Consider the following 143,202-nt stretch of genomic DNA (forward strand, 5'->3'; position numbering starts at 1 on the left):
GTTCCCGTTAAGCTTTGCTCGTCAATCTCTTCCCGTAATAGCTTCAACGCCATTAATCTACCCACGAAACGAGCACGAGCTCGCACGTACACGTGTGTCCAGAAAGGCTTTTCGAGACAATCGACAGGACTAATGACTTTCGTCGATTAATTAACGGGGCCTCAGTTGGGGGCCTAACAACCGTTACCTTCGATCTTGTGAATTGTTGCACGTTTGGCACATCGTAATACGATATCATATTCGCTCCTCTAATTCCAATTTCATGGCAATTTATCTTTTTATTTTTTAATATCGTCAATAGTTTCGGTGATACCAATTCGAGTGGGTCGATTTAAATGGGACACCCTGTGTATGTACACATACATATATGTATAGATTGATAGAAAAAGCTCCTGTGAGATTATTAGAGGTTCTGCTTCTATAAATTCTCTAGACCTAGACGTAACCGCAACGAGGAGCGATTGTTTTGTCAAGCGCTTGGCCGTCTGACTCCCCTGATCTCTCTCCCCTGATTCGTGCGCACACACACCCTCGGGCGGAGATCAGCTACTCTCTCGAACAAAACGTCCCAATTACGAGTGGCTAAATGGAAAATGAAAAAAAAAAAAAGAAATGATTCGAGGATGTCGAGAGAACAAAATCACCGAACAAAAAGACACTTACCTATCCTATCCTCCACGTATGTATGTATGTATGTATGTATGTATGTATGTACAGACACGAGATCGTAAATCGTCGAGGGATTAAATAAAGCGAAATAATTTCTCGATATATTTAGCGAACCGAACAATACATTAGATTTTACTAAGTTCGCGAAAGTGGCACGATTTTCCAACACGAAAGATGTTATTTTGCCCAAGGAGGGAGGGGAGGGGGCTGGTAGGCGTGTTAAGTGCGGTAACGTCGTCCGTCGCGTTTACTTCCTTTTTCGGTATTTACGACGTTCCGTGAGGAATAATGAAAAGGGATGCCGACCAGCTGATTATGCGTAAAAGTAACCACATAGCGGTAAGTGAAAAGGAAGAGGCCGATTGGCAACTACCGACGACGCTTGAATTCATAATTTCCATTTCTATGTATAAGAAACGCGCGGCGGCACGCCTTCGTCGATGAAATATCGGTCTGGAGAATAAGATAGGAATGTAATTCGCTCGTTTAAATCTTTCGATATACAAGTGTACCTATGTATGTGCTGAAGGGGAATTTACACTTCTAGATGTGCATCGCGAATCTACAATACTGGATCTACTTTATTCGCTGGTCAAATTACATCTTCACTTGGGACGAAATGCAGTTGAAGACAATTTTTACACCTTTCGGTGTGGATGAATCATCCACGTTGCATATACAAACTATACCATGTATTTAATATGCTCTTTAGTAAGAGAAAACAATTTTTTAACCGTTGTTGCATTTCTGTATAAATAATAAAAATATAATTGTTTTCCATTTTTTAGCGTAGTTCGAAGTTGGTCCATATTGTTTCGAAAAAATTTGTTTAATAATACTACATCAATATCCTGTACATTAATCGTGATATAACTTTCAAAAAAAGTTTTTATGGGATACACCGTATATCCACGTAATAAGTTACAGGTTTATATGCAAATACCGCAGGATGGTAATGATAAAGCGAAAGCTGCATTTTATCGGGAACCGTACCAACACGTGTCGACGACAGAAATTTATCGATAAATCGTTAACAATCCAGCGTGATATCCTCTCTTCGGGGGATTCATTAAAGGTCATATGTACAGTACGTATATGTATACACGAGAGGCCCCAGTGTGACGCGTATACACGATTTAAATGCGTGCGCGAATATATACGAAGCGAACACCCCCGATCGAGACGCGTGCTGCGTGCAATAGAACGTTCAGGAACAATCCATTTAACCCTTATTAGGTCAGTGTCAACGGCCAAGATTGAAACGCCCCGGCGAAACGAGTTTTGCGATCGAACAGGCAGCCACCCATTAGAAATGCGCATTATTTAACGCAAATGCGAGCTCGTAATTGCATATAACCGCGACATACAAAGTAATCGAGAAGAGCAGGATATCGACGTACCATCTCTCACTCTCTCGTGTAGAGCAATAAATTACGACTGCAGAGCGTGTCTTGTAATTGCATTTGTTGTTCGGTGTCGTGTGAAAGAGAAATTTCGAAAATATACTGGTCGTGTCAATTAAGCTCTAGCGTGTTTTACACGACATGGAAATTCGATCCAAGAGAAAGGTACGATCTAATGGCATTTGCCACCGAGATGACAAATAGGAACAGCGTGTAAACGTTTTGTCAATATGTCAACGATGCCGAATGTCTCTTCCCGATTGAAAACAGAATGTACAAATTTTAACCCATTAAGGACCAATGGTTAATTTACATTACTGAATACTATTTTTTAACATTGTGATTGTGAAAGGGAATTCCAGGGATTTATTTAATAATTTTTTCGTCGCTATTTCTTCTTCCACTGTAATTTTGCAAGTATTGGTTCGTACTTGGTAAGGTCCAGATCCTATACGACCCAAGTTGTAGTTCCTCCTGCGACCTTAAAACCCACACCTTGTCATTCGAGCGTTAACATGGCTGTCAAATTTCCGTTCGACTCCAATCTTTCTAAAAACATTCGTAACTTAGTAATTACGAAACCCTGACTGGTCGATCCGGTTAATCAAGGTCCCACTGTACTATATTTTGTTTTGTTTTCTTTACAATCTATAGATCCAGTAAGAGGTAATAATAGACACACAGTGACTCACCAGTTTATTCACGAAAGGCTGTCACTTCTATTTTACCAAATTATTTACCGCTATGCGAATTTTATTTAAAAATTAAGATAAATTTCTTACAGAACGATGATAAAAGTTCTTTCAGAAATCTCTGAACGGATTTGTGAGTCACTGTACACCCAATTTGTGGAAAAACAGAATTGGGTGCATTAGCATCGTCACCGTTTCAAAAGCATTGAATTGATAGATCACTGACTCGAGAAATTCCACGAAAATTTTCATAAATTTCCGAATGTATCACTTTCAGCGTGAATGTTCGCCCACTGTTTCATATTATCTCGTGATCTCGCGTCCGTTCGAATATTCACGAGTGAACCAGCCGAACGAGCATATCCGATGCAACCGCGGCGAGCACATCCCAGCCTCCGCCGCTTCTTCCCTTCCCATCCATGCGCGCCGGGCTCTTTGACCTCAGCACCATTCTGCATAACGGTGCATCGGCCTGGACGTTTGCCTATTATGTCACTATATTCGCGAAAGGATGCTGTGTACCGTAACCCGAAGAATCGAGGCTTCGCCGCAGATTTTCCGAATCCGCGCACGATCGACCGTTTGCGGTACACCATAGAATAACACGAAACACTGTGAAAAAACTGCAGATCGTGTATCGTGTCCTGGTTCGATAAAAGCCCCCAGAATGATCGCATATGCAACGGCTCTCGTGATCAAGTACATATTTATGGTCGATAAATTTATTTACACTGGATTCTTGCCACTTGGACAGCCTTCTTTCACGTGGATTACCGTTTGTCCGTTTGCAATTGAGATCATGATTTTCCAAACGGTTTATCTACAGTGAAGACTCGATAACTGCGCGGAAGGGTCTCTACGTTAAATACTTCAGCTTCATTCCCACTAGTGGTGGGTTCCGCACAGAAAGAGCGAGGCCCAAAATGCAGTTCGTGAAATGACAATTCATGAAGTGCAGAAACCGTGTCCCTCTGCGGCAACTACTCCAAAGCGGTCCCGAGTTTCGTGCGTTAATCGACGATTTACTGTACTTCGTTTGGATACGTTTTGTCATTCCTCACAGGTAAGTTCCTACCAATAAATGTTATCAGAGTACGTGTTTTCTTCAGATTTATGTTCGTTGTACACTGGCTTGACTGCGTTGCAAATTAAGCTTTAATAGTCTACATAATGATACACCCCGGAAGCAGAGATCTGTGTTCCCTTTATCGGTTATTGGATCTTCGGACGTAACAGCGATAAAGGAAATGAAAAGACGATCGATCCACCGGTTACAATTTCTTGCTAGCTTAATTCCTGAGAGATCGATTAGACTGATTATGATTTTGTTTGCATAGATTATGCATCCCCGACGCAATTGATCATTGGACGCAGGCGATTCCTTTAATACACATAGACTGCTCCTGTTTCTTTCGTTAATTGTCCCGAGCGAACAGGAATCCAGCCAGTGACCTGTTATTTGCGATTCGTTTCCTACCCGCTAGGGGAGGAAGGGGTGTGGATTTTCTCTATTTGCATCGTGATGCTGTCTCCCGGTGGTCATGGTCTGTGGGGTCTATTTTATCCGTGGACTAATTGGCACTAATTACGCACCGACACGAATCTACGGTGGAAAGGACAGAGAGAGGGAACCATCTGGAGGAAATCCGAAGAGGGATCTAATTTCTCCGTGGAACCAACTGGTCTACAGTTATTTCGTACGTATTAGCCCTTCTGAAAAAAAAATGTTTGAAACTATTTTCTACGATCCACTCGAGGCTCCAAGGTGATCTTCTGTCAAGGTTTTATATTCTTCACAATGTTAGAAAACAATTCAATAATGCAAATCGACTGAAACAAAATTCCAAATAAAATGGTATTATTAAAATGACATTGGTCTTTAATGGGCTAATTCACTGACCACCGCGGGTTTTAACCTTTTCAGGGACGAATTTATTAAGACCAGAAAGAATCTTGTTTTATTGTTCAGCTGTATTTTATAAAAATATATACCAACGACAATCAATTGGTAGAGTATACTTTTTTGTTGGGGAACTTCCTAGTGAATAGTTAATTACATTTTCATCTAAACGTACACATACGTGCCAGTATCCCTCAAGAGGTTAAGCTTACTCGCGTAGGTATGGCTGGTGTCTCGATAAAATAGTTTAAAATAGATTATTTATAAATGCAACAACCAGAAATATTAACCTGGCAAAGTCAAATTATTATTCTTTCTAACGAACCTATACAACTGACAGAACAAAATATGAATATTCCAAGCAGTAGTGCCAAAAAAATCTCAGACAAGCCATGTGGTGTACTGATCGCCACTAGGGTAAACTTACAAGAGATTCTATTCTAGACATTATTAGTATAGCTTCTGCCGAAGAAACAATCGCAAACCCTGTCCTCTATTTCGTCAAGCTGACGTCAGCTACCATACCGCTCGATAAAGAAAAAACTTGTGTAAACGTTTACAGTTTACAGGAACACTGCCGTTACGTCACTTGTAATAGAAGACCGGACGCGCGTTTTCTTCATGTTAATCAACCTCGAGAATAGGTTCGCGAGCGACGTCTCGAACTGGGAGGAGAAAAAGAATTGGCAAACGGGACGAGAGAGGTTCCGAGAATCAAAGGGTAGAATGGATCTCACTGCTCCCTGGTTCTAAAGGCCGTTTATAGTTCGGTCGAGTAGGAGAGGCTCTTTTGACTGCTCCGAACAAGGAAGCAGTGGGTAGAAAAAATAGAAGAATTAGAAACATCAGAAATCGTTAAAACGCGCGTGCTCGCATTACTCACGTGCCGATATCCGTCCTTTTCACTCTTTATGTTTCAACGTCTGTCTGCGTGTGCATACACGGTTTACGCATACGCATACACACACACACACACACACACCTCCCCCTCTCTCTCTCTCTCTTCTCGCGTTGCTATTTATGCAGTGCGTCTACTTATGCATGGAGAAGCAGTCAGCACGTATACATATACGTGGCCAAGGAACGTAATATATCGCGTGTCCCAATCGAACCGCCACCCCTCTCATCGTTCGTTTCTCTTCGAGAGATTCTACTTCAACAACGGCGCGAGCAAGCGCCTCTCAACAAATAGACTTGCTGCTGTTCCCCCACACCCCCCCCCCTCCTGGAAACGGTTTTGTAGGTGTAGACCCGTGCGACCAAACACGTTACCGGGACGTTTCGATGGATCTGTGCTTTATGTATATTTCTAGATTTCTACACGCCTGGTTATACAGAGTGCTAAAAAAAACTATGGGACACATTCACAGGATGGGTGGATTCTACGTGGAAAATTGAGATAAAAATCAAGACTAATGAAATTCCATTCGAGGCTTTGTTTCAGAGTCTAAAGCTGCGTCTACGCTATACATATAGCAAAGTTATAAAAGTTGTTAAAAAAACAGAAAGAAGAATGTTATATAACATTTTGCGTCTTATATAGCATCGTTGAGTAGGTATTATTATGTACAACGACTGCAATTTACAGAGTAATCCATCACAGTGTTCCACATTTTTTTGAATACCCTGTACACCAGCGCTTCCTCCATTTTTACGATCCATGGACAAATAAATCTTCCGGGAGCTGTATATGAAATCTTATACATAGATCGCCTATGGGTATTTTTTCAGCATATTAGCGTATGGTTGCGAATTCCTGGCCAGTTATGTGTATACGTTTTACAGTTATATCTCACGAGGCTCGAAAGAGTCTCTATCGTTTCATAGGTGGTTCACTCCACGGACTTCGCAGTTTCGTAGACGATCGAAGGAAGCGTGGTAATTAAACGAGTCCGTGGCCCGGATCGTTACACTGTGTTCCGGGTCTTTAATAATTCCAAACAATGAAGTGGAGGAAGAAACGCGCCGCCATCGCGATGATCGTTGGCACGCGGATTAAATCGTATATTTGTAATGACGAGGGCCCCGGTATGTATCGTAATCGCACCGTTTTACCACTCCTTTCCGTTCTGTCTATTAATTACGAAAACAGTATTGTTCCCCCAGACTCATATCCTTAAAATCGAATCAACCAGTCACGATATTATTCAAGAAAGAAGTGACAATCATCCAATTGCAAATTAAAAAAAGTACGAGGGGGATAGTCGAGCAATTAAGAAGAATCATCAGATCAGGAATCGATATACAGGGGGGTGCTGGAGAGGAAAAACGTGCCGAGAGTCTCGTTCTCTATCGCCCGGTGTAATAATCCACGACAGGAATGGTTACGCTCCTACACGCGAGCAACTTGTGCGTATATGCAAAAGTAAACACGTCGAGCCTGTTTAACGTGGAGTTTCGGATCGTGTATGCGTGCCACCTTTTCTTCCTCTCGAGCGTATTTTTGTCTCTCGTCTCTTTTTCCCCTTCCTAACAGTCCCGGTGTGCCCAGAGTCTCTTTCACCCCCCATGGTCGGTGACTAACACAGAAAGCAGACGGTGCACGGTGCCCTTACCCGTAAATCGCCAATACACACACAGAGAAAAACGAGGATCCACGAGCGAAGGTGATTATGTGTGCGTGCTGTGCGTGTGTTGCGTGGGCGACCCCTTCGAATGGCATATCGAGTGCCGACGAACCGACAGAAAAGTGCACAGTACTCACATACACACATCTCTCAGGTATAGGGCGTCGAATTACGATACACTTATGGAAATTTATCCTCTTGTCAGCACTGGGCTGGTTCACTGTACCTCGAAAGGAGCAGCTACGACCGTTCGATCGAAAATCGGGAATTTATATCGACAGGTATATCGAACCTTACCGAAAAGCAATCCTGATCTAAGGGTAATGTTAATAGGCTTCTTTCCTACAAGCACTGAAATTTTAAAGCCTATTAATAGATTACCGTTCGATAAAGTATTAATATCCTCTAAACAATATTTATTTAAGATTTTCAGCAATTTCGTAAGGGTTTGTAACATTAACTGCATGTTCGATAAGTGTTGTAATACTTATGAACGGGAGCGTATACACGGTCGACGGATAGTTTGCGAAGAACGTGGAGGACTAAGTCTACAGCCTATTACTTTTCGGTCATCGAAGATCTTTTGTTACAGTACCAAAAGAATATAACATGTATTGAAGCAAAAAAACCTGTAAAGGTGATCAATATATATATTCACTGCTGTGGTAAAAAAGACCAGTAAAGAGTACAATCTTGCCAATCAGTGTGTCTTGCCAGTTTTATTAAACACTAGAACTACCAAAACAGAATTATTTAACACTGTAACTACCAAAGTAATCAAAATGGCCGATCTGTAATTCCTCACAAGAATGGCATAAATTAATGACATAGCATTTTCAATGAGTCTTAATGCTACATACGTAACTGAATAAATCTTACAACCTATTAATAAATTAATACATATATATATATTCCAGCGTTAAACAAGACGAGAGGAGACGACGAACGTGTATAGAACACATCTGCAGTCGTTACACCGTAAGAATCTTTAAATTACCTTCCGATGGCGAATAAAGAGGCGCATAATACACTCGATATCGGAGTCATCTTTCTCCCGTGCTCGTCGATTCGGAGCTATCGATACACTCACTACTCGGCGAAAGCCTCCAAACTCTCCCTTGGCAACGATAGTCCGAGCATAAAGGTGATTTATGCGACGCATAATTTCCCGAGCCTTATGGCAAAATAGTATATATATATATATATATATATATATATACACACATGTACATGTGTGTATACGTGGTATACAAGCGTGGATAGGTCGTGTACGGTTAATGCAGATCACTGCGGGACCTCTTCTCGTCTAGTTCCACGAAGTCAATAATTTATTACGATGGGCTTGTGGTTCGAGCGAGAGTCAATATTGACCGTGCCCGAGATAGAGGATACGGCGCGGCCGTTCGTTCGCGGAGTACATATACAACAAATTCAATTGACGAGTCTATCCCCCGAGAATATTTACCATTGCTTTTGCTCCATCGCTACAATGATTTCTTCCCCGACTGTGAGAGTTAAAATTACTTTGACAAAAGGGTTTGGTGTCGAGAAACGGGCCAAGAGATGTAATTGATCGATACTCGATGACCGAGAGTGGAAACGACGACCATTAATTGGTCGTATTAAAATTTATCAGGAGCCAGCAGACGGCTTCCAGGAGATTTATTATGTGCTCGTCCAGTTATGGATTTTCGATACTTGCTGGACGACTGGATGAAAGTGTGTATATTCTCTAACGCGGCAACGAGTGGACCCAACTATCAGCTAAATGCTCGTCAACGTGTCACCGAAGATTAAACGTTTCGAATGCCAGTGTCGACGTATCGACTGGCGCGGTTTCGTTCGAATGGACACATGGAGAGAACTGTCGGGAAAAAGCTTAAATGTATCTACTTGTATCTTATCTCGAGAGGAACGACCGAAGGGAGTGAATTTGGAAGATGTGTACAGGAAACGGGCCGATCCTTGGCCGTAGCTTGTTAGAGTAATCCTTTATAAATACTATATGTATAAAAATGTAGAATATAGGAATGTAAAAATTTGGAGTATATAAATCTAAAACGTTAGATATAGGAATCTAAAGATGTACAGTAAAGGATTGTTAAACGTTTTGGAAGAATACCTGTGAAGAAACAATTGTACGGTGCAGAGTTTCGCGAAAGTAAAAAATTTTTAATGAATTGTAATTGTTCTCTTACCTTGTGATCGTACACATGTTGCGGTGGTATTGTTTCATGGATAATACAGGTGTGGAGCATACACAGCCTCTTCACATCAGCGATGGACTGGGAAACGTTCCTCGGGGATGTTGAAGCACCATTAATACCCGATGCAAACCAAACGAGCGCGCGTCAACGACTGACTCGAAACAGCACGAGCACGAGTTAAGAGTAGCACGAAGAGTGTCGGTGACCACCGAAGACGCCCGAAGTCCCGTTCGAAAAGCCGATTCCTTGTTATACTCATGACCCTTCCAGGCATTTTCAACCCTCCTTGTGTTCATCCCTAATTAAAATCGACAAATACATACACGCCAAGAGAAATGTATGCTGTAATAATTCTGAAAAAGAATCGAGTAACTTGTAGACGCATCACAGACACGACACCTCTTAAACGTTTTCCGTTGATTATTGCTGAAACAAAAACTTGAAGTTCAAGTTATTCTTCCTAGAGAAATAAAAAAATACTCTAGCATCTTTGGTAGGTCGTTTTTGATTGTATAGGTTTTATCGTGTTACGAGTCTCCCTTTTGACCACCAGAATTCTGAATCGTAAAAAGCAAAACATTCGACAGGGATTGTTTTTCGTATGATCCCCTCGGTTGCAGAGTCATTTAACAACTAGTTCAGGCTGTAAATTCAAAAGAGTAATTTCAGTATCAGAAACAAACGAAAGAATCTAACGTTTTAGAAAAAAAGAACTGCATTCTTCGTCTTTGATACAGTGAGACGAAGCAACACAGCTTGCGACTTACGAAAGGACAACCGATGAGGTTCCCACAGTGCACGTTCCCGGTGCATTCTCGCTGCTCACATCCGTGTGTAGATCTGTAACAGAGTCAAGAACGCCGTAGGACTCGTGGAACATGAATAATACGTACATTCAATGTCTCTATCGTATCCGATAGCATCTGTAACAAGCACATCTAACATTCTACGCAGGATCGATTTAGAATATGCAAATTCGCAATTCAATCCACCGACATGGTATCATTATCGTTAACACTTTTAAAATTATCTCCATACCCTGACACAGATACACCAATGACTCCTCGTGTATTCCTCGAAATAGTCTATTTACACAGACGATTCCCAGGAACCTGGAAGACCATTCAGAATCGTATCGTTTGTTGACTTTTTATCCTCCTACAAACCTCGGAAAAACCCGAGAGCTTCCCTATACCAGGGTAGATGCTACAAAAAAAAAAAAAAAAATACCTAGTAGACCCAAGATTCACGTTGCATTTACTTTATACCGTTCCAAGATGAGGTTAAAAGTTGAAAGCTACAAAGTATAGGGGCGAGAATCCACCCTTGGTAGAAGTTTTAATTAAACTCGAGGAGGTCGTCCCCTGAACAGGAAAAAAACGGTATGATTTTTATAGTTTTGTTTTCCAACGAAGGAATCAAGCCAAAGCCGGCCAATCACAAATCCAATCAGCGCGCATTGGGTGTCATTCCTTTTTCAATGCATTACCTACAAAAGTGCTCGGCCGAGAAATTCCAGTCAGATCAAAAGGACCTCCCTCCGCGAGTGCGCGCACGTTCATTTGCCTCCCCTGTTTGGTACGCGCTAACAGCGGAGAAAAAACCTGCCGATTGCTTAATCACTTTTCGAAGTCCCGCCGCCAACTTTTATAACTACGTCTTGTATAATTTCGTAACCAGCTGCGTTGCACCGGCACGCGGAATAATTAAAACTTACTGACAGCAGGAACCGTCGTTACACAGGAGGGAGGGGACGAGCGTCTTTCATTGGCGAACACAACAACAACAACGCCCTTTATGTGTAAATTCCGTTTCTTCCGCACGCTGCGTCGCACTGCGGACCGCTTACGTAACGGGGAATGAAGGATATGTAGGTAATGTACGGATGAAAAACGGGAACAGAAGGCGAGCTGGATTATTTACAACCTGATGATCTCAAGGGGTCAAACGGATTAATTTGTGGGACATGAGAACCCGGAGTTATTGACGGAATTGCTAGAATCGTAGCATTTTACCTCGAGAAACGAGATTGTACGGTTACACATCGTGAAATTAAGAAAAAAGTTAAATATTCATTCCAGCAACGTGGTGTGTCGCTTCGACTCGAAGAGAACGAATAATATTAATGTTTGCTGAATCGATTTTGTGAACGTCAACAGGAGTCCGACACGATGTTATAAGGCAAGAGGTTAAAATGAAAATTGAAGCGGATTTGTAGCAAAATTCCTAATGGAACGGATGTGAGAGATTTTAACCGAGCAAACGGGCGAAAAATCACGGAAGGCCATTTGACCCCTTGAAATATTCCGGATTTCTCGATGCACACCATACGACAATAAATAATTTCGGTGTACCCGCGTCTGGAGAGGAACGGCGGACAGAAGCCCTTTTCTTTTTCTCGAGGCACGTGCATAAGATATGCATCGCGGGACGCGCGGTTTTGCTCCCTTTTCTCGCGCCGCGGCACGAAATCGAGCATTTTGCTCTCATTCGATCGTAAATAAGCTACACGGCTACGCTATTCTACCGCCTTTTATCTGCGATATATACCATACATTCGACTCTCGCCGTATATATACCTCGTGTCCACCATTTGTTCCCGTGTCCTTTCGTCGCTTTTTTCCCTCCATCTGGTTGAAACGATCGCGCGCCTCCTTGATGCTTCGTATAAAAACGGGCCACAACATATTTTACGATCACGTTTCTTTTTTTCCCCCGTCTAGACAACGCGTGCTTTGATGCAGAATGGCGAAAGAAACGGTCATTAACATACATCGCTTCATTCCATCGCGGTATAATAATAATTCATCGTAACGGACTCACACGTTTGAAAGAAAAAAACATTCGAATGTAAATCAGTGACTTTCTCCCCCACCGGTGAGAAAAAAGAAACAATTCGAACATTCGCGAGTTACACTAATGATGGGCGACATATGTAGTATCAAGATTTCGAATATCGATATATAATTTCCTAATTTTGAAATAGAATTGCCATTTTGGTAAATAATTTTGTCACGTAGAAGCGAGTAGACATTCTATTAACAAACTTGTGAGTCACTGTTCATGTGTATCGATACAATTCATGATGGGTATCAATACATTCCGAAGCAATTCGAATGTATCGCCATCACTAGTATACTATAGATGCAGCTGGCTAGGAGCGAGAAACGAACACACGTGATTCGTTCACAACGGAGATTCCACCCTGATAAACCGTTTTATGTCGGATCTTCAAAACAGTACATATTAATTTCCCACCGATACTCTCTATCTCGCGTAATCCCGAACGAAAACGATCGAAACGCCCGAGCTGTTGTGGTTAATTGCGGTCAGCCAGATCTACGCACACACGCACATACACGGCCTGCTGGTTATGTACAGAAAAAGCCGGGGTATCGCCCCCCTATCGATGTAGCGCCATTAAAACGATTGCTGGCTGCGCACAACCTACCAATCTAATTCCGTTAAAACGTTCTGCCGAGTGTATAGTACTCGTTCCCAGGATTACTCCTCGCGATCATGACCGTGCTGGTTCGGGTCACCGAAAATTTTCCGCCTAGCGAAGGTCCCGACTACTCGCCGAAATAAATCAATGCGATCGCTTCAATCGAAATGCGTCCACAGACAGGAAAATATCAGGTAACCAAGTAAGGTCGTGCCATTTTAATTAATAGAGTAAATGGCTGTCTGTTGCCAGGAAAAAATGATGGTCCGAAGGCGCCATGTTGACACAGTCATACCGAGGTCAGTTTTTCGTATCTTTAAATGATTAATTTCCGGAAGTGTTACACACCGGTAGGTAAATTCTCTGTTAAATAAGCTTTTGTTTAAACATGCACAACCGTACTTCGAATTGATAGAGTGTGCGCATGTACATACAGTTTGACAATGACAAAACCTAGAAACGGCACGAACTTTCTTGATTATCCGATATATCAGCTAACACAAAATTTTTAGTAAATACGATGCAATGAACGGGACTAAATTCTAGAGGAGGTGAATTCACAATCATCGGTGGAGATGCTCAAGAATACGAAAGTGAAATCCGCGACAGGGTTATCTGGAGATCCTCGAGCGACGACTAATAACCTACACGCGTCGCCTTCTTTCGTCAGGAAATTCCGTAGGTGAGCGTCGATCTATACTAATCTCTATAGAATCTACGGAAATTCCGCGAGTGAGCGTTGATCTATAAGAGAGTATGGAAATTCCATCGACACCGAGAGAATCGCAACTATTATAAAATATTCACGATTATGATCACGGACACGACCGACGAGATGATCCCCCCTGACTCGAATTCGCTCGAGAAACTTCGTTTACATACATATGGTTACAATCTTCGAAGAAATTCGTCTATTTCTGGTTACGAATTCCTGTACGGAATGAAGAAATTTTCTTGAAACATTACGGGTCTGGGTTAGGTCACCGAGCAGCGATCCGTATTACTTATTTTACATAAAAAAAGCATCGTCAACTGCAGAAATACGAGATTACTTTGTGGTCAACCCAATATTACCATTGTTCGTTCATTAGTTTCACCTACGATTCGCCAATCGGTCGTCCGTGAAAGTACGCGCGCGTCGACGACAGGAAATTGTAAACTTTTGCATAATCCGTCGTATTCTCTCCGTGGGCTCGACATCCGCGAGTTGTAATTCGTTCGCATGAATAATTCATTAGCCGTGATTGTCGTCGACAGCTGATATATACAGCGGAACAACGACGACTTTCATAAAATTCTTTAGACTTTAGATCGTTCGACATTTCTGCGCGCTCTCGATTCACTGTAATTTCACGCAAATTGCCTGTCACGACAAATCAACCGATACAGTCCGTCAGCTTGCACGGTTTTCCGCGAGAATATAACGGAAATAAATGTCTCGTAATGGTATAAATAAAGTGTATGTCAGTCGGGAATGATCAACCGATAGCTATAGTAACCCCCGAAACTACACCCCTCGTCAGCATAGTGCGAATTGGATGAGAATAATAAGCAAATTCTACTCTGTAACACATTTGTTAGGGTAAGATTTCCTTAGGAATTCAATGGTAATCATTGCAAAAGTAAAGGACAATTTTTGTAGCTATGAAAATTTGTTATAAAAAAAAATGGCACATTTTACAACAAACAGACGAAACAATGTTTCACTGATGCAAATTCGCAACAAGTGTACTGTCTGAGGGTTAAATTCGATGTTTCCATTTGAAACAGATGATTTTTTTTCTAAACGTTCCAGAAGAACGTTTTTCAGGTCAGTTTTAAATTATTCCGAGAGAACTATACGAGATGTTGATCGTAACTGGGTTAAAGGCATCGCACGGGCGATTCCGGGAAAGAGGCTATGTACATGTATATGTATATTCAATGAACACGGCGGCGAACAAACGAGGGGCCGCGTAAAAGAATATCGAGCTCTACTGGTTTAACAACTTCTCTCTTGTATCGAGCTATCATTACCTTAATGCACGATTATTACCTTTTCCCAAGGTTCCCGGCGCGAAAGCCGAGGTCTCACTTTTCAAAAAGCACGCCGAACACCGAAGAGGAGGACTCCGTTAACAGGGGGCTATCTAAGAACGCCCGGCTGACATCGTCGAACGTCCCGAAAGACGCGGCCGTACACTTCGGGAACTTCTACGGTGTTCAGGAAAGTTCGAATAAACCGCAACCAGGGAGAATCAAGGGTTCCTTGGAGCCTGTCCCGCAGCCTGTGCGAATCGCACCGAGATTAGAGTTCACCAGACAGATGGTTCACAAGTAAGCTAGAACGGTTGGTTCGAATCTCCAAGGCCTCCAGAGATTCCAACTGGTCTAGGCGAATCTACAACCACTGGCCACTGAATTAGGACCAGTCCCAAGTTTCAACATCTTTTTTGTTTTCAGTAAACAAATATAGGTAATGTTCAGATTCCCATTCGGTACAATTCAAAGTTCGATCACTTTGAATATTTCGAATAATTAGACTGGTAAAATTAAACAATTCTGTACTTTAGTAGTTAATAAAGTTTATTATTAAATTACGTTCAAACCGTTCAATTTTACTAAGAAAATATGTGAATTGCTGAAAGTTGTGAGTGATCCTAATTTAATGGCCAAATGTCTAAGAGAGCGATGTGTGGTCTGTGACCAACGTTCGCAGATTAGAACGAACAGCGGGGACCGATGAGTACGCGAGACAAGTGTCCGCTTTATTGGAGGAGACGGTCGAGCCGCCGCATTTCAGGCTGCATTCCGTACCGCCCGAGAATTCGATTCCCGATGGCAGACAGAATCCCACGGGATATCCGTTGTGGTACAAGGAACCATATAAAATTCCGTTAGTATTCGTCCCAACTGGTTACGTCATTCGATCGATCCACCACCGATGGGATTTTCCCAGAAAATGGGGATCTGTGTAATGGGTTTTTTGTTCATTGACGAAGAATAACGCAGACACCACACCCGCCCAATGTGTCGACAGGCCGCGATAACAGGATTTAAAAGAAGGGATCGATGGTCTGACTCTCACGGAACGACGAATTTTGCAGATTCTCCTCGGACGAGATTTACAAGAAACTTTTAAGCGAGAAATACGATAACGCGAAAGGGGGAAAGGACGTCTTCGACGAGGAACTCTCGGATAATAACTCCAGCGAGGAATCTACCGAAGAAGAGCAAATAGACGATTTCTTCCAGGATCCTACTGAAAATAATTTAGTAAAGAAAGTGAAATCGATGTTGAATGCACTGACCAGTGCTTCGACTTCGGCTACCGAGGCGAAAGACACGGACGATACTTCTTCCGACTCTAGAAGCGAGAAGATTTCATTTCATTGTGAATAAATAATTTCCGGAACGATATTATGTGGATCGTTTTGTTATCGTACACACGAAACACGTGTTTCTTAAATATAAATTAAAGTAATATGACTTTTCTATGTATTAACGAGCAATTAACAGAACTAAATCGGCACTCCTCTGAAGATCCTTTTAATAATGTTGCTTGTTACGACCCGACGGTAACATTTTAGACCAGGAATACGGCAATTAGCATTATGCCTATTAATGGTTACAGGAAATTATCAGGTCTGCTCCGCGATACGGAGGACTCGTCTTAAGATTCACTTGGTGCGCTAATTAGGAACGTCGGTTATTACCCCGTTGCGTGCCCTGTAATTAGGCACAGCTAAGATTGCTGTGAATGTAACGCTGCTTCTGAATTCATTAATTAATGGAAAGGGGAGTTCGAGGAATCCTGTGGAGGATTAGGTGACGGCGGATAACCGGAAATTCTGTGTGCACGAGTACTTCCGACTTTACCTTTGACCCTTTTGATTTGAAACGGTCGCTCCTGCGTGTATCGTGTTACTTTGATTAAACGAATTCTCGTTATTCGATTAAACGATTTAGAAAGGTTATTTTAGCAAGAACGTTCCCGTATAAATTAATTACAGAAAATAAAGGAGCCTGTAATGGTATACTATACAAGGGCACCACAAGTTCTGACGTGGTTTCCCGTTTACTAAGAGAGGGTGGCAGTATCCCAAGCCGGAGCGTTCGCATTGTTTTCGGTTCAGTGGAAATGCAAGAGGGCGCAGTATGGGGTCGGCTCTTATCGATTATTCTGTCTACCCACGCCAAAGACGCTTTCCGTGTATCTTCAGCGTAATCGAAAATTCGATTTTTCCATCAAAGAGGTGATCCCGAGGAAGAACGAGAGGAGTCGGTAAATCGCGTCGTATCACTCGAAAACAAAAAAGAAGAAGCATATGGAGATGACTGCAGGAGTGGACTATGTCTATCGATTACTCGAATACGCCTACGCAATGGATATGTTATATACACTGATTTATTTCTTCGTGAAACTATACAGAATGGTCCACAGCGAGTCGGAGCTTACTAAATAAGTTAGTTCTTCAACCATTCAGGCCATCGGTTCATGGAAATATTATCTCACTGGGCGTACCGGATTAACTTATACCTGTCGGAAGAGGGCTCGTAGTCCTGATAAATACTACACGCGAGTGAGTCACAAGTTCGGCAACGTATTCTCTTGAATGAAACACTTATCGATTCATTCGCAATGCAATGTCTGGTAAATGGCAGTATTTTAACATTTTTTTTTTAACCCGATAGACGTTAACAACTCCGGGCCTATGCCAAGGTGAGCTTCAATCAAAAACCTGTCTGTATGTCTATCGTTCCCTTAACGAGGATATACGAGCAACCAGTCCCCCCAAGAAGATAAAAATTGCACCACTGTCGTTCATTACGAGGAATTCATCCCTCGTACACCCAATCCCCGATTGCTTTTAGAACAATCAAGGCTCATTGAAGTACAGTAAAATATATCGGTCCTTTCTGATATAATAAACGCGTTTTACTGGCTCTCTGTACTCCACGTAGTACGAATGGTTGTGTCGCAAGATTCCGGGGAGCTTAAATTGCGACTAGCTCCCGTCCGATTGATACTTTCTAGGCCTTCCCTAGGTCTTCTTCCAGGAGTAGTACATTTCCAGTGGTCGGTTTACACGCCAGAATTTGTCGTTCACCTGCCGCAACGTCTGCGATCCGCTCAGCACAACCAGCTGACCCGGCGAGGGCGCTATGTAAATACAAAAATTTAATAGCCTATCAGACTCAGACAATTCTGTGTCGAGATCCAGCGTCAGTCGCATCGCCAAGTATTTGCTTAGGTGATCCACTGCAAAGATAAGCAGAGAAATCATTATTCCAAGACGTCGATCGACCCACTTACAGTCTAGTCTTAACGCAAAGTTACCGAAACTATATCCGCTAGAGATCTTCGAATTTTTATCGGGTATCTACCTGTTGCGTTCGCTGTGGTTTTGATATATCGAATACTATTCTCTTTCAGAGCCTTGATGAGCGAATTGTCGCACGCCATCTCTGTGGGATGAGGCTTAAAAACTAGCTCGATCTCGTTTAGCATCAATGGCTCGCTGGGACCTTCACCTTCCGTATCTACCATGGAATCCCCGCCGCCTGTTTCAGCCTCTGCGCTCGACGAATCGTTTTCCGAGTTTTGTAAACTTTTCTGTCGTTTCGGCGGCTTTGGTATCTGATTCGCTGGATTTGGCGACGGTGTGGTAGAGTTTCTCGACGTGGTGCCTGAAGCAGACGTACGATCAGTTTCACTTACGTCGGCGGTGTCTTTAAAATTAGATTTTTGCCCAGCGACGTTACCAGAGACAGCAGGACTACTGGCGGGTTGGGAGACGCTATTGGAATTTTGAGAATTACCCCCACTACTATTGTTCAGAGGTCCCGTGGCGCTCTGGGAGGAATCGCTTTGATTAGCGGAATTAGCAGCGTTTGGCGTGGCTGGCGCACTGGCGTTCTGTGAATTGTTGTAAGAAGTCGCGTTGCTGGCGTTCTCAGACTCATTCGCATTTTTCCTGGACCTCTGAGGACGATTCTGACTTTGCAACTTAATCCCTTCTGTAATAGAATTCACTAATGCTGCCTGCGAATGAGACTTATTGAGTTTTGCCAATACTCTCTCTTGATGCGCTTCGTATTCATCACGACTTGGATATATTTTAGAAATTAACAGATCAAAATTGGGATCCGGTCTAAGAGATCTCTTAGATACCAACTTTTTCCTACAGGTTGGGCATTCCTAGAAATAACACGCAAAGTTAATACTCACTGTTGTCTTCCGGAACATTCTCAATCTCTACCAATAATTCATATTCTTCTAGACTAACGTCGCTACACCTTAATGACACTTAAGACGATTACAGGAAGCTCGACTCAATTCAGAATTAAAACTGAAGTAGATATTCCAATAGAAAATTTATCAAGTCTAACACAACAACAAAACACAACACCTATCAATGTTAATTTGAAAATTCAGGTGATTTCTATTCTAGAGTAAAAAATAGAATATCCACTTTCGAGAAAACCAACAATAGAAACGCAACAATGCAGTACGCCAACATATTCACGACGCTAATTGAATATTCGACTGTAACCATTACACTACTAATTTACGAACATTTATATCCTTGATTCTGCGACTTGAGTAAGTTATACACAACACAACACAAACATGGAAAAAACAAACAGTGGTGTCAACGTAGTCAACACTCGTTGGTGTTTACTTCTAACAAAAGACGAAGTTGTTGGACAAATTACAGGGTATTGATGAGCAAAGAACTGCAAACTACAGTGTCACGAGGAATTCAATCAGGAACACGTACCTTATTACCGCTCCGAAGTGCCGTAATGATACAATCGGAACAGAAACGATGCAGACACTCCTTCGTGGTCATGGTCTTTTTGAGCATGTCCAGGCAAATCGGACACATGAGCTCACTGTGTAAACTTCGCGGGCTAACCGCGATCTCTGTGTTGTCCGTGATCGCATCCTGTGGCGTACGATGAAGCTCGTAAAGCGATAATTCCCAAGTTTTGTTCAGACCGACCTGTTCCGCAGAAGCCATCTTGACTACATACAACATACAAGCCGTCAGCTGAAACACGCGCACACACCACCAACTTCGAAACGCTTGTGCGGTCCTCTTGCAGCAAAGCTGAACACTCCGAATGGCGGCGCAGTCGATAACACTTCTTCCTTGCACACATTCACATATGTACAGGTACATAACTGTGCATGTGTATTCTATCATTTCTCGAACCATAAAATAATGTTTATTTATGTATGTAACGAAACAAATAAAAAATTTCAACAATGAGAGGAAAGCACAGCGCTCTTGAAACAACATTTGACATTGTATGTATGTACATATGTACACGTATCACCCAAGAACTTTCAATTGGTATTCCAACACTGACTACTTATTATTATAAATGTAATTCTTTTTTTAGAATCTGTGTGATTGACAATGCATGCAGTAGAAGTTTCCAGCGGACCAACTTGTCAAGGAAGAGAATGATTATCTGCTCGAAACGTCGATAAAGTAGATGACTACAATTAAGCGGCGGGTATGTTTAAAAGGTTTCTAATGAGCCGTAATGACTTCATAAACCAGCCAGCCTTGACACCTTTCTACTCCATCGCCGTTTCATAAATACAGTCGACTCTAAATGCGTTCGAATGGCGGTTCTTCCGTTGACCAAGAGAACGAGAAAGTAATCCGAATGAATGGAAGAAAAGAAGAAGGAAACGATCAGCTTCTCGCTAAGCAGGAATCAACATAAGCGTAGGCAAATTATATTTCCTCGGTATATACATATTATTATAATATAACGGTTTATAATACCGTCTTAGATGGGCGGAGGCTCGGCCGTTGCCGCGAGTACACACCAGAGATATACACCAGATACGTCTTTCGAGCGTACGAGATGCATTCGTGCGCCGTTCCAAACGCGGCGCAAACTAGACCGACGGGACCTGGGGCTTTTTTAGTGACCCTAACTGTAGATAACCGTAATTGCGCGTCTGTCGGTACTTATCGGGCAAACGTGTTTTATCACCTCTCCATCGTGGCGTATACACCACCCGGCAGCATTTTCAATCACGCCAACCGCGAAACATTATCCATCTCTTTCCTCCTTACTCTCGTACACCGATCCTGAGACAATTCGCAGTCGACTAATAACATTAATTTTCTGCGATCAATTCTCCCACCTCCCTTATTTCTACAGAGTAAAATTATACGAGAAAAATGAACCTCGCGAATTACTTGGGAACGTACTTACTACTAAGTAGTTTGCAAATATCGTGTGTGTTTAAAAAGTTACGGGTGAACAAGAGTAAATTGATAGAATAACAGTTACTTCTCTAATAACTCGTTCATTCTACAATATAATTAGAAAAGTATCTTCAAGTTAATTAATAGAATATTCCTGAAAAATTTCGGATTCTCGTGAGAAGATTCGTGTTCTCATATCGAGGTTGGGATTATTTACGCGAAGGTTGAGAGGTGATCCACTTTTATTCCGTACGGTAGAGTTTAACGCACGCTCCTTTCCGGAACACGAAGATCCGAGCCATTAACATGCTTTGCTAATCTCCGAGTAGCGAAAACTGTATATACGTTTTTTTTTCTTGTGGATTCCATCATATAGGAGGCTTGACTTTGTTCGACGAGAAGTTCGGGGCCAAATATATGCGAAGTTTTATGGGTCAGTCGGTGAGCGATACGTGACGACACCCTGTTCCACATAACCGCGATCCTGCTCCGTCCACTTTTTTTTAGCTCTGTTTAATTAGCCGCCTTCGGCGAAGGACGAGGCCATTAACCGTTCGATCGTCTGGCTGTCGCGACTTGTCTCCATAAAGACAACCTCTAGCTTTCCCAAGAAAATAGAAATTGTTTCATTCTTCGTTAATTTTTCTAATCCTGTCAAATGTGCATATAGCAGGGCTCTAAACACAACCTCCATGATTCTGTTATTTTATTTCGCGCAAGTCGAGCGTGACCGGAAAGAATCGCGGATGGAAACGGGGATTAGAAAACCCGAGTAAAAACACTCACTGGAGATTGCCACATTGACATGCTTTCTACTAGACGATCTTTCTCCCAGGAAAACTTACGTAATTCTCGACCACGGTGGCGACGAGTACTCCTCTAAGTCTTACACACGTCGCGGGGGCTATCGCGATGCGAAAACCACGGTCACACGAGTATTATGGGTATTACCTACCCACCGCGCGCCACAGTTTATGCGTCCTTCTTTTTCGAATGCATCATCTGCATGGCGTTTGTTCGTGAAATCGTATCGCGTTGTTTTACGTAAGACCAAGAGGAACACAGTATAGCGATGAGCACATATACACTGCCGGCAAAAAGTTTCCGACCATCGTCTGCTTCTCCAAATATGCTTCCTTAATAGATGGAAATGTTCTGAAACAGTTGTTATAAAATCAGTTTTATTTGTTACTGTGGTGTCTCACGTTTATAATTCCTTAGGTTTTATGACCGTTTATGGTACTTTAAACAAATTAAATCTCAATTGGGGTAGTTATGTGAAGGTGAATCTTTCGTACCATTTCGGAGTACAGTAAATCATCGATGAGTGTCCGAAGGCTTCTTGGCACTAAGTGTTCTGGCGTTATCTCCATCACTGGAGGGAGTTCCCTGTGGAACCAGTCAAGCGCCCACAGGTAGGGATGACGTCTAAACAGTACCGTGAAGCCCTCGAACACTCATCGATGATTTAGCGTAGGTGCAATAATTAGCTTTATCAAAGACCACTATTAAATTTTTGAGACCAATATACAGGTACGCAATTGTTATATGACACGTGTCGTTAGAAAATTGTAAGACATAAAGTCTCTGACGACAATTCACATTACCTTTACAATGATTATGTTTAATAAACGCACACAGTAAAATGTATTGTTATATCTCTTGAATAAAATGTATCAGTATTCCACTAGAAATCTAAGTTCGTTGACTCCGTTGCTCCTCATTTTAATTCACGTGTTCGTTATAAGTATCGAAGTGGTCGGAAACTTTTCGCCAGCAGTGTATACACCAGAGCCCAGCCTATCGAACTATAAACCTGTACTTGCCATTCTCCACTGTAATTTTCGAACAATATCTTTTTATGCGACTGACTCTCTCTGCACGGTGCGCCGCTTCCGGTATACGAAAGCTTGTAATCTTTACAAATTCCCGCGATAGCCCGCGTGCGCATCTCGTAATACGTGCATACTTACATCCCGAACGGTTTGCAGCGTGTGGGCTCGGTTACGGATCTGAGAATGCACGAAACCGCGCGTGAAACGCCTTCGGTCGTTCGAATGGCAATGGTAGGGGGATCGACGTGAAAGGCGATCGATCCCTTCTCCTTGGGTCGCATCATAAACGATGCCTAGCAATAATTCAGCGTGCACAGAAGCCGCTAGATCGGTGTATTAAACGATTTTTCTCAAAGCAAAATCTCCTGCTTAAATGACAGACGTAGTAATACGCGGTCGAATGAGTTCCTAGCTCCACAACGACCATTCCCCCCCCCCCCCCCCCCGGTTCCTAGGCGTACTCGTGGAATAATTATCATTTCTTTCGTAGATACGCGTCTTCCTTGTTCACTGGCGTTGCTCAAGCATCCGGAAGTAGCTGGCTATTCTTGCGTTGCTTGATACATGGTTACAAGGATCCGTTCGGGCCAGGTCAAGCGTGAATCTGACCCAGTAGAATTGCCTCGTAGTCAGATCCAACCCCCGGCATCGGATTAAAACAGCAGCGCCAGGTTTTAAAGCCGTTCACCACCAACAGAGAAGGATATTTCCGAGGGATCCACCACCGAAAGGTCACTGCCTCGCGTGAAAGGATCGCGCTTTCATTCATGACACGTTGTTGTTACGCAAAGGTTACACACGTGCAATGGAATAATTGTATCGAAACCCGGTCCGATCATCTCTCGTACCTCGTAACGATCGAGGGGAGAGTTCCGTCCTGTTTGTTTCTTTTTTTTTTTCAACTGGACTGTAACCAGTATTTCGAATCAAAGTGCACATTATCGTAACAGGTTGCGGAGGTACGACGTTCGACCTCGCCTATCGGTTAATGGTAGATTTCCTTCTGCGAATGGTCGAACGTATGTAAATAGAGTAACAGAGAGAACAGGTCCGACGGCGTAATTGCAAAAACTTAAAGCACAGAATATACATATGGTTCTAATCGTGAAAGTAAAGCATGAATTACACACCACCGGTTAATAATCTTCACGATCGTATTTAAACCTTGATGTCTAAAACGAGGAAGTGTTTATTGAACGATCGGACCATTAGCGGAATCGCGGAGCGTTTCCTTGTTCCCGATGTTGCGCAAGAAGCCGGAAGCAACCTTGGTTATCTTTTTTTCAGTAACAGAATGATACACGAGTGGCAATCAGTTATCTCGCGGTAAGTACGTACACCGTCTAATCCGTTTTGGCTGAGAAGATTCGCGATGGTAACACCGGTGGAGATCTGACCTACAGATATACACACACGCACACAAACAGGCGATATACATATACAACCCCTGTGGCTCCTCGACCTTTAATTTGTCGGCGTTCAGAAGTAAACTTCTGTGCAGAGAAACACGATGTTAAACACCGAAACCTGATGGCTACGACTTGGAAGATTTACCATTGACCATTAGCGGCTCGTTTATGTCCTATGGGTCAGACACGAAACGTGACTCACCAATGGTACGGTTCGCTGCGCGTTGCCTATATTCCTGTGATTTGACCGATGACGTTGATTCGATTAGTCGCAATTACCATCGTACAATACAGCAGGCGTTTCACCTGTGAAAAACGTTTCTTCTTCGATCACCATGAATTATTAACGCGTCTTTCTCCGTTTCTCTAATGGAAAAAAACATCCAATTCTACATTGTGGAGTTTACAATGTAGAATGTAGACGAACCACTACATAGGTACGTCGGAGGGACCTGAGACGGAAAACGTGCTTTTCAATCACGTCAGAAAAGGAGATACGATGGTGATAAACGATGAAGGATTAACTCGTTAAAAGTCAGAAAGATCGTTCGCAGATTAAACGGTATATTACCAAGCCGTTCGTCTTCGGCATACGTGAAAGGAACGATGACGATGAGGAACGATCTTCCCACTTCTGATTACCTCAAAACGTCCACGACAAAGTGTAACAATAATAGCCAGTTGGTTTTTCCTCGGTGTTTTCCATCCGGTCCGGTGATTAAACGGGTCTTCTCGTGCGCGCGTTGTTACAAAGCGCCCACCGTGGACCCCATTTTCAGACATGGAAACCGCACGCTTCTTCTCTGCTAGTCCCCACCTGCAACCGGTACTTGATTACCTTTCATTATGGAATCACACAGCGAAATGAGCGAACTGACCTAACGGAGCGTTTCGTCTACGGCGAAAACTAGGAACGGACGCGAATAAAGCAGAGAATGTTTCCGATAACACGCGTTTTCACCGACATCACTGGTCGAACAATCGTCGAACAATTTACTAATCCTCCTCGCGTATTAAGGGTAAAAGAAAAAAAGAATATTCTAACACTGAGAGGAAAAATTCTTGTACTTAATACTAATTGTAAGGGTAATTTCGTACGCGTGATGCATATTACAGGCGAAGGAAGTATCTATTTTGTAAAGCGTCTTATTAATGCCTCGGATGAGGGCTCTACGTAGAAGGCTTGTCCGGTATTTCACCTTTTACCTCGATGACTGAGGCAATTCAGGCGTAGTCCGTGGTATATACGAGCGGTAACAACTCCCCATCGTGGAATAAGCATAAAATCACGAGCCTCCCGTTTAAATGAAATAACACGCAACAAAATCCGGTCATAAAATCGGAAACATCTTGTTCCATACTAATCAACCATTTTTCCATCGAACGAGTTCGTGTTGAATGAGGATCGGAAACAGGAAAAATTGAAATAACCAATTTATCGCGTAATCTCTCGTTTATCTCGACGTGTCGATCTTGTCGATCGTTATACAAGTTCATGGATGATCCAATCTCAGAATCGATCATCTCGACACGTTAATCCAGTATCTAATAAAATTCTCGAAAACTTGACCAAGTGAATCTTTTCTTTTATCGAAAACCTGACCCAGTAAAAACTTTTTTTAGCGGTCGGTTTCCTAGGCCATACCTAGGAACTGGTATGGAGAATCTGACCTACTCAATCAATTTCTATTCCCCAGAAGAATCTTGTTATTTGGGCGCAAACCATAAGGACACTAAGGATGCCGGTTACATTCAAAAGTATCGGCGGGAAAGACGGACCAGAAACATATTTCTCAAACTATTCGTCAAACAGACCACCCGTCTATTTAGTATTGTATTGTTTTAATGAAAGTTACTGAGCGTGTCTGTAAACTTACTTGTCTGTACTTGTTTTCGATACCGAATGACGGTATCGATACTAAAAATCCTCGGCATCGAAACGAAAATATCGATTATTTACTTGTATTTACTTGAACCGGTTCATCCCTATTGATATTTACTAGAGGACACAAGTCAGAAATCGACGTAGGTCGCGGCTTGACCCACAGTCTCTGTGGATCCCTCATGGACTCTGGCGGCCAGAGCCAACCGCGAGGCGAGATATAGGTAGAGGTAAAGGAGAAGAGTCTCTCTGGCTGGAAAGAGAGATAGAGAGAGAGAGAGAGAGAGAGAGAGAGAGAGAGAGGCCTCCCCGATGCTCACACGTGCACCTCAGGGCATTCACGAGTTGGCAGTCGGCTCTTGAAACCCGCCCGGTGAATGCCTCTCGAGGCTCTCTCGTACACAGACGTTTTTTCTGCCGACCTTTCAATGCAACCCAAGGGGGTTCTCGTGGTGTGGACACAGGAATTTCGCGCTTAGAGCCCCGTGTGTTATCGCGCCACGGAAAATTCGCTCTACGCGCCTAGACACACACACACACACACACACACACAGACACCACGCGGTGGCATTTCTACCTGATTATTCGTGAAACGAGCTGTGCGCGCTGGGACGTCGAGCGTGTTGACGCGTGACAGAGACATTGAGGAAAGTGAAATTGTGACTTGGACGGACGAAGGATCTATGTATAGTGGTTAATCGACTCGTGAACGACGATCAAATCTCACCAGATTTTACGAAAATACATCCAGTGTTCTGTGAGTGTAACTGAAAGTATGAGAATCTGTTTAAAATTTTGTTTTTGGTGAACTGAACCTGTTCCATGGGTGTGTAACCGTTAATTTCTTGTTGTAAATACTGGGTGGTTGCCACCTCGGAGACCTACACGTTGCAACAGCTTTATCCTACAGTTTCACGTCTGGCATCGTGATTTCTTGGAATCATAGAGTGATCGTGGTCGTTGCGGCGATTTAAGTGAAAATCCACAGTGAACCTGTCTCCCCCCTTCTCCCCATTTGTGAACGAAATGTAACAGTTCCACGAAAGAAAGGCGGCAAGAAACCGACTCGCCTTAAACGGAATTGAAAACAGCGCGCTGGGCAAGTAGACGATGCTCGTAATGCAGCGGCGTAATAACGGTTTCATAGAATTTTTCACGTGTCAGTGGATCACTGGGTTTTCTCGACGCGTCGGCGGCCGTCTGGCTCCGTTTTTATGAGCACACGTTCGCACGGTTCTATCCCAATTCGCGCGGGCGCGCAAGTCGTTGGAAACGATCGACTCCGCGTTTTCTTTGCCACGGTAGCGAATTGATTCGTCATTGCAAGCATGCCTCTGGGGATTGTTATTGGGCACGAATAGTCGGTGAACGGAAACCGTGGAACCGCTTCGACGAATAGTAGTACATATATGCACACGCGATCGACACGAATCATTCGAAGGTGTGCATGGTAGAACGCGCTCCGTTACCTCGTAACTTGCAGATTTTTTCGCGACAAAAGAGGAATATAATGGACTACAGTTAGATGAGCACACAACAGGAGCGTTTCCAGGGCGCTCGTTCGTTTTTTTCCATTCGAGTGCGCGAACGGTCGCAGGACACGAGGAACAGCGTGCGTGTGGGAATTCTCAGGACACCGACGAGAGTGACACTAACGACATCAACGACAACAGACAATGAGCAACGATGGGACAGGCGGATAACCGTCGCGTGAAATATGACAAGGGCAACAATAATGCTACCGGTGTAGGAGATTCTCTGACGCGATTTCATTTACAAAATCGAATCAGTAGACACCGGTTCTAATCGACAAAACGTCCAGAGTTGTAAATTAATTCGAGGAAACAATCGACATTGGCAGGACCGGGAATTATATATATATCTCTCGGGCTAGCCGTGTTACAAATAAACAACGTACCCGGCGCGAAAGTCTCGTGGAACGGCAACAGACGATAAAACGATCCCACGTAAAGGCCTTAAGGACAATTTATGAATCTGCATACCGCGATATCTTAATAAACTCGCGTCGTAAAGGCGCGCTTTTAATTCCTTGGGCGCTCGAGGAAGTGCAGAGACTGTATGTTTTATAAACGCGCTATCCTAACCCTCGGGACGTCGCCAACGCCCCCCGCCTCCCGACATAATTACGCAAGTCTGTGGTGCTCAGAACCGCGAGGGCCCAAAGACAATGCCGACGATACCACGATATCGGTGAGACATCGCGTTGGCGAAAAAATTCCTCATTGTCTGAGGAATGTGGGCGTATCGGGCGAGATATCTGACCGATAATGAGACAGATTCCGCGTAGGGAATATACACGATACACAAATTATGGCCACTTTATAATCACTGAAGCGAATCTCTTTGGCGGGGCGCAAAATGACAGAGTTAATCGCGAGACATTTTCTATTGATTGGATTTGATCGTTGAAAAGGACTCGATAAATGTTAATTGGAAAAGTGATAAACAATTGGTGCATTTGAAACCTGTATAGAAGTGATACCAGAGATAGCTAAGGAGATCGAGCAGATTTACATTTGGAGAACAGAATGGGGAATGCTAGGTCGCAACCTTGCCGACGGGGCAAACAACTTTATCTGTTCTACCTTATCAATAGAACATGGGGAATCGTCGCGGAGCATAGGAAGGATCAAGATCGTTCCTACGATACCGATCGCGAAACTGACTTATCATCGGGGTGCAGCGGTTGCAATGGGTGCGATTACCGACGGGACAGTCTTACCTTCGACAGGTAAGCAATTTCGAATTTACTACTGGAATTAGCTGTTGCTGCCACCAATTATGCTTCCTTCGAAATTTAAAATGGTGTGTCAACTAGGCGAACCTGTCTCTACTAGCCTGACTAAGGACTGCTTGTAGGCCACTTCTTCATACATACATATAATACATATATAAATAGTTCTTTCTGAATGTTTATACTCGTTTACCATTACTTATGCAGTCCTTTTCTTCTTGATTTCAATTTAAGTCCTGACGAACTATAAAACTACATGTTTTTGGTAAATAAAAAAGGTAAAATTCAAGGTGCAAACGACGCTTCAACTGTGATATTTAAACTGAACCGCCAGATGCTCGAACGTGATTGGTCGAAATTATTGGGCAATTTTGGCGTCCTTTTAGTTTAATTTGTTGACCCCGTAGGCGTTGATTAACATTTTCAAAAGGGAAACAGCTAGGTATTACTGTGTTTTACAATTTAAACAAGGAAATAAATAAAATAGTAAGGAGCAATTACGAATACTATCAACGCAAAGTTATTATTGTATTACGTTAATTTTTGTGTTAGGTTAATATTAGTTATAGAAAAACAGTTATTATTGTGTTTTACAATTTAAATAACAAGTGAATAAAATAATAAGGAGCAATTACCGGCACTGTCAACGCAAAGGAACAGGAAATACATACTGAATATTACGTTAAACACCGACCCTCGAAATCTAATAAAGACAAATTTTAATCTTACGCATATTTGAAGAAACTTCTGGATGTTTGCCAAAAATGATTATTCTCCACGTCTAAGTAGCTCGGGCTTTTCTGTCTATCACTTCCCGTACTCACAACACAATTTAAATTTGTATAAGAATACAATTACTGTTCACTAACTGACACAAACCACAATCATCATGGAATCCTAAGGAAGATTAACGAGACGTTCAAAATGTGTCAACCGTGCAGTGTAAATCGTCAACCGTGATTGGTCGAAGACAATCCGCGAAGTAGTTCCCTGGGTGTGGGGGTGCGCCATCGCGGAGTACCACTAATAACCGTTAGAAAAAAACTTAAACAGTGTCCAAAAATGCATGTCAGTGTTATATGAGACGAATAGTAAGTTTAATGGCATGTTACTAAAGAAAGAATAGCGACTCTTCTGTTCGTTTTCATCGAAACTTCGACTGGAAACGTATGCACTATATTCCAGAACGAGACGAGATTAAAATAAAGAAGCGGGAAACTGGCAAACACAGTGTTTAGGACCGAGAATCGATCTACAGATTATGTATGTATGTAGTCATAATGTATAGTGTCACGATGCACTAATGTCACACTTTTTAGACATGTCCCTACATTTTACTAAGAATGCGAGACTTATTCTGCCAAGGTATTAAACATTAACTTTTAATCAAAATATTTCGAAAGTCTTGTTTTTCGGAGTAATGATAAAAAATTTAAAGCTTCAATCGTTAGTTCCCAGATGTCGCTACAGTATCCGACTGCGTGCAGCGCCCCGCAGTCATCTTTAGTGCTTACTCAAAACTACCATTCACAACAATGATAATCAAAGTAAAAAGGTGTGTGCTTTGGAAATGCTTTTTATTCCAAAATTCTAATCATGTAGGTCTTACTGGTTTCTGGTATCTGGTGAGTAAAACAACCGACACTTATTTCATCAATCTATGTATACATAATAGCCATCGTCTACTTTTGCTAAATCGAACGTAACAGCAAATTCAATGTACAAATCGGACTGCTTCCTGTAAGAAATTTTGAAGTCATTAATATCTCATCTCAAAGTGGACCATTAATAACCGGAAAATAAGTTTGACTGAAAGCATTATAGGCCATAAAATCACCTTTACGTGGCTTTCATAGGCTATATCGATACCGTGCAATATAACTGTTGCCGCTCGGTTTCGCGTCACCGGCGAAGATTGAATATTCCGAAAGCTAGTTCTACCACTCCGATGTCCGTTTCGTGCTCATTCTAGATGCATACGGCAAGAAAACGGCTGATTATCGACCACGGGCTTCTCGCGTTTTGTCCTTTCTGTGCCCCTCTACGTGACGCATCACAGGATAAACTGAAACCTGGCTTACATTACGAGCAGGTGGAGGCGCCGGTGTCAGTAAACCTCCGGTCGTCCCGAGGTGCGGATCGCCTCGACCGATGTCCGTCTCCTTTCTAATGAGACCTCGGCGTTACGAGACTCGTGACAGTTCCACACTCGATTTTTAAAATGAAAATCATATCCCTCGCTCGTGCCGGTTCGTGAATGAATTCAATTTCATGTGCCCTTTTGTAATCATGCGCCGGGGATAGTTGAACGTCGATCACGTGTGGACTCTGAAGACATAGAGGTAACGTTGCTTTTCTGAAATTTAATTCGCTCGCGTTACCGAATTCGCGAAAAAATAATTTTAGTTTAATTGACAGGGTTGGAAACTGGATATTTTTTAAACTAGGTATCTAAAGTAAGAGTAGAAATTAGAGAACACCTTTAAAGTACGTAATTCTTAAGACTTAGGAGTTCTCGGAAGAAATTCAAAAACCTTATTCGGCCTTCCTTTCGATCGTCGAAAGAAACATGGGTAGGTAACTGTGTGTCTAAAGTTCCAAGGCTTCTCCAGTAACGTAATTTTCGTGTCGCAAAAAAAAAAAAAAAGGAACAAACTGAAAGAGACCGCGTAATTTCATTCACAGACCCGTTGCCCGCAAAAACGATCGCACGCAAAACCACGATGAATCAGGGCGCGCAGGGTTGCACACGCATGCACGCGTGCCGCGGCGGTGCTCACCGTTTCTGCCCGTTAATAAACCCGTGTGTACACGGAAGGATACCTGTGTGTCTGTAAGTATAGCAAAAACCCGAGCGATCGTTACTTTCGTGCCAATTACTGCAATTATAGAATGCCAAGCGCGGTTTTCAATGCAAAATCACTCTGCACGTTTTCTCGCGTACGATTGCGCCGAGTTTTATTATTCCCCCGGGTTTGTTGCGTACATACATACACACACACACACACACACACACACACACACACACACACACACACACACACACACACACACGACGACCGTGGAGGCTCGCTATGCCAGCCAGCCATTGTTCTCCGAATGAAAATCCTCGACGACGACGACAACGGAGGGGAAGGGGAACGAGTTCGAAAAACAAGCCGTGGAATCGGGCACTATTATTCTTCCACGGTCTGTCCTATGGCAAATAATAATTATGAAATGTTCCCTGACTTGAATGGAAAAACCGCGGTGAAATGACGACTGGATGGATCGCGTATCATTAACCGTCTCTGATTTTTCACGAGAGACTTTCACCTCGACGATTTAGCGACACCTTCCTAGGTGATCGATAATCCCTCTGTTGTGCCGTGATTTATAAGTCGATCGAAAGAAGAATTACGTAACCGTGGCGTGGGCGTGCATATACGCAAAAGTCGTGCGAACCAGTAACGCGAACCCGTATAATTATTTCGACCCAGTGAAATTAATGACACACCGACCGGTACAGGAATAATAAATTAGGCAGTTTCTTAAGCGGACACTCTCCCAGTCCTCGTGATCTCCGAATACGAGTGCATTTTCCCTTTTTTTTTTCTTAGTGAAGGCAGATCAATCACACTGGTGAAATTTTCGAATACCAATCGATTCGTGTCAGGGCCATTTCGCGTATCAAACTATGCGTGTAATTGCTACGGTCAGGCACGCGTTCTCCTTCGATCTGCACATACATAAGTATATGTACGTGTGGCAAGCATTTCGCGAAAGAATAATTTATTCAAACGGAAGATAAATTGTAGAGCTAAGAGGGATGACGAACAAGGTCCATCCTTTAGACCGTGATCATTAACCCTCTTCCTTTTGCTGAAAAAAGGATTTAATAGAAACATGTTTGTACACGGTACGCACAATCGTTCTTCTTGGCAAGCTGTGAGACGGGTGGAAGTTTCCATTCGAATAGCTGATGATTAATTCGAATAACTTTTTAACTAACAAGTAACGTAAAAAGTTCTCTATCCTCTATCCATTCGTTTATATGTCAATGTTCAACCGATGATGACCGCGGTTGCCATTCCGCGGTCAAGTAAATCGTTTCCCCTATTCACGATGGATCTAACGGTACTTCGATTTCGTGCCCATATAGATTCTCCGTTCCGAATTATAATGATTTAATTGCAACCGATCGCGCTTTTTCCCCGTGGTTTGGAAGCGTGATCGGTTTCACGGGACAGGACGAGGAGTCTCTGCTTCGTACGTGGACTCGTTAACAACGCAACTTGTAAACTCGTTACCGATTTACCTTGCATCCGATGTTCCGGGCGATTTAATGCCCTACGATGCTAATAAACCGTTTCCGCGACCGGTATACAACGTTATACAGGGTGAACCACGAAGATGTGATCAGCTTAGATTATTATACCGCTAGCCGTTTGGTCGAACATTTCTTTGGCTAGTATAACACGATTAAACGAGTGCTCTAAGATGATTGTACCAACGTTTTTTGAACCCTTTTTTTCAGACTTCTCAAAGTCATCTTCACCTTTTTATAGATAAACCTGTAATTTTTTTTACGCCCGTCTTTTAGCGGATACAGAGACGAATTCGGCAAGCGCTTTAACAAATATTTTTTTATCTTTTAAATTCTAAATGAAAAAAAAATTCAAACTTTTTTGCTACGTGCTGTCTGATCTTTGATATTACTGTTTATTAACATTACTGTCTATAGCGGTAGAATAATTTAAGACTGATCACGTTTTGTAGCCCACCCTGTATATGTATGTACACCGCCGATAATCGGTAAGAAGTTGCACGACTTCTGCAAACGGGCCATCCGGGTTTCGATCGATTAAACGGGGGCGAAGACCGACGAACCGGGTCCTGGAAGATTGAAACTCGGTTGTAGAATAGAAGGGCTTTGGAGTGAACGATCGTAGTACATATTGGGCTGGGAAAACTAGTCCGATGTCTATCCCGTCGGTTATGAAAACGCCAGTTCCGTCCTTAATACGCAGCCACCGGGTAGCAGCCGTACTTAGGTATTGGATCGTTGAGTCGCTCCCGTTATCCGGTTAATGGACGAATATTAATTTCCCTCTTTATATAGCTTGTAATTAGAGATAAACCAACGGTAGATAGGGATCGTATTGATTGAAATGATCCTCGAAAGTGGCAACTATGCAATTTTGTTGAAAACAGTAAATACACTTCTTAATCTAGACAGGACGATACTAGTAGAATATCTACATTTCTGGTGGAGAAAAAGGTTATCTATTTCGTCGTATAACTTCCCAGCCCCACCGGTCGACGAGCGAGTTATGTTTTGAGTTTTCCCTGAGAACATCCGCTTATATTCTAGTCTAGCCTGCCTATTAATAAAGATACAACTTCGAAGATACGCGGACTCGGTTCCTTTATCAAAGCGAACGATATTACCTTGAGTTGCTCGTTAATCCACACCGACCGCCCTGTTTAGTCGTAAAAAAAAAACGTTGGAAATAGCAAAAGAAATTTCTCAGATTGTTTCGATATTAATTAGTATCAGCCTGGGCACGTTTTACATTTCGAACTCGCAATCATACATACACTATTGGCCAAAAGTATAGAACCAGATCTAATAATAATCGAAAGAAGAGAAAAATATTATTCTACAAGGTTGCGTTGAAAGTAATTTCGTGAAACTGATTCTAAATGATTTTTATGTCTATCGGTTCCATAATTTTTGTTATATCGTTACGAAATAATTAGTTCCTGTTCCATCAATCATGAACTCTGGTCTCACACTTCTAGCCGTTAGTGTATATCCGTTGGAAAAAAGGAAGAAGAATCGTGAATGATGCGATTCGGGATCGACTTTCTACGAGACAAACTTTAATCACGCGGACTAAACAAGTCCCATTTAAAACGCGTTTATTGAAGAAGAAAAAACCAGAAAATAGACCGTCGTTCTATTAAAGTGTTGCGAGTTACATGGCAATCGGGGACTCTAGGAATGTAAATTATTATCGCGACGGTTTAATGAACACGCATCGATTACGTTTTATAATATGATAATCCGGATATGAAATAACGGGTGTAAACGATGATAAATTTCTGTACACGATTCCTCCCCGCTGGTAGATTACAATCAGTTAGAAACTTGGAATTTTATATGCGTACAACCCTGCCCTGTAAATTAACGTAATTAATGGCGAGATCGAACATGTCAACGAACTGTCCTGCAGCTTTTACCTTGATTTCTCGAAACTCTCGTTTCATTTCCACTGTATACACAGGGTGAGCCGCGAAATTTGATCGGCTTAGATTATTATTTTTGCCAGGGTGCGCCGTAGTTTTAAAAATCAAAAACTCAATTTTTCGATATTTTTTCACGAAAAGTAACCTATGCTTGGAATTTTTATAGTTTTATTAGCGGTAGAATAATCTAAGCTGATCACGATTCGTGATTCACACTGTATATACTGGCGGTATACCGTCGCGGTGAATCGGCGGACATATAATTGCATGCCACCGTTAGAAAGTAGTTCAGGGACATCTCGAACGAATATTAACCGTTTCAGCTGAGTTAATTCTTCGCGTTTAACGATCCAAGACGATATCATTCAACGGTCCGACTACTTTTCCGTGACGATCCGACCGCAGAGAGTCGCCAATCGCGAGTATAATCGAGGAACTCTAGCAATAACACGCTTATATGCATACATATATTAACGACGGAATCGAAGTCGCGCGCGCGTGTACCCATCATTATTGGGCATTCTTCTGTTCGGAATGAAACGAAAAAGGAAAAATAAATTCGAATTATACAGACCGTGACGGCTCGAAGGAGAGGACGCAGCGCTGTGGCACGCGACAATTTCATTCTCTATTCAGTGCGCGAGTGCGTGCCGTCAAGTTTGCGAGTAGAAGTTAAATGTGCCTACAACAGAAAGTTATTTTCCTTTAATTGACCGCGACAAACCTCACGTTTTGTTTCGGTGCATAAATCTACCTGTGTATCAAACACATGTGCACCGAGACGGACAGACAGTCGTGGAACGAGTGGACGTTGACTTATTACAAGGCTCGAGTGAACACGTTAAAATCGTAAATCGATCTGTCTAGGATGATTGAAAACGGTGATCGGTACGTGTTTTAACTGCGTTCGCGGTAAGTTGACGCGATAAATGACGCTATATTTATTACCGCGAAACAGCGCGTATGTAACACAGTTTGCCTCAACGTCCATTGATCTAAACTTGTGGTGGTAGTGGTGGTGGTAGTTGATTTTTCCCTCTTATTTTCCTCCCTGTTAGAGTAAGCAAACCAGTAGATGAACAGTTTAGACTTTAGATGATTACGGGGTTTATGTCAAGGTTTTACTTTTTTTCGAATTATTAGTTTTATTAAAAATAATTGTTTTGCACGTAAAAAATGTACAAGTTTAAAGAACAGATTAATTGTAAGTACAAAGAATTGATTTTTTTCTAGAATAAAATGATGGATATTCTACTCATAACCTGTATTACTGGTAGATAAACGGTAGCACTAGTAAATGGGCATATTGGAAGTAAATTCATCAGCATTAAATTCATTTTCTTCAATATTCTTCTCTCAGAAAGTGTATTTAGGTTACCCATTTGTTTTCAAGTTCCTTCGGTTCATAGATTTTTATTCATCGTTCCATTTTATTTACTTTTCATTTTTCTTCTCTGATTTTTGCTCTGTCTTCTTTTTTCCATTCTATTTAATTGCTAAATAAAACAAGTTCCAAGAAACTTGCATAATAAACAACACATGTTAACCTTTTCATCTTAGAAAGTCAAAGAAAAACATATATTTCAATAATGTATAAAATATTCAACTATACCTCGAGTGTTTATTAAAAAAAATAATAGTCTTGAAAAGGTTCAATTATAACCAATTATTGGTTTGTTTACCCTGTACGTACACGATGTTCTCGCTTGTAACCCAGACGCTGTTGCTGGCACGGGAACAGGTTCCCAGATCCATCTAAATGTTGAAAGAAAAAAAAATAATAATAAAAGATACGGTAACCATAAATTAGTGGATTGACTGAAAAGAAATGTGAGAAACACGCCGCGCGAATTTACGCGAGCAAACTTTCATGGCGGCGCGCAGGGCCTACATAATACAACGCGATACTACTATATTATCGTCGTCATCGGCGTAATCATTACGGTGATTATCATTCGTTAATTACCACGGAGCGTCCAATTACCAGTAGCATTTTTACATTTCTCTCTCTCTCTCTCTCACACACACACACTCGCCACGCCAGGGGAACGCTTATTTTCGATTCCGTTCACCGTTACAGTTTCAAGACAGCGTGTGCGTGCGCGCCCGCACGCCTGTGGATTCATTATTACACCTTGTGCCCCTGCGATCATTTATTTCCGTGTTTCCATGGTGAACGAAAATCGTTGAGAAACAGGGACAACAACCGAATGGATTAATTAGAAGAAAGTTTTGCTCTGTCGGTGCGACGCGACGCGACGCCTACTTTCTACCGTCGTGCAAACAGCAGCTTGTCTGTCCGTCAACCGAGATGATTTAATTAAATGTGATTACTTCAGAACCAGGCCTGTGATTATCGTCTATGTAAATCCGTGGCGTTTTTTTGCGGTTGTTAAAGACACGAACGTTTACCAGTGATTTATCGGGGGTATTCGTACGATTGAATCGTAAACGGACATTAACAACATAACGTAGATACGATTTACCCAGTGGATATACAGAGTGTTGAAAAAAACCTTCAGTATTTATATGGTACATAGGACACACTGTACTTACTGATTGTCAGTAAAAAAAACCTTAGTAAATATATAATAGGACGAAAGGTCAACCGTTTCTGAGAATTCATCGGCAATCAGTCAGTTGTCATCGACCGGTGATTGCGGACCTATTTGGTACGATGACAGCTGGGCGATTGCCGATGAAATCTTCTGTCTCATGAAATATGTATAGAAATTGAATCAAGACAATCAGAACGCGGTTCATAATCATGAATATTCTCACAGCGCATGCAATGATATAAGTCAGTACGTCAATCATGATGTTAACTTATAAAAGTGTTTATATCTCAGAAACGGTAGACATCCCGACCTATGTTTACTAAAGCTTTTTTACTCAGTACAGTGTGTCCTATGTGCCATATAAATATTGGTTCTTTTTTTCATTGAACACTCTGTATCGTGTGTGGAATACCTAGACTCGGTAGAGTTTCAATTATTTTCACGCGAAACTGAACACAAATGAATGGTGAAAATCGACCGTGAAATTGCTGGAAATGTTGAAAAAAAAGTGACTCCCTCTTCTCTTCCATCGGGGAGCATATTGTTCCAAATCGATAGACATAGCGTATTGTTCTTGCGTCGATGTAAAACGATACGACGTGAACGATCGCAGAAGCTGGGCTGCGCGCCGTTTTTACGGTGGACGTTATTCATCCCGAGAGAGTCGGCTTCCGGAAGCGTCGGCGTGGATTCCCAAGTCGAAACTGCAAGAAGCAGACGGATGATCGTTTTGCAGTAACAGAGGCGAACGGTCTGCGAACGGCCCATTAAATCGAACCGTGAACGATCGAGCGACCGGCAATGAGATAACGATTCGTTCACGCTAACTCGCCGCTACCGCCGTAAACGATTCATTGTACAAACCCGTTGCGCAACGACACCGGTGTACCCCATGTTCTCCATTGTCATATTGCCTTGGGATGCCAAATTGTAATTGACTTTGTAGGTTTATTATTACAATCGGAATTATGTAATAATGTAAACAGTCAAATTAATTTTAATTATAGCAGTTTCGAGCCCTTATTGCGCAAAATAGGGAAATATGTATAGTAAAAGAATGTTGCCTTTTAACATTTTTTTTATCATTTATTCAGTATGAAACGAAATTAAATTCACAATACTTACCGTATCATTCTGTACATAGAGAATTATCAAAAAAGGGCCTAACTACTTATCCCGAGACCGTTCCTGCATCCAAGAGTACAATTTCGCATTCTGTCACGACAGTTTCACGTCTCTGTGTACTCCATCGCCAATTTCACCCGAAAATCATTAAACGGTTGACGATTAACTATCAAAACCTACTTATAATTGGATACAAGAACACAGAACATAGAATCCATTACGTGACTCTAAGCTACGAAGATTGATCACATTTGAATACCCTCCGTTCTTCGATCTACTTGCGCTGCGACCAGAACCAAACCAAAACGGATCTTTCCCGTGTTCACCCAATGGAAATGCTAAAAAGACATCAAACTATGTAGGATCGAAGTATGCCATCCGAAAGATCGTTAAGGACCGAGAATTCGGCCAAAGTGGAACCGAATAACGATAAATCACAGTGGAGACCACCACCGGACGATCCACAGGGACCTGCAACTCGTCGCCTGGTGCTTCTCAATGTTAAACCGCGGTCACGTGGGTGTGTAAGCACGTGTATCAATGCCCCCGCGTGCGCGCGCGGTGGTTCTCCGTGCTGCATGGGAAATCAGGCTTAGGCTGGCCAGTCCGCGTGCTTGAATTTCCACCGATCGAACGTGACTTTCTGCTGACCGCATACGTAGGTACACGCGACTTCCTCTCGCCGGAGTTTGGAAAAATTTGTATCTAAATAAAAATTTCAAATAACGAATAGAAGATAAAATATTTTATTCGTTATTCGAACTTCGAACTTCGAATAACGAATAAAGATAAAGATAATCTTTTATTCAAGCAGTTATTTAAACAGTTTTTTATCTAAATAATGTCCAACTCTACCTCTGGCGCATTCCATGCCCGTTACACACGGCGACTCGATACATATGTACATATAGACGCCTGGAGTTCCTAAAGCCTCGTACACACAGCGTACAGTCGACGAGCACGATATTTTGTGTCCCCGTAAAACCATTAAATTGTAAAGGTATCCCCCGTTTCGGTAGTTCTTCAGGACCGTGCAATGTCAGTTTCGAATAGGTTCTTCTTTTGCAATATATTTCCATATCCATATTCAAATATATCCATACAAGCACTTGGAAAAAGGGTTGTAGAAATACCAAATTTTTGTATGGGAATTGTAGAAATACCAAATTTTGTGTAAGGGGGGCGACTCGTCGTGATTCGCTACACGGCGATACTCCACGATCCTTTATTCCTTTAAATCCCTCAATTATTGCTCAGAAACTTTTTGGCAAATTCAGTATATGCGACACAGCGAAGATAGTAGTATACATATAGAGTACGCTATTATTCCCGTAGCATCATTTTGGTCACGGCAAACGTGCAAAAAGACAAAAGAGGAAGATCGTTCGGGACGGTGGTCTAATAACTACGCTACCATCTGTCGTCCACCGAAGAGAATCGTACGAATTCATCGACCAACTACTCTATGGGAAGATTCACCGTGCTCACGTCCACCAGTCTCGAAGTTTCCTCCGTTCAGGCGAGTCTAATCGCGCAAGAAGCGCAGGCCTCCTTCGTCCTTCTCCAAGAGAGTAGTATAGCTACTCGCGGATCGGAGTAGAGTAGCAGCGGTTACGCGCGGAAATAAACGTTTGCCGTGCGAAACGGACGGCAATCGAAGCACGTAACGGTGCAACAGTCGTACGAGGCCCGGAGGGCATTTTATAGAGAGCTGTAAATTAGATTTCTCTGGTCCCCGTGTGGCAGGCGCTCGGCGAACGTCATTCTGGATTCTCTTCCTCTCTTTCTCTGTTCTTATTTTTTTTTCTCTCTGTTCGCCTTTCTTCCGTTCTCAAGCCGACAAGCGACAACGACGCGACACAGATCGGTGCACGCGTGTGCGCGCCTCGTCGAAAGGATACAGTTATATGCGCTTTACGGAGAGAGCGAGATGGGACCCCAGCCGGACGAGGGATCCGTTTTATAACTAGAGATTCATAACGGCACACGATCTTACAATGGACACCTAGCTGCCAGCACAAGGACAGACCGAATGGCTCCAACGGCTCGGGCAGACGGAATCGATGTTTTTCATGGAACCCACTGGGATCCTAAACCGTTGTAACGAACACATTCGAAGAGACATCAACGTGGATAGAGTGATATTTTCTATATGCGAAAACGTTTCACACCGGGTCTCTTGATGGCCAGGGCGAGGTAGTTCCGGAGAGAGACCATCAACTAAAATAACGTCTGATTTTTGTTACATACAGGATTATTAGAGATCCAGAAGTCTAAGAGATATACACACAGAGAAAGAGAAAGAGAGAGAGAGAGAGAGAGAGTAGTGTTTCCATACGTGGGGCGTACGCTCTACCGAGAGGCAATTTGAATATTTTAGGAGGCAATTAGCAAAGTTATTAACATTCGTCACCTCATCGACAACAGTTTTGTCTATGTTAATTCAATCGTACTGGGCCGAAGCTCCGGTTACTCGTCCAGCTGTGTTTTACAGAACGAAAGAGGCCTTACATTTGTCGGACGGAAACCTTGTAACTGGTCGCTGTGTGTAGGTAACTCTTTGAAGCGCGATACCATGCAAATTTCGACGGATAATGAGTTTTAAGGAAAACCACACCAGAGAGTCTCTCATCGCGATTCTGGGTCAACACAGACGTGTGTTAATAGCAAGAGACGTGGTGTTGCAGACCGGTTTTCTGGAAACGAACACCGAATACTCGTGTATACAACACGAACGATAAATATCGGAGGATAGTCCGTGGCAATTGGAAAAACTGATACGAGAGCACGATCAATTGCGACAGGGCGTTGCGGTTACGTTAAATGGAGGGTATTAGCAACATTATTCGGTACGGTTGCGTAACGGGACTCGATAATCGGACAGATAATGGCAATTAATACCACCAGGTAGTATCGGTTGAAACGCCTCGGATACTGTCTACAGGTAGAAAAACAACGTCTCGGTCGGGTAATGCCGATCCTCGTATCGACTACAACGTGAGATTTATAATATATTAACGAGAGAAGAGGCACCAGAAGGAATATATTACGGGAAATTGCGTAATTTTCTCCACCGAATCACGGTATCGGTAATGGCCGTTGTGTCGCCTCGATAGTAGCTAATTGGCGTTACGGAGTAAGACGGACAAAAAAAAATGGATTTTCAAAGTGGCAACAGAGACGTAAAGAAGCCGCGATAAATATTTCTATCGGAGGTGTTTCTGGAATTTATTAGTTCCTTTACGGGAACGGGAACGATGCATACCGTTGTTGCTGCACTCTCTCGTCACAAAAGTAACACGACCACTTCCCTTTCGGATCCGCAACTTGTCTTGCAAATCGTCCCCGAGGCGCATCGTATGGCATGGCAACATTGGCAACACGGCGACGCGCGTCGTTTCTCCTAAGGGGAAAAAATAATTATCCGGCCTGTTGGTCCCTTTTTATGGAAAACAGAGGAGGAGGTATGAGGCTTCTTCCGTTAGAATCTGTTTCTCTATCTTTCTCCATCGTGACACACGTTCGTGAAGACACACACGGGACAGGGTAGAAAGCAGTAGTTTCACGCATCTTAATGGGCTAATAACGATAATCCCCTCGGTACGGGCCATCTTCCTTGATTGACGATATCTGCCGGGGAAAAATGGTAACGCCTTCCGTCTCGCGATTCTCCAGCGAAAAAGCATTTCGTCGGCCCCTCGGGTAGAAAGTGGCGTGTCGCGTGTTCTGGTGGACAAGACGAGACTGCGGTGGCGGCGACGACCAATATGGGCGTATCCTCGTCTCTTGGTCGAGCATTAATGACTTCAATTTCCTGTGAATCCGACGGACTGGATCATTCTCTTCGAGAGTTGGATCACGGTACGACGATATACTGGGGAAAACACGAAGGGAAATCATTTTTACGATTCGACGATATCATCCAATGGATATTGGCGTTCACTTCCTATTTATCCTAAAAGTTAAATAGGGTTTTTACCCGTAAGAATTAAATTAAATTAAAATATTATTAACACTTTGATTTAAAGAAAAGTGATAACACCCATGTGTACCAAATTCTGTTTAAATTCGTCACGATGAATTTGACTCGTCATGATAAGGCAATGGGTTAAATCCAGTGTATAATCGTCATCGCGTGTCTGACTGGATGTTACAAAAGGTTAACTCCCTTGCATCGAATATAAACTATTATAGTTTTACTCGCGATTAGAATTACGTAAAGCTCCGTTCAATAGGATAGCGCCTTGGAAATCGACTTAATTGGGTCTAGAAACCAGTCACGCCACGGACACAATTCATTCAAATGTTATTCAGTATTTTTTAGCGTGACCGGCGCTGGAATGTTGACGCGAACAGCCCATTTAAGGGGCCTTTGAATAATGTTTGCATAGGCCACGATCTCACCGTGACTCGATCGCAATTGTAAATCAAATCCCGGGGCCTAAAAAGGTCCTGCTGTTCCTCGAGCGATTGATAACAAGCTTGTTTCGAACCTAACAAAGATTTAACCCTGAAAGTGTTCCACTGAATCCTGGGAACCAAAAGACGAACCTCCACGGACTCTAAAGTCCTCGAAAGAACCCCTTTCTCCCGAAGGTGTCCCCGATGAACATTATATTGATTTTACTTCTAGATTCTACATACTTCGAACTTGTATTCAGAACCTGTATCGAGAATGTATTAAAAAATTAGGAATACTGTCCACAAACAAATAAATAAACCTGATGGTCAAACATTATATGTATACATATACGTATGTTAGGGTTAACGAACCAGGAATATTCAAAAGGCTCGGACAAGATCACCGTTTTGGAATGCATAATTTATCGCGACCAGGCGAGCGTTTTACGCGGGTTCGAGCGTCGACTCGACAGCATTACCACCACCATCACCATCACAGTATTAAAAAATCCAGTTAGCGTTCTGCTCTGTGTTTAGACAGTCGACGGGGGCCCTAACCATGGGGCCTGTGGCCGTAATTCTAATCGCGTGTCTCTGTTCCGCGGGCGCGCACACCACGAACACAACGTATGATTTCGTGCGGTTGTACACGGAGGGGGCCGTCATGTTTAATGCGATAACAGCCAACAATCAGGCGAAGTCTACGCACGCGCGTATGTATATGAAAATCACCGTGGAAAGTGTTGCCCTTCCCCCCACTGCGTGGAATTGCCAGCCTCGACTGTGCGCCAAGAATTTTCTTTCGAAAGCGTTTCAACTGTCTAACAAAAGAAAAAAAACCATTCGACCAAAACGACCCGATGTTCAGTCACCGTTTTTATGCTGGAGAAATTTTTTGGAAAGCGAGAAAGGTGCCCGAGACGATAAATTCTAGCTGCGTTTGTAGACCGGATCAAGCGAAACAGGAGCAAGAAAATTTGCAATCGTATATAAACGCAACGGTATGCGGAAAAAAAAGCGTCTGAAATCGGGCAGAGATATTCCTAAGTACACAGTCGTCAAAGATATCCGCGGAGTCTGGTGATTTCACCTGGATACCACCGAGGGGATCGAAATATGGATGCACGGTGTGCATAGTACAGAGTGATACAAAAAAGTAAACGATTCATAACTACTAGGGTAGATAGTAGTGATTTAGTGAAACAATGAACTAGGAAAAAAAGAAATGATAATCCATTGTTTCCCTGATTTGATAGTTCTCGAAGCACGAAAGTCAGTTGCTTTAACCGAAAGAAAAAATTGTTTATCACTCTGACAAACATTCATTTTTCGACTTTCGTATACTACATATCTATCCTGGAAGTTATAAACCCTTTTTTGGTATCACCTTGTATATGTACACTTTCGATTCCATCTGGCAATACAGAATCGTTATCGGACCCAGTCGAATGTTTTTTTCTACCGATCACAGGAAATGTAAAGAAAACTGGGCGAATGGAAAAGGTGTCCGAACTAGAATCACACGGATGCGCGCTACTTTCGTTCGTCAGTCGGAGGAGCAAAACGCTAACTTCGCGGAGGCCTGTCCCTCCGGTTGTTTATAATCGTCAACTATGTGTTTACGACCGTCATTTTCAATCGGCCGAGCGAGCATTTACAAGACGATATTCAAATAATCGCGATCGTTGCTCGCTCGAGCGAGTCGAAGCCAACACAAGATGATCGGTGAAGATCCAATCTCACATTTATTATCCTGGGGTTGGCGGCGGTAGCCTCTCCTCGTTTCTTTCTCTACTCTTAAGCCACCACCTATCTTGTTTCGTTTCTTTTAATATTATTACATATGTCCCGACCGCGGCAGCGATTCTCAGAATATGTAATGTAATCAATACGCACAACCGTGATCCTCGTACCACCTGGATCATCCTCGAAGTGCGTGTTCATCCGTGAATCTGGGGGAGGTCATCGAGATGTTTTTCGAAAGGCAGCATACATTGAATGTATTTTATTCGGATTATTACCGTCGTGCGGAATTTCAATACTTTTCAGCGGTTATTCCCTTGGATCTTTCGTATCCTCGAGACTCTACATTTGTAGAAGCAAACCTCGAAACTTAAGAAAGTTTCGAGTTTCGAGAATTCGAAACTTTCCACTTTTTTCGTGATTCGAAATTCTTGAAAGTCAGGTTAGAATAAATATGAAATCGATTAATAAGAATTTTGAATATTCGGTGCGAGATATTTTGTGGAATGCTCGGTGATCAATTTTTCGTTTTAAGGATATAAAATATGTATAAGCAGATTGACGATCGATCGGAATTGTAGAAGTGAAGGTCGAGAGCTTGACACTGCTTTTTCAAAATTTATGTTATTGCTAAAAAAGAGAATAAATGAATATATTGTTATGTTTTGTTTAAGTATGGTTGTGTAATGAAGATTTATTGAAAACGTATCTTGACTTGTTTCTGAGGAATTCGTTTTAGGAAGATACGTTCGCAACGTTGTTACGGTTATTCATTGGCCAGATCCTAGACACGAAAAATCCTGTAGAAAGTGGAAATTACAGCGGCGTAGATGCACAACGTACCGTTGAATGTACGCGAAGATCTGAATTTGTAGATAATGGAGCGCAAAAAATGCCAACAATTACCTCCAGGCAGCGGCGTGCATTACACCGGGGCCAGCAGAAAAAAAATGACTGGGTTAATCGCAAGATTAGCCTTTTACGCCAAAGAGAGTTGTTGCCTCCGCTAATTATCATCCAGGAAAGATCTGCTCGTTCTTTTCTTGCCGGAACGCGAACACTTCTGCGCGCCATTTTGGTATCACGGGAGAATGTAACTCCGGGAGCCCCGTCGTGCTCTTCTGTTTACAGTTCACTTAATTCCGTCGATTATCGTGTTTCACGGTAACAAACCTTTTCGTTTCGATCTATATGGAAAAATCTCACGATCTTTGGCACACTAGTACTATATTTTATGACTTTTTTACTTAACGCTCTGACCCCGATAATTGCTTCAGAATGCTCGCGTAGTTTTCACCGTTTTTCGTTCACGGAAAGGAATTTAAACGTACAAGAGTAATTTCTGGATGATCGATGTCTCCAATTTGATTACTGTTACGACCATAATCCCGTTAAATCTCGTTCCGAAAGGACTTTAACCAACGACCAATCGTATTTCAAATTCACAGTGTACATTTGAATAATCCGTCTCGAGACAGAACGCCACACGTTACGCACCAGAGTCCCCAAGACATTTCGTCACATCCTCGTCGGTTATTAACGCCGCAATTAGCATTCAATGGGGGGCCCGTTAATTGCACACGAATCACTTCTCACGAAAACCGTCGTCGACAACACATGAGAGAGAGAGAGAGAGAGAGAGAGAGAGAGAGAGAGAGAGAAGAAAAGTAGAAGAAAAAACGGAAGAAGTTACGCAACACACGAGAGGGGTTTCACCTGAACGGATCCAAGCGCCTACGGTAAACATCTGTGAAAGGGTTTTTCCGCGGCAAGGGGGAATGCGAATTGACTTCTTTCCACGGTCCCTGGAAGATCAGGTATGGAAGATCAACTACACTTCCGGGCGTCGTCGGTTAGCATTCCACCGTGCCAGAGAATCTACTAGAGAGAGAGAGAGAGAGAGAGAGAGAGAGAGAGAGAGAGAGACCATAGTGGAAAAATTACCAATGGACTCGACGGTGTAGTCCGCTAATGGTCGTCAAGATCGACGATCCGATGTTTCGATCGATGCCATTTTTCAACGAGGATTCAAAGCGGGATATGTATACATATACCTACGTATACATACAATGTGTACAGGTAAACCGTGCTCGAGAGTCGTGGCGCCTCTTTGGCCGATCGCGCGCTCTCCGTTCTACTGTGCTTGATCAAATTATTATGAACAATTGGAAGTACCACTCATTTGAATTTTAATCAAAAACGGAATTATAATTTCCCATATACGTCTTACTGTATACACTGATTACTGAACATACCAAAATATAGTTGAATCGTGTATGTATTCGTTAATAAAAAAAGAACGGGTATACTTCATTATTACTGAAGTCATAATAACACCGAAAACATAAGATATATAATTTATCCATCTATTTATAATAATTTGACTGTTGTTCTCTCTTCATCCATGGAGAGGATAACCGATACACCTCGAGCAAACTGCCGACGGGAAGCATTACGAGTGCCCTTTGATGCTTACAATGTGTGCACGCCATCTCCTATGGATTCAACTCTGTACACTTCTTCCTCCAGTTCGTGCGACCTTCGCGCCGGTAATAGCCCAGAGGGAATCAAGGGAAGACTCCCATTCGCTGCCGATTGGATTTCCTTTCGCGATCTGTAATTGCTCGAAATCGCTCCACCGTGTTCTACCTCGATCTAACAGTTTCGTACGAGTCATCTTTTCGATTATATCCCATTCGACGAAATTGAAAATCTTAAGATACTTTCTACCTCCGAGTGTTCGCCGTTTCTGAAGAGAATCAGGCGATTCAGAGTAGAGAGAGATACAGAATACAGGTGCGTGTCCAAATTGGGGAATCACGCGAACCCTTATGCTTAGCCGCAAATTACGTAATTATCCCTTTTCTTCTGGCCGCCTCGAGTGAGCATTCGGTCTCTTCCATCGTTCTTTTGCATAGAAATCGCACGAGGGCGAACTAAAGAATTTAGTGGGTACGGGTATTCAGCCGTGATCCCTGAAAAATGGAAAATAATCGGTGGGGGTGGGGGGAGGTCGAAGGTAATAGCGTAATTGGGAAGATTTCGGATCAGAGGAGGGACCCTACGTAAAGAAGCAATGGGGGCTCAAAGGCGCGATCGATTCGAAGGGGAGCATTACACACTATCATAAAGACAAGCGGTGGCGATGTAGCCGAACGGAACGGCAGAAATTCCACGGTCTCGCATATCCCACTAATGGCCTGCTCGAAGATCAACGGCGCAGGCATCGACGATCAGGCGGGGGACTTTTTCCGCGGCGCGAACTCGCGGCAAAAGCTGGGGAAGAGGACACACCGCTGCGGCTCGCAACGAGTCATGGCGCCTACTCGCGCATCGCATTGCATTGCATTGCATTGCATTGCGTTTACCTATTCACGGATGGAACGTGTTTGCTTGCGTACTATTGGTGTACGTCTTGCGTACTATCGTCTTGCGTGTACGCACCAACGCAAAGGTGCCTTATTCTGCGTAATTCCACAATAGCTGGAAAGGTGTTACTCTTATGAGAACCTGTGTGCTTCATACAGATTTTTCGGTAAAGAGTCGTCGGTAAGGTTACACCCTAACAGACAGTAGACGTCCTGCCTTAGACGTAGGGAACTTCTTAGGGAGATTCTTTTCTTCTAGATTCACTAATTCGATGGAATGTCGTTTCAATACAATTTCGTACTATTTAGTTATGTGTTATTATTAACGTAGTAGTGTCTCGAGTACAGAATTCAAAATTCTGGTCGATTTCAATTTTTAGATATCGTTATCTAGGATTTTGATTTTCTATAGACTTACGCAGTCTAGTAATGGCCATTTAAGTGGGACAGGGACAGAGACCGTTGCCAGCCAATAACTGAGCTTAGTGTTCGTTGGTCGGAAAATATATGTATACATATAGAAATCAACGATGAATTGAGTAACTGCAGTCTGCAGTAAAGGTATTAACTCAGAATTCCTCCAGTGGCGAGTACAGAAGGTATACCATCACATTTTTTATTCCCAATGCTTTTTTTTACACGCGAACGACCGGAATCGCGACCAAAGATATGAAATAATTCTCACCCTAGCCGGTGAGAAAAACCACGCTCGCGGACGGAATTGAATGATTCAGTCATCGTCGAGCTGCTTCGCAACATGACCCGATTTCCAAGGAACGTTCCGCGGAACGGTGCAAGTTTGCCTGTGATCGCGAACCGTAGCGAATGCAACATTGGCACAGTAAAGAAGGTATCGCTCGACGACGTCACGACCGAACTTGGACCCGTTCGAGTCTCCGTGAATGTCATTGAACCTGACCGCAGGGCAAATACGCGTCGCGTATACTACTCTCACGGATGGATCGAATTACAGACATCCAGCACACTTTCTCCAATTTTCCGTGATTCGACGATGGTCGCCATTTGGAGAGCTGGAGAATTCTTTGAAGCATATCTAAGGTCTAAGGGGACCTATTTGGGCAACAGTCTAGAGGAGGCGACTGGTACACACGCAAGGGTAATTCTTTAAAGGACACCTAGACTCCAGGGGGACTTATGAGGCAAGAGTACCGAGGAGGGCGGCCCGGTACGTATACGCGAGGAGAGACGTGCAAAAGTGCGTGTGTGCACGCGTGACTAACCGCTCGCGCGCGCGCGGGTCATTGCCTCTGCTGTCCTCCTCGAGTAACTATCTACCTTACTCAGGCCAGTCGGCTACCTTCGCTACTACTACGTTATGCTGCGCTCGAGAGAAAGAGAGAAGAAGAGAGATCGCAGAGATCCGACGAGTATACGCGTTCGCAATCCGCGTCGTCTCCCGTATGCACTCGGCTGACGTTTCCGCGAGGCGGCCCCTCTTTGACACGCGAAGAATCATCGTGATCATTCCGCCGCCCTCCCCCCCCCCCCCCCCCCCCCCAGGATAATGGCGGGAGCACTGAAAAATGGGAGGAGGATTCATAATTTGCTTGTGGGTGGGTTATTGGATTATTGTGGAATTGGTTCCATCGAATGATCGTGGATCGCTATTCAGTATGGATCGACTCTCACTGGTCGTCGATTACATTGGATCGCGCAGCTTTGAGCAGCAATGGTTTCCCGCCGCGTAGAGCCATCCGATCGCGCAATAAATGGTGAAATGACGTTCGTTAATGATACCACCATCGAACACTTGAAAGTACCTTAAACATGCAGTTACTCGATCGGTTTTTACACGCGCACGTTTACGGTGGTCTTCCATCGGGAGCAGCCCTCCAGGTAGATAAACAATTTCCATCGCAGTGATACTATAACTTATGGATAATTATTATTAAACGCCGATTAAACGGCGTGCTACGTTTCATTGCGTCTACCACTGCGCGCGCGCACCTGCAACCACGACGTTTCCGCGGGGCGATTATCTCTGACGCGTTAATTTCGCCAATCGGAGTACCTGTAATTTGGAATTATAGCACGACTAAGAACATGATACGTTGGCCGACGTTAATCCCTGCTACATAGAGCATTTTCTATTTCGAATAAATTACATTCGATTATTTTCCTTATCTCGATTGCGATGTACATGGAATACAGAAGAAACGAAATGGACTCGAATTTTCCATGCAGATGTCTCTAGAAATTCATCGTATATCATTTACATCTATTACAAAGTTAAACGACTAGTAATTGTTTTCAATTTACCCCGACAGAGAAGTACTCGTATTTATCATTACTATCCATGTCTATTACCGATAAATTTGTCCTATTTATTCATTTCGCCAAATACAGGCTACACGATCCCTCTGTGAGGATGTATCAGCGAACGGCGCAAGGTCGCGTAAAGAAAGTGAGAAAACGCAGAAATAATTTGTTGAAACGGCGACACGACAGATGCCCACCACCGATTACCTTTCGCGAAATGGTCGCGGGCCATTGAATACCAATTTCTACCGGCTGGATTATAACATTTTAAAGTCATTATCACTGATGGCCGTACTTACAAGCGGAATTACCGCGAATCGTCCGCGATTCCGCGGGAACACCATAAAGGTCAGGACGAGCTCCGTGGCTGAAACATCGTCGGAGATATTTCTGAGATCGAGTCAGCAAGATCAAGAAGGACTAGCCACAGCCCCCTTTTCGATCAGCCAATACACGATCACACAACCCGCTCGTATCGTGACCGTGGCTGATCGTGACTCCTATTATTATCCTGACTTATCCACCACAGCACCAAAGTATACGTATACACACCCCCGCCCCCTTGTATCTTCGTGGATCACGTATAATTTTTCAGTATTACGATTTTGAATAAATTATGTGGGTGAATTATCATTGCAGTGATTATTATATTTTTTGTAAAACATATATTTTGCTATCTGATTAAATGAGTAACGTTGACTTGATGTGATAACTAGACTGCGCATTCTATGCATTCATCGTAAATGTAAATCCATGAAAGAAGACACAGAAAAAATGTTCAGGAAGGGGAGTATAAATTTTACTTCACTTTAAACCTAACGAAACATTTAATAAAGATAACGAATCTCTGACATTATTTCAATTCAGTATATTATTCTATAAAAATCTGAATTTGCATAAGAATCCGCAGTATAGTGGTAACAATCAAGATATATTAATGTTTTTCTAAAACCTATCATGGTAGTTAACCAGCCCCATGGTAGGGATTGGTAGATTTCCTGTATGGAGTATGGAGTAGGTTGACTATATGTACCTACAGTTGGTTAAGAAAATGTTATTAGCAACTTATTTCTGTAGTAATAAAATAACAGAATATCAAGAGACTTGTTTTATTATAAAATAGTAATTATCTTTTTCTCATATATTAATAATAACTACTAAAATGCGTGGAAAATCTACAAAGATTATCTGGTATAACAGCCAGACCGTGTTTCAGATGATATCTTCGTTCCAATAGAACGATCGTAAATATCTCGATTTATTAAATATCAACCTACGATAATTAAGCAGTTCGCGATGAACAGGGTTGGCTTTCGGTTCACTTTCTCAGGTGTTAATTCTTAATGGAAAATCGTAGGACAAGTACATACGAAGACACAATCTAGACAGGATACAAGCGACGTTTCCTGTTCTGTTTCCAACGAGTTGCTCGCCCCGCGACTATTAATTACAAACTCGCCCCAGCAAGCGTTACTGGTGCCCGGCCAAACAATTTTCTGGTTACTCGTCCACGTGTTTCGTATTCATTTGCATCCGATCCTCACTATGAATATTCCATCGACAACATTGTAAGATTTAATGTTCCCGGCGCCTAATCAGCCGAACAAATCCTTAATGAGGTGTGAAAGTCGTTAATTAAGAAAATTGTTATTGTAAACCCCGTCAGGCTAATTGGTACTATTTAAACGTATGGCGCATGATCAGGTGCTTCGAAGATAAGGATAAGGATACCTTGGATTATCCTCGCGACTCTAGCTTCTCGCAATAAATTGCACCTCTAAATCGTGTGTGGATAATTTGATCCAGTAATAGTCTATCGAATTTTAGGCTTTCGTGACGCGATACGAACACGGCCCGAGACGCGACGGAGCGCGAGACCTCTTCGTAGCGCTGGAGCGAAACGAGCGAGCCGAGGTACCGTTTGAAAATTCCACAGGGGGAAATTCCCCGGGAGTCGTTCCACAAACTGGACGGACACCTGACGCGTGCAACTTCCCAATTACCTGGATTGTCCCCGAACGATCTCGACGACGAAAACATACAAACTGATGTCACCGGCGCGGTATGCTGCTTTTTGTTGATCGCTGCTGAATTTCAATCAGCGAGGCGTCGAGCGATTAATTGTTGGAATCTGGTCGCAAAAACTTGTACCACCGATTTTAATGGTCCTTTTCGATTGTGATTCATCTTGTACAGCTGGGGGGACAGGCAAGAAGGGGTTAAACGGTGAACGCTGTCAAGCTTTTAGTCGATATCTTTTGCGATTCTTCGTGTCCACTTACAGAATCGGCCATGAAAATGGTATACAATCTCCTCGTATAACAAACGTCTCTTCTTCTTTATGCAGGGTGTTTCCGAAATGCTGGTACAACCAGAAAACAAGATATGATCTATGATTCGACATAGACAAATAAGTCGAAAATAGGGAATAATATTTTTTCTGTAATATTTCGTTTGTTCATTGCATTCTGTTTCTTCTTATTATCACTATGAAATTACGAACACGTGCACACGTTAGATGACTTTTGAAAATTGATTATCTTGAAAAAGAAGCACCGTACGAAAAAATGTTATTCTTGTTTTTACAATATCATCCTTAAAGGATACTGGCACATGTGTGTACGTTAATTTTTTCTTTCATTTCAGCATGATTCCAACGATGCATACAATGAATACAATTATCGCTAATGAACGCTCACTCGGAAGCTCCCTAAAAAAAAAGAAGGATATTCTATCAGTCGATTGTCATTAATATTCATAAATTTGTCATAAATATATTTTAAATACATGAAGCTGAAGAAGAAAAAAGAATAATTCTTTTCCGATCTTAACAATTTTTCCCTAAACAGGTTAATATCAATCTTTATTCTACCGAGTGTGATTAACCTATAAGTGAACGCTGATTTTCTTCGAGTTTGTAACGTATAAATGGCAAGAGCAGAAGTCTTTTCTAACAGTAGACAGACTGCTGTTACAAGGATCTTTCGACCTCGTAACTAACAATAAGAAACAACGAGAGAACGAGATAAAACTTCGGATAAGCGTACAATGCCTCTGAATGATTCGCGTTGTTCCAGGACCTCGTTCTTAACAGCTTCCGATCATTCTGTCGAATCATTCAGAGACCTCGCGTAATCTTTCAACACCGGTTCTCCTGAATACGGTGAAACGTTCTTGAAACGTTCGGATCATAATTAAAAAACTATTGATTTCTCTTTTTTTTACGTTTCAGCGAGTCCGACATGGCACCAAACGCGGAGGAGGAGCTGCTGGTGGTAAAACCATGGGGACTACAGCCGGAAAAGGTTAGTATTATGTAGCTTTAACGTACAAAAGCACCGCTATACGCCGAAAGGATCGTTGATAGGAGGGTAGCCGCTAACAGCGGTAGGGGGGAGGGAGCGAGGAAAAAAGCTAAATCGTGTAAGTTAGATGCAACCGAGACAAGAGTCGTCGCCATCGCGAGTATTCAAGCGCAGGCAGGATGTTTTCGATTAGCATATCTTTCAGCATTCAGTCAATATAGAGTGTATAGGTGTCCAGTCGGTCGTTCTTTTTTTATTTCTTGTCTCTAGTACGTCGTGAGAACCGCGCGCGTCACGTTCAGAGGTTCGATAAACGTGGGCCAGAATAGCGTTAAAGGAAGAAGACTGCGGGTAGTTAAGCACGTCGAATCAGCTTGTTTTCTATCATAATCCCCGGCAGTTCTAATCTATTTGACGTAATCGCCGCGAAAATCACCCCGTCGTATACATATATGCACACATACATATATGTACATGTACCTACCTACGATCGCTATATATTATTTTTCATTGGAATTATCGATCGACCGATGGAATCGTCAAGAACTTCTCTCTGAGACGCGTTACCAAATAAGTTCCTTTCGTTTAACAACCTGTTGTAAAGCAATCGAATTTCTTTCGAGCTGGAATTCTGTGGAATTCCCTTAATAGAGGCCATGTGCAAATGACACGATTTAACAGGCCAACTCTAATGAATAATTTGCATAATTCCTCCGAGAATACTTATGGTCTACTGCATACTAATAGATGCGATTTATGAAACACCGTTTTGTCCCGCGTTTGTATACGCACTGTCAACCGGTCGATTATGTACCTTCTCGTGTATCCGAATCATCGGAACAATCGCTCACTACTCCGGTTAATTGAGCACACACGGGTTTAATATGTCCCGACACGCGTTTAACCGTGTGCATCGGCCGGATTCATCGAATTCTGCAGCTGGTAATCGTCCCCTTCCCTGGCCGCTATTTGTACGCGTCGCGGGACTTCGAGGGTGGTAATTTGTCACGGGTCTGGGTTAATATGATTAACGCAACCAGAAAGATTCACGACGTGTGCTTCGTATTTAACCCTGAGGATCATTATTTTCGTGTGCAATTCCTGGTATTTTAATCGTTGGGAAATATCTCATTTCTTTCTGGTTGAAAGAAATCTCGACTTGTCTCCTGTGTAACGTTGGAAGATTTACTGCCCTGAATGGTTAACGAAACGTAACTTACCATTGACCAAAGGAGGACAGGTGGAAAACTTCACCTAGTCGTATGTCAAAATTGTCAATTTTACCAAGATCCGAATCCTTTCGCTTTAACACCTTGACTGCGGTGCACTTGAACGGGATATTGAGTGATATTATGTTCGAAACTGAGACGATTTTTAGGTTAAACAACGCGTTAAATAATTAAACGAATTTATCCTGCAATCTTAAGGTGACAGTAATTTGAACATCTAGCCTACATGCAATACAACCTTTGGAAAGTCAAAGGGTTAATACTGTTAATAGAAATTAGATCGAACGTGACACTCAAAGTATCCTCTTGGATATCTTGATCTTCGTGAAAACGATCGTTCTTCATGCGTGTTTCACGTTGTCGCATGATAAACGACACTCCCGGTGACAAAACGCCAGCTACTAAGTACTTATGAGATGCAAGAAAGCGTGACGTTCATGTTTATACCGTATGTAGGTTGCCCGTGAGTTTGTTTTGTTTCGCATGGATCCACCTGAACTACACATATATGTATACCTACCTCTCCCCGTTTAGCCGATGGAACATTATTTTCGTCGACAGGCCGCCTAATTACCTGCATAATTACAACGGGGTTACGTCTGGAAAACCCTTCACTCCCTAACGATTTCCTGCCCGGTAAGATCCCGTTCGTCTGGCATACCGCGATAAAACGTAGGAACGAGACATGATTGATCTGTGCACACCTCTGCGCTCTATCACGATCGCCATTAGACAATTTACGTACGTGTCCGCGATCGTCCCGGAAAGGAAGTCTAATTACTTTATCGGGTATATTCCGAAAGAAAAGGAAAAAAAGGAAGAAAACTGCGCCGTTATACGAGCTCCCTTCGTATTCATCAAACGATGATGGCCCATCAGCGTCCTCCTCTCCGTCGATACTGATAACTGAGCGAGTGATCGATCGTGACTGTCAACGACCTCGATCGTTTCGCGTTCGCGATCGCGACCAAAAGGCTACCGGGAACTCTCATCTAGGCTTCATTACCGCTCGTGACTGCTCTGTTGTGGCGTCATGTGAACTGGAAGTGGAGAATTATCGATAGTTTCTATTATCGAAAACTATTTTTAATAATGACATCTATAAAAATCGCACACAATCACACGTTGAAGATCAAACATAAAGGCAACACAACATCGACACGCTTGTGTTCTTGAATAAAAATCAGTGGTTGATATCGTAACCTACATACTTCTTTTCAAGATTTTTCACTTTCTTTGTACTCCGTTTATTTCCAACTTGCATTAACGTGCTATCCACTTTTAGCTGTTGCTTGTTTTTTTTTTCTTACAAAGATGAAGACTACATACGATTACATTTTCTATACAATTTAAAGTATCGATGGTTATGTTATGAATATCCATAATTCTCCACCTCTAAGGTGAACTGAGAAAATGCTTCGAAGTTTTTGCGGTTCTATACGCTTTTCGCCCCAGCAAGGGTAAGTGACCGCGAAATAGAAACTCGTTGTTTCTTGTTAAAAACTGACCGATTAACCGCGAAGCTGAGTGAAACCGTAGTTGGTTAGAAGCGATTCTGTTTCAAATATTCGTGGTATCCTTGATGCGGTCGATTAGAAAGCTGTTATACGACCTTCGTGGTAAATGGATCGTTAAATTCCAGACTTCGAAGAAGTCTCGATAAATCTTTCCTCAACCTACTCCCCTACCTCCTAGAAGTGTAACTTCTTCGGAGGATTCGGTGTGTTTTCGAGCGACTCGACGCATGATGCTTCTGCAATTAATCTCGAAGCGTAACCATTCGATGCTTCTGCGTTCCCATAAAATCAGAAGAAGTCCATCAGATGCTACGGGGGGGGGGGGGGGACTGGCGGTCGAGCGTTCAAATCTGTATCGCAACCTTATGGACTCGCGAGGCGACAAGCACCATAATTTCCATCGATTTATGGTTCGAAGCGCCGTGAAATTAACTTCATTCCTCCTCCCGCTCTTTCGCGTAAATATTTCCTAGTTCGACGGGTAGGTACTGTAATTCGCGCGATTCGTTCGATATGGTGTATGTACACAGGAGAATATAGTTGCAGTATCATTCGATCGATTTTCGATTCTTTTTACCGTACATTTTTTTTTTTTTTTTATTTTCTATAGTTCAAGGTTTCTGTTTCGCAGATCGATTTAGCCTGGTTCGTCTCTAGTTCACCGGTTAATATATGTCTCTGTGTACTACTTGTGCTTGATCCGCTTGACGATGTGTTCCATCTGACCGCTGAATGCGTTCTGTCTGATGCTTGTACACCTACGTAGTCTATCCGTAGTTGGTACGGATCAGTTTGTGATCGTTTTTGTGTTTTTTAATTTTTTGATTGTACAAATGCAGAGTTTTGGTTGGGTCATCCTATGAGTAACACGCAAAAAACTATTAATCTTCTATCTGTATATATTTTCTCTCATTTTTTACAAAATTTCGCCATCTCCCTACCAACATCCAGTTTTCTATCCACAAACATTAAAGAAAATTCGCATTACCTACGACCCGATACGTTGCCTGGATATGGTATTACGAGGTACAAGAAGAGGGGTTTCTTGTGTCTTCTGAGATCCCTGGAAATCATCACTTTATGGTAATAAATACCTCGTTCGAAGACAATGAATATTTTGCACATGATACATACAGCTGTCCAGGAATCTCCATTTACGACGATTTGTCAGCCATATTGATGGCTCAAGGCACAATGATCGTTGAAACCGTTGCCCACCTGCCTTTAGGTCGCAACATTCTGACGCCCTATCGGTACACACCTAACATCCCGTTAATCTATTCCCCGCGCGATACGCGTCCATTACCGACTACAATCTCTTCATTCTGTTCGCAGGAGCGATTAAGACCACCTACGTACAACGCAGAGGACTACGCCTTCGCGCTCAGACGATGGGGAAGACGTCCATTAGGAAGCATTCAAGACTCTCAAGGCACACTACCTTCGACGACCAGCTCGAGTTCCGGTTACGCTTCCGGAAGCGGCGAGATGACCTTGAGACAATTCACCTCGGTCAGCGAGCTTCTGAACAAGCTTAGATCCGACCTCAGGCTAGCCTTTCCAAGGTTGGTGAACAGTCTTCAGACATCATCATATACATATGTATATCGATCTATACACGGTGGACCAGGAAACGCCATTAGTTTAGATTATTCTACTGCTAGCTGTTCGATCGAACATTTTTTTGGATAATTAACTATCAGTGCAGATATTATAAATAGAACTAAGCAGTCGTTTCTTAACCGTTTACGCAAATGTATTGTAGTTGATGGACACCATTTTGAATTTCATTTTAATTAAGGTAAATGACATTTTTTTTTTAAGTTTCTTTGAGTTAAAAGAAAAGAAATTATTTGGTTTGATACTTACCGAATTCGTCTCAGTATCCGCTAAAAGATAGGCGTAAAGGAATTATGGTTTATTGTCTATACGAAACTGACGGTAACCTTGAAAACTCTGGAAAAAAAAGGTTGACTAAAAATTTAGTACAATCATCTTAAAAGTCTCCTTGAATCAGATTATACTGGCTAAGTAAATTTTCAATGGAACAGCTAGCAGTAGAATAATCCAATCTAATCACGTTTCGTGGTGAACTCTGTCTATCGATCTAGATATGTATATTTCGCATACCTCACGGGCCATGATGCGCTCTGAAAACGCGAAAACGCTCCTGATATCTCTACCCATTGCCGTTAATTATTAGCCATAGTCGGTAATTTCGTGAAATTTCTCCGTTGCACAATGTACTCGTGAGGAGAATGGGTATGGTACGGCGGTACGTGGAACTTCACTTTCAAAGGAAATTTAGTGGCTGAACGGAGCGGCACAATGTGGACACCCGGAAGACAGAGCACTTGATTATCCGTGAACAATTAGAATAAGCGATGAACGGTGGTGAATTCACGCTTTCCCGCTGGAACTAACGACGTGCACGTACACCTTCGAAAGTCCCCCGATACCAATCGAACAGGAAGACGAGCTCGACCGGGCCCATCGGGATTTACAGTTACATTTTACGTGTTTTTTTTTTCTTTTTTTTTTTTTTACAAGAGAACGAGGACCCAACAGATGTGGCTGCGAGAACGGTCATACAGCTCGTAAAAATTCCTTCTCGATTCAACTTCAGATTAGTTTGGCGGTTATTGCGTGTATATGTATATGTATAACCGTCGTACATACCGAGAACACCTTTGATTCCCTGGGTCCATCCAAAAGGATCATTGACGCGCAAAGAAGATATCTATTTTTTACCTTTTTTTTACAGTTAATCAACGATTAACGTTAGAGAGAGCATCGTGGCGCTCGATCAAACGACGTAAACACACGTGTACGTTCCAAGGAAGATTTTATCCGAGCTCCGAGCTCGGTTGACTTTATTAATTGCTCTTATTGAATTAAACATTTCGCGGCCACGCTGGAATCCTGTCGGCTACCCGAAGATCTTTCTTGCCGGTAGTGGTTTCCTGCTTGCCTCCGATCTTCACAGACGACTGCGTTTCAATTTACTACGTCTGCACGTCAAGGGATCGAATTAACTCTTTAACCGTGATAAGGGGCGAAAGATCATCAGTCCACGGCGGTTTCGATCCCTATTGCGAAACGTTGATCGTTTGCAAAAAGCATTCTCCATTTCCTGGTAATGTGGCCTCCCCGCCCGTGGTTTTTCTCATATTCGTTCGTTCTCCGATAGACGTGACAAAGAAACTAGTTCCCCGTCGCGATATCGTGGTAACAAAAAGCTCGACACAAGATTCACCGTGAGTCAAGTTCCATGGTGTATCACATCTGACGAAGGGTGTAATAATAGTCTCGTATGCCCGTTAGGCGCCGACTGATGATTAAGGATCAGACATAAACTGCGTGGATTCGTCTCTGGAGGTCAGTGGCTAGTGTTCCTACACCATAAGATCGACGATGTTTGTCTCGAATCGACTGAGGCGTGTACTATTTGTATTCAGTCATAACCCGTAAAATCACGACCGTTAGACATGTTGGTAATTGACTAAAGAGTTACGATACCTACGCTCTTCCTCTAGGAGATTCCTATCAGGAACAGGTAGATTGAATTTCACTTGCATCTATGTAGTCGTCAGTTTCCTTAGTACGATTAGAAACAGGATCGAAGAGCGTGGCGAACGAAAAAAAGGCTAAAAAAAGCTTTTCGTCCTCTAGAATACTCTAGACTCTAGATCATCTCATTGTCAGTCACGGTTTTCATACAAACTGACTAGATCCGAATGAAGTTAATCACACATATAGTCACATCTCTATAGTCTACTACAAAGTAAAAAAAAAATTCTAAATTAGAATGATTTCCATGGATGGTATGTTTTAAACTACTTTTCCAGAGACCACCCAACGTATTCTTCGTGGATCTCACTCACCGGTGTACGATGAAACTTCGATGAAAAATCCTCCGGGCATAAACCGTTTAGCCGCGGCCAAGTACGAAAATAGAGAGGCGATTCGTTTCGTAAGGGACCCGACGAAGAGGGCCCCAGCGAAATTCCAGGGCCCTCGAGGACCCAGAAACCGCCGCTGCAGACGATGCTCTCGAATTAATTCCAGTTCGATCGATGCGCTCGTTCGCTCTTATTAAGCGTAATTTCGCGGTGAACCCTCATCACCGTACAATTTGCGGCCGAGGAACACATTCAAACGATGAGAACAGATCCGGAATTTCATAGATGAAAATTATTCGATCCTGACCAATCTTCGGGAACAGGAAGACAAAAAGGTCTCTCAATTGCGTACCTACCGCAAATTAAGAGGAATTACGTAAAAAGGTATTTCGCATAAAAAAAATTCCTACAAAGTCAACAATGATCATTTTCTGACTTTATGCCAAAGTTACCCCCAACTGAGTCAATCTTACCTCAACTTACGGTAAAAGGCGAAAAAGGAAAGCATCAGAAACATCACGCAAAGTATAACACTGACTCCGTTTTCCTTGCGTTTAACCACGCGACCGTAATTTACCAGCTAACATAAACGTTACACTGTATACCGTCCAGTAATTTCACGAGGCCACGAGCACATTATAAACGGTTTAGGCGCCGATCACGGCGAACATCGTGTGTAGCCCCGTTACACGCCGCGAATGATTAAGGACGGCCGCTTAACCGTCCACGAATGCTTGGTTTTTTTTTTGTTTTTCACGTCGTCGACGTTTCATTCGCGGACGTCACAGATTTTCTACGATCATCATCACGATGGTTCAGTCGTGAGCTTGCCATATGGCGGACTCGTTTGTCCCAGATACCGTGGATTATAATACATACATACATACATACATACATACCTAGGTAGGTACAGCGCGAACGAAGGCGCGACCGGATAACCGTCGAAGCAGCGGTCCCGGATAAACGAATATACCGATATTACGGATAACTGTACACTGCTGGGTGTGCTCAATGCGCAAATCGATCTGGACGAGGCGCATCCTTCGATTTCCATGATCTCCGAGCGCACACGGTATCATTTGTCGGGATCTTATTAGAGCGTTTATACGGTAATTTTTTGCACGCTCGGCCGTGTGTACCATGTGTCTTGGCTGAGAGGATCGATTTATTCTTGCGCGAATCCTAATAATTGCCTGTCGAGATCGATTAACGTCGACGAAAGATCTCGTCCACCGGTTGGTGGCGATCAATGCCTGATTTATCCGGAACGACTAGACCAGGTCTGTGATAGAGAGATAACGGGGCAAAGAAAAGACGAAGCTGGGTGAAGGCTGAAATTATTCAAGAGGATCTCACCTTCGTCGTTGGGGATAAACAGTATAATAATAATAAGAGATTCAGCTTTCCCTCGACGAATAAACTTTCATCGAGAATGGATCCATCCCATCATCGCCGACGGGATCACACGTTGGTCTGTGGATTCGCGTGTTCTTACGACTAGACCGTCAATGAAAACGGACGTGTTATTAAAACCGTACGCCGACTCAGCGAAGCAAGGAAGAACGAAAGAAAAAAAAATAGCGGCTGTAGCACGCTGAATTGTTATTGACGATTAACTCGAGAATTCGTTTAATTAGGTGCTCGTGTAACATTCATGTTAAACAGGATATCTATCCACTCGGAGATTAGATTATCGAGAGTCATTCTGGTCGGTCGTTTCTCGCAAAAGTGTCGAAATTATCGTAAGCAGGGACACGGGATCCATGGTTATCAGTCGATGGTATTCGCGTGGCAGAGTTCGAGATAGTCGATATTTTTACATTTTATCGTTTCTTCTTAAAATCGTTGGATTATCTGAAAACATTAATCAGCATTATCTAAGAGCATCATCCTGGCATGTACACAGTTAACGAGACTAAAGATTTGTTTGCCAAGTGTCCACTCGTCACAGATAAATGTAATACCTAAGAATAATTCTATTTATTTCAGCCTCATGACCATGAAATGGACTTGGTTTACAACCTCCTGACTACTACATTACTATCTTAACCATTCATTCCTCATTTTTATTCGTCACGTACACTCACACACACACACACACACACACATTCATTTATATTTCTATCTCACCTATTTTTATTGCCTATTCTTACCTCGAGATTAATATTATTCTATTATAAAAATTGGAATTTCCCCATTTGAAGAAGTACTTTTGCTATCTTTTATTCGTTGTTCAAAACTCTTTATACGCATATAATCAGTGTTTCCATATCCTATGTCGCATGGCTTCTTGAAGTTCTTGTCATGCGAATCAGGCGTCGTCTTCATTGATATTCTTTGTCGTCCGTGTCTTTTGTCAATCATCGCCCCTTTAAAACTTCTTTCATACGATCGAAGTCTGTGTTCGACAAGATTCCTGCGTTCATTCACAAAGTCCTCGTAGTCCTTAGTATGCGCGAAACGAATTTTACGTTACACAGTGGAGAACGTTAAAGGTGCGTATTCACTGGCATACAGTTCGTGAAAAAATATTACGCGGACATACGATCCCCAGGAAGAACAATATTCATATAGTGTTTCTTAAACTGTTTACGAACACTAGTGAAGACGTATTATAACTATAACAAATCGAAATCTGCAAGCTGGAAACGAAGGCAACACCGATTACATATTACCCAAAGGATCATTTCCGCGATGATTCATAATGCAAACAGGCACGATACCAACACCGTGACGCTGAAAGTTACCACGACGATTTTAATTAATATGAACCTTGAACCGCCGTTGGTAATTATACGTCTTTTCTGGAAAAACCATGTTCGTTCAGAGGCGTGTGTTAATGTGTTTTATACATATAAAGCAGCTTGGTTTCCCCCTTTTTTCCCTCTCTTTCTTTCCACGCGGCGGAATATCAACAGCATCGAAGAAGCCTCGACCGGCCACCGAACCCGCGATACCCCACGATGCTTCCGCTTCGCGTAACAACGAATGCGTAACTGCTTCCTACTTTAATGGAAACTCAAGGAAGTCTCATTCTTTTTCTCTCCAGCGATATCAGATCTCGTTTCTTCTGGGTTTTATATACCTACGCGCTACGGAGCCGATGCATCGCGATCACTCGGATACGCTCGCGATTCTCGATCGTCCTCGCGAAAGATAGATGGTCGACAGAGAGGCAGCGTTAAATCCCTCGATTTACAATCTGTTTCCTCTTCGAACGACACCTATGTGACCCAAATGTGACCCGCGAATTCATTTTCTTATTGATCTCTGTCAGAAAATGATTCACGTCGATTCATGGTTTAACAGATTTAACTTATTGCGCAATAATGCAATCGAGAGGAATGATAAAGCTAAGCGATGCACGGTGAAAAGATGCGGGCTTAAGTACGCCAAAGATACGCTTTAAGCTTTAAATTATGCAATCCATTTATGGCGTAGGCCCGAAAGTATCGCGTGAAAGAGAAAACATCCGACCATCGTTACGTCCTTTCGTTTTCTTCTGTTCAGTGTCGTCGTCGTCGTCGTCGTCGTCGTCGTCGTCGTCGTCATCGTCTTTGTCCATAGTCATGAATTTTAGGGTGTGCCCCCATACATACACACACGTACACAGAGACCCTGGGCAATAACGAACCCGATTGATATTCATGCTCCGTACGCCAAAGGCATTCTTACGTATACACACCATCGTAGTCTGCATAATGCAGGGTGTAATATAATGCACCCATTGCCCCGGACGAAGCCTCGCATGACGTCTCCAGGAAAGCGTGTTTTCGATAGCGGAGCCGTTCGCCTTGGAACGAATTCCTCTTTGTCCTCTTCCAGTACGCGGTGCACACGATACACGGCCGATTTTTCATTCGGTCTACGGGCACGTTACACGCAACCATATGAAATATCCCAGAAGGGATGCAGAAGACTCCTCGAGGCTTTAACGTTTACCATTTTTTTTCGCAATTAGGATTCTTCGACCAAAAAATCGGAAAGAAAATCTACACATACCCTTTAACTTTAATTTAACAGGTTGGCTGCCGCAGTGAAAAAGGACTTACGTAGCCAGACACATTTTACTTCGTTTGTTTCTGTTACAATTTATGATATTTAAAAGTTATTATTCGTTGAAAATATATGCGTTTAGTTAATAGAGGCTGTTGGTCTTGTTTTATATGGTACTACGATATTAATGTTACGCAAAATTTTTTAACGATATTTAAATAAACAAGCCTCTTTGCAATTCACGTGTCACCCATAATTGAGTGACATCCTAATCGAAGTGTTAAATAGGACAGACAGCCTCGTGTGAATCCATTTCCAATACATTTCTGTGAAATACGGATGGATCATTCTTTTATGATTATTTATTACGTAGCAGGATGATAGACCTTCGTAAGGGAAGCTTCCTTCGTGGAAAGGACAGACAGGTTCCAGAGGGGGCCATCTGGAAATTGTCGAGCTCAGGAAAGAACTGTATGTAGTTAGTACCTATTTCTAACATTTCGTTCAATTTTGTTGCAAACGATATACTCGAAAATCTCGAAACATCCATCATGACCCTATCAGTTCACACTATCGTCTTACTCTTCGCACATTCGCCAAGTCGTCAGTCTCGGCTCGTCCACGCACGAGCTTTCATTTTCTCGGGGTGAGGGGCAGCACGCATATTTTTTAAAGGCGCGTCCAACAAAGGCGATCCACGGTTGTTCACGGCGTGAATCGCAATACCGCGGTGTATTTCGCACATGGTTATACATATACACGCGCTGGCATCACGATACCTCACACGGTATGCATAATACGCCTGGTAACATAATGCATCTATTGTTAGAAGGGAACTCTATCTCTCTCCCTCTCTCTTTCTCTGCTGTTTACCCTCGGGGTAAATAGGCGACGAGACGAGAAGTATATAGCCGATGGTACATAGAAAACGTTTTAATACTCATTTGCATGCATTCAACTCACGTACGGCGCTTATACACGGTGTTTATAGAGTTGCCGTCTAGACGAACGTCTCTTCTGAATACCATTCCCTTTTCTATCATTTCCTCGTTTTCTTTTCTTGTTTCTTTCGAACTACGATTTCAGATGATTTATGGTTCTTTGTCCGAGCGCCGAAGAAAAATTTCGATCGTGGACTATCCAGCATTCGTGACACGAAATCTATGGGGCACGACTCGAAGAATTTCTACGAATCGCCAGAGACGTTGTTAGATTCCGATATTTAGTATTAATAATAATAATTTTATTCTACTGAACTGTAAATGATATTCAAAGATCTGATTTAAGAGGTAGTGGGTGCAAGAAAAGTTCCAATAGGAATTCTTAGATATTACTAGGTATTGATGAGTAAGAGGCTAACGGCTAATGGGTATGCTTTCGGGATTAAGCATTAATTTATAAACATAAAAATGAGATAGAAATTTCAATCCTGCACTAGATATAGTCTTATTATGTTGATGATAATATGTTGATAATAAATATTATTAATTTTTATTGAACTCTTCATTTCACTACATTTTGCATATTAAAGTTTGTTATAGATGCATAAACATTCGCAATCTAGTAATTATGCACGGAAGATAGAAAGAAATTCGGGGCTACTTATCTTAACTAAATGATAAATATATTTGCTAGCTTAGAACGGTATTGAGCAACGTATCTTCGTAATTATTCATCCGAAAAAAACACTGGCCAGTGGTACCCTAATGTATCGTTTCCCCGTTTCCCGTGTATTTTTCTGTGTTTTTTTTCGGATGCTGTATCACACGAACGGATAACCACGGATGCGGAATAATTTAAGCGCAACGTAAAAATTACGACAAACCGTTTCGAGAAGCCTGAGATAATCTATTGTCGGCTGATAATACGAAATCTAGTCAACGAAAGATTAGATAACATTCGAGTAAAATAATATTTTACGATACGAAGGTACATTTGCTCGCGAAGTGTCCCCGAGTATCCAGAAGCAGAGATTACGTAACGAGAAAAGAGGGTTCTAGAAAGTGACAAAAGGCCTCGTCCGCAAGAAGATTCTCACGGCTCGGTACACAGAGAAAGAGAAAGAGATAGAGAAGGATTGCAGCACGCCGGTACGAAGCTGATGGACTGGCTCTGGTGTGCACCAATGCTACACGTGTTTCACCTGTATAATTAAGGAAACTAACGTGACACGATCGAAGATAGTGCTCGTCCATTACGAGTGACCAGCGTTCGAGCCGCGAGCAGAAGAAAACCCGGCAGCTATTGAAACAAACTTCGCCGCGCGAATGAATCGCTCTTTGACAGTCATAATATCTATTCCCTCGTCCGTTCACCTGTCTACCTTAAGGCCGTCACACACATACCGTAACACGCCCGTTACAGGACGACGGTTACGAAGAGGAAACGCATCGGGTTGATCGTTTTCTTGCCGGAACGATCAACGAATACGATATCTGGTAAAGTGATATCGTAATGTGGATTCTAGACGCCTGACAATCGCGCATAAAATACCAATAACGATGCCACAACGATATTCGAAGCTCCCAAGAAAATCGATCATCGAACGATGGAATTTCTTGTCAGATCAAATTGGTCAAACGATATTGTATCTATCGATCGAACGAATTGTATTCTTATTATTCAAGTATACGATCTTTCTCGCGTTCGCCCGGATTCACGCTTAATAATGATGTCTCGGGTGACTTGTGTGGAAGCGTGTAATTTAATTGAAGTATATTCTCTCTCGTCTTTCCCTCGTCTTCGTGTATTAACTTCATTAATAGTTACCGGGGTTCTTGTACCGTCATTCTTATAATCACACCGTTGACAACCTCAAAGGAACTCGCTTACCGGTGTACCATCGTACGAAACCGGATTGGCCGTTTTTTTTGCTGCTTATCGCGAGGTCCCATAATTATGTAATTACAGTTTTTTCCATTCTGTCAGCGGTTCAATGGCTGCTGCACTTGGAGCACGGCCGTGTGCCGCCACGGCCGCCCCGTTCGTAACCGTTACGGATGCTTCCGGTCCACCTCTCTCTCTCTCTCTCTCTCTCTCTCTCTCTGTCCCTGCTTATTTCTTTCTTTCTCTCTCTCTCTCTCTCTCTCTCTCTCTCTCTACAATTAGGGAATTAAGTCAATCACGTGCTACTTTACAAAACTGATACAGAAATTTTTGCTCGTCTCGATTTCAACGCTCGTATCCTGGAAATCAATTAACGGAAACCCCCTTTTTTTCGTCCTGGATACCTTCATGGGAATCCGTTTCACTCGACACTTCGCATCTCCTCACCTCCGCAAAAAGAGCCGTTGAACTTTTTCCTTTGATCCGTTTCGGGGAACCACCCAACAGTATTCTTTACAAAAAGCCACGGAACATCGAACCTTGAATGAAAAGGAATAAACGTACAGGTGATATCTCTTTAGCAGATAGGTTCCCACCGGTGGGCGCTAAGAAGATCGAAAGGGGCGTTCTAATTATTCTATTTTCTCTATTTTCAATCTAATTTTCTAAGATTCGTAGATTACACGCACAACTACACTTGAACATTTTGATAATAGAGATAGTTTACCCAAAGGGGGCGTTAAACAAAAGAAAAACTTTGGAAAGGGAGCGGTGAGCCAAAGAATATTTTAGGAAAGTATGCTTTAACCGTTTACAGTGGTAATTACTTTGACCAACAAAATTTTGTTTTCTAGGTTAAACCCAAAATACCATTTGCAATACCTAGTGCATAAATATTGAGTTGTCGGATGAGTCTTAATCCTTTTCTGGATGTGAATTATAAAGTTTATTCCAACACCTTGCAATAACACAAAATTAACCCTCCCAATATTTTGTTACAATTATTAGAGAATTTAGGAATGAAAGGGTCAAGACTTATCCAACAACTCGGTAACTTCCTGCTGCATGAATTACATCAGCGAGAGGCAAGATTCATTCGCAAGTCGGTAACGTTAAGATTATTTTCCAGCTTCGTTCAGGAATTCTCATCGCCCCCCGCTGACGGGATCACCCTGTTGCTGGAGACTCTGCGGGGCGTACAACTGGCTCAAAGTTCACCACCCTCTTCCGGTCACACGGGTCCACGAGTCGGGACCAGAAGAGCGGCGCTGGACGAGCTGGGCTGCGTCGAGTGCCTGGCCGCGTGCGCCGAACGATGCACCGACGCGCCGAGGCTATTGGTGCAAGCTCAACCCGGTCTTCTTGCTCTAGCGGTCTGTCTGACCAGTAGCTTGAACCGGTCCCGTGTTCTGGCTCTTCAGGTAACAATCGTCACTTCCGTTTGCAACGAGAGTGCCACGGTGTAGGTAGATAGGTAGGTTCTGTTAATAAAAAAGGAACGAAATCATCTGGACTAATCTAGAGTAATCATACGAGGAGGTAATGGGGGGCAAGGATTATGCTAGTCGACTGCCACATCCAGGAGAAAACCGCATCGACGTCTATTTCGATGTCGTCTTATCGTACGTTTATCGTTTACATTACTATTAATAGATCGTTGGCTGATAGAGCGTTGCGCGTATTTTATATCGACACCGTAAACGCGATTATATCTGTAAAGCTAAACGCAACGGTTATCGCTTCCTTATCGTCTGATGTAATATCAAACAATTGTATACATACATATACACGATGTATGGATCAGATTCCCACTTGAAGGTACTGTTTTTAATCGCGGAGTGAGGTTTCCAATAAGACCGATACGTATTTTCGAACTATAAATAGGATATGTAATTAAATGTACGTTCAGAATGAATTTTCACGAAGTGGACGGGGATACTGGGTCACACAGGACTTCGTGTTTCTCGCTCGTGGAGGAACCTCGTGTGTCTGACCAATTGAGATGATCGTAAACCTCGTGTTTCCAGTAAACTCGGTTCACTCGACCGACCGGGCCCCGTTATTTCGTGAGTGTTCATCTGTCGGGAACCAGTTCTTTTTTATCGTCTATCCGTTACGTTATTCGGCCAGGCTCATTTGCAAACACACGCGCGTCGTGCGCTCCTTCGTCCTTTAGTTCTTCTTTTCGATTTCCTGCCATTGAGGAAGTGCACTTTGCCAGGCATGTGCCGGTTACGAACGGGCACACGTTGACCAACCGAACTGGATAATTACTTTCACGGCACGCGATCACAGAAAACTACGGTGTTGGCTATAATGAGAATAAAGCGATGGTTATCATCGCACCGCATGGTTGTAGGGTACCTACTGTCGGCGGCGGGGCTTTAAGCCGCGCTAGTTACAACAGACCACGAAGACCCTTCCTGATAGAATGCATTATTACTGTTCCAGCTACTGACCAAGGTCTGCCAGACACCAGGTGGCCACGAAGCAGTGTCAGAAGCGGTCTCCACGTTAAGGCTGAAGTACGGCGAAGGCGGAAGATTCAGGTTCCTCGCCGGAGCTCTTCTAGCTCCACGAGCAGCGATCGCGCTGAGAGTCGCGGGAGTTTCTTTTCTGAACGCGTTCCTGAAATCTGCTCCTCGTACGCAAACCAGGTTATACATTCAGGTGAGTGTATTTCCAGAATCCTCTTACATTCCCCCCAATATATGAAACAGTTTGGTGAACAATAATTGCGTTTGTTTGCAACCAGGCCGAAGCCTGCGAAGCTGGACTAGAGCCGCAGGTCCTTCAAGAATGGCTGAAAGAATTGGACGGCAGAGAGGAGGACGCTCTGAACGATCTTCTGCACAAGGAGGTCCAGAAATGGACCCACAACTGCGTCGACGTAGACGTCCTGCAGAGAAGAGTCGTGCGTGCCGAGGAAACCTGTAGAATTCTCAGCAAAAAGGTATCGGCTCTGCAGGCCGAACTGCAGCAGCTGCAGGTGGAGAAGCTGAACACTTACAATCGTGATGATCGGGAGAAGGTGACGGTTCTCGGGGCGAAACAATCCCCGAAAGTGTCCTCGAACGCGGAGGACGAGGGTATCAGTTCGTCTGAAAGATCCAGCAGTCCAGAGAACACGAAACACCAATTGCGTGGTAATCATCAAAAGCACAGCTCGTCACCGGACAATGATCAAGAGACCACCATAGAGGATGTGATCGAGGAGCTGAGAATTATTGTAAAGGACGCGGAGGAGGAATTCGTTGATAAAAGTCACGAGGAGAAGCGAGTGGATCGGGTCACGGATCAGGATTCGCCGAAGATCAAGGTATACAAAAATTCCGATTCTTACTTATTCGACAGGGTACTGAAGAGGGATCAGCAATCGGACGCAAAGATTCCACAGTCCAACGCGGGCTCGAATGTCTCTCAGAGTGTAATAAAAGGTGAACAGGTGACCTACTTTGGTAACGATCGAGATTACAGTACGGATTCCAGTAGCGCCAGGCGTCGTCTGAACACGGACACGCGAAGAATCTCGAAATCTTCGGTGGAAGGCAGCGTAAAGATCGTTATAAAAGGGCCAGACGTCGAAGACGCGATTGTCCCGACTATTCTGTACCCTCAACCGCCGAGAAGATCGCCGCCATGTTTGTCCGCGATCATGGCGGTGAGGCATTGCGACTTTCCAGATCACGAAGAGACGTACAATTCTCATGATGAAGAGATCGAGGAGGAGACTTTGGGGGATGGTAGTGATTCTCTTCTGAGCGCATCTCGACTCAAGTACAACGGGAAGAATCCAACCTACGAGGAACAGATCGGAAACGCCGATGCTGACCACTTTCAGCAGCAATCGAGAAATGAAGCGGATAACGAGAACGACGGTAAATTTAAGAAAAGCTTCGACGATCTTCGACACTTCAGTGAAAGCGAGGTAAAGGACAAGAAGACGGCTAGAAATTACGAGAGTTCGTGTAGACTCAAGGGCGTGACGGCGAACGAGTCGAAATCGTGCAACCGTCAAACGGATGGATTCGTTCAGAGGCACAACTCGAAGTACAGAAGTGAAGTAGAGAAACGTAAGCTTCTTCGTAGGTCCACGAGCCACGATTACCTCGAGTCTAGCGCCTCGAGTCCACGGTCAAGAAGATCCGGGCGAAGCAGGGTGGAGAGTCACATCAGGAAGTTCGAGAGCCTGAACTCGTTCGACGAGCATCGCAGTCTGCAGAGTTACGGTAGACCGGGCAGCTCCGAGAATCTCAGCAAACAGGAACATCAATTCTTCGATGAGAATTCCAGAACCAGAATGCGTAGATCCGAGTCCTTCCATCATATATCCCACGTTGCCAAAAAAGAACAGTGTTCCTCGCGAGGAGGAAGCGACAGCGGATTATTCTATGTCACGGATTTCAACTTGGAGCCGTTTGTAACTCGAAGACCCAGATCCATCGAAGCTCCAAAGTCACCGAGTTTGTTAACCAAGTCCTTGGATAGAATCGACGAGGGTCTGGACTCGATGGTCGACATCGTTATTACAGAAGAGAAGAGTCAATGGAGTTCGAGCAAGTACCAAACGAAAACAAACAAATCTCGGGAAGACAGGCAGCTGGTTAGATCGAAGTCCAGTAGAGTAGAGGACTCGAACAGCTGTTATGAGCTGGAAACGAATGGTAGAAAAGAAGAGTCGAGGAATAAACACTTGAAAAACGATGAATTTTATGCTATTAATGTGAACAATAAGCAGCTAAGAAGCGACGAATTGTACGACGAGCAGAGGAATCGTGAATGGAACTGTCAAAATGAATTGAATTCGGCTAGAAAGAATGGAGAGTTCGACTTCGATTGTACTCCCGTGATACTTATGAAAAACGGAGTGAGGCACAACTCGTTCAGCCAACACGAAAACATTGGCAGTAAATTCTCGAATAGATCGAAAGATTCAGGAATTTTCGCTGGCCGAACTTACGACACGTTCGGTCTCGGAAAACATCGTTTCAATGCTGGAAAATATTCGGGAAATCAACAGATCAAGGACAGCCCGATCGGAAGGAGGAACACGACCTCGTCTGCGATTGGAAATCACGGAAAGGTCACAGACGTTGTGTCGGGGCTTTATTGAAATTAGTTTTGTAAATTATGTAAGTTTCCAGTGCTCTCACTTCGAAGAAAAATAAATATCGAGAGAATGGGATATATTTTTGTATACACTTTAAATACAAAACAGTTTTACGAACGACATTCGTTCAGCTATTTAAATAATTCTTGCGTATTATTTTATCGTATTCCGTGTAAAAATAGAGTGCAATACTTATAGATATTATCAGCAAAATTTAAAATCTAATTCATATTGCAAATAATATTTTCGATTATTTCGATAAATATGTACCCGATTTCATTATGAAGATAGGTATTCGGTGATGGACTGTTACGCGGTTTAGATGGATTGTGCAATATTATTTTTCATTACACGTAATTACATCCTTGTAATTATTACGCGTGCTACAGAAGACTGTAATTTATAAATGTTTAAATGAAGGTGTACAAACGATAGGCGAGGAGACATTACTTGATTAGAAAATAATTCTGCAAATTCTCATCGTTGTAACGTTAAAAAGTCTCAGCATGCACGGCTTTATCGTAACTGTACATGGAAGCTCTTTTTCTAACTTATTACACTTTTAATTCACTTCCGAAACGAAACTGTAATTACGTTCTACGATTTAATAAATTGTTGCCCTTGAACCCAACTGGATTTTTTTGCCGAAATATGGGTACGTGAAAATATGTACATACACAATTAAATTAAAATTATACAGCAGTATTTATTTCTCGTTGACACAACAAACATAAAAAATAAGAGATACAAAACAAGATATCATTTATGTACAGAAAGATATTTATATTTATTATTTCTATTATAAAATCTGTCATGTATTTCACGTTTCTTAATAGTATTATATTATTCGTGACTTGTCTAGTAACTTAATAAATATTTATCATTTTCTCGCAATAGATATTAAAATACTTAATACTGAAAAATATTTAATGAAATTTCGTAAAGGTGTACTGCCTTTTGTGAAATGCACAAGTAAAAACTTTCAGTCTATAGGAAACATTGAACGAAATCTTTGCAATTGAATAAAACTACAATTCCTTCTCTTAACTAGCTGTAGCGTGCAACAATGTGGTTGTAACTTCACTAAGTTCATGGCATGAACGCCCATTTCGATGAATGACTTCAGGACCGCTCAACATTAAAGGCACGTGTGACTTATCGCGTGCAATTTCCAACAGTTGTTGCGATGTTTTCTCTTGAAACGAAACAATTGAAAATGAAAAAGTTGCGTTCGATAAGATACATGCATCGAATTACTTATATGATTACCTTGATGTGTGGATAACAAATACGATAATTCCTCTTGGGTAGATATATGTTGAAACTCTTCTCCGCATGCACCTTTTAAAACTGCAATAACTTCCGATCGTGGATTATAAAAATAGAGCCCTTGCTTTCGATTGTTAAACTCATTTATTAATGTTGCTATTCCCTGCAACAAACAATGCAATCACATCACTACATCTTCATTCAAATACATATCTATACTATTATGCATGAATACTTACTTTAGCAGCTGTAAAATCTGCTCCCAAAATGTATCTGCAATCAACAACAACTGGAATTTGACTTGAACCCTGCTTTATTCCAGCATTGCCAACTGATTTTTTAATGAAATCAACAGCAGGAAAATAAAGACTGTTTCCTGGTGTCACTAACAGATATTCAGCTCCTGAAGTGCTCTAAAATATACAAAATACCTGTTGGTTTTAAACAGAAAATATTACATATAATTACGTATAATTTGCTACATACTGTACACTTATCAACATGTACTGTAGGACGTGCAGAAGGATACAATAAGAATATAAGATTTGTTCCTACACCCAACAATATTCCATATTCTACTCCAATAATGAGACAGAACAAGAACGTTACAAACATTGGGATCAAATCCTTTTTGCTAGTCTTCCATATGAGTTTAACAACTTGATATTCAATCATATATATTACAGCACAAATAATGACTGCTGACAGAGAAGCTAAAAATATACTGTTAGATATGTTATCCTACTGTATTAATATAAATAAAGGAACTAGTCAATATATTACCCTTTGGTATGAAGTAGAAATACGGTGTTAACAAGCTCAAAGCTAACAGTATCAATATTCCTGTGTACAAACCACCCATTGGTGTTTTTACTCCACTTGCATGATTCACAGCAGACCTACTGAATGAGCCAGTAACTGGCATTGCACTTGCACAAGAGCCAACAACATTACAAATTCCTAAAGTAATTAGTTCTTGTGTGGCATCTACTTTCTCACCATTAGCAAATGCTTTTGCAATTGCTACATTGCCAAGAACCCCAATTATAGGTAGCAATGCTATAGATGCACCCAATTCTGAACACATTTCAGTGAAACTTAATGTTTCATTCTTAACTTGAGTGGAGAAAGGAGGTAAACCAAAATGTGGAAGACCTGATCTTACTGGACCAGTGAGAATGAATGGAGAACCAGACTCAGTGGAGTTGAACTTATATGCAATAGCAGAACAAACAATTACAATGATAGCATTTCGTGCTGTGGCTATTAACCATATTGTCTTTGTTAATATCCTATGATATTTATTTGATTTTTCATTATTGCAGCCAAACTTGATATCTTTCATTTTCTACACAAGAGAAACAATACAATTAAAGTCTATAATTAAGTAGATTACAGCTAAATTCAATTGATCATACAGCTTTCTATCACACATTACCCTAAACATTAATAATACAGCAATGCAAGAGAAACTCATTCCACTGTCCCATAAACTAGTTTTATGGATATTTTTGAACACTTTTGTTAAAGTATCTAAGAATCCTTGAGAGGAGATCTTTAATCCCAAAAGTCCTTTCAGCTGGGAAGCCAGAATTATAACAGATGTGGCAGAGGTAAAACCAACTGTGACTGGTATTGATATAAAATCTATAAGTACTCCTACAACATTTTGTAGATCAATTAAATAGAATCAAGTATAGGTGTACATATTATGTAGTGCTTATAGAAGCAGCACTACATAATATTTTGATAACTGAGTGTGATATGTTACCTAAACGGAGAAAGGCCATCAGTAATTGCAAACAACCACACAAAAATGCAAGTAATATTGCAAAGTCAGCATTTCTACCTTGAACATACTCATGAGTCATGAGTGCCATAAGCGCAGTTGGTCCAATTGTGATATCTTTACACGAACCAAATATTATGTACACCATTGCTCCCATGAATGCAGAATAAAGACCATACTGCAATTTTATACGTTATCCGCAAATGCGTAAAAAAATATAATTTAACATTAATGAATTTATATATGTAAACTGTCTTGCAGAAAATGTGCAACCTGTGGTTCTAAGCCTGCTAATGTTGCATAAGCAAGTCCTTGCGGCATAACAGTAAGTCCGACCGTGATACCAGCGATAGCATCATTTAAAAACTTTTCGGAATTATACGATGGCAACCATCCAACGATCGGTATCCGTTTTCTGACAAACTTATTAAATTTGCCACCCTTCGCATGCCATTTCCGATCTATCATATCGAGGGCCATTATGAACTAAGTAAAAAAAATGAATAAATTAAATTAAATTTACAAAAACTAAATTAAAAAATTCAGTGTTGACTTTAAACAGCCATATCAACTAATAAATAATATTTTCAATTGATCAAAAGCGCGAAATATTTTTACCTGTGAAAGTTGGAACTTTCACTGAAGCGTCGCAACTTCACACGTGCACGTATGTATGTTTACTTCGACCGGGGTATCATGAATCATAAATAAAATAAAAACACAAAAGACACCTGTCTAAATGAACTGTATTCGCATTTCACGGTACAGCGAAGAACTGGAAGAAACTAAAGCTATTTGGCTGCTTATATACTCAGATAGAACGTGGCACATATCTCATGTTAGTGGAGGAAAAGTAGCGGCTAGCCTTCGTACTTTTTGTACGAAAGCGAATACGAATATACGAATGTATATAAATATGTAATCTCAATTCTCCCCCAATTCAAGTCTGATAATTAAAATTATTGGCAAAAACAGGTTTATCGTTCGGACGATATAAAAAAAAAAGAAGGGATAATCGTTGAAAAAAAAAATGATAAGTCGCTGGAGCTAAACAATTATCGAAATGCAGAAACTAAAATTCCCGACTATAATTATGTAACTGGTGTAATCGGGTTGTTCTAATTTTTTCTAACATTCTCGACCCCTTCAGCGTGACAAAAATTGCAACTGGTACACGTGAGTTAGCCAAGTGTGTTAACCTTCGTGTCACTTCAGCAATTGCATAATCTAAACGCGTAAAATTCACAGGTTTAATTTCACCGGTGTTTAAGGCTACGCTGAGTGAGTCCAGTCTTTTTGTTCCTTTACGAATCATTGAACACTCTCGGCCTGTTAAAGCACTGATGTATTTCTCAACATCTTTCAAACGCCGTTTACGTTGATCGGCTTTATTAAAGGGCCATAGTTACTTGACCCATCCCGTTAACAAGTATCGAGTGTGTGTTAAAAAAAAAAGCAGTACACGGTGAAATGAACAAGAATTTTATGTTTCCTTACGTCGTTATTAATTTCAGGTAATAACACAATCATTGCAGAGGAAACATATAACTATTTCATAGCGTAAATATGATAATAAGCATCCTGTTCGAACGTATAGTATTGTATTTAGAACATACCATCAACTCTCTTGTAGAATATCATTCGTACGCGTCATTTTCTTTACGAAAATATCGATCACATTCGTGGACTAGCGTAACCTGTTACGAGTACTAACGCGGTACTGTATTCATTACGACTGTTTCATAGAAAAATAGCGAACAACAGTTAACGACACGAGTAAGAATTCATTGAATGCATTCAGGAAGAAGAACAGCAGATGTACATACTGATGTATACAATACGGTACACACCGATCAGGATCTCACCATAAACTGAACCTAGGACTCTAGGAACCGGCATTTCCCTCTGGATGGTTTCGAGAAAATATACAGTTCGCACGTTTGTCAATAGAGGGATTGCATATTCCTGTTGCAGTCGGTAATTTAGAACATATAAATCTGGTTCGATGGCTTCAGTTGGCTCGTTCAGCAACAACCAATAATTTCACCGTGTTTCAACATGTCCTTTAAAGGGTGCGTTATTTGAATTTTCCAAACGTACCGGCACTTTAATCCGATTATATTCTACGTAACAAGTCTTGTACTACATATTTATATTTTTATAGTATTTTAAATAATGCGTCATGAATAAATGAATCATGTAAGAATGCATTATTTTTCGACTTAGTGCAAAGATAGAAGCTTTCGTTTGCATTTGCGCATTCTCCTGTCCATCAGTATTATGGCGACCTTTATGATGGTCAGACGTTCTTCATAATGTCTGTATATTGAACGAAAGGAAAACTTCCTGCAACAATTTTCATTAAATACTTCAATTACTCTCAAAGATTAAAACGCACGGTAATTAGTTAAATTATCATTTTTGTAGACAATCATGAAATCTTTGTATTCTGAAAATTACGCACGAACGTTATATTCATCCAGTATCAATTGCGTCGTAAATGTATTTTATGGTAATTGTTTTCGATTTTTATATTAATTAACTCTAACATATATTTAAAAGAAATCAATTGGGCATAGTGATTGTTATTTCTATTGTATATTTTTCCTGTTGTTCGTTCAGTGATCGAGGAAGTTTTACGTAAAGCGGTTTGTTATTCCGGCCAAAGAATTAAAATTAATTCCTTAATAATGATATAGCAACGATTCACCATCTTATGTGTCGTGTCCGTTGTTTGTAATTTGCTCCAATTAACGTTGCAGTTGTAGTTTATGGTCTTAAACCACTTGAAATGTCGTAAATGTGTATTCCTGTGATTTATTTTTTGTTTAGGCTAACTTTAAGTTGTTATGTTCTGTTAACAAATGTGCTTAGTTCTTGTAACTACGTCTGTAATAGGTAAAATGGATTCCACTGATAAAGATATAAAAGAGCAATACTATATAGAGCAGATGGCCGTAATCGGCAAGATGCATAATATGCAGTGGCTGAAAAGTAATTCTCAGTTATCAGGCCAGTACGTTTGTATCTGTTTTATATATTTTAGTTTATTTTATTTTCATTATGTTAGTATTAATTCCTTTTATTGTATACTAATTTGTATGTATAAATGAAAAATTTATGAAATCAGTGTCAAGTACAAATCTGTTCATTACAGCTTCAATGTATTCTCTCATGGATACAAGAATTGTATTGTTAGAATATAACGTATGTTACTTCATGGTAGAGTCTTCTATGTCCGAAGAAAAATATTCACTAATGTAACAAGCAAATAAGATTGTCTTTTAATGTTTTGAATATATCTTCTTTGTATTGTAGCACAAAAGTGTATCCAGATGGGAAAGAATTAATAAGTAGTCCATTGAAAGCTAAATTAAGTGAAGGAACAAAAGAATGTACTATTATTGTTTCAAGTAGCAATGCTTCAAACAGTCCTGAGTTAAAGAATAATGATCATATTACAAAGGAAAATATAAATAACAGTAATATTGTTACAACTAATAATACGCTTCAATCTACTTTACAAGTTGTTCAGCCTTCTGAGAAAAGTAATATGGAAACTATTTGGAGTAAAGATGTTAATGTAACTAGTACATTGTTCCCAAATTCTCAGTCTTTGGTCGTACAAAGACTAGATGAGCAAGAAATGGTGAACAAGAATTTGCAAGAGAATATTGTTACTGTTCAGTTAGAACAGCTTAGTTTTAAGGAAGAAGAAAAAAGTAAATCAGAGGAGTCATGTAATGAATCTCATAATGAGTGGTAGGTAAAAGACTAATTTAAGTAGCAATATGTTATGATTTGTACAGTTTATTATTTCTACAACTAGGGGTACCATTCGTCGTAATATCCCAGACTCGACAAAATCAGTTCCTGATGTAGGTAATCAGATCAATTCTAAGCAATGCCACGATAACAATAATAATAATGCAAAGTCTAAAACACAGTCTACATCAGAATTAAAGAAAGGTATGCAAAAAACAACTACCAAAATTAATACTAAGAAGTGTAATGATCAGAAGACCAGGAAACAAGCAGGTGAGATTTAAATGATTCTGAATTAAGTCAACAGTATTCTTAAGTTACAATTGTAACAAGAAAACGTTTCTTTACTTGCAGGAAGTTCTTTAAAAGAGTCTTGTACTATTTCTAAGCAGGGTTCCAAAGATCAAGTTGATTCTTTAAATTCATGTAGCAATGATAAAACTTCAACCTCTGGTGTAGACTCAAGAAAGACGTCTGTATCGCCGGCTCTTAAATTTCATGATAAATGTAGTAAAGTTAATGGATGCAATAGACAATTAATTACGGGAAAGGGGACACCAGTGAAGGAGCAACAGTTTTATAAACAACAATTTTCTACACTTAATGATTCTGCTAACAGAAACAAATCCTCTATGGACGGATTAGATGAAAAAAGCAAACTTCAGAAAAAAAATACCGAGGCAGACGAGACAAAAAAGTGTCACAAAGTTCAAGTAATTCGTACTCAATCGTATAATGTACAGTATAATAGGAACAAACCATTAGTAAAGCCGCAACAACGATATTTAAGGAATGCAGCTAAGCCAGAAGAAGAAAATTCTGTTAATCGTACGTCTGGTTTTGATAATGGCATCGGTGTACCTAATACAACTGAAAATGTAACAAAAAAGAAATATGAGAATCAGCAGTCCGCAATAAGTAAGCAAACTAGCGATACGCAACTTACTCAGAGTACATCAGGAAAAAATTCCAAAAATTTTAATGTTTTAGAATGCAGTACGAGTGAAAGAACATTAGGGAAGACATCAGGTTCTGTATCATGTAGAAAAAATTATCAAAGTTTATCTAACACAAAGACTACTGTTGATAGAAATGTAAAAGAGGATCAAGGGTGTGTGCAAAAATTCAAGAAAGATTCTTATGTTTATAGACGTACTTCGGGCACTGTTCAATCTTCTATCAAAGAAACGAACGGGAAAGAAAAACCGGACGATTACAAAAAAAGTGTCACGGAGAATAATTCAACAAAGGATTATAAAGTGAGTCAAGCTGAAGGCTCAAAAATAACTGCATTTTCGCATAAGGCAACCAATGGTGCTAGTAATACTAATAAGACTGATACATCAGATTCAGCTATTGTAAATAATGTACAGTCTGTAAAATCATTGAATTCTTGTTCGAGTAACAAAGACTCTGCTACTATAAATACATCTGTTCTTACATCGCAAGAATCACAGATATTGCAAAATTCTTGTAATGGAACAGAAGTACAATTTACAAAGACTGAACAAGAACATACTAATAATTATAATAGCAATAAGACTAATACTAGTAATTCCGAGACAAAATCAGTTAAATTTTCTGATAATATTCAAGAAATTAATACAATGATGGATTCTACACCGTCATCGTACAAGGATAATATTGTTCAGCCACACGGTATCACTACAAATACATTTTACTCTGATTCACAATTAACACCTAATATAGGCAATGCTCAAGAAACAGAGAATCACCATAGTGTACAAAATAAAAGTTATTTCGATAATAATAATACTCATTACACTAACACTTCTACCGCTGTTCAGAATTCTGAAAGGGACTTGTATCTGCTGGATATAGCGTACCAGAAACCAGAGCAGCCGTCGCATGTGCCTCCGGAAAACGTATCGCCACACAATAATTGCAACTCAGTTATTCCAATGAGCAGTGGTTTACCTTATCAGAGCATATCTGGCATGTATTTAAATCAATACAACAACGCTAATAATGTATCAAGAAAACCGGCTGACAGTACCATCGTCTCTCAGAACGTATTAGTGCCGAATAGCACTTCCTACACCATGGAACATCAGAACATTATGCAAGGCGAATCTTCCAACACCCTCATGCATAATCCTCAAACTTCAATCTTACCGCCACCGGGTTTTCACAATCATCCCATTGCTGCTCAGCATAATCAATGGAATTTACCGCTTCCAGATATGGTACTCTTTGGAAACATGATGAATCCAGCACATTCTTTGAACATGCAAATGCAAAACTCCAGACACTTGTGCGGCACAGATTTCAATAGTATCCAACAAACGGGCTACATGCAGCATCCATTGTTCTACGTGCCGCAGTTATGCATGCAAGGCTGGAACCCATTGGTGCAGTATCCAGCACCTTTGTTTCAAAATCCCCCGTACACCAACTGCAGCACCTTTACGAATCAAGTGTTGCCGTCGAATACCATGGCGGACACTATCAACTGCTCTATACCAACGTCCATGCAGAACAATCCGTACAAACAATTCCAGCAGATGCAACAGTTTGAGAGTAATCCGAACTTTTCTGTCCCCGTGAAGCTGGACAATTACATGGGAAACATGCAAGGTTGTAGATCGAACGCCCGGACGAAAGATAACACTATGGTGGACGTTCATGGAAAAACTAGCCAGTATCGGGCTCCCTTGGCAAACGATTATCAAAACAACTGTTCTCAAGATGGCCAGACGATGGTACCGTATTCGTACGCTGTCACGATGGATTCCGTTGCAAGGAGTGTACCGTCAAATATGCACATGCAACTAAATCAGAAGTATTCGCCGCGCGTTTCAGCTACTGCCAATTATCAAAGAATGCCGGAGACTTGTGCAGCGTTTCAAACCAATCAGAACTCCGGCAACAGAAGGGACGACTTATCGGGAAACGATTCCGAGTGTATACCGCCGATGGTGTCGCCGAAAGAATGCATGTATTACGGAGTGAATTATTCCAAGAAGTCGGATGTTATTCAGAATTCGTCTTTGCGTTCAGACACGAAGCCCGTGGCTTACATGCCACATGGTAATGCGCGGCAGTACGTTCCTCAGTTTCATGAAAACCCGGCTTATCATGTGTCGCCGAAGGAGCTCTCGCCAAGGGTAATAACAGGCCGTAGCATACGCAAAACAACGGAACAATAGAAGGCACAGGAGACAGAGTAACGAGGCGACAGTACTAAATACATTGTACGATGTATTTCATAGTTTTCAATTTAAATCGTTGCAATCGCACGGTACAAAGGTCGTTGCACGTTCATCTTACGATTTTATATCCGTTTCTATCATCGTTACCTCTATATCTATGTACAAGTAATATCGTGAAAGACAAGTTTTTTAATTGATCTACTTTAGACGTACACACGCATTCACGTGCATCGTACTTATAGATGTCTGGCATCATTAGAGGGTAGAAACGTTTTCAAAGTTGAGAAGCTTTAAAAGAACTTTATAATATTGTAACTGCCAGTTACGTGCGGATAGCCTCGTCTCGTTTTTTCCTATGGTATAACAAGTGTGTAAAAGTAGCAGATCTATTTTCTAGATTCTCTTTCGAATATTTATATCAGTCATTATTCTAACTTAGATAATCGGTGTTACTCGTTACTTGGATTCTATAGAAGTACCTTTTAATAATAACCCGGGGGACCGTTTGGTATTCCCAGGAGTGCAGATTTGTTAAGTTCCTACGATCGAAAGTATTAATAACGATTTAACATTTAGTTCGTGTTAAACGGGGAAATTTTCAGTTTCCTTCTAAGAGAAAAAGTAGATAGTACAAAAAAAAAAAAAAAAAAAAAAAAAAAAAAAAAAAAAAAAAAAAAAAAAAAAAAACGAAAAAAAAAACAAAAGTGAAGAAAGTTCGCGTGATACACGTAAATTTAATCGTTATCCAATTGTGATTTAAAAAGTCTTTACGATCCATATAAATCTAAAGGAGTTTAATTTCCATGACTCGATGTCGAAACATGATTTTCTTTGCTTAATTTTCTGTTCTGTTTTGCTCGTTCTTCGACTTATTTGGAGGCAAAAGCATTTTATATAACGGTTATACATTCGAGCGTAACGATTTATTTTTGTTTACATATTACTTATATTGTTAAGAAATACCATATAGTTTATTTTTCGAGGACTTACAAGTTTTTACAAAATAAAACGTAAACTTTGCCGAACTTGGTAGATGTTACATACAACTAATTATAATTATATTTATAGTATATATGTATATCCCCCTCGACATATTCTGGTATGCATTTATAACCACACAGTATTATTCCTTCATTCGTACTAAGAAACTGCACCCGTCAATAGAGTCTCTTTGAAATCGGAAACGAGGAGAAGCAAGTAATTTTCTTATGAATCTATATCATTATCCGTAAAATGTTACAAAAAAGAACGTACGAATTATCATATATTTCATATACAATAATATATACATCGTAAATACGTGTTAATGTTCATTACGATTTTATACGATATCGTTGATAGTCCTATAACTCGATTTTCGATATGTATTGAAGAAAACAAATGGGAGAAAAATGCGAAAAAAAAAAAGGAAATGGAAAATCTGTAGGAATTTTTTCGCACATTCATTATGGTCTTACATACATGCTTAGTAATATTTCATTTCATGAATTTTCAATCGTCTAACGTTCGGATCGTTTTCAGAGTTTGGTGCTCGTATGTTCGTTCTTCGGGCGACTAGGATTCTTTACATTCGTCATGTCTATTATTTCAGCGGTGAGCTCCAGAGTTCGTTTACCTGTACTCAATTCTTTCAAAATCGCCACGAGCTCCGAATCGGTATTGGCCACCTTTATCGTTTCCTCTGACAAAGATTGGACGCTCTGCAGAATTTCTTTGGACGGCCGCAGCATTATTAGCCTATGATTTTTCTCCTTGAAGTCTCTTATCACTGTATTCAAGCCCTGTAAACGTTATCATATATACATACAGTACAATTCAACGAATAGAACGAAACGAAATTTGTTCAGTCTGTCCTGGATCTTGTGTCTTCTAGCGATTTTTTGAAGAAATTTTATCGCCCATAACAATGATTGCTATAAAGAAACGTCGTATGAAATTTATAATTATGAATGCATTCCGCAACGAAGTTATATGTAGGAGCATTTTGTAGTACAGAAGAATGATGAAAGTTTCGAAGAGGTAAGATACCAGGACAGACTGTACTACATTGAGAACATTGATGCGTACATGCGCCGCGGTGAAATCAATTTTATCGATATGCTTGCAGTCTAACACGACGATTTTCGAGTTTTTGAAGGTTTTCAGTAGCTTATGCTGATTATTAGCCAGGTTCTCGATTAAATATATCCTGAGGTAATTCACCGCTGGGAACAGTAGTCCGGCGCTGGGTCGCACGAGGATATAAGTTAACGTAGGGGTCTGTAACAACGGGCATAAACACATTTTTAAAATAGCAATCTTTAAAAAACGTCTTCTTCGTACGATCATTGTTATGTATTTACATTTCTGTATTCGATATATATTGTCGGCCTGGCGTTGAAATAAATTAATATAGCCAGATCAATGATCACTCCGATTAAAATTCCTAGCTCCACTCCGGCGAACAGACACGCGAAGAATGTCGCGAAAGTTGGTATTAGATCGCGTTCTGGAACGATTGAATCAACGTTATTTCAATTTGTTTATTTTTAACAATGATTTATTTTTTAATTTATTACTTACTGCTGCATCTCCAGATCGGCCGTATTATCTTCACCTCGACCATAAATATCACAGCGCTAATTATCACAGAGCTGAGCGTCGCTCTTGGGATGTAGTAAAAGTACGGCGTAAGTAGACTTAAAGCAAAAATGACTAGAATACCTACACGGATTCGGACGAATTTGTTCAATTACTTGTTTTTTATTTATTTTATTTTAGTAATCCTGAAAGCTTACTTTACCTGTGTACACACCGCCCAAAGGGGTCCTCACGCCGGATGCGTTGTTCACAGCGCTTCTGGAAAAGGAACCGGTAACCGGCATGGAATGGAAAAACGAACCTGCTATGTTGCACAAACCCAATGTAAGCATTTCTTGGGTGGCATCCAGTGTTTGACCGCGTGCTTAAGTAATCGATTAGTTTCTTATTTTTAATGGTGCTTTTTCGTTGTACGCACAATCACTGCCAGTGGTGGTGTGAAACTTACAGAAAGCTTTGGCTATTGCAACGTTCCCAATGATCGATATCAACGGAACGATCAGAATACCAGTTCCTAAGTTCTTGCATATGTCCATGAAAGTCTCGGTCTGATTACCAGAAATCCGAGAATATGGCGGCGGTTCTATCGACGGTAATCCTGAATCAATGTGTCCTGTAAGGATGAACGGTGCTCCGCCTCGAATTTCATAAATATACGAGATCACCGCGCACAGGACGACGACAATGGCATTACGACCGGTTCCCAGGAACCAGATAGATTTCTTTAATATCTGATTCGAGACCTTGGCGTCTTTCAGTTTCTGGAACGATAAGTGAATACAAAAACCGCGCTCGAACCACTCTCTCTCTCTCTCTCTCTCTCTATTCACACGACTTCCTCTATCAATTTCCCCGTTTTTGTTTTTTACATGTCTCTTTGTAAGAAGTAGTTCTGCTTGCGTGGATGTACACGGTGAATTACCTTCAGGGTCAGCAGAACTAGAATGCAGCAGCAAGACAAGATCAGGTCAGGGATCCTCGTGCGACCAATGTTGCTGACCAATTCCCTCCAAATCTCCACGAAACTTTCCCCGTGGATCCTCAAGCCGAGCAAACTTTTGATTTGACTGCACGCGATGATGAGACTGGTTGCTGACGTGAAACCGGAAACGACTGGGATCGAGACAAATTCGACCAGGAATCCTAGTCGTAGTACACCGAGAATAATGGTAACGCATCCGGATAAGAAGCACAGAAGAGTCGCGTATTCAGGAATACCTCTGTAAAACATAGCACCGAAAGTAAGAATAACGATACGAATAATATTTTAATATTCTTGATTGTCAAATTTACATAACACTGGCTCGCTTTACGTTTAGGAATTTCTCAATTACACAGATCGACAGCGTGATAATCGCAGCCAAGGGACGTTCTTTCAGCCGTCATTGAAGCATATTGCCCGCAGCAATGGTCCCGCGATTAATGGACACAACCGAAACCCCGTATACCATTATAGTCGCTCATTCACCGCTCATGGACGTGAAAAAGCCACCGACGTGTTGGATTCTCGATGGTCTCTTACCTCGCGTATGTGTACGTTAGCAGAGAAATCAACGCGGTCGGGCCAATATTGACTTCTCGACAGGTTCCAAAAACAATGTAAACGAAACTGCCTGCGAACGCGCTATACAGCCCATATTGCGGTGTTAATCCTGCCAGTCCGGCGTAAGCGATCGCCTGGAATTAAAGTGGACGTCGGATAGAAACAGATCTCTGTGATATCACAGACACTGGGTATGATTGTTTCATTTCTAGTAACACGTTTCGCGGGACTGTGGCTTGTTATATTGCAATTCTGGACTATAGGTTGTATTTTTTCGATGGTACCTGTGGTATTAATGTCAGGCCCACTGTCAAACCGGCAACCAGGTCACCGAGCGCGTCTTTTGGTCTATAGAGGGGTAGCCATTTTAGAACAGGGATTCTGTTCTTCAACAGCTTCTGAAAGTTCAATCCTGTCATCTTTCGGGAAATGAACCTTTTGCGTTTCAAATATTCTTTCCTAGTACATCGTGCCAAACTTAGAATTCTGAAATCACACAACCACAAAGAGTAGCGGATAAAGGTAATGATCTGTTTTTAGAAGAATCAATCGTTCGATCGGTCGATCACCAGCTAGGGATCCTTGTTACGCAATGTGAGCCGTAGTCCCATTAACCGAACACGCGACGTACTTTCAATTCACCGTCGGTTAAACTGAGCCGGGGCAATTAACGGATCTTCTAAGAAGCAATTAGCGAGTGATTTTCGACGAATAGAAGGTGTCACCTGATCTTTCAGCCACGTGAGATCGATTTAAACACGTGATTGTCCGGTTTCGTGTACTCGACGCATAACCCACCCGCGTTTCACTCGTTTCACCAAATAGACTGTACTATATGTACAAGTATTCCTTCGCGATTGTAGAATAAAAAAAGGTATTGAAAATGGCACACACGACTTTTGTGTGGATGATCAAACACACGTTGTGACCACTCTACGTTTCTGCTTCTGTAAACTTGCTTTCTCTTTTATTCCAGCCCGTTTGTACGAATTTCACTTTTCCTCGACGGATACGCTGGCGATAGATGGTTCGATCGGATTTCGACGTCCAGTTAGAAACCGTGTATTCGAACGAAAATAACAACAAGTACTCCTGACAAGCAGAGTTCTCACCGATTGATGCGACGTCTCGTACCTGCTCTGTACACTGATTAAATCTACAGCTGTTTCACACGTGCCCGAGCCTCCCTCCACTTCGCGAACCTGCTGGTATGTCGTCCAGGATGCGAACGCATGCGTCGATCCTCTTTTAAGTGATCACTGGGTTCGGCAGAACACAAATTGTACAGCCAATTTACCGAGCAATTTCATGGTTCTTTTTAGGTCCCGTATCCGGGCTCGGATCATTCTTCAGCTTCCTGTTTGGTATTTTACGACTCTGGATTATACTGTCATCTATCTCCGTTTTCATTTACATCTATACACTATACGCTATACGCATTTTATCTTCTACTGTAATAACTCCGTATATTGTCAAACAATCGAAGAAACATGTAAATTCATTTCCGTCATCTTCGATCTACGAAAGATCGCTTTTATAGATCGAACTAAAAACTCTTCGTTAAATTAATAACGCACTAATTTCATCTAATTACGGGCTCGCGTGACGAAAAACTGTGTGTCTCTTTATTAACTTTCATTTAACTAGAAAGCACGTACTAGTTATTTCTGAAGAGTAGTTACGTAAAGATACAATGCGGAAAGTGATTTACGTGGAACATCTCTGAGAGTAAGAGTGATCAAGAATCTACACCGACTCCTACGATCGTTCACGACGACGATTTACCGCGTCTGTGATGTCCGTCGAGTCGAAACAAGCGGCTCGTTACAAGAAGATAAAGTGGCTCGCGTAAACTTTTCATTGTTTCCCGGCCAGATTTCATTATCGATTATCAAGGAATGTATCGATCGAACATATATGTTTCTGATGCATTTTTCGTCCGAGTACTTTTTACCGACGCTTTTCCTCGTCGCGTAACGTGCATGTCTCTCTCTCTCTCTCTCTCTCTGTAAGTTACATACAAGGCCGTTCTGTTGTCCTTGACTGATGACGTAGTAGTTTTGCATGTTAAAGTCGTCTGTCTTCGATATTACATTCGTTCCAGAAATTAAATAGAAACTTTCTATCGTTCTCGATGAAGAATATTGTTCGAGACTTCGTACAATATTTTCAGTGAGTTTTAGGTCGAAACTTTCTGCATTCTCTAATAATTGACGGGAGAAATATTTATGTTTTTTAGATTTCTAAAGAGCGAATTGTATTTATGTAATTATAAGATAATGGTTAATGGTTTTTGTTCATCGAATGGAACTATAATTTGTTGAGACAACGCGGTGGATGTCACGTGCCATCGTTTGTTCGAGTACCGGATGCGTCATTTTATCATATTTTTCAGACTAATATTGATACAGCTTGGACTGCACCATTATTATATCGTCCGTATATCTACTGTCGTCCGACAGGTCAATAGGAGCACATCGTTCTTTGGAAAAGAAGAGAAGAATGGCAATTACGAAATGACATTGGAACCGAGGACTCGGAAATAGTAATTGCAACGTTAGAAAACGGAAACCAATTTCTGGAGACAATGCTTTATTATCGTATGTTTAACATTGGAAAGGTTCGAAGATTAGATATTAATGGTACAAAATAGATGAGACAAATTTTAGAAGATTACCTATCTCTTTAGTGTGTAAGTGTAAGAGAAGAAACATTGTAAAAATCTTCGAATACTGTCCCTCTTGCGTATCTCTTCTCGGCTCGCTGATTTTTTTAGTCGGTGTCTCGCTGAATTCAAGCTGTTCCACTTGTCCACGTTCGCCAGCAATCCAAACCATGATTATTTGCGAATGTAATCGTGAGTTCTAAAAATATCTATGGTTGACCGTTCGAAATGATTGAAAGTTCGAAAGTCTGGTGGGTTCAGGGCCTGGTATTCATTTAATTTGCGTTCGTTTTTTGTCAATTAGACAATGTGTATTATTTTACATGTATGTATTGATCTAAAAAACAACAGTTTAACGATTTATACGACTCTATGTATCATAATGGTTTATATAAATTAAATATATTTCATTTAAAACTCATTAGACATTAATAATTTCTCAGAGTACTCCATGTAATATTCCTAGAATTTTTCCCTTTTCTGTCATGGATTTGTATATTTTTTTAATTCCATAATAGAACATACACTTTGAACAATATTTACAACTAATTTTAATAATGATGCTGTGTATAATTCATGAATTACTAACAATTCTTGACGGAGATAACTTCGTTACATATCAGCCAATCTGGACTAGTTGATATTACATTGTTCAACCAACTTCAGTTATAAAATCCTGTGAAATTTCGTCTACTTCTAATAGGATTACAGAACGATGAAGGAGCTATTAGACAAGAATAACCTCAACAAGCGTTAGAATATTTACAAATAATCGATTGTCTGCTAATAATTTATAGAAATTGGCAATTGAAGAAGTTACATTAAACCTTCACCAACCTTTGCATACTCATTTGTAGTTGGTTTCGTTCATAATTAAGTAGTTATTAATTATTATCGAAACTATTGCCCTACGCCCTACGATAACGTGTTATCTGCGAACACTTCCTGCCTTATCTATTCATTTATTACCTTTACAGACATAATTAACGTGTTTTTGTAATTAAAGAATCTAAATTAGACCTCTATAAGTATTCAGACAACGGTTTTGAACAGGTTTTTCCACGAATTAATTAATTATTAGTAATTTTTGAAGACGCATTTAATTTACTAATAGCTGTAATGCGTAAGACAAGGAGCATAAACTGTGCGACAAGGACGGAGATAGTATTATACGTGCCACCTACTTTCAAAACGGATTCATGATCCCCTGGTACGTATTAGGATAACAGGATGACCGAAGAGGTATTAGACAGAGAGGGCGTTATACGAGCTCCGAATGTGCGACAAGGATAGACAATATTCCGACCAGAAGCTTTGGCAGTGGAAATAGGCGATTTTTCGGCTCCTGGTAGTAGGAATACAGAATAACCGAGGAGGTCGATGAAATTGTAGACAAGGACAGAAGGTCTATAGAGTGAGACAGAGATAGTAAATTCCCGCCAAATTCCGTAACCCAACTAACGTTAGAAAATTTACAAGTATCTCAATATTTAAGGACAATTCATAACTATTTGCAACTGAAAAACATAGAACAGACCCCAGGCAATATTCACAACCCAGTTTTCGGTAACTTTGCCATCGAATTAATAAGTTATTAATGATTATCGGAACTGATGTTCAAGGATCGCATAGTGTAAGTGGACACTGGCCACATTATTCATTAATTTATTAATCTAAGATGCACATTTAGTATACTTTTGCAGTCTAAGAATGTAGAATGAACCTCTAGCTAATTTCCCATACCCCTTTCGAATAGTTTTGAGGTTCAATTAACTTGTTATGAATAAGTTTTTACTACGTTGATCGCAGTAACCTCACGCAATTCGATAGTCGCCCGTATTATTCATTGTTTTCCTAGTTTTACGTGACAATTCATGGTTCTATCTTGTATAAAATTCTAGTATGGGTCTCTGGCAATCTGTATGTAACACTTTGGAACACGAATTGTTCGTTATTAGGTAGTTATTAACAATTTGAGCAAGTGTTATCTTCTCTCCAATGCCTGTAATGTGTATGACAAGGAGCGACGATGTGTGCGATAAGGACGGAGATGGTATCATGCGTGCCACCTACGTTAAAAACGGATTCATGATTCCCTGGTACGTATTAGGATAACAGGATGACCGAAGAGGTATTAGACAGAGAGGGCGCTATACGGACGCCGAACGTGCGACAAGGATAGACAATTTTCAGAACAGAAGCTTTGGCAGTGGAAATAGGCGATTTTTCGGCTCCTGGTAGTAGGAATACAGAATAACCGAGGAGGTCGATGAAGTTATAGACAAGGACAGAAGGCCCATAGAGTGAGACAGAGATAGTAAATTCCCGCCAAATTCCATAACCCAACTAACGTTAGAAAATTTACAAGTATCTCAATATTTAAGGACAATTCATAACTATTTGCAACTGAAGAACATAGAACAGACCTCAGGCAATATTCACAACCCAGTTTTCGGTAACTTTGCGATCGAATTAATAAGTTATTAATGATTATCTGAACCGATGTTCAAGGATCGCATAATGTAAGTGGACACTGGCCACATTAATCATTAATTTATTATTCTAAGATACGCATTTAGTATACTTTTGCAGTCTAAGAATGTAGAATGAGCCTTTAACTAATTTCCCATACCCCTTTCCAACAGTTTTGAGGTTTAATTAATTTGTTATGTACAAGTTTTTACTACGTTAATCGCAGTAACCTCACGCAACTCGACAGTCGCCCGTATTATTCATTATTTTCCTAGTTTTACGTGGAAATTTGTGGTTCTATCTAGTATAAAAGTCTAGTATGGGTCTCTGGCTATCTTGATGTAGCACTTTGGAACACGAATGGTTTGTTATTAAGGAGTTATTAACAATTTCAGCAAGTGTTATCTTCTCTCCAATGTCTATAATGTGTAAGACAAGGAACGACGATGTGTGCGACAAGGACGGAGATTCCAATATACGTGCCACCTACTTTCAAAACGGATTCATGATCCCCTGGTCCGTATTAGGAGAACAGGATGACCGAAGAGGTATTAGACAAAGAGGTCGCTATACGGACGCCGAACGTGCGACAAGGATAAAGAATTTCTTTCGCTTCAACCTTTAGCCATGAAACTCTACTGTTTTTCAACCTTTTGTAGCAGGAACACAGAATAACCGAGGAGGATTTAGACAAGGTTAGAAAACTGTTAGAGTGAGATAGATGTATTGAAAATTCCGCCATATTTAAAAGACTTGAAAATTCATATATGTATATATGTAGATAGAAATAACGAAATGTTGATTTTCTACAATAAATTTGTGAACTGTTACAGGTGCAACTAACAATGTAGAGTTTTAATTGCATTCGCATGGTCTGTTTATAAAGATTTTCGGTAAATGTAATCTAGTATAAATAATTCTTTGGAATACTTTATACTCGTATGCATCCGGTACGGTAACAGTGAGTGTATTTTTGTTAATTTCTTACGTTTCTGAATAGATTCATCGTCTTTTAGGAATCCACTTTTGAAGTATAGACTTGTGATAGCTTTCACGCATTAATGTTACAAACTTGTCCGTTAAAACTGATTTCTTATTGACTGTTGTTGAGTATCCTCACATCGATGTCATTAAGACTGGTCCTTCTGCTCAATAATTTATCAATATTTTACATACTCTTGCAGTTTCATCTTAAGTAGCCCAATAAATTTTGATGTAAGTAAACTTCCATTCGTGCTTAACCATTCTACCATGTCATTTCTCAGCTATCTTGCGATGCCATGCTCTATCATATCTTAACACGAATTAGCATACAATTATTCCGCTATTCAAAATTGTTGTAGTATTTTTTGTATCGCGGGTTATTTATACTCCGTCCGTTCTAACGGACAGCCGGACAGCAAAGTTGTTTCTGCTGTCTGCGTTAATGCGGAGATAATAGTGTACGACGGTGCCGGAAGTGATCCTTAATCGCGCACGTCGAAACCACTTGTATTCGCGAAAAATTACGTAAAATCGTCGGAGTTACAAGACGAAAAACCTGGAAGACACGAAGAAAATCAGCGAAGAAGGCGATTCGAGTTTACCCTTCTCGGTGATTCACTTGTCTCCATTAATCGTTTTTTTTTTCCTCTCCTGTTTGTTACACTTGTTAAGTCACGGCGTTTCCGGCGAACGATTAACGTCCTCGGATCTCTCTCTATGCCTGCGCATGAATACGATCCTCCTGATTCGAATCTACGAGACTCAGAATGCTTGTTAGTCGGCAAACGGCAGAGGAGCCAAAGGAAAACAACTCGTTCCTCGACCAGCAACCGGCCATTTCTCGAACGAGATTTCACTCTAATTGTTCAATTAAAATGATAATCGTTCACGTAATCGAGAGTGAGTCGATTCCGTGGCTTGTTACGACTCCAATTAACCCTGGGTACAAGTCTGGAACAGATAGATATACCTATACATATAATATGCTGATATCTTCCATTCATACAATTCTGTTTTCTAATGGAAACAGACGAAATTATACCATAGGGATGATGAAACAACTGTCCTAGAACTTGAATTCAGAAAAAGACCTTGAAATAAATTTTAACGAGTCAAGAAGATGTTAAGAAAAGAATTTTCTCTCAAGTCAATCATCCCTCTACAAATCCATCTACTTACCATACATACATATGTATGTACCTATATGTAACAGTCCTCCGAGAATTCTCTGCAAGTCCAGTTTCACGGTGTTCCTTCGTCTCGCGTGACGATTTCACGATCTCACAGTCCGATAGGGCAGAGAATCAAGGAGAAGTACCGTAACACAAGGAAGTTCGAGGGCTTCCTGAAAGGTGGAGAGGCTGCGGCGGATCAAGATGCAAATACACGAAAGAAGGTCGTTGATACGGCCGGAGGAGAGCGAAAAGGGCCATGGATTCGGCGGCCAACGAAACAACAACAACAACAACAGGTTTCTTTTTCACATGAACGAGCAGGAAGTTCCGTGGGTTCACGGACGCTGATCACCCGATAAAACGCCCGCGACTGGTTCTATCTCAGTTTCCAATCTTCTTTTTTTCTCAACATTTTTCGGCGATCCCCATCGAGAAGCACACAGAAGCTTCCACGATCTCCTCGCGTTCTTTTAACAGTTCCGTTACGAATATTACCTTCGAAGAATTCCGGGACAAACGCGGTCTCTCTCGACACGGACGACCTTGCATTCGGGGAATCCCGGGGAAATTCATGGGGCGGGGCGGGACAATTCCAATCGTTTGGCGATCGGCGAAAATGTTAATTCGACGACACGGTTACCGCACAGGCGAATTCTTTCGCCGGCGATCGCATCCTGGATCGAGGAAAAAGCACATGGGAACCTTACCACGATGCTTGGCACATAGTAGAGTTGGATACCTTTTTATTATAGAATGTAGAAGGTATGACAAAAGTATAAATTTAGAAATAATAGAGGATACCTGAGGGACTGAGATCATCGGTATTACACATTGTTTTCCATATTTTTAACCCTCCGTGACCCCCCTGCATCTTTTATAGCACAAGCGAAATTTTACGCTCAAATACAAAACGTAAATAACAACTGTTGTAAAACAAATTCAAATCGACCAATTCCATCTGCCATTAGACCCTACACGTAGGGTCAAATGTATTCTGTATTTCTTACTTTCTAGCTTCATAGTTTTATCAAACACCACTATTTCTTCTCCTGACCCCTCCTTCCTCGACAAACTTTGCACCAAGGCTCGAAGTGCCTATAAAGCTCCATTCAATTCTTCCTTCGCATTCTTCGAATTGTTATCTCAAGGCGCAAGATTATTGTCCACCAGTGACATTCCCACGAAAATTGCGCAATCCGGTGGTGCAGAAACAGACACGACCACTTGAAGTAGAGAAACGTAGAAGTAGAAACTGATCCGAGGAAGTCGAGGACGTAGGTACCTACATGGAAAGGCAACGGAACAGCGTTTAGCGGGGACATTACAGCTTGTTCGATTATTTTTTTCAAGGCCCGCGGAGTCGTCGATCCTCTACCTTTCTCTGTCTTTCTCTGTCCAGTGGAACCACAGGCCGTAGCGAGTTTTACTTGGCTAACGACCCTTTCGCGGCGGCGAATAAATTCCAGCTGCCCACGTAAGCTGGTATACATATGTATGTATATTTATTGACTTTCAGTCGGCGACGAGGAAGGCTGTAGAAGCGATTCGAGGATCAAGTTCAAGAGCGAAAAGATCGATCGGTCGCCGTACTAGAGTCCCCACAGCCCACAGCCAGATCATCGTGCGGTGGACACCTCTGGGCCAAGGTCTTCCGCCGAATTTGCATTCCTACGACACGTCAGTCGGCGCCTATACAGTTTTCTCTGGCGACCATAACGTTTACCGACTTTATATCTAGCCGTTCCTCGACAACCGACATCTAATTAGCGGACATTTATTGGGAAAGGTGCCTTGAGATCAAGATGGCATAAACAATGTTCGTGCTACCGATGATTCTCTGAATTAACCGTTTCGTTGTTACTGTTGTCTTGTGAAAACTTACTCTCTAAAAAACTTACAGAATCAAATGAGTTAGAGTTATGCTTGAAAAAGGAAAGGGTTAAAGAACTATTCATCGACTAATTTTACGTTATTGGAGTCCCGATTTGTTGCTGTTCCTTCGATGGATTTTTGGTCCGGTTCGTTCAAAGGAAATTAATCCGAAAAATTGTCACCGAAGGTAAATATCCTGCACATGGAAAGGCAAAGCAACGGTTAACTGTATCTCGTGCATAAAGTTTACCGTGAAATCGGTCCGTTACGAATACAAGATCCTGAGAATTTCCTTATTGGCCCCTGGGATCTGGTGACCCACACAGCAGGGTTGTTTGAAATTGAGTAAAGTTGTCGCGACGGGATGCGATTCCCCTCTGACTGGATTTTTATTCCGGTTCTTCGCGTATGCCAGAAGTTTCTTTCATCGCAAAATATCAATACCTTTATTCGCTGTAATCGTTCATTCGTGAAAAATCATAGTATCTAATGGTCCGTCATTAAATTCCTGCGAAAGTGTTAAATGTCAAGAAACTCCTATTCGGTGTTGTAGGATTCGTGAAACTTATCTTTTCAGACAGGAATCCCCTGGAGAAGTAACGTTATGTCACGAGGTGGAATCGGCGCAATGGAACGTGTCCCTCTGGTTAATTTGCACGCCGCTGTGCATTTGTTTATTACCTTGTTGTATTATACCCTTGTACCGTTATCGACGCGTTTTTCTTCGGTGAATCGTCCGACGGTTGTTGGTAGGTAAATGGTTGAAAAGGCCCTTCTAAATAGTTGACCAAACTTATGGACGGTGAAGCGGTCTACATGACGGAACATCGTGGGTTATCGAAATTTTTAAGAAACAAATCCCCCCCCCCCCCAATGATCCAAGCATGGTAACCGCCGACAATATGGCCGCCACAAAATACAAAGTAGAAATTTCTTGATTTTTAATAACTTGACTTCAAATGACCATGCATTCGCTGTACGACCGTTCATGTCGATAATTCTCTATTGGCATAAACTTTACAGTCTATTGATAACAACTGCTTCTAATCTATTTCAAAGCTTTCAATACTTCATTTAGGGGGTTAAAGAATCACTCAATCAGTATTACCTTTCCGTAGTGTCCAATTTCATAATTTCTACTACATGTCCGGTCTGTTCATCGGTCTGTTGATCGGCATAAATTAACCAGATTAACATAATCCCATGGTTATTGACATAATGAACGTAATTCGAGACGTTAACAGGCTTAAATACACCGTAGGAATTCCCTGCGAACAAGATTCCACGGTGATAGTGGTATCACTAGGTACATAACTCCGACGAATTTATACACTTGTAGGCAGGAATGTACCTACAGACTTTATTGCCGCCGAATCCGTCCGTGGCGCGTCAGCTTTTTCTGTACCGTTAATCGCTTTTCGTTGATCGACCTTTCCGAGAGAGATTTATGGAGGAACGTTGCAGAAACGCGTGAATTTCCGAACGGCCACACGTCCAACGGAACGCATAACGAAGCGATCCGTCGCACGCAGATGTTCAAGATTGTACGTACGTACATGTGTCGCGGGACACGGATCTCGTGTATGATCAAGATAAAGCAAGCCAGTGTATAAGGTTGATTATACAGTGATATATGTCTCGTAATAAGACCGTTTACACGAAATCCAATTGGCTACGAATACTTCCAGAGAATTTATGTAGCAAGAGACGAGGTGTGGATGACAGTGGAGCATCGTTAATTTGCATGTATACGAGTGGGATGATGAGCAGACTGCGGAAGTTTTTGAAAAATTTCCCCAAAATTGATCACACACTTGTGTATAGAGAATTCTAGAGAATCGTGAGTGCTACAAATACATAAAATACGAACTATTATGACGAGTATACGTACGCACTAGAAGCAAAACCGGTAATATCAAAATGTTTGCACAGAAAAACAATGGAGAATAGTTCCAATAGTGAATAGAAAAAATTGTAAATCCTTGTCAGGGTCGCAGGGTTAGTTACAGTGTCGCTTGATTTTTTTTTCGTTTCAACGACCGAACCAATGGAATCCTCGAGCGAATGACCTGCGAGTTCGATATTCCTTGTACCGGTATTCAAATAACCGGGTTCCGAAGCATCCTTCTGACGTCACCGACGCTTGAATATGCAGATATACCCGTGTGTGTTCGGACACCTTAAATCGTCGCACTGTGACACGCCCCAACATCGTACCCCGAAACCCGCAAATTAGCCGGCCACGGAATTCCAAATCGATACTTTTAATTCACTCTCCGTGGACGATGTAATATCATTCGTTTTATTGCTTCCGGTTCCCCATAGGAATTCGGATCAAGGTTTGCGAATTCGAAATAAGTTTCGAGATGGTCAGGCAGTTTTGCTTCCAGAGGGGCGGGGCTATTTTTCTATCACTGTACATGTACATATATTTTACGAGTTACCTACATCCTCGAGTTCAGTGCATAGCTATACTACATAAATCTCCACAACTTCGAGTTTTCTGAGCTTAAACATCTCAGTCCTAGTAAGTCTAACAATAAGTAAAAAAGAATGTCTAAGTATTATACATTGCAATGTGCAATAATTTTAATGTTTCTTCTGAAGCTATTTTAAGGTGCGTATCCTTGTATCGTATCACCGTTCTGCATCAATGTGAACGAACAAACGTTGGATCGTTGCGTATGAAAATACGGGACGATACGATACAGAATTAATATTAACTGCTTTTTGAAAAGTACCATTAAAATTGTTATTATTTAGAGGATGATATTCTTGGCGGAGTAGGCGTTTCTTTCCATCGATGAGTCGACACATTCCCCGCAGAAACGTAAGTATTCCCGCGTCCGTTATTATAATCAGATGTATCGGGCCAAGTCGATGTTTATGCTGTCGATATTTTTTCGCTCGAAAAGCTTTTCGACAGCGGAACACGTTAGGAACTATACGAAAAAGTACAGGGCGGCTCGGCGGGAATTCTATACGAGTATACATATGCATAAACGATCGCGTGAAGTACGTCATATCGATTAATCGGGATCCGATCCGTGAAATACCAACGAGAGTCCACCTGATCGAGAATTTCGGTCACGGATTCCAGTTCCCTTCTGGGTCAAGGATAACCTTCCGCGTGACACAATACGCATCACACCTCACACGCTTAGTGTATTGACCTGCTTCTAGGGAGAAACATTTGTCTTCCTTGACTGTGTACAAAGTAAATATCTACATAAGTACATATGTACATGCGTATAAAAGAAGAAGTCCTTACCGTTTAACCTAGGAACATCAAATAATTAATGCTTCATCAATTAATGCTTTGTTTTCTTACAATTCAATTTACAAATTCTGTTTAATAAAATAGTTCATTATAATTACACTTCGGTTTCGAGGATACAGTCAGGCTAACGCCCGTAAAACGTAAGTTGTCTCGCATGGAATTTTATAGACCGTTAACGATCCTCGCGTTAACCGATGATTCAGACGACCTTGGTTCTCGATGGATCGGAACAGATACTGTTAACAGACAAAGGACATCAACGGGAAGACGTGTACCGTCATAGAAGACAAATTACGAAATGTTTCGAACGGTTTCGACGGAGATAGACGAACAACGTCGAAAGAGTTTGAAAAATTGTCACTTATTTCGCCTCCATAAATCTTTTTAGCAATTACATCGAAGCTCGCCTGAAGAAGTCTCAAACGTTTAAAGACTTTACGAACGACGTAGAAGAATTTTCTTCCACTTGATACTGTTCAAACGCTTGTTAACCCGTTTGGGGGAAAAAAAACGCCTCGAATAATCGTTTGGAGGACAAAAAAGAATGACCCGAAGGAAGGAAGGAAGGAAGAAAGGAAGGAAGGAAGGAAGGAAGGAAGGAAGGAAGGTAGGCAGGAGGCCGAAGATAAAAGAAGGGAAAGGGGTTACTGATAAAACTCGCGCTGGTACGGTTTCACCTCCTGTCAACTCGTGGAAGTACACTCCGATACGATTCCCAATTTATCGTCACGACACTTTTATTCGTTCGTTTCGCCACGACCACAACGATAGGAGCTTCCTCGGATAAAAATGTTGCTCGCCTGTAGCCGTTAATTTGTCATTTTTATCAGCTGGGTCGCCTGATTGTTCGTCCCTTGGTACAAGCTTTAAAAAAAACGAACAACGAGGGACCTACGAGCTGTGTAGGACAACAAATAGGTAAAAAAAAAATGATAAAATTCTGATCATTAATTCTCAATTACATTGGAGAACGTCGAGAGGGATTCATTAACTTCGCCATTTTTCTCACAAGACGCGCTTTTCTGTTTTGTAGAAGCGTGGAAGGACTCATGGAAGAAACTATCGAAGGCAGTGGTGGCGAACCTTTTTATGGATTGTTCCTAAACTTTATAACTATGGTTTTTTTATTGAGCTGCCGATGTGCCGGACAATTCTTAATAGGGGAAACATTTCGGACAACTGAGTAGTACGTTATAAATGCATAAAATGTGCAGTTCAAAGTCATCGTATCCGATCGAAATGATAATTCGAAGCGACTCGAGGAAAGGAGAACGAGGAGGCGCATCGAGTTACCATGTCGATCGGGGATGAATCGCGCGCGATCGTAGCAGCTCCGATTCCCGCCACAGGCGAGAGAAATGTCGGGAATGTTGGAATGAATCTTTCAAGAAGGACGCCTCTCGTGTGCGCGGAATAAATGAATAAAACGACTAACCGCGACCCGAGGAACCGCCACAACGGTGACACTTTTACCTATGATTGTGAACAAACACATAGTACCTACCTACCTACCTGTGCGATCCTGTCCTTGTGTGTGACGTTCCTGTTTTTTTCTTCGTCTTTTTCCCTCCGTTTCTCAGGGCCCGTTAGACGGACACGAATCTTCGTTTAGATTTTCCGCGTAGATTACCGGTTCGGCGTTCCGGACACGGTGGGATATGAATTATTAGCAGAATTATGATAATAATTCGTGCAATTAATGGGATAATTGCCGAGCAACAAGCGAGCTCTCGGTACGCGTCGAACATAGATGATTCGTGATTAATTCTTGGTTTATTTCCCATGGCTTCCGCGACTGTGTTTGTCCAGTAATCGTGGGACAATGGGGAAGCTACAGAGTGATTAGAAATACCATAATTTACCATCTTTATTAACGATTTATTAATAATTCTCACGTTTATACCGCGCTCAGGTAACCTTAAACTCTTTTATGTTGTTAACCATCTATCGTAAATGTTCCAGTTTCATCTGTAAAATGTGAGTTACGTCATTGTTGCAGCAAATGCACGATGTATGTAGTTTGTTTACAGGCAGAACCAAACTATGCGTTGTTAATTCTCACGAAGGAACCGTTAGGTAGCAAACGTAGAAGTTTTCAGAGATGGACATCCGTCCGGTCGGTACAATGAGACACAGAATCAACGAAACAATTTAACATAAGGCCACCTCGCCTTGTTCGGTTGCACGTGAAGTTATCGTACGCGACACCATCCTCGTCGAGGTTCCAAGAGGTTCTTCTTATACGATCGATGACCCAGATTTCCTTCAATTCGCGTTTCGAGTCTTCAACCTTTCAGATTACAAAGCACACTTTCGAGAGTTCGACGCTCGTTGCGACTTACCATGGCCGCGAACCATGGTCTCATCGCGGCTGTATGTTAATTAGAGATCCCTTTCTCGAGCTCTTTTTGCCCCGCTGTGTGTGTGTGTGTGTATACTGAGGAGGTTCCTTATCAAGCTTCGAGGGCTGCCCACCTAATTAAAAGTTATGGTGATCGCTTACCACGGAGGAAGCTCATGCATACCACCCCGTATCTCGATGAACGTCGCAAAGTGTATCGTGAGACCTACAGGAGGGAAAATCACTTCCACGGGAAAGCTTGTTTATCCGCGTAACTTTTCAATCACCTTTTCGCCAGATTCTCATTGGCGGTCAAAGACACGGTCAGGATCAAGGTCATCGGTCATTTTACTTATCACTACTATTAAAGTACGATACTAAACTTTTTTATAAACGGCAAACCCCAACCAAAACCTTTGCAATAAGGTGACGACGACCTCGACTTCAACGGCTGGCTGAATGTTTCCGTTTCCTCTTCCTTCAGCCTGGCTAATTATTCGCGGTTTCTAACACGTGGAACTGATTCGTGACTGTACGCAAAAAGGATCTTTCTGCTCCATACGACCGCTTCTTCTTCCGTTTTCCCGACGCGCTCAAGGACGACTCGTTTCCCGTGACCGATCTCCCATCTGTAATTTCTCTAACTTCATTTGATTTTAATTGCGGTCTGTGAATCTGTTCATGTTCGAGGAGCCTGTTCCCTTCCTAACCCCTTCTTTCCAGGTGGTTATCTCATTGGATGTTCATAATTCGACGGAGCGTGGCGCGTATCACGGTACCATTTCGACACCGTGTAGGTGGAATACGTGGTACCCGAACGAAAATGTACCAGTCGTGTCGCTTCGGCTACATAACGCCCGAATGCTCGCTTCGGAGCATTTGCATATCATGTCGAGTCATTAAGGTAGCAAATTAGGGAGCTGGCAAAGTTATTAGTGATCTTTGGTTGATTCACGAGCAGATCGCCACGTGTGGTTCGCTAATGCTTTTGGGCCTTCGAGGTTTGGTGGCCTTTACCAATTTAAGTACCACTTCGGGTACCGAAACTTTACAATTCTTCTCGAAGTACGACCTTAGATACAGAAAATTTCGAATACTGCGTTGAAGTTCTTCGTCCAATGAAACCTCGAAGAAGGGTTCCAGTGGACTCATCGATCTTCTACACGAAAGCCAAAATTGCTTGTTCGATGGGTTCTTGAGGATCTTGGATCTTGTTCCATATTCATTCGAAACAAGCTGGCAAGTCGTTCCACCTGATTATTAAATTACGAAATTATTTTTAACTACCTCCCCGTAGTTACACGTATACCCCGTGATACGTTTCGCAAAAATTCGTCGATTATCCGTCGTTTCTTTTCATTTTGCGCGTGTTATTAACCCTTAAAGAGGGCCCCGCCCGTTCCGTGGCTTCCCCCTAATTCAAGGGAATTGATAAAACTCCGCTCTGTCGTTTGCATTAAGTTCCACGGCCCTCTCCGACCGGCGATCTCGGCTAATAAATAATCGGTCCGCGTAATCAATTCGAGCGGCCGGCCATCACTTACAGGGGAACCACCCTGGCGGCCGTTTCTTTTTTTTTCTCCTGTTACAAAGAAATGCTTTGCGTTTACTGAAGAAAATTCTATTCCGTTTTAATTTTTCGATACTAGTATCTGAAGTTGTTAATTCGCATAAACTTCTGCAGTCTACTAATAACTGTAAAACTGCAAATTTTAAGTTACGTCATTATTACAGTAAATGAACGATTTTATTCACAGAACTATATATGTATACATATGTAGTTCTGTCATTCATACATTGTCCCGAGACAGTGAATACAATTAAGATTCCTAACGGAGACAGCACGATCGACGTTGAACGTACATACATAGAATTTTCTGCCTGGCGAACGTCGTTCACCGTCTCTCCCTGATGAATTCATTTTCCCGGGCTAATGCAGACGGAGGAGCGTACGCTTTTCTGGCATTAATTGCGCCGATTGTACGCGAGTACGTGCGAAGGAACCTGAATTACGGGGTCCCTGAACGCGAAAACGTGTGCGCGTCGGAGGTGTGCGGTTGCGAGCACGCGGGAATGGGTAGAACAGAAAGAAAAGAAGCTCAAAGAGATGCAAAGAGCCGGTGGTTATTTATAGGTTGCGCCCGGTTTCGAAGCCTTCCAAGCCGAGCAGATCCCATCCCTCCTTCCCTCCTTGCTACCCTCACCCTCGTGAACAAGGCCTCTGGGAGGGAACGGGGAAAGAAAGGGACGAGAAAAAAAAAAAAAAAAAAGAAGAAAGAACGTGTCCATGGGGCGATCTTTATTATTCTCTTGTCATTATTCGTTCGATGCACCCCTCGACGAAGTCTTGTAACAGGTGCAACCTGATCACTTTCTTGCCTGGCGCCTCCGTTGCTTCTTTCTTGTCTCCCTTCGGATTTTCTTGCTTCGAGATCCACCTTCTCTCCGTTGGCTTTTCTGCCTGGAGATCCGTCTGGATGATGAACCACGTTCAAAAACAACGCCTATACGCAGTAGCTCTTTGCTTTCGTTCGGTTTAACTTTCGAACCTCTCGCGACACCTGACGCAAGAAAAAGGGGGATGTGTACTAGAACTTTTCTTCCAAGCTTCAGTCTGTTTCTCTGTCGAGAAACAAAGTATAGAAGCCACCATATATGTATAAGTCGACAGAGAAAAAACCATGGAGGATGCAAATACCCATTGCGAGGGCCGACAGTCCCACTTGGCTGTAAAACAGAGGCTGCTTCGCAACCCCATCGCGGCGAGTTCTTTCCCTTTTCGCTAGGTGGAAAAATCTGAACGACAGGAGAATCGAGTTAGTCGTTTCGTAGCGGAATAATTCATGGATCGGGCCCGATGGCGTACAAACACCACCACCGTGAAGTAGCTTCCCCCCTTGAAGGGGCCCGCGCACTTCCGCGCTTTATTCCGTTGCTCGTTAATTCACGTGGACTTTTCCGTGGAATGAATCGACCACCCTTCCCCTCTCGAGGGCGCGTGTGGCAACGTGAAACGACGGCCATAATCGCTTGGACAGCGAATTTTTTTACCTTTCCTTCCTCCCCCGCTCTTGGGACATTTATGGTCAGCCAGCCACTGAGATACGGTCCATTGTACTCTCTTTTACTCTTGGCGATCGTATATACATATACATGTACAATGTATACATACATATTTTCTCTATAGGCCTGGTGATGCACCAAGCGAGAGTGCGCCTCTGTCTGCCCATCGCGACCGTATTCTACTACCTAGGCTTTTCTACTCGTATTCACCCGGTTTGATGTTTACGGACACCCTGTTAATCAGCTTGATTCTTTGACCGGTTCGCGACAATTAAGTAGAGATGGGTATCGTTTGCATTCGAACGCCAGCCACCTTATTCTTTTCTAGGTGTTTTTGTTAAGGGACATTGTAAGTAATCGCCCCGTTTGTTGGAAAGATTCACCGACTATTAACCCGCTAACTGCATTTCTCCATCACAGTGGACGTCTACTTTACCACTAGACTGCGGATTTTATGCATCTATAGCACACACGATTCTCTAGAATTCACTATACGTATTCAGTGTACAAGGAAACGTTTCATTCACAAAATCATAGAATATTCCGATCCGTAGAATCTCCCTCTTGAAACCCAACAATCACATAAATACTCTCGGTTCTATCCAGTTTCATTAAAAGTAATATTGCTTATATTCCAACGTACCGAAGCGGCCAATCAAGCGTTTCCTTCCCTCCAATCTCGTTCGTTTGTTACACGAAGCTGTTGTAGCCTCGTGGTGGAGTTTATTATCGAATGTATCTACACTCGGGCCTGGAAGGATGGTTTTAGTGTGCGCCAGGTCGACTAAGAAACAGGTCCAGTTTGGAGTTTCCCTGAGGGTGTGTGCTCTCTCTCTCTCACAAGGAACGCATTGTTGCAGAGACGATATTAATTTATCGCGGAAGGTGTGATCGTCCAGATAAAATATCCACTCGTGGTAACGAAATATTCGAAGATTTCGTTGTTCTCTCTTTGTTCCCTGTAACCCAAACACACGGTTACGTGGCCATGCAGGGTTACGCTGGTTAGGTCCTTGTAAGCCGTGGGGGCAAGTTCAACGACGCTTCCTATCGTTTCCCAGCCGACCAGAGGCGTTGTCCACAAGCATGGCCAGGAAGAAAAAGGAACTGTGCATGCACGCTGAAATTCCCAGTGGTCTCTGCCTCGTTATCCCGGAATCTCTCGCTGGAACGACCGCCGCGAGAACAATCATCCGATTATCGCTGATAATCGCCCGACACTGGGCATGAACGCGTGTGTGCCTTTTGATTCTACCGAAAATTACGACGGTTCTTTTTTGCCTACTTCCGTTTCTGTCTAGTAATTTCACCTAGGGTTCGACGAACCGTCACTGGATAGGAACGTTGACCCAACAGTAGTTTGGATAACAATTCCGAATTGTATGAGAATATACGGGCGGATGGAGGCGGGCTCCGGACTAATGAGCTTAGGTTTGCTGTTACGCGTTCAAGGTATAATTTGGCTAGGAGTACCATTTTTCAGTGGTTGTACAACGTAGTGTCAATTACCGATTAGTAACATCGTTATCTACGGGTTTGAGTGACAATGTCGAAAAAAAATGCATTGTCAGTTGGACGGTCGTTAGTTATTTTTCATGTATTTGTCAAACAGAACGAAGCAGTCATTTATCTCGCGTATTTATATTAAATTTCCGATCCTTATCAGTTTGACTGTCGCGAATTCGATACTGTTTGTACCTAGGGAGCGCAATCTACACGCGGAACGTGCACTTCCAAGAATGACGTCGAACAGGCCACCATGGCCAATGTCGCTTTCTTCTTTCTCTGTCGAATGACGTCTTTTTATTTTCTCCCTGGATCGTGTGTCGATTGGGATATTAATAGAGGAACCTGTTGCAGGGCCACTCTGGTGGAAAAAGTAACGCGAATATACATATACATGTATATTACACACAGCGAAAGAGAACGCGGACGAGTTGCATCCTTGCATCGGGCAGATGTGGCAAGGTCGTAGCAAGCGATGAATTTTTCACTCGAGGTGACTGACATTTTCAATGCATACGATACGTTTTAATCGGCTTCAGATAAGATTAAGAATGTCCAAATCTTTATGATATTCTTTTCCTGGACACGATTCGTGCAATTCTGACGAATCGATTTTCGAAAAACCACAAACAACGCAACGGGATTGCGTCTTAGATTCTCTTTCCGAGAAGAATTTCTGTACGTTTATTCGTGTATATTCGAGGTGTGTTATCCGAAACGGAGTATTTCGAACGCTGGAAAAACATGCGATCCGAATATAACTGAAATTATAAGTTAGATGGAAGAACAGGTTTCCGTTCCGTTTCAGGGACTCCCTGTCTCATTGATTGCGTTTCTACGTCTTCGCCGTGGCAGATCTCCCGTAACAGCCTCTCGGATGCCGCGATATCGTTAAATATTGTGAATGTACTATTATGGTTTGGGGTAGCATAGTAAGTTTTGGCGTAGACCAGTTGGTTCTTATTCATACTATGTACATCAACGACGAATGATTTGATGTTTAAACATTTTTAAATCAAATTCAGCTGCAAGTGCATTCATGGGCCTTAAAATTCACTAAAAACACCATTGTAATTTCAATAGTGGTAAAATAAGAAATTTGCAATCCGTCGTTTTGACGCGTTCGTACGTCATGTCGAACACTTTCAATCAGTTGAGTTCTCGTCCCTAGTCATCGGATTTCAATGTAATAGAGCATTTACGAAATATTAGATTCTAAATTGAGAGAAATAAATACGAATAAATCCTATACTTTTGACTCTCACTGTATGTATGTATGTATGTATGTATGTATGTATGTATGCATGTATACATGTATGTATATTATATTTCAATGGGACTGCAACGATCGTACGCGGTGATAATGCCCTGCCCTAGAATAATGGAACGAGATACGAACAGTAACTAATTGCGTTATCTCCGAAGGAATCTCAATTCGTGGTAAACAAGCGTAACAACGCGTAATCGAGATCTGTTTCGTGTAGGAATCAATGATGATTTCACATGCGTGTATACATATAAGGAACAACGATCGCTAGTCGTAAATAGGACGGAGGCCACGGTCAAGACTGTGCCGTTTCGTTCAACATCGAAAATTTATGACCCCGCCTTCGCCCGCGCCGCGGAGAGCATCGATTTTATAAAATGTTCGCGCGCCGTCTCTTTCTCCGATATCGGAATACCGTTAGCGTTCAGGGACTTTTGATTCGTCTAAAATATGCGGGGCCTATGAAACGTTATTTTTGTTTCCTTCTTTTTTTACGTGCAATGTAGTCGATAGATGGGATACCTAATTTTCCGTGTCAGCTGTCCTGGAGAACCGATGAGCATTTAGTGTCGGAAAGTTTTTTATTTGACCATTTCTGAATGGATCGTGTCGTCTGGAACCTTACACCGCCTAAACAACATCTTTGTTCGATGAGAAATAAAGCAGAAAAGTTGAAAATAAATGAAAAGGTGATCCATTTAGTTATAAAAATCGCGTTTTATTCGGTTTCAGAGTTTAATTATTAAGCTTTTTTCGAGTTGTATTTTTCTAACAGATAGAGATGCACAAGCCTCGCGTATAAAGTGTTTATAATCGTTCAAGTAAACGATCAAGGTTCGGCTGTTGGTCCAGAGCGGCACCGGCTACACGGGCACTGGCATCGGGCTCCGTGTAATGTGTAACAGCATCGAGCGTGTAACGACCGGGCACACCACGGTTTGTGCGGTTGTGCCCCCTACCACCTGGAACGGAGCGGAGAGACCACACGATTCCCTTCTTGTGTGTACACGCGCGCTGGCAACGGACACGCATACGCACGCACGTGCAGGGGGTACCGACTTACGTAGAAGACATTGAACACACAGACACACGGACACGTTCAAGCCAATTGGAGAGCCAAGTCTTGGCCAAGTCTTTATAAGTAGGAGCCATCCGCGTCCACAGGACTTACTCCCTCTCGAGAACGTGCCGCGATCGGCAACCGATTTCCAGAATAGTTCCTGAAAACCGAACCAGCTCTCCCGTCACATTCACGGAGGGTGGGGGGATCTGTTGTGGATCGCGGTGGATCCCTTGGGCGTTCTACGGAAATCGAGACTGCTCGTAGCGAGATGAAGAGGATCGGTTGCTGAAAGGATTTTAGAGTTTCTTTGGTTTTTTTTTGTCGTTGATCCTGCGCAAACGTGAGTACTGTTTCTTCTCTCTGTTCATTCAATCATTTCGGTTGATTTTTTACGATCAAGTTTTGCCGCCTTAAAATCCAGCCGCCCAGATCGGATCGAGTGACATTTCGGGACGGTATCGGGAACTATCTGTGTCGCGAGTGATCTTTTTAGGATAATAATATCACTTTTTTTTTCCTTCTTTTCGACGTGTTGGATTTTTAATAGTGTTTTTTTCTGAGGGACAAGTGACAGTTGGATCATAGAGAAAAAGATCGGAGTAGATTTAGACGTTGGATCGATCTTATGTACTGTTTGATTACGATACATTAGGTAACTGGAGTTAATTCGAGGCTGTCGTTCGAATTGCTCGAGACGTTTAGTCTCTTCTTCACGCGTCACAATAATCGGTGTACTACAGTGACGAGAAGGAAACTTTATACGATTTCATTCGACAACGTCGTTGCGTTGCGTATCACCGACTCGTAGCTCGTTTCAATTAACACGTCTCTTTTAATTAGACATATTAAATGCAATCGACGATCGAAATCTCCGCTGCTGAACCGAGAGGTGCCGTTCATTGATTAACGCGCGACTCGATAACTCGTTCTTGCAATTACACTCGATAAGCTTCTCGATTGCTAAATGCTCATTCACGCTTTTCTAATTAGTTTCGATCGCGGTGGTTCTTTAATATTCATGTATCGTTGACTCTACTTCGATTATTTTTATTTATATTTCCCTTTTTCTTACTCGATAATTTCGGTTAACCAAACACAAATTCAAAGACTAGGACGCGTTTTTTGTTATACGAGCTGCGAACGCTACCGCCTCACGTAACTGTTTTACCGGGTTACAGACACGATTTGCAGAGGTTACAACGTGTCGGTGACGGACGTGTGCCTGGGCCGAAAATTCCCCTGCCATTAACGATTCACGTCGCGTACGCCTGTCCCGAAAAATCCGCAAACTGTATTTGGATCGGCATTCATATCGATTCGATCGATCCTGGCATTGGAATTGATCCGCGAACAGGAGCTATGTATACACACGATGCAACCTGTTTGGCCTCGACATTGCCTGCCAGTCACGATCCTCGTGATCCGTATATGGACCTCTGTCATAAGGCCTTGCCGCGAAATTATTTTTGGAGATCGAGCGATCGAAAGTGATCGTGGTAGAATACAAATTAGCACGAACTAGGATTTCCCTTTCGTATTCGCAACCTTCTTTGGCGAACCTCTATCTCGTGCAATTTTGTGTCGTCTTTTAGAGAGAGAAAAATATGGTTCTTTGACGGTCACACCTGGTATACATATCATTAGTGTCCGCACGCTTTGATCAATAGATGGCAAGAATACCGCGACGTATTCTATACACAGGGTGTCATGTGATTAGCGGTAGATGGTGATTCTACGTGATAAATTAACTCGAAAATATGGAATAACATTTTTTCATTCAAGACTTTGTTTTCGATAAGATCGACTTCCACGAAAATTAATCTGACACGCGGTTGTAGAATAACACAGCGACCTGCCAGTGAGTTGCATTATGCACGGGCGACGCTCTCGCGGATGCACACGTTGGTTTTTCATCTTCCTTTAACGAGCCATTCTTACCGATAAAAAGGCAAGCGAATCCCACGAAGGACATTCCGCGCTGTTTCGCGACCGGTTGGCCGCGCGAGGGACGGTTTTTCTGACGCTGACGGATTTATATCATCGGGTCGAAACAATGAAAACCGTGAACGCACCATCGATCGATCGATGAATCGTATCATGATCCCATTGCAATTCTTTTTACCTGTTGCCCATTCTCCATCTCTTCTATACAGGTGAGACTTCGATAAACGAATGGAATAACAGAGGAAAGATTAACGATTTCTCGTTCTAAAGAATCTATATTGCGGAAAATCTCTCGGTCATTAACGAGAGTCTTTATACGATCCGGTCTTAATTGATTCGAAGCCTCGAGGGATACCAGAATTCGCCACAAAAACCTCGACGATTTTTCTTTTGATAGAAGAAAAGAAGAAAAATCCCGCGGATGAGTCACGACTATTATTTAACGATTCTACTGCTCGCGAGTACGGTGATACAACAGGTTCGTTATTACTCTCACTCGAGCGTGATTATCATTCTGCAGGAACGGTGATCATCACGAGAAAAGCCGCGTTTCTTAATTAACCAGGCCTGATAATCGCCACCATGCAGCCCCGCGTCGGTAGCCTTTAATGAATCATCGAATTGGACTAATTAATCCATACGACATTTATTCACTATCCGTATTAACTAGCGTTACAGCTCGATTCTTATCTCTTATACCAGTTCAGTTGGCGATTCCAAAATTACGAAAAAATCATCGTGGTCCATTCTCAAGTTGTCGAACTGTAGTATGATAAATGGAAAAAACAACGGGTACAGGCCTGAAAAATGAAGGGCCAAAGAATCATGAAAGAACGATTAATGTCACGTTTCTTCAATGAAAGAATGATCAAAGTCTGCATTATAAAAACAAATTTCACTTTGGTAAAATTTATGAACGTTTAATGTTCGTAAAACGATTCAGAAACGAATTACAGGAACGAAGAATATTAAATTTCTAATCGTGTATAGTGAGGCGAAGTTTACAAGTTTTGTCTTCGAAATAGTGAAAATTTAACTATTGACGACTATGATCGTTTTTCCTTTGGACTGTTCGATTAATAAGATTCTTCGATCGAATTACGTATATGTGAACGAGCGTGACTTTGCCACTCTAGTGTGTGTACTAAGATGGAAATTCAATTTCCAAGCGGCGACGAAAGCACCGACACGTATAGTTCTCGCATAAATAATACTCTCGAACGTTGTCCATTGAGACCCTTGTTATTAATTGCACCAAACAAGGCCCCCCCTCCCCAGTCACGATCTATCACATTGAATCACACCGGTAATTACGCTCTATTTACGTCCACGCTAATTCCCCTATGGGATTTCTCATTTTCTCGCAAGAACTTGATACACGAAGGGCGGATTGTGCGCGCGCGAGGAGGGATTGCGGTCGCGAATAAGGGAGATAATGGAAAAATGAAGAGGACGAAGTACTGTGCTGACTGAACGGAAGGGCTTGCACGTGCAATTTACTAGTATCCCTTTAATTGCGGGGCTCACCGAGGATACAATTACTACTTGGGTCTAAGGGACACGATTCCTCGAAGATCATGGAAAATGGCCCTGTTCGACTGTGAATGCACCAGCAACGTCGACAACGACCAACTTACACGTTTAATAATACCATAAAATCATCGAAGTTTCACTCTTTCAGACAGTGATACCGTAAGTTGTGGTAAAATTGACTCATTATCAGTCAAGAGTAACTTCGTCCCAAAGTCGGAAAGTGGCCATTTTCAATTTTGCCGCTCTTTAAATCATAGCGACCAACTCGACGAGTCAGTAAAATAGTAATTATCGAGTCACGACGGATAGATAATTTGTTCGAGTAGAATCAACCCGTCCAAGTCAGACGATCGACTGATCGAAAATTCTGTTCGAAAGGGATGATTTTCCAACCCTATCGTGATCTATAATACAAGAAACGCTCGATTCCCGCGGCACTGTGCATCACAACGCAAGAACATGAAAGAGAAGGGAAAAGTTGTATCGGTGGGAGAAGAAACGACCTTGCGACTTTCAACGGCAAGGCTGCACTTATTGCAGCTAACATGCCATCATAACGATCTCGGTTCACTGCACCGTGGTCGCGTCCAGTTAACTTTTTTCGTCAGGTTATGCGTCTCGATGTTGAGCAACCACTTCGTCTAATGTCCCTCGAGGCGTTTGTAGACTGTGGATCGACCGACTAGACGAGGTACACTTTCGTTTTCACGGCTTCTTTTCGCGATCCTCGTTTACATCGAATTTTCTTGTAAGCTGGATAGAAAGAGACCGATTCAACAGCAGGAGAGGATCGAGAACTGGTTCGATTAAAGTGGCCATTCCGAGATCCTCGAAGGTCATAGTTTATTCGCCCTTGTATCATACCGCGAACACGAGGGATCGTAATAATAAAAACTGTTTGTTGGAGCATTCGTTTATTGCAACATCGTTCGTTGTAGCAGACCCCATTGTATAAATGACCAGAAGAGATGGACTTTCTACGACCTCTCGAAGGAACATTTCGACTTCTTTACCATTTTTCCTACGCTTCGGCCAGGTGCATTACCTATCTGCAAGGTTATAACTGTACAGCGCCGATTTCCTGAAACGTGCCTCCGCGATTTATGGGAGAAAATTGATTTTAATTCGAGGCCACGCGTTTCGAGCGTACAGTTACACGGCTGTCTCCTCTGTCATTTTAATCCCTTACATGTTAGAAAAATATTCTCGTGTCGCTGTTTCTAACGAGAGAAACAAGGGTCTGAAGGTGATCGATGATCCGCGGACGCGTTAATCGCGTTAAAGCGAGTCGAATCGATGTAGCTTACAGAAAGGATGATTATCATAAGTCTAGAGAGATGATGACCAGGTTTTATCGCGCGTGATGAGCGGTCCAACAGGTCGTTGAACCCTGTTTACGATTGTTGGTCCTTCTCCCGCCCTTTGAAAGAGGAAGCATTAATTAAATCGATACACATGGTTGTCCGGACCGGCAACCGAAATTTCTTTCCTGGTGCCATTCGCGGCCATAGAACCGTTAAATCGCGGGTTTCGCCGGACGAAGATGTACAATTACTGACAGTTTTAAAATTGCCTCGTGTCTCCTCCAGGCACAAGCTGTCCTCCAGCGTTGGAATACGTGAAAACCAGTCCGTGTTTTCGATCGTTCACCTGCACTGTTACGTTCCTGACATCCCATGTCGGGATCGTTAATTTTTTCGCGTGGCCCTTCTCGAAAACGATAATTATCGAAAATACGAAACGGCGTTCGTCCTCTTGGAGCGTTTCGTCGCTTGTTCAGGGACTTGTACCTGTTTCTTGAAGCAGGCAGTCGTGTTACCTTCCGAAATGTCTTGCAAATAAGTCGCGTAACCTCCTTAACGATCTGTCATTCCAACCACGGCCCTTCGTCACCGTTCATTCCGTCGTTTACCGTCCCGTTTCGTACATCGGTTGCACACTTGTATGTTACCTCGCTAAATATTTGCGATCAGTAGTCGTCGTCTGTGGTCTTCAACGAAATGGCCATAAATTCTTGCCAACCAGTGGTGAATTATCGCTCGGCGGGACAGTGTATCGTTGCCTGTGCTCGTGTAACAATCAGAGAGATTTCTTGTAAATTGTATTCGTACGAAGGTCAAAGGAGTTCGATTGTAATAAAGATACGCTGACGTGTTTAAACGATATCCCGCGAGACGTTTCAGTAGTGTAATTGTACGGAACACGATACTTGCCATAAAATTCACTGGAAAAAGAACTCTAGAACGACGTTTCTCTATAGATTCATTTACGAGAAAATTGAATTTTCAATATGGCCGGTTAATGCGTCTGTTCATTACTCACTGCTTCCACTTGCGAATAAAGTACATTACCTACCTGTTTCGCCATCGACATTAAGAGAAACAAAAGTAAACGATATAAGTTATCCTGTACGCTGATCGTGTGTTCACATAAAAGCGGTCAACGTGGTCTGAACACCAGCGGCGCCATTTTCTTCTGTAAACAAATTTTTGTCCCGTACTCGCGAAGACTTGTACGATAAATATTTTTTAATAGATTAGAAGTTTTTTTTATCGTCTCTTCTTTGCATTTCTTAACAAAATTTCTTGAATGTCACCTTTTTTTCGGGCCGTTAAAGGGGAAAGGGGCATATTCGAAGAGCATATTCGAGAAAATAACAACGTCGTACGAAAAACAATAAAAGCAAATGGCCGCGTTGAGGATCGCTATCTGATCTCTCGGAATGTCCCTCGCAAAAAAAAAATTCTCGATACAAGGGAGGCTCTTTTCGTCGATTCCGGAGCGATTCGTCTTCCGAAACGGGGCCTGCTTAGAATGCAAGCCAACGAACTGTATCCTCCTGTTTTTCGCGCGATCCCCGCCAGAATCGGGAACACCGTTCCGTCCAGGCGCGGGATAACCGTACGATTTGTATTCAAAGAGCGGGTCACGTGTGAACGGGGTCTGAACCGTGTGTAGTCGTCGACCGCCGCGGAAAAATCTTTCATTCAACGGGGAAGGACGGTTCGCCCGAATCCGTGCGGGCCATTTCGCGGTTAAATCGATCCTCTCACGTGGATTCCATGCACAACGATAAAAAAAAAATCCACGACCTACGCATTTCTACTTGAACACGTCGTCTTCTTTATCTACGATACGACTACGGCAACGACAACGACAACGACGACACGGTAAATATTTGAGCGCGTCGAAGACCCCGAATGACATATTTATCGTCAGGAATAACAACAACTCGTGACTTTAATACACTTCGAATTAATGTAACGAATCATATCGCGACGTGCCTACGGAACTACTTCAACTTGTCAACACAAGGACTACTTCCCCGCGTGATACTACTCCAAACATCGTATTCCGAAAGTCAATTGACATAGAAGATCCATACCTTCGGTGTCCCGTATAATTTGATTACACCAGAACCGTGATACTAGCGTGAAGCGAGCGCATACAGACGGCTCCAATGTCATCAAGATCGTCGACACTGGTCGACACTGACATTGACTCCGCGAGTTATGTCACCGGTGTTCCTCCTCAGGTTCACGAGCGAGTAAACCCGTATTCTCGGGGTTATATCACTGTTTCGTGCGATCTCTCTTTCCACCGTGGGCTAGAGAAACGGATCGTAGACGGGTGTCGTCAGTCGTGCCGGTTCAGCTTTTCAACGAGCTAGCTTTCCTTCTCGATGGACTCTCCTCTCTCTTTCTGGTTTTGGTCCCGTCAGGATTTATCGTTCCTCCTTTCGACGACCGTGTGTACAGTGTACACGCATCCCTCTCCCGTCTTACCACTCGTAGGTCGTGCACCGTGCAATTCGTTACGTGGTTTGCGCAGCATCGCCGACGACGACGACGACGACGACGACGACGAATAGTATTTATAAGCATCGGGATTCAGTGCACCTTGGCTGCGTTCGCGCAGCGTATTGCGTATCGTGCACAGGCGGTAGGTCCTTTGGAAGAGTAATAAGACGATGCATGAATCACGGAGGGGAGGGCTGATTAATGGGCCCGGTTTTATGAGACTTAATGTCGTCGGGGATCGAGTGAATCATATCGATCCCCCGGAGTCGAGATCCCAGCGCCCACGGCAAACGGGCTTCTTAATGTAGGGGTACTTTGTCGCGGTTTCTCGAGAAATACAATTTATGGAGTATCAGTTATGTATTCGTTGGAATAGATCGCATTTTGATTGCGATAGGGTTCTACATACGTGAAGCTTTAACGTAAATTCTTGCGTTCCAGATACCATGAGTTTGTTTCTGGTTTTCTTTTTTTTTCAGGTTTCAAGATCGACATTCGTAGATCCCTCGGTATGATATATCAGGCATTCAGGATTCTCGTGCCTGTGTGTGTGTGTGTGTGTGTGTGTGGGATCGCGTGTGATATCGTCTTAGATGAGCAATAAGATTAATCTGACGGAATAATACCTTCTGACAGAGGGCAAAGAGCTCGTCAGGAATTACATTTTGGCGACGATACTTCCATCGAAATTAATAGTTCGATATTACACTCGAAAACCAATACGGATACCGAATCTATATTATCGATTTCAGACAGAAACTTATTATACTGTATCGAAAAGTATGAAAAAATTTAGGTATCAAACGTAATCGATACTCTCGCGAAGTGTCAAACCGATGATATCATCCCTGTACAGTACTTGTGTTGGTTTGGTATCGCTTTAGAAAATATCGATATCGATAGTTGATACCCAGTACTTAATCACATCGATATCTTCCGATATTTCCTATTGAGTGCCTGGGTATATGTATCGGTTCGATAACTACCCAGAGTGTATCCTTCTTACTAACTAAATCAATAGAGAACTGGAGCCTAATAAAAGACACAACGCGGAATCCAACGGACGTCAACTCGTTAGACTCTTGCTCATTCAGGGTACGCATCAAACTGTTCTTCTAATTCCGCGCACGAGTACGCTGATTTACGGTTTCTCTCTAAAGAACCTATCAAAGCCGAATCATTAAAGGCGTGTCGGAAATCAATTCTATTGTAACTGTACAAGCCGATAAAACCGCACTCGTGTTGTATTCCGTTCGTTGTTACACATGTACGATCTATCGAGATCATCGCGATCCGTTGAAAAATCGGGGTCATTCTCGCAGGGGACACGATCGAAACAGTGGAATCGTTTGATCCTGAAGCCGTCGATCGTACACAGTGGAATTAATCGAGGCAAGGTCAGGGGGGAATACGATCCGCACAGTTAGAATCCTTATGACGGGGGAAGAATTGGACGCGGGCCAAACGGGACGTAGGAGTAACTGTTGCGCCCGCTTATCTTTGGCCGTTTATGCGAAATTCTCGACTGTGGAAGATCCACGCCTCCTGTCCCAGAAAACGTTTGCGGATTACGTCACGTTGTATTATCCCGTTAAAATGATGGGGCTCCCCACGAGCCATCGAATACCGGTATTTATGATCGGTATCGATACTAGTGACGAGACTGACATGGCACATGTTGATGGTACTCGAACAATTCGATAGCTAAGTACTCAGTAGGAAGTATCGAAAGACATCGAAAGACATCGAAAGACATCGAAATCTTGGATATTCGGTATCAATATTTAATATCGATGCCTATTCGATTGCTAGCCATCGATATCAATTCTATAGCAACCGATTAGATATAAAATCAAATATTTACCTTATGAATACAGAAATTCCTAACTCGTTTATGTGCTGTTCGTATCGATACTTTCGTAAAAGTATCGAGAGGGTACCGATTCTTTTTTATGCCTATATCTGTGTTATCGATAGCATCTGTGCGGTATCAGTCCCAACGCTAATTGCTTCAACGTGTTGGAATTGGATGAATTTCGATGAATAGATAGCAATCGGGATAATTCTAGTTTAGTCATGGATGGTTCCTTTTATATTTCCAGACGAACGAGATCCAAACACCATGTGGTCAGCCCTAGGAACACTGAGTGTTCTGATAACACTGATTTCGTCCACCGTCACAGAGGCTGGTAAGTCGGCTTGGTTCGTTCGTCGGTTTCCTGTGCAGAAATCGCTACAGAATATTCATGGTTCGAAAGGTTCAGTTTATGCTAAGGGAAGCGAAATGGGAATGGCGATTTTTTTCTTCGTTAACGCGTTTGAACAATCTATTTTCCTGACACGTTCATTTACAGCCCTGCTCGTAGGGGCACGTGACGCGACTACCGATTTCCCAATGGGGCATTCCTAGTACACTTTTTTACCTTCCTTCTGTTCGCATCCTGTTTGTTGTTGTATCATCGTTGTTGCTGGATTTCTGCCGCCACTGTCGTAAAACTGGTTCCACGCGAGACGACGACATTCACAGCCTTGAACGCATCGAGGGGATACTTTCGTCGGTTGGAAAAATTCCCCCTTGTGTTTGCTTATATCCGACAGGATAAATCTCCGGGCGAAGATTCCTCTGTGATATTTTTGTCTTGTAGAAAACTAAGATGTATCGTAACCTTCGATAAACCACTAGCGAACCAACAGCGAGAAGAGTTCAAATTTCCTTCTAATCTAGGGATTATTTTACGAACGAAGTTTTATGTTTTTTCTTTTTTTTTTGCAGATCGATATTTCGAGAATCAGTCTAGACAGAGCAACAATGGTTTCGTATGCACGGAAGAGGGATACCATTCAGATCCACGCGACTGTAGAGTGTACTACAGATGCGTCGATTGGGGAAATGGGAGTCCTTTGACCACGTTCAAATTCGAGTGCGGCGTTGGCACGGTTTTCTCGAAAGACAAGGGTGACATTTGTACCCATCCGAGCGACAGTGGACGTCCAGGATGCGGAGGGGACAAGAATGAAATCGATTCGAATGTCCCCAATTTACCGGAAACATCGTCCACGCAATGGACAACGGCGGCTGTTGTCACAACTACACGAGCCACTTCGCCACCGACAACAACGACACAGGTTACAACCACTAGCAGACAACCGTCAACGAGCTACCAGACGACTACCAGAAGCCCACCGACGACGAGTCGACCCCCCGTCACAAGTGAACAATCGGACGGTAACAAGGATAACGCTCAATGTAAACAAGAGGATTTCCTTTCTGATCCGAACGACTGCAGGAAGTTCTACAGATGCGTTGATGAAGGTTCCGGGAAGTTTATTAGATACGAGTTCACGTGCGGGGTTGGTACCGTATGGGATCCAGAAATTCAAGGGTGTAATCATGCCTGGGCGGTAACTCGGGAAGATTGCAAGAAAGGCATAGAGCCTGGCGCCGCCAGTGTCGATAATGGTGGACAATGGAACGGAGATAACGGTGGACAATGGAATGGAGATACGGGAGATAATGGTGGACAATGGAATGGCGATACGGGAGATAATGGCGGACAATGGAACGGTGATACAGGCAGTCCTGGACAGCCTGGAGACCCTAATGGTCAACCAGGACAACCGGGAGACCCTAGTGGTCAGCCGGGACAACCGGGCCAACCTGGAGATCCAAACGGACAACCTGGATCACCTGGATCACCTGGATCGCCCGGCTCGCCCGGATCGCCTGGATCGCCTGGATCGCCTGGATCGCCTGGATCGCCTGGATCGCCTGGATCGCCTGGATCCCCTGGAAGCCCTGAATCTCCTGGTACCCCAGGTACACCCGGTACGCCTGGAACCCCAGGCACTTCTGGTACTCCTGGAACCCCCGGAACTCCTGGAACTCCTGGTACTCCTGGTACACCTGGAACTCCTGGCACACCTGGCACGCCTGGAACCCCTGGAACCCCTGGATCTCCTGGATCTTCTGGCACCCCAGGGTCGCCTGGAACCCCTAGCACTCCAGATACACCTGGAACCCCTGGTACTCCTGGCACCCCTGGTACACCAGGCACACCTGGAACCCCTGGAACCCCTGGAACCCCTGGAACCCCTGGATCTCCTGGATCTTCTGGTAGCCCAGGGTCGCCTGGAACCCCTAGCACTCCAGGTACACCTGGAACCCCTGGATCTCCTGGATCCTCTGGTAGCCCAGGGTCGCCTGGAACCCCTAGCACTCCAGATACACCTGGAACCCCCGGTACTCCTGGCACCCCTGGTACACCAGGGACACCTGGCACCCCTGGATCTCCTGGATCTTCTGGTAGCCCAGGGTCGCCTGGAACCCCTAGCACTCCAGGTACACCTGGAACCCCTGGTACTCCTGGCACCCCTGGTACTCCAGGCACACCTGGAACCCCTGGATCTCCTGGATCATCTGGTACCCCAGGGTCGCCTGGAACCCCTAGCACTCCAGGTACACCTGGAACCCCTGGTACTCCAGGCACACCTGGAACCCCTGGATCTCCTGGATCATCTGGTACCCCAGGGTCGCCTGGAACCCCTAGCACTCCAGGTACACCTGGAACCCCTGGTACTCCAGGCACACCTGGAACCCCTGGATCTCCTGGATCTTCTGATACCCCAGGGTCCCCTGGAACCCCTAGCACTCCAGATACACCTAGTACTCCTGGCACCCCTGGTACTCCAGGTACACCTGGATCACCTGGAACCCCTGGAACTCCTGGATCTCCTGGATCTTCCGGTACCCCGGGGTCATCTGGAACCCAATACACCTGGTACTCCTGGCACCCCTGGTACTCCAGGTACACCTGGATCACCTGGAGCCCCTGGAACCCCTGGAACCCCTGGAACTCCTGGATCTCCTGGATCTTCCGGTACCCCGGGGTCATCTGGAACCCCAAGCACTCCTGGTACTCCTGGCACTCCTGGCACACCTGAATCGCCTGGATTACCTGGTAGTCCTGGCACATCAGAAACCCCTGTCACTGGTAGTACACCTGACACCCCTGAGACCCCTAGCAATCCGTCAGGTATTTTAATTACCGTCAATAATAGGGTAAACTATATGTCACTGAAGTTAAAATCCCTGAGACCCCTGGCAATCCGTCAGGTATTTTAATTACCGTCAATAATAGGGTAAACTATATGTCACTGAAGTTAAAAGTTCCACATCTTTTCTAGGTACACCCGGTACAGGTGCTCCCGGAACATGTACAGAAGAAGGATTCTTCCCGGATCCTCGGAACTGTCGCAAATTTTATCGTTGCGTTGGCAGCGATTCTACGTTCATCAAATACGATTTCGAGTGTGGTACCGGCACTGTGTGGGACACGACGATTCAGAGTTGTAATCATGAAGCAGCGGTTCCTAATTGCAAAGGTGGATCGAATTCACCTGGTTCTTCAAGCGCTACAAATCCATCCGGTAATGAAGTCCCTGGAACGACTAGTTGGCCAGGTACATCTCAGACTGAAACAAGTGCAACGTCATCTGCACCGTCATCTAGTAGTCAAGCACCTTCGCCATCGACAGCTAGTCCAACTACTGTCCCACCATCGAGTAGCGTAGCGACACCCGCATCTACTGTTTCTCCATCAACCGTCACCTCGTCGAGTAGCCCAACAGCTCCCTCGTCAACTAGTCCAGCATCAAGTCCTTCGACAATAAGCTCAACGGAACCAGCCACATCTTCGTCCACCGTGCAATCCAGCACTAGCACAGCTACCACCATCCTTTCCGATCCTACTGAATCCTCATTACCCGAAAGCACCAGTGCATCTAACGCAGAAACAACTGTAACAACGAAACCATCGCCCGGATCATCGCAGTGCATAGAAGACGGATTCTTCCCTGATCCCCAGAATTGTCGTAAATTCTATCGCTGCGTTGGCAGCGATTCATCGTTCGTCAAGTACGAATTCGAATGCGGCGCTGGAACCGCCTGGGATTCAAGTATTCAGAGCTGCAATCACGAGTCCGCTGTTCCAAGTTGTCGAGGTGGATCCACCACACCTGGATCGACGGTGTCGAACGATCCATCCTCTAACGAAGTCGACGGAACTATTAGTCAACCAGCTACATCTGAAACATCGTCATCTGCATCGTCGTCGAGCACTCCGGCGCCATCGTCAAGCGCTCCAATAGTCTCCCCAACAAGTACCGCGTCCAGTAGTTCTCCATCAACTATCGCGTCGTCTACTAACCCAGACCTAACCACACCGCCAAACAGTAGTTCTACGGTATCCTCATCAGCAGCACCATCTTCTTCGTCTGCAACCGAAGTAGGCACAAGCACCACTCAATCCACAGGTTTAGGTGTTACAGAATCTGTCTCGTACTTGCCTCCTACAAAACCAACCGGTACAACGTCTGTTACGCAACCGTCTTCATCACCGGGCGCGTCAGATTGCTCGGAGGAAGGTTTCTTCCCCAATCGAAACGACTGCACCAAGTTTTACCGGTGCGTGCGTAGCGAAAATGGATTCGAAAGATACGACTTCAACTGTGCAGCCGGCACAGCTTGGGATCAGTCCCTTCAAACTTGCAATCACATAGACCAGGTCGCTTCTTGTAATGAAATCGACACTGGATCTGGCGGAAGCACACCATCGTCCGATCTAACACCACCTGTTGTTAGTTCTACTTCGTCTGCGGGAACTACAGCCTCGCCAATCATAGCCGTGTCACCTACAGCAACACCGGACAGTACTCAAACGTCATCAACATCAGGGGCAACTTCCAGCTCTTCAACGACGTCAGCTGGAACACAAGGACCTTCTGGTACTGAATCAGCTATATCTTCTTCCCCGGAAGGTTCAGACTGTACAACAAAGGCGCCAAACAACACGATAGTCTGCAACAAGGAAGGTTTTTATCCACATCCAACAGAATGCGCCAAATTCTACCGCTGCGTCGATAATGGAAACGGTTTCAACGTGTACCATTTCGACTGCGCCCCTGGAACCATATTCGACCCCAGTATCAGCGTGTGTAATTATCCTGAGTCGGTGTACCCCCCGAGAGACTGTACTATGCCTCCGGCCAGTCCTCCTAGCCCCACCGAAGGATCCACCGAATCTACGACGGTAACAATTGCAGAGGATCCTTCTACTACTATGTCGACCACAGAGTCTAGCTCGGAATCTACCACGGAATCCACGACCATGTTGACCACAGAATCTACATCTGAAGCAACTACGGAGTCTACGACAGAGGTCTCTACAGAGTCCGCTACAGAGTCAACCACAGAATCCACTTCTGAGGCAACTACAAAATCCACTACAGAATCTACTACAGAATCCACTACAGAATCTACTACAGAATCCACTACAGAATCCACGACAGAATCTACATCTGAGGCAACTATAGAATCCATCGCAGAGTCTACCTCCGAGGCTACAACAGACCTAGCTACAGAATCTACTACAGAATCCACTACAGAATCCACGACAAAATCTACATCTGAGGCAACTATAGAATCCATCGCAGAGTCTACCTCCGAGGCTACAACAGACCTAACCCAGACCAGCGAGACAACCACAGAATCTACCTCCGATTCGACCACAGAGTCTACCTCGGAATCGACTACAGAGTCTACATCTGAAGCAACTACAGAATCGACCACAGAGTCCACTTCCGAGGCAACAACAGAGACCGGAACGGAAGCTACCTCCTCGAGCCCAGACACTGCGGTAACCCCTTGTCCAATCGGGAACTTAACCGACGAGCAAGTGGTCCTGGTGTGTCCAACTGGTTTCCGAAGACATCCAAAGTATTGCAACCTCTTCTACCAATGTACCAACGAGGGTAACATGGAGATCAAGGTGCTGGTATTGAGCTGTCCCGAGGGTACTATCTTCGACGAACAGAAAATACAATGTTTGCCCGAAAACCAGACCAGTCAAGTTTGCATGGGCAGCATAGCTAGTGGAAGGTTTTACAGACGGTTGGAGGAGAGCCCTGTGTCACCTGTAAGCGTACATTCTTATGTGTTGCCTGCATTTTCTGGTAGACTTTTGGTACAATTGTCTAGTTTTCTTTTCAGATAAAGGTGTCCACCGAGAGACTCTGTCCAGGAGAAGGCCATTATCCTTACAGGCAAGGCTGCAGCAACGCGTTCTATAAGTGCAAACGCGACTCCAGGGAGAATCTTCAAGGTTATTTATACAAGTGTCCGCAGAACTTCTTGTACTGGTCGGTTTCAAGGAGATGCGAACGCGCGACACGTCTACCGATGTGCAGTCACCTCGTGTACAGAACCAAGAGCGATTACTGGGAGAATAGATGGCAGATACCGGTCGAAGATTATAACCTATCTGCGAGAAGTCTGCGTATCTTTTAATCGTTAAGGTTAAGGGGAATAATTTCTGTAACCCGCTAGAAATCTTGCAGAAAAAGGACAGTGCAATCCTCAGGTCGATGCCCGATGATCGTTTTATTCTTTCGTGAAGAATGTAGACATACGAACTGGAGAAGAAACGGGAGAAAGAAGAGTTGATTGTTAGATGATCACACAAGACTCTTTGCAACATGGCTGCGGAAGATTCCCCAAGGAGAACATTTTTACGGATCTTCAGCAGCCATCTTGTCGCGATTTGGTCTCTTTCAAGCCGTTGCGCTGACGGCTGGTCATTGAATATTTCTACAATATTTTCTCGCGACTTTTTGCGGCAATGAATTCGCAAAAATCGCTGAAGAACCATGCGTATAGCACGAACGTGTTGGGGTTTTGGTTGCGGGACACGTATGCAATATGCAGCTGTATTCAGTAATTTAGAACGCGTTCGTATTTATCGAGCTGACTAGTTTTGGCGTCTACGTATTCGTGTGCTTTAAAGAATTAACTTTCAAGACGTTTCAAGTCGTATTCAATTCGGCGTGAGTGTGTCCAAAATTGGCGAATGATGTAAAAGACGGATATCTAAACGAAAAGAAAATTTTCATTTTGACACACGCTTGAACATAGATATAGTATTTGTTTAACAGTTCAACAGATCGACATCGGATATTTGCACATTCTCGCCGTCATTTTCTGAATACAGTACAAAGTATCAAGAGCCATGGAAAGATAATCGTGTACATAAATGGCAGTTTAATAACTGTAATGATTGTTTCCAGCTTCCACTATTTAAAACGCAGCGAATCTTCCTTGAGGTCGTTTTACAATGGTCGTGACTGTGAAATGATATGGATGCTGGGTACTTTATTATTGAGAAAAATCGGAAGTTCTACGCTCGACAGATTTCCCGTAATTTAGGATAGGTGAATAGGTAATGCGAAATACTATTAGTATAATCATCGAACTATGTATAAGTATTAAGTGTGTATTAGATCTCTTTGCGAACTGATAAAAAATATATAATAAGGTCCGCGATACGATAACCTTAGACTTCTATATGGGTACATCTATGTTCCTTGAGCTCTAAATCCCTTTAGTCGACAATGAAAAACATCCACAAGGTACCGTCGAAAAAAAACGATTTCTTTGCAACCTGTTCTCAGTCTCCCGATCATCGCTAAAATGATTCATCCTTTAAACAGATGCAGTGCATATGTTTGTACCGACAAATCATATTACATACAAAAAACCGCATAAAAGGGTGATTATTATTATTTCCTGCATATACTTACTTACATATGTATGTGATATGACATTCAACGATATTTACTGCTCGTTACGCTTTCCATTCATACTTAATTTCGTTGAGAAAGCAAACGCGTGAAGGCCAAAGTGGCGCCACTTAGCAACAGTAATATAGTACTAGTTGGCTATTAGTTTGAGCGTTTTGCCGCGGATGGAGCCAAAGACAACGTACACTATTGGATTCGCGGCCGGGATTTTTAGTACAGTCGTCAAGTCCAAATTTTCAGCACTGTTCGTTGCTTGTTTGCCGGAACTTTAGCCAGCCAGCTTGCATGGCTCAAATTCTAGCACGCAATCCAGCAAAAAAACAAGCAAGGGTGATCAAGCTTATAGAATTTTCAGTCGACCCAAGTCTACCGGATCACCCCACTCGACCGAGCAGTGAAATAGAGAAAACGGGGACATAGAGAGGTTAGGTCACAGTGTTTTTTCGTTCCGAAAAGCATACAACGTAGCTAGTTTTTCAACGACATCGTGAGTACACGAAAAATGCCGATAAAATATATTGGCCGCAAAACCGATTTTAAGGGGAAAACGTTGTGGGAAATTTTGGGAAATTTAAAGAATTGTGGAGTGGGTAGAATGATTTTGCGTAGCCAATTTCAAAAATATCGCGAAGCGTCTTACATGAGAATACTGAAAGTAGCCGCACAACCAGACGTTAGCGAACCTGGGCCAGACGTAAGTTCTCGTTTTACCACGAATTCTGCAATTTTTAACGCCCTTCCGAAAACGGTGCAGTTTCTAATATCTTTTCGATGCCTGTTATAGAATCTTCGAAAAGTGGTGGCACTCGTCGAAAGGACTTTCCGGGGCACAAAGAATGTAAAACCAGTTCAAATAGATAGTGTAACTTACAAGGGAGATTACATCTTGGTACCTAAAGATCAAGAGACAAGTTATATAAATGCATCCGAACAACCAACTGTGAAAATTTGCCCCGAAACAATGGAACTCCCCCCTCTGTTGAGGGAACTTCTAATTCAACAAGCAAAACAGGCGGGGAAACCGCTCGTAGACGAACCAAAAATAAAGATTCGGTACTGCGTGGGTCCTGTTAAATTTTACAAAGTCGCGGAAAACCAGTTGTGAATTCGATTTGCAAATTTTTCTCGTTCAAGTGGATCCAATGCTTCTGAAACCAAACGGACCGTGTACGCACTGACCCTAGTTTCTCGATTTAAAACGTGTCCTTCGCTCGTGGATCATTTGTTCTGTTCGCATTAAACTGTCGACGATGTTTTTTGCAACGAAGCGAATCAGCAGCATTGAAGGTATCGTATTGGTCAGCGGTCTGCGGCCCATCTGAAAGTGTATACCGTTCCATCTTTGATGGTTGTGTTGATATACTAAACAGACAATTTTTAAGTGCGTACCTAAAACAGCAATTCCTTCTTGTTGTTTTTGTTGTTGTTGTTGTTGTTGTTGTTGATGTTGTCGTCGTTGTCGTTGTACAGTGCGGCTACCAATTCGTGTATTGAATGCATTTTTCGCAGCAAGATCCTAGTGTTTTCAACGGTGCGTGTAAATCGATCATTTAGATTGTAATATGGTATTGGTACATGTAACATAATACAGTATAACAAAAAATTGTATGAATAATGTATAAGAAAAATTTCAACCGACACATGCGCTACCTTCCAAAATTGCCTTAGTTCCTGAACGTCGACGCGTTTTCGCACGATCCAGCCGCGGATGTATCTTTGGAGGCATAATGCAGCCTCGTCCATAGTCCATATCCATGATTTTGGATAAGGCGGTCTAGAAGGGGAGGGGGGATGGTGGGCGAATTACTTAGATACAATTCGATACAAGATTTAGATCCAATTCTTAGCCTACCGTAAGCGCAACCATTGTTGGAACAGCGGAATATCGAACACGTTCAGCTGCGATGAAACGGTCTTCGAACGACACGGATTACGACGCCACAGAAGCTCGGCGAGATGATCGAGACCGTTGAAGAGACACTTTTGTATCTATGTTTTTTTATTTCGATACGTGATAGTAAATGCGTACGTGGCGGTTAAGGTATGTAAAATTGAGTCATACACGAAGGGCATTCCAGTTGTAGGCCATAACGAGCGTTTCTTCCAACGCGGGTACTAGTAATCGAAAAATCCTTTGATCCAGATACGTCGATGGCGGCTGCGGTTGATCGGCGAGTAACGTAGTGTGAACGTTCGGTTTCAAATTTCCGACAGTTTCATCAACAGGATATTTTGTTCCATTAACGTTCAATAGAAAATGTTCTTTTGGCAATCCGGTAAGACATATTTGTTGTGTGACTTGCATACCTGACAATTATGAGTAGGTAGTAGAGATGATTTTCGCCTAGAACAAAAGCTTCGAAGGATAATTGAATGCGTGAAAATCATTTGTCAATCGCGGCAGCAACGATACAACGAGCTATCGAGCGATCAACAAGATCGGTTCTTCACTCGAATGTTTGATAATGGAATTTTTGTCGGAGGAGGAGAAATGATTTTTTGGTTCTTTCTCCGGTCTCTCGTCTAAATGCCCCCATGCAAGCCTCGATGTCCAATAGTAAGAGCTGAACTGAGAAAAATAGGTACGACTCGCGCGTAACCGTTGTCCAGCGTAGACAATTTTCTTGTTTCTGTTTCTCAACTACTTACTCCGTAATCGTTGCGTCGAGTGTTGATCGACAGTTTCCAGTCGCCCAGGCACCGTGGATCTTGGATGATCAGCTTGCATCCAGTGTTAAAGCTCGTAAAATAGCGGACGTGAATTTCGACCACGATGACCACGAACAACGAGCGACCGACAATGATGTTTTCCAGAAACGATTGGAGATCGGACAAGAAACTTCTGGCAAAGGTATAACTAATACACTAGACTAGCTGCTTCAGAAACGAAACAGACGCGGAAACTTGTAGAGAAAACGCGACATTGTTCAATTCGTTAGTATCCAGATTGAAAGGTACAGAAAAGGGAAGCCTCGATCCATCGCAACCAGTCGCTTTTACCAAGAAAGTGGGAACGTCTCGCCAATTCGTCGACAGAAAAACAGGGCAAGGTAAGAGAGGTTGTCGAGTCCAAAAACAAGTGACAGAATCGTAGAAAAAATTTGGGAGACGATACTTTTCTTTGAAACATTTAAACTGGTCAGCATTTTCGAAGACTGTTGAGGAAAGGGGTGTTGATACGTCTCGTGCGGTCGTGCACACTGTGGAAACCGAAACATCTCGATCGCCGTCCGATGTAGAAAGAACAAAAGCGGATACCGCAACGCAAATTCAAGGGCAAGGTAAAAGATGTATCGATTACATACATATGTATACGTTACATAGGGCGGCATTCATAGTCCGAACTTATTCTTAAGATTGCCTTAAGCAAATCTTTAGGGCAATTAAGTATTTCCTTAAGGCAATCTTAAGAATAAGTTCGGACTATGAATACCGCCCGTAGAAAGAAATCACACTGTCTATGGACTTATGAAAGAAAGTGATCTCGTCGATCAATCCGATTAGTACAGTTATCATATGGAAACGATAACATCTCGATAACTTTCTGATGTAGGAGTCGATAGAATGATCGAAACTAGTGGTACTATCAGAGGAACAACTAGATCCGTCGGAGATTCTGCATACGACCAACTGGACCGTGATAGAATGGATAGAACGGTGCTTACGGACAGAAAATCCGATATCGTGGAATTTGAAACTGAATGCGAACCAACCTGTCCACGGCGTATTTCACGAAGCAAGTACATTTTTTCGAAAGCTATTACCGATGTGGATATTATTATATTATATGTATTATACCCCTCTCCCCCCCCCCCCCATAATACAAGCTCGAATATGATTTCCATTGTATAGAAGATAGAATATACAAACTCGAGGAAAGGCAAAAAATCGTAGATGCGTATTTGCTGAACAAGGGGACGCGATACTTCGAAGATGTTTGCACTTGTTCCCTTTCCTGCATTGTCCGTGCATTGAGGGACGATTCTTTTGTCAGAAGCATAATAACATCAGTTGCCGTTTTCACGCTGGGTCTGAAACTTTGTTCGGAATTGGATGCTTGGTACTTGCCGATTCGACTTTTGTGAAAAAGAATAAAATAAAAGTGTACTTCACACATTATATACTCAGTTCCCGTATGTTTTAACAATATTATTATTTTTTTTAACAATACTATTATTAGAATTATTGACGAAATATTTTTCTAGAAGCACATTCACTGTATACGAACAAAATTAAACCCAAAGAAACAATGTAATGTGTTGGGAAAAAAAAACTGCTCCAGGTGAGGCTCGAACTCACAACCCCGGCATTGCTCACTAGTCACTGTCTTATAAGTACCGTGCGCTAACCAATTGCGCCACTGGAGCTGTTGCATACAACCCCGCTAATAATGTTTTTCGCTGACTCGCGCATTGAAGCAAAAAAAACGACAGTTTTTGCGAAGTATCGCGTGTAATTATCTGCAATGCATAATCTATTAACTGGCGTTATATTAGACGTATCGTATGCCATTGAATAAAATGGTTGGGCAAATTAGTATTCTGTAACGAGTATACATAACACATATGTATACATATATGTATATGTATTAACATACGTATAAGTGAAAATTACAAATCTTATAAGGGAACTGGTATTGTTGCCCTGAAATGCATCAGTGAAATATGAAAAAAAAAAAAAGCGCCTAAAAAAATAAAGATCATCGTAAATATACGTATATTGCAACATATGAAAAAGATAGAACAAGGGTGTAACGTCGCATTATTGCTGTCCTTCAATGATTGATCGTGTTTCATTTTCTTTCCATATCATGTTCAAAAATCAATCTATGTATTGCTTGTTTATTAATTAATTAATTCATTTAACCAATTACATACATACACAATTGTTGTGTTTATGATTCATAAGGCATAAGCCATGAGGTAAGGGTGACGTTTATGTACGTACGTACATGTGACATGCATCAACGATCAATATTATATTTGTTCACATCATTTTACGAGTTTTCGAAAGCTGCATGCTGGATATGCAATACTATTTGAATAAATTTCACAGCAATTGCCTTAAATACTACTGATGTATACGATTTTACAATAATTCATAACAATATAATCCCTTGTATGTTACAGATGTTCGAGAACCATTGACTTCGATATTTATCTTCTTATGTACTGTGATTCATTTACTGTGATTTATTTACTGTGCATATTATGTATTCTATGTGTATTGTATAATGAAAAATATTTTTCCAAACAGTTATTCCATCGAAAGAAGACATCGATCAACGTCTACATCCTCGAAGCGTTTACCACTGCGTTAAGTTACTGTAAGTTAAACTTAAATCATAATTCGATATTCATTGTTATATTCATATTCATCATCACATCGTTTATTATTAATTTTAGTCTATCTATTAATAGACTTAAATTGTGATCATCTATTGTGCATACCAAGTTATTATTAATTCATTTTGCTCGTTGATTCTCTACACACTATTGAATTTGTATTTTCATAAACAAAGTTAGAAACTAGTACTTGTGGGAACGGGCATCATTTTTCTTCGTCACGCATTAAATTCGAAAATTAAAGAACGTAGAATAATACTCTCTAACGGCTGGGAACCAGTAATTACAAGAACATTGTTAAAATCTCAATTGTTTGCTACGGTTGACACTCTATTTCGCGATGCGTACCCCGTTTAGTTCACATTAAATAGCTCTTCCAACGTTCTATGGACAGGTTACGTCTTGATCAAGCATGCAGTTTGAAGCTGAAAGAACGTAGATTGATCCCCTGTCATTGAAAATAACAATAAACAACCAGAACACTGTTAAAATCGCATTTAATCGCGGAATACCACTATTTTTTCGACCGGTGGCGCCACCCGTGGCGAATCATTGAAACTGCTAGTCAATTTTACGCTAGCAGTTTCAGCGATTCACCACGGGTGGCGCCACCGGTCAAAAAAATAGTGGTATTCCACGTTTAAATGCAATTTTAACAGTGTTCTGGTCGTTTATTGTTATTGTTAACGAGAGGGGATTAATCTACGTTTTTTGAGCTACAAATAGAGTGCTTTATCTAGACGAAAGCTATCCGTATGACGGTGTAACAGCTGTCTAAAGTGAACTAAACAGGGTACGCATGACGAAATAAAGTGTGAACCGCTGTAAATAATTGTGATTTTAAAAAGTAATATGAAATAATAAATAATAACAAAATAATTAATTCTATAACTTTCAAGTTTTGGAAGAAATTCTGGGATTAGTTCCAGTTTTCGCCACCAAAGTAGTGGGGGCGCCACTAAATGTCCCATAAATCCCAAATTTTTCCGGCACTTTTCTGAATTCAAGTTGGCCGAAAAAACCTGCAAGTTTGTGGGCGTCTCTAAGCCCCCACCAGGGCGCCACCAATTTATTCATTATTCTTCGTTGTTCTAATTATTCCTTCACTTTATACGATATAACTCGAATTTTTGTTTTGATGTCGTTAATGTAAAATATACAGATTATGTGTCGCGTGTAAAGAACTGTTAGGTTTCTCCACTAATTAGAAACGATCACAAGAAATCACGAATCACTGTGAAAAATCACCGTGATTGGGAACGAACGTGATCTAATCACGTGTGATTCACTAGTAGCAGTTCACGCCATCTCTAATAGAAGTCGAGTGCGATGCACTGCGAGCAGCGCCATCCACTGGATCCAGTCATATCCAGTCACCATCGCCATCGATGCTGCATATATAGGTGGTTGTCAAACTGGGTTTTACGACTTAATTGTCAAGTACAGCAAGATAATTGTATAAAGTCCAAATAAGCGGAACAATTATAAATAATAATCGATTGTTTCTGGTAGAACAAAATGTTTCGTAGCTCGTTTACCTTTGATAAATTATTGGGTACGTTTTTACTAATAAAATATCACACGTTAACAAAATGTCCGACTACTCATTTTGATAATTTTAATTAAATTTTCCCAGACAAAGCAACGAGTCATTTACAGCTCGAGCCTGACTGGGTCGCAATTCTCCAAATATGCGATTTAATTCGTCAGGGTGATGTACAGTGAGTATATACTGTCATCTAACGGATAACTAACCTTCATCGTTTTTAATAATAACGAAGAAATTACACTTTTTACGTAATAGTGTCATATTGATTGATTTCATGCTTGATCCATGTCTTTGGTTAAATTTCATTACCATTTGTTAACATCCCTTCCTTACTTTGCCTTGACTTTTGCAAACAAAATTTAAATATTATATTTTGTATGTGCATAGACCTAAGGCAGCACTTGCAGCAATTAAGAAGAAAGTGACGAATCCTAATCCGCACGTAGCTTTGTATGCTCTATTGGTGAGAAATACTAAGACTAATAAAAAGCTTGCTATTAAAGTATTAGAAATACTTTAAAAGTATTTGTCGAATGTAGGTTCTAGAGTCTTGTGTTAAAAATTGTGGTACTTTGATTCATGATGAAGTTGGCACAAAACAATATATGGAACAGCTTAAAGAGCTGGTAAAAACAACAACACACGAGAATGTCAAACTGAAAACTTTAGAGTTGATACAAGCCTGGGCACATGCGTTTAGAAATAGCCCTAAATATAGAGCAGTACAAGTATGTCAAGTTCAGTTACGTGTATACTTTTATTATGGTAATATGAAACGTTATTATTCATGCAGAATGTATACTTTAGGATACACTGAACATTATGAAAACTGAAGGATACAATTTCCCTGCTTTGAAAGAAAGTGACGCTATGTTCATTGCTGATACTGCTCCAGTATGGGCCGATGGTGATGTATGCCATCGTTGTAGAGTCTCTTTTGGAGTAATGCAGAGAAAGCATCACTGTAGAGCTTGTGGTCAAGTATTTTGTGCTCAGTGCTCCAGCAAGGCATCCACTTTACCTAAGTTTGGGATTGAAAAAGAAGTTCGAGTTTGCGAAGCTTGCTACGAGCAAGTTAATAAGTAAGAATAAATTATTACTATTATTATTAATTTTTTTTCTTTTATTTCCCACTGCTCTTATCTTTTATTGTTAATTTTTTAAATGTATTTGTATAGACCATCCGCAGTGCAAATCAAAGAAGCTGATTTACCTGCTGAATATCTTAACAGCTCTTTGGCTCAGCAACAGCAAGTATGTTATCTCAGTGAAGAAAGTTCTGTATCATAGGAAGCACATCGTTATGCTTAATTCTTTATTGTACTAGGTGCCGCCTAAGAAGACAGCAGCCGAGCTTCAGGAAGAGGAAGAACTAAATCTTGCTATTGCCTTAAGTCAGAGTGAAGCGGAACACAAGGAAAAGGAGAAGAAACGGACCACTAGTACTATAAAATCAAATACAAGCACCCTAAATAGGACAACATATTCCCCACCGCCGTCTCCTGTTAGTTTTTTAAATGGTGAAGTTTCATAAAGAAATTGTATATAACTTGTTACTTTTCAGGGCCCAAGCCCGTCAGCGTTACAAGAAGAAGAAGAGATTGAACCAGAGCTCGCAAAATATTTAAATCGAAGATATTGGGAACAAAGACAAACTTCGATAGAAGAGCATGCTTCTCGGGCTGATGTGACTAGTCCATCTGCTCCTAACATAAGTAGTCCAATGCCGCAAAAAGTTGTAGTCGCGAAACAACAAAACGGAGAAGTTGATAGCCAAATGGAGGAGTTTGTTAACGCGTTGCGATCGCAAGTTGAAATATTTGTTAATAGGATGAAGAGCAATTCGTCCCGAGGCAGATCGATTGCGAACGACAGTTCTGTGCAGACTTTGTTTTTAAATATCACTGCTATGCATTCAAGGTTTATTTCAAAACGTGCTTTAAGTTTATGTAAAAATATTTGAAAAATTTCAACCTAATACGGACATGTACATTTCCCCAGATTATTGAGATATATCCAAGAACAAGACGATAATAGAGTATATTACGAAGGTCTTCAAGATAAACTAACGCAAATGAAGGATGCTAGGGCTGCCTTGGATGCTTTGCGGGACGAACATAAAGAAAAATTAAGGAGGCAAGCAGAGGAAGCTGAGAGAAAAAGACAAATGCTGATGGCTCACAAATTAGCAATCATGAGAAAGAAGAAACAGGAATATCTACAGTATCAACGGCAGCTTGCTTTGCAGAAAATTCAGGAACAAGAAAGAGAAATGCAGATGAGACAAGAACAACAGAAACAACAGTACATAATGGGTAAGTACATGAGAGTTAACAACTTGTAATTGCATGTTTTTTTATTCTGTGTGATCAATTCCAGGTGGTTATCAGGCTGTTGCTGGCTACATGGGACCATCGCATGGTTCACCCGTTCGTCATGTTCAGTATCAAGGACCTGGATCTAATTATAATCCTATGTCCCCAACGAACCAAGGATACATGTATGGACAACCTCCTGTGAAGCAGTATCCGATGCCAGGGTACAATATGCCTCAGATGAATGCAATGCCAACCCATATGCTGGGACCAGCAGCCAGTCAGGAACAGCAATCAACTGATCCGTCCGTTCAGGGACATGAAGCCTTGGGTCGAGTTACCGTTTCTGGGCCCGGAATGGTGAGTGCATTCCGAACTTTCTTACATCTGCTTTAGACTGCTAGTAAATACTTGTCAAGTGTCTTTACGTCACAGTGGCATATCATCGAAATATTTGAATGTATAGATTATTTTATTTGACCGTTTTTCTACATTCTACATCTCTTTTAAAGATGTCTCAAATGACAAATCCAATACCGCAACTACAGCAGACAGGTGGACATCAAATGGGGCCGCCGAGTCATGTGACGCAAACGCAACCACCAACAGGCCATATTCCAGCCCAACAAGGTGCTCCGTCGCAAATTACGCAACAAGGGCAACCGAATCAAATGGGCATACCTCAATTGGGTCCTCAAGGTCATATGGGTCCCGGAGCGCATGGTCCACCGGGTCAAGTGGTTGGTCTTCCACCTCAAATGGGACCACAACAACCATCCACATTGCCAGCTCCTCAAGGGTCTTCGATGCAGCCTCATGTTTCAAACCCTCCAATTTCATCCCAAGAATCAGGTACTATTCAAGTACCGGCAGGAGCTGCATCGGGGCCTATCCTAACATCGAACCAAACGATGCCAGGTCCTCAGGGACCTAACTTACCCGCGATGCCTCAAGGAATATCTCAAGTCCCTGTTTCTCAAAATCAGCCGTCATTATCGTATCAACCCAGCACATCTATGCCACCTCCATCAAAGGAAACCGCGCAAACGAAAGAAGACTCAAAGCCTGAAACAGCGGAGTTGATCTCTTTCGATTGAAAAAAACACGGTGAAATATTAACCGATAATTAGAAGTGCATTTAAGGTAATTATCAGTTTAAAACATAAATTTGTATATTTTAAATTGGCCCTGGTAGTTTCAATTTCCTTGTAAAACTGGGATTCTTATTGGACTGACAAAACTGTTCTTTTAATGTATTAGAAATTAACAACAATTGACCTTATGCGCATAGGAGCATCGTTTTCTTCATATTTTCCATATTAAACGAGATTATCTAGCGACTTTCAGTCTCTAAATGAAAAAAGCCAACCCGACGCTGCTTACTTGGCAGCGTTCGTTCGCAAAGAGTTAATTCTATCGTATAATAGGTCATAGGTGTACCTATCATAAACATTTGTTTTTAGCAGATTTTATATATGTGTGCAATTTTTGGAAATATGCAATAAGATTTCCTTAAGTTATGATATCCTTTTGAAAGTAAATACATCTAAATATTATACGTTTTATAGTCACTAATAGAGGCTTGTTGAATTCTCATAAAACAAAAACCTGATTTGTCACAAGAAAGAGGATCTTTCATTGTCGGTATTTATTTTGTGTTATAGAAATTTCGAAACAGTAATCTTATATACAGAAATTAAATACAAGACTTTGTTGCATAATTTCTAGTGCAAAAGTTACTTGTAGGATTTTAAATTTTTTACAAGATTATTTCCAACGTGTTATCCGGCTTATTAAAAGAATGATGAAATATGGGATTTCTTTCAAGTCATTATTCAGGCGCAGCACCTTAGGAAAATCTTTTATTACACGGATGAAAAATCACTTTCATTTACTCATGATCGCATATACATATTTCCAATTCTCCTTTAAATTGTCCCGATGAAAAGAAATAGAATTTCAACTGCATATTCTGCTTTCTTTGAAATTCTAACAATCATACTGTTTCCACTTGACCCTTTCTGCGTGGTTTTACTTCTTGCGGGCAGGTAAACGATGTTTCTTCCGAATGTTTTCTGATCACAGTCGAGGATTCGCCATTAGTTGAACAGGTAGACATTTGACCGTCCTTTTCGTGACACACATGTGATATGCTCAATCCATTAGACGTTAAAGTGGCTTTTCGAAGACGCATGTCTTCCAAAGGAATTTCTTCGCTTCGCGGCCTTGGCATTTTTGGTGAATTGTCTCGAGATCGCATACCATTTTCTTCTTGACTCTTTTCGTTCGTGTTATTATCACCACGTTTGGACGTAGACGAGGGAAAACCGGCAGGGGGTGCAACAACATTTTCTCTGCGCATTTGCGCCGCGAATCCAGGTACTCTATTTACGATGAACATCGGTCGTGGGTGATCCTTTTGTCTTTGTCCACGACCCACTAAACCTACAATTATATACATATAATTGAATAATATTCCTAGTTGTTAACAATCGGTGTTTGTGTTCGACCCCATAACACATCTTACGTTCGTGTCGCAAACCGCGTAAAGCATAATTTGGTGGTGGCGTTGAGGAGTGAGGTATGCTTGTGGGAATGTCAAGTAATCTCGCGATTTGATTCATCTTCTTTTGTCGTGCTTTTATCCTTCCTTTCGTAAGCCTTCAAATAAACGTGACAAGTTTATATCTATAGTGTGAACTGGCATACGGTAATTGATTTAGAGCAGCCACATACCTTTGTTTGGCAGCCATGCATCTAATGTGATCGTCAAAGATGAATTTTGTCGATAATAAAGGAACACGGTTGCCGGTAGTACTACTCAAAGGTTTGTATATTGTTAAGTGTAAACACCTTGAATCATCTTTGTCGCCGGCCACTTCGATGTCTTGTAAAAAGCCCACCAATTTTGCTACTCCCCAGCCAAGCTTACTAGTGTCAGGTTCTACAAGGATTAATTGCACAACATCGATGACTAGAAAACGGCGAATCTTTTGACCGTCCTTCCACACGACCGTACACGCGATCAAGTCGCTATTATCTATTGCAAAGTACAATAAGAAATACGCATTTGTAAGTATACATATAAACGATGCTTTCTATAAGAGTAAGTGATATGCTAAACAAAATATCTTTTACTTAGATCAAGAACTTTATCCACTTGAACACAGTTGGCTGGGTTAGTTAGAGGCAACTGCGTTTCCGCTTCCATATTAAGAGTTAAATATAGTTCTCTTATTAAAAAAAATACTCTTATGGCGCGGCGTGCTCTCTCCACCTGTGCAAACGCATTAATTTTATCCTCTGTCGATAAGTTTAACTACTTACTTTCTATTAATAACGCGTTAAGAAAATTGGAACGATTCTTTTTCATTGTACTTACTTCGCCACACGGTAATCTTTTAGTGAATTCGATACCCGTCATGGGAGTTCCTGTTGGCGGTAATAAAATGTTACTGTCCATCGTTAACCATTCAACGTTTAATGGTCGTTTTTGAATTTCACTATATTCATCCTCAAACATGTCCAAGAATATGTCTTCGCTCTGAAAGCATGGTAAAGGTAATTTTTTTTCATTCACATATTTTACGTTAGCTGACCAACTCTCATAAGATACCTTATAAAAGTTCTTTAACAACGAGGTGCTTTGCTCTTTGGCCGCCTCGATCGCTGACAAATCTGAATCTCTTAACATAGTTTGTCCTTCCGACATTACTAATTGCGTTAACAATTTAATTGCCAATTCCAATGTAACAAGCCTCACTTTCGCATCTGGCAAAAATATCATTCGTAAAACCGTGAATTATTACTTGGAAAATTAAACGTAGTCTGGAAATTGACTCACTTGTTTGACAACTTAATGTTATAATATGAATCAGTCTATCTATTAAAATTTCGTTATATAAGCTTGTAGAGTTTCGTGAATTGAATAGAATTGGATCCAATATTTCACGATCAATGCCCTACAAAAATTTCAGCATTAACACAGATACGTCATATTATCATTATAGAATACATTTCAAGTGCTTTTCTTACCCGATTGTTGGCTAGAGCGTAAAGCAAACATAATGCAAATAAGGAAGCATAATCGTTTTCTGTACAAAATAAAGAATTCAGAATCGTTTCTAAAAACGGCTTATTCGACATCGATTCAGTAACATTGTTCTGCGTTTGTAGTGTCAAGGGGCATTCCAACGCCAACCTTTGTTCTTTCTCTTCGTCAGTTACGTTTAAGAATTTCATTTCTTCTATATCTTCGTTTAAACTGCTACCGTCTACTTGTTCTGGACTCGTAGGAGTAGGTGCAACTACTATTGTAGTATCAAAAGATGTACTAGGATAATCCGTTCCTGATGTCCTTGTAGCCATGCCATTACCTTTCCCCTCTTCTAAATTGCATTCTTCCTCGCAAACACCGTCCGACATACTTAAAGATTCACTTAAATTTTCTAGAGACTTCTCTAAACTTTCTTTCGGTGGTGAAAAAGCAATTGATCTATTGAATCTAATATCACCATACGTTTCAAGCATTTTGCTCGCATCCGTTTGAATGGTTTCTAAGTCTGACAGTAACATTACTGCTGCTAGTGTATGTACAAGAGGAGCATGGGAGACTATCAGAAATACTTGAGAAAGTAGAAACAGAGCAACTACAACGCTTACATGTTTTCTCTCATCCTATTAATAAAAAAGTAAATTACTTCCATACATAACAATCGTATAATTATTCATTGAAAACATACCTGATTTTGGCACAAAATATTCTTATGTCTTGTAAGCGAATAAACGTACAATGGAACTAATAATTTGTGAAGCAAATGCTCGGATAAAACTTTATTCAAGTCAGATATATCCAAACAAAGAATATCATTTAAGTAATGTAAGTGATCTAAATGCTCTGCTACTAAGTCCGATAATCTATTTTGACTTTGATGACTGAAACATAGATATGAACATAATATATGCACAGGGAAATTCATTTTGAAGATAATCATTTAAATTACATTGGTAATTTTTTCACTTACTCGGCATCATTTCTGACACAAGTGTCAAGCTCTATAATGTGATTGCCAATAAACCATACAAGATTACTGAAATAAGGTGCTGCAGTGCGATCTCTTATGAATGCAAGCATGGAGGCATCTTCTACACGATATACATTTAAAGTCAAGGTTCGTACTGCTATACGAACCATACCTTCTGAGTGGTTAAAAAATTTAATTGCCTCCGTATACAATGGAAAATCATTGGTGTGCTGATAAAAAAAATTAAATTAAACAATACCCTTTTTTATATTTGTTTAGTGCTAAACTGACTAATGAAATAATGATTACAATGAAAAGAATAGTATTAGTTGACTAAAATATGCATACATTCAAAGCTTTTAATGTAATCACGTGTACCTCGTTTACCTCGTTATAGAAGAAATGAATGGTATGGGCATTTAGCTTCAAGCTCAATGTTTTTAGGAAACTGATATAATATGCCATCACCTCTTCATCACTGAAGTCAAATTTGTGCACTATTATACTGTTTACATGATTGTTGCTAAGTAAGTAATCTAAAAAAAACAAGGAATTTTTCAATAACGGAATATTTGAAAGCTACGACAAATGATTTTTTAGGAACTTACACAAAGAGGTTTCATTACGTATATTCTCAAACAATATGTTCAATGTCTGTAGCAACTGAACACATACATAGCTTCCACATTTTTGTTTCATGATACGTAAAAAGAATGAAAGCATATTTTTTTCCAAGAAGAAACTGAAGGTCAAAGGTAATACTAATAGTAATATAAGGGAAATGATTTTGATCAAGTACATGTACATAATATATTGATTATACTTACTCAAATACACTACTATCATTTTGATCACCCCATATTAAAATTTCAGCTATAGAACGAAGAGTCTCCACCAATAAACCTCTGTTGTTTTCAGACACAATCTGATTCTTTGATAAGACATTATACAGGTACCTATTTATAACAGGAACAAACAGATATATATATGTATATATGGAAGCAAATATTTTTTAATATGTATACTTACTTAAGGTGCTCCAAAGAATGAGGATTCTTGGGCTTCCAGAGCCCTCCTCCAAACCAACTCCGGCTTCGAAACATTTTTTAATATTGCGATCGCATTTGGGTGGTGGCTAGCGTTGATCTCATCTTTTGTTTTTTTGTGTCGCTAAAGAATCGTCAACAGTTCTGTTAATGTTATTAGGATCACAAGAAATTCTTTATACGAAACTATGCATTTTTTTATAAACCTCGTAAACGTTAAAAGAATTTCTAAATAAATTAACGGTGAACATCAACATATTCTTCAGGTTAGATTTCTTGTTTTTGCATTATTCATTTTTATTATACTCTCATGCTCAATTATTGTATTGCTTGATGAATTAGACTTACTTTTTCTATACATTTTCCTGATCGTACCAGGTACAAGTTTTCGGAGTAGCGACAATCAGAAACGTAAAATTTTGCACGTCGCAAAACGTAGCCTACCCTCCATTACTGAATGGACTATGGAATCATGTGTTAGGTTACTTCGTTGTCATTTCCTGTCATTATTTATATACAATGATTTTCTTTAAAAAAATGTGTCAGTTATAGAGCAACGTATTTCTTTTATAAATCATCAAATGTTACTTAAGTTGTATGTACATGTATAAGTCAAAGTTACGAAACAATAATTTACGAAGCGTACCAATACGAGTATATGGTCATATGCAAGTACATACATGCATACATACATGCATATGTACTTACATATATGTATATTTAAATAGATCTGAATAGATCAGGTTGTGTAGACGACAATTAACGAAATATATGTTGAAGCATTTGTATTTAAGAAGATTCAAATTAATTACCAATGATGAGAGTATTAGAATTGTATAGCGGTATCGGTGGGATGCATTATGCGCTTCAAGGTGAAAAAATGTTAACCTACATTTTCCGACGTGTTGTTTTTTATTAATTGCGAAAAAGAATATATGAAATTATAATTAATATTTATATTTTTAGAAAGTGGCGTCAGTGGAAATTGTGTTGCAGCAATTGATATAAACAATGTTGCAAATGCTGTCTACAAGTACAATTTCCCAAATGTTTATCTAATAAATCGCAATATTCAGTCGCTTTCTGCACAAGAAATAAACAACATAAATATAGATACTATATTAATGAGTCCTCCTTGTCAACCTTACACAAGGGTAGGCCTTCAAAAGGATATCTCAGATAATAGGTCTTCTAGCTTATTTCATGTTCTCAAACTTATACCTCAAATAAAAGTGCTGAAGTATATATTACTTGAAAATGTAAAAGGGTTTGAGAAGTCTGAGATGAGAAATGCAGTATTAAAATGCATTAATGATTCTGGATTTGATTACAGAGAGTTGATTCTAAGCCCCTGCCAATTTGGTGTTCCAAATAGTAGACACAGATATTATTTACTGGCTAAGAAAAGGAACCTCAGATTTTGTTTTGATAATGTGAGATTAAACTTTAATTTACCAGAGAATGTTCTAACAGCTTTGCCGAAAAGTAAACATAATCTGTTAGTAGATAAAAATTGTACACAAGACACTGAAACTAATAAAAAGTGTTATACATTAGATAACATTTTGGAAACTGTTGAAGAGACACAATACCTGGTACCAAGAAAGCTATTGCAAAAAAGAGCTTGGTTACTAGATATAAGAACATCTCAAAGTCATGGGTCTTGTTGTTTTACAAAAGCCTATGGCCATTATGTAGAAGGTACAGGATCTGTATATTGTCCATATTCCGAAGAAACGATTAAAGAAACATATTTAGCAGCAAGAAATTGCAATAGAGAATCATTAGAAGTGTCAGAATATTTAGGAAAATTAAGACTAAGATATTTTACACCAAGAGAAGTTTGCAGATTAATGTGCTTTCCAGAAGATTTTACATTTCCAGAGCACTTAACATGCAAACAGAAATATAGGCTATTGGGTAATTCAATTAATGTACATGTAGTTAGCAGACTAATATTTTTATTATGTACCGAAGAATAACTTGTATAAGTATATTGAAAGAAATGTACTTAATAATTTTTATCGGCATACAGTAATTGTACTGTATGTAAAAATATTTAGCTTTTAATGCAAATAAAAGTCATCCACACATAAGTAGTACCTGGTATTAGATATTAATGACTATACAATTCTCTTTGATTACCTTAAATCATTTCACAGCTATTGCTTTAGATTTAAAGGCATCATAATTTCCTCTGCATTCCGAAAGTTTAGGAATGCTAATAATTCAACTCCTTTACAGTTTGTAAATTTCAATACTTTTTATTGCTTCTTAGTGCTTATTACACTGATATATTTTATGTATTTTATATTGTCTCTAATTCAGGTGGAATATGAATCTTTTTTTCTGCTGCAAATTTTTTCAATGCAAGATACTTTGAATGCCAAGATTCTATTTCTTCTCTCATACGATTATTGTCCTCTTGCATAGCTTCCATGTCCCTGTATTCCTGTGTTTTTTCTGATTCCAGTTCATCCTTTTGTTCGATTCTTTTGATGCGGCAACTGGCAGCATATCCTCTGTTTTTTAAAGTGCGTCTACGTTGTTTCATACGTACTATTTCATCCCGTGACAGTCCACGTAGCTTTAGTTGTCTGTTCAGATCCCTGACTGATATAGACACCAATTC

At 41.7% G+C, this 143,202-nt stretch overlaps 12 protein-coding genes and 1 non-coding gene across 16 annotated transcripts in view; 6 read left to right on the top strand and 7 right to left on the bottom strand.

The window, feature by feature from the left end:
- Positions 1-9,480, bottom strand: part of LOC107191863 — a 27,349-nt gene extending 17,869 nt beyond the window's left edge. Inside the window, exon 1 of the mRNA XM_015581002.1 lies at positions 9,430-9,480. Within this exon, the coding sequence (XP_015436488.1) occupies positions 9,430-9,467 (38 nt within the window). The 5' untranslated portion in view covers positions 9,468-9,480. The remainder of the gene's footprint in view (positions 1-9,429) is intronic.
- Positions 9,481-14,903: 5,423 nt separating this feature from the next.
- Positions 14,904-16,264, top strand: LOC107191835. The gene is made up of 3 exons (XM_015580971.1): positions 14,904-15,199; positions 15,582-15,758; positions 15,970-16,264. Exons 1-3 carry the CDS (start codon positions 14,904-14,906, stop codon positions 16,262-16,264), a joined length of 768 nt encoding a protein of 255 aa, XP_015436457.1.
- A 997-nt stretch (positions 16,265-17,261) lies between these two features.
- Positions 17,262-25,031, bottom strand: LOC107191853 (E3 ubiquitin-protein ligase RING1). Of its 3 annotated transcripts, none has more exons than XM_015580991.1 (5): positions 24,989-25,028; positions 19,648-19,895; positions 18,686-19,064; positions 18,251-18,553; positions 17,262-18,125 (listed from the first exon to the last, which is right to left on the bottom strand). In XM_015580991.1, exons 2-5 carry the CDS (start codon positions 19,888-19,890, stop codon positions 17,908-17,910), a joined length of 1,143 nt encoding a protein of 380 aa, XP_015436477.1. In that variant the 5' UTR covers positions 19,891-19,895; positions 24,989-25,028; the 3' UTR covers positions 17,262-17,907. The 3 variants fall into 3 exon arrangements, with proteins under 3 accessions (XP_015436477.1, XP_015436476.1, XP_015436475.1); XM_015580990.1 differs by having other exon boundaries at positions 18,629-19,064; positions 24,989-25,026; XM_015580989.1 differs by having other exon boundaries at positions 18,251-19,064; positions 24,989-25,031.
- Positions 25,032-26,861: 1,830 nt separating this feature from the next.
- On the top strand, positions 26,862-72,577 carry LOC107191851. Its single transcript, XM_015580987.1, has 7 exons — positions 26,862-27,001; positions 28,723-28,980; positions 53,922-53,994; positions 58,076-58,305; positions 68,594-68,885; positions 69,916-70,134; positions 70,220-72,577. Exons 2-7 carry the CDS (start codon positions 28,778-28,780, stop codon positions 72,575-72,577), a joined length of 3,375 nt encoding a protein of 1,124 aa, XP_015436473.1. The 5' UTR covers positions 26,862-27,001; positions 28,723-28,777.
- A 1,040-nt stretch (positions 72,578-73,617) lies between these two features.
- LOC107191858 (sodium-independent sulfate anion transporter-like) lies at positions 73,618-77,415 on the bottom strand. The gene is made up of 9 exons (XM_015580995.1): positions 77,249-77,415; positions 75,906-76,118; positions 75,615-75,810; positions 75,282-75,502; positions 74,627-75,191; positions 74,330-74,556; positions 74,083-74,256; positions 73,844-74,006; positions 73,618-73,769 (listed from the first exon to the last, which is right to left on the bottom strand). Exons 1-9 carry the CDS (start codon positions 77,249-77,251, stop codon positions 73,618-73,620), a joined length of 1,914 nt encoding a protein of 637 aa, XP_015436481.1. The 5' UTR covers positions 77,252-77,415.
- Positions 77,416-78,535: 1,120 nt separating this feature from the next.
- On the top strand, positions 78,536-82,784 carry LOC107191837 (probable serine/threonine-protein kinase DDB_G0282963). Its single transcript, XM_015580972.1, has 4 exons — positions 78,536-78,648; positions 78,951-79,394; positions 79,462-79,670; positions 79,752-82,784. Exons 1-4 carry the CDS (start codon positions 78,536-78,538, stop codon positions 82,565-82,567), a joined length of 3,582 nt encoding a protein of 1,193 aa, XP_015436458.1. The 3' UTR covers positions 82,568-82,784.
- Positions 82,785-83,962: 1,178 nt separating this feature from the next.
- Positions 83,963-87,112, bottom strand: LOC107191855 (sodium-independent sulfate anion transporter-like). The gene is made up of 9 exons (XM_015580993.1): positions 86,978-87,112; positions 86,673-86,827; positions 86,073-86,370; positions 85,599-85,911; positions 85,353-85,514; positions 85,133-85,273; positions 84,913-85,058; positions 84,638-84,829; positions 83,963-84,351 (listed from the first exon to the last, which is right to left on the bottom strand). Exons 1-9 carry the CDS (start codon positions 87,110-87,112, stop codon positions 84,088-84,090), a joined length of 1,806 nt encoding a protein of 601 aa, XP_015436479.1. The 3' UTR covers positions 83,963-84,087.
- A 38,373-nt stretch (positions 87,113-125,485) lies between these two features.
- On the top strand, positions 125,486-126,684 carry LOC107191846. Its single transcript, XM_015580981.1, has 2 exons — positions 125,486-125,985; positions 126,076-126,684. The coding sequence occupies exons 1-2, from the start codon at positions 125,794-125,796 to the stop codon at positions 126,394-126,396; spliced, it is 513 nt and encodes a 170-aa protein (XP_015436467.1). The 5' UTR covers positions 125,486-125,793; the 3' UTR covers positions 126,397-126,684.
- Positions 126,685-129,565: 2,881 nt separating this feature from the next.
- Trnai-uau lies at positions 129,566-129,658 on the bottom strand. The gene is given in 2 exon segments: positions 129,566-129,601; positions 129,621-129,658. It is a non-coding gene; the product is annotated as a tRNA-Ile (tRNA).
- Positions 129,659-132,090: 2,432 nt separating this feature from the next.
- LOC107191847 (hepatocyte growth factor-regulated tyrosine kinase substrate) lies at positions 132,091-135,863 on the top strand. Of its 2 annotated transcripts, none has more exons than XM_015580982.1 (11): positions 132,091-132,191; positions 132,273-132,357; positions 132,573-132,648; positions 132,725-132,913; positions 132,993-133,267; positions 133,364-133,439; positions 133,513-133,689; positions 133,750-134,105; positions 134,187-134,500; positions 134,565-134,860; positions 135,013-135,863. In XM_015580982.1, exons 1-11 carry the CDS (start codon positions 132,155-132,157, stop codon positions 135,595-135,597), a joined length of 2,466 nt encoding a protein of 821 aa, XP_015436468.1. In that variant the 5' UTR covers positions 132,091-132,154; the 3' UTR covers positions 135,598-135,863. The 2 variants fall into 2 exon arrangements, with proteins under 2 accessions (XP_015436468.1, XP_015436469.1); XM_015580983.1 differs by having other exon boundaries at positions 135,049-135,863.
- A 427-nt stretch (positions 135,864-136,290) lies between these two features.
- LOC107191849 (protein CLEC16A) lies at positions 136,291-141,091 on the bottom strand. The gene is made up of 15 exons (XM_015580984.1): positions 140,919-141,091; positions 140,554-140,694; positions 140,352-140,480; positions 140,133-140,266; positions 139,912-140,060; positions 139,525-139,754; positions 139,243-139,435; positions 138,536-139,177; positions 138,345-138,462; positions 138,117-138,271; positions 137,883-138,044; positions 137,639-137,777; positions 137,237-137,540; positions 137,028-137,161; positions 136,291-136,945 (listed from the first exon to the last, which is right to left on the bottom strand). Exons 2-15 carry the CDS (start codon positions 140,625-140,627, stop codon positions 136,497-136,499), a joined length of 3,012 nt encoding a protein of 1,003 aa, XP_015436470.1. The 5' UTR covers positions 140,628-140,694; positions 140,919-141,091; the 3' UTR covers positions 136,291-136,496.
- Positions 141,092-141,384: 293 nt separating this feature from the next.
- On the top strand, positions 141,385-142,656 carry LOC107191859 (tRNA (cytosine(38)-C(5))-methyltransferase). Its single transcript, XM_015580996.1, has 2 exons — positions 141,385-141,442; positions 141,537-142,656. Exons 1-2 carry the CDS (start codon positions 141,385-141,387, stop codon positions 142,550-142,552), a joined length of 1,074 nt encoding a protein of 357 aa, XP_015436482.1. The 3' UTR covers positions 142,553-142,656.
- Positions 142,657-142,878: 222 nt separating this feature from the next.
- LOC107191861 (transcription factor MafK) overlaps positions 142,879-143,202 on the bottom strand; it is a 923-nt gene continuing 599 nt past the window's right edge. Inside the window, exon 3 of the mRNA XM_015580999.1 lies at positions 142,879-143,202. This exon is cut by the window's right edge and continues 42 nt beyond it. Within this exon, the coding sequence (XP_015436485.1) occupies positions 142,879-143,202 (324 nt within the window).

This window comes from Dufourea novaeangliae, unplaced genomic scaffold (genome assembly GCF_001272555.1).
Source record: "Dufourea novaeangliae isolate 0120121106 unplaced genomic scaffold, ASM127255v1 scaffold270, whole genome shotgun sequence".
NCBI classification, from domain to species: Eukaryota; Metazoa; Arthropoda; class Insecta; order Hymenoptera; family Halictidae; genus Dufourea; species Dufourea novaeangliae.

What these genes read in the sequence shown, in the direction of transcription:
- LOC107191835 (XM_015580971.1), top strand. Translation starts at nt 14,904, where the DNA reads ATGCACGATTATTACCTTTTCCCAAGGTTCCCGGCGCGAAAGCCGAGG. An exon ending in ACCAGACAGATGGTTCACAA is followed by an intron (nt 15,200 to 15,581) that starts GTAAGCTAGAAC and finishes CAACGTTCGCAG; the next exon opens with ATTAGAACGAACAGCGGGGA. An exon ending in AAGGAACCATATAAAATTCC is followed by an intron (nt 15,759 to 15,969) that starts GTTAGTATTCGT and finishes CGAATTTTGCAG; the next exon opens with ATTCTCCTCGGACGAGATTT.
- LOC107191853 (XM_015580989.1), bottom strand. Translation starts at nt 19,890, where the DNA reads ATGGCTTCTGCGGAACAGGTCGGTCTGAACAAAACTTGGGAATTATCG. An exon ending in CACTTCGGAGCGGTAATAAG is followed by an intron (nt 19,065 to 19,647) that starts GTACGTGTTCCT and finishes TGTTATTTCTAG; the next exon opens with GAATGCCCAACCTGTAGGAA. An exon ending in AACCACAGCGAACGCAACAG is followed by an intron (nt 18,126 to 18,250) that starts GTAGATACCCGA and finishes TTATCTTTGCAG; the next exon opens with TGGATCACCTAAGCAAATAC.
- LOC107191851 (XM_015580987.1), top strand. Translation starts at nt 28,778, where the DNA reads ATGGGGAATGCTAGGTCGCAACCTTGCCGACGGGGCAAACAACTTTAT. An exon ending in GGGGACTACAGCCGGAAAAG is followed by an intron (nt 53,995 to 58,075) that starts GTTAGTATTATG and finishes TTCTGTTCGCAG; the next exon opens with GAGCGATTAAGACCACCTAC. An exon ending in CTCAGGCTAGCCTTTCCAAG is followed by an intron (nt 58,306 to 68,593) that starts GTTGGTGAACAG and finishes ATTATTTTCCAG; the next exon opens with CTTCGTTCAGGAATTCTCAT.
- LOC107191858 (XM_015580995.1), bottom strand. An exon ending in TACATGTTGATAAGTGTACA is followed by an intron (nt 74,257 to 74,329) that starts GTATGTAGCAAA and finishes TGTATATTTTAG; the next exon opens with AGCACTTCAGGAGCTGAATA. An exon ending in CAGATTTTACAGCTGCTAAA is followed by an intron (nt 74,007 to 74,082) that starts GTAAGTATTCAT and finishes TGTTTGTTGCAG; the next exon opens with GGAATAGCAACATTAATAAA.
- LOC107191837 (XM_015580972.1), top strand. Translation starts at nt 78,536, where the DNA reads ATGGATTCCACTGATAAAGATATAAAAGAGCAATACTATATAGAGCAG. An exon ending in AATGAATCTCATAATGAGTG is followed by an intron (nt 79,395 to 79,461) that starts GTAGGTAAAAGA and finishes TTCTACAACTAG; the next exon opens with GGGTACCATTCGTCGTAATA. An exon ending in GAAGACCAGGAAACAAGCAG is followed by an intron (nt 79,671 to 79,751) that starts GTGAGATTTAAA and finishes CTTTACTTGCAG; the next exon opens with GAAGTTCTTTAAAAGAGTCT.
- LOC107191855 (XM_015580993.1), bottom strand. Translation starts at nt 87,112, where the DNA reads ATGACAGGATTGAACTTTCAGAAGCTGTTGAAGAACAGAATCCCTGTT. An exon ending in TTTGGGCGGTGTGTACACAG is followed by an intron (nt 85,274 to 85,352) that starts GTAAAGTAAGCT and finishes GAATCCGTGTAG; the next exon opens with GTATTCTAGTCATTTTTGCT. An exon ending in GCCGATCTGGAGATGCAGCA is followed by an intron (nt 85,059 to 85,132) that starts GTAAGTAATAAA and finishes CAATCGTTCCAG; the next exon opens with AACGCGATCTAATACCAACT.
- LOC107191846 (XM_015580981.1), top strand. Translation starts at nt 125,794, where the DNA reads ATGCCGATAAAATATATTGGCCGCAAAACCGATTTTAAGGGGAAAACG. An exon ending in TTAGCGAACCTGGGCCAGAC is followed by an intron (nt 125,986 to 126,075) that starts GTAAGTTCTCGT and finishes TGCCTGTTATAG; the next exon opens with AATCTTCGAAAAGTGGTGGC.
- LOC107191847 (XM_015580982.1), top strand. Translation starts at nt 132,155, where the DNA reads ATGTTTCGTAGCTCGTTTACCTTTGATAAATTATTGG. An exon ending in ATTCGTCAGGGTGATGTACA is followed by an intron (nt 132,358 to 132,572) that starts GTGAGTATATAC and finishes GTATGTGCATAG; the next exon opens with ACCTAAGGCAGCACTTGCAG. An exon ending in TAGCTTTGTATGCTCTATTG is followed by an intron (nt 132,649 to 132,724) that starts GTGAGAAATACT and finishes TGTCGAATGTAG; the next exon opens with GTTCTAGAGTCTTGTGTTAA.
- LOC107191849 (XM_015580984.1), bottom strand. Translation starts at nt 140,627, where the DNA reads ATGTTTCGAAGCCGGAGTTGGTTTGGAGGAGGGCTCTGGAAGCCCAAG. An exon ending in ATATTTTGTGCCAAAATCAG is followed by an intron (nt 139,178 to 139,242) that starts GTATGTTTTCAA and finishes TTTTATTAATAG; the next exon opens with GATGAGAGAAAACATGTAAG. An exon ending in GGATAAAGTTCTTGATCTAA is followed by an intron (nt 137,541 to 137,638) that starts GTAAAAGATATT and finishes ACTTTGCAATAG; the next exon opens with ATAATAGCGACTTGATCGCG.
- LOC107191859 (XM_015580996.1), top strand. Translation starts at nt 141,385, where the DNA reads ATGATGAGAGTATTAGAATTGTATAGCGGTATCGGTGGGATGCATTAT. An exon ending in GATGCATTATGCGCTTCAAG is followed by an intron (nt 141,443 to 141,536) that starts GTGAAAAAATGT and finishes TTATATTTTTAG; the next exon opens with AAAGTGGCGTCAGTGGAAAT.